This window comes from Podarcis erhardii (assembly GCF_964252035.2).
Source record: "Podarcis erhardii genome assembly, chromosome: 14".
Taxonomy (NCBI): Eukaryota; Metazoa; Chordata; class Lepidosauria; order Squamata; family Lacertidae; genus Podarcis; species Podarcis erhardii.
The window spans coordinates 35331336-35448554 of NC_138503.1; the positions used below are offsets into that span (position 1 = coordinate 35331336).

At 44.1% G+C, this 117219-nt stretch overlaps 4 protein-coding genes across 9 annotated transcripts; 2 read left to right on the top strand and 2 right to left on the bottom strand.

Annotated features, from left to right (window-relative positions):
- The first annotated feature begins 2311 nt into the window (after nt 1-2311).
- On the top strand, nt 2312-17064 carry NAGPA (N-acetylglucosamine-1-phosphodiester alpha-N-acetylglucosaminidase). The gene is made up of 11 exons (XM_081840463.1): nt 2312-2473; nt 4008-4493; nt 5126-5265; nt 6208-6316; nt 7572-7700; nt 7982-8190; nt 9637-9684; nt 11446-11574; nt 12313-12444; nt 14284-14335; nt 15140-17064. Exons 1-11 carry the CDS (start codon nt 2349-2351, stop codon nt 15357-15359), a joined length of 1779 nt encoding a protein of 592 aa, XP_081696589.1. The 5' UTR covers nt 2312-2348; the 3' UTR covers nt 15360-17064.
- Nucleotides 17065-17209: 145 nt separating this feature from the next.
- On the bottom strand, nt 17210-60106 carry WDR90 (WD repeat domain 90). Its single transcript, XM_081840459.1, has 43 exons — nt 59981-60106; nt 57723-57814; nt 56755-56931; nt 55730-55868; nt 54994-55164; nt 54115-54238; nt 52875-52942; nt 52082-52191; nt 51661-51891; nt 51034-51096; nt 49320-49388; nt 49094-49204; nt 47937-48082; nt 46473-46530; nt 45128-45246; nt 44730-44891; nt 43874-44004; nt 43094-43210; nt 41930-42165; nt 40832-40971; nt 39899-40029; nt 38943-39073; nt 37771-37932; nt 36332-36460; nt 35003-35136; nt 34844-34881; nt 33552-33683; nt 32557-32739; nt 31853-31953; nt 31403-31505; nt 30579-30700; nt 30025-30184; nt 29063-29253; nt 28009-28177; nt 27336-27447; nt 26149-26320; nt 25694-25816; nt 25336-25516; nt 24537-24667; nt 23016-23159; nt 22390-22509; nt 20612-20696; nt 17210-19184 (listed from the first exon to the last, which is right to left on the bottom strand). The coding sequence occupies exons 1-43, from the start codon at nt 59988-59990 to the stop codon at nt 18997-18999; spliced, it is 5616 nt and encodes a 1871-aa protein (XP_081696585.1). The 5' UTR covers nt 59991-60106; the 3' UTR covers nt 17210-18996.
- An 81-nt stretch (nt 60107-60187) lies between these two features.
- Nucleotides 60188-69464, top strand: LOC309329563 (adenine nucleotide translocase lysine N-methyltransferase-like). Of its 5 annotated transcripts, none has more exons than XM_081840466.1 (7): nt 60188-60260; nt 61381-61544; nt 61762-61916; nt 63196-63300; nt 64260-64400; nt 64951-65001; nt 67630-69464. In XM_081840466.1, exons 3-7 carry the CDS (start codon nt 61764-61766, stop codon nt 67858-67860), a joined length of 681 nt encoding a protein of 226 aa, XP_081696592.1. In that variant the 5' UTR covers nt 60188-60260; nt 61381-61544; nt 61762-61763; the 3' UTR covers nt 67861-69464. The 5 variants fall into 5 exon arrangements, with proteins under 5 accessions (XP_081696592.1, XP_081696590.1, XP_081696593.1 ...); XM_081840464.1 differs by having other exon boundaries at nt 60190-60260; nt 61228-61544; XM_081840467.1 differs by having other exon boundaries at nt 60190-60260; nt 61228-61544; nt 64955-65001.
- Nucleotides 69465-70274: 810 nt separating this feature from the next.
- SEC14L5 (SEC14 like lipid binding 5) lies at nt 70275-115338 on the bottom strand. 2 transcript variants are annotated; one of them, XM_081840461.1, is made up of 17 exons: nt 115079-115338; nt 105043-105177; nt 103953-104028; nt 93015-93164; nt 92775-92906; nt 89728-89856; nt 88717-88933; nt 87563-87675; nt 86376-86565; nt 85797-85885; nt 85220-85290; nt 84279-84450; nt 83068-83202; nt 81273-81410; nt 80406-80651; nt 79109-79287; nt 70275-78512 (listed from the first exon to the last, which is right to left on the bottom strand). In XM_081840461.1, exons 3-17 carry the CDS (start codon nt 104013-104015, stop codon nt 78407-78409), a joined length of 2130 nt encoding a protein of 709 aa, XP_081696587.1. In that variant the 5' UTR covers nt 104016-104028; nt 105043-105177; nt 115079-115338; the 3' UTR covers nt 70275-78406. The 2 variants fall into 2 exon arrangements, with proteins under 2 accessions (XP_081696587.1, XP_081696588.1); XM_081840462.1 differs by lacking the exon at nt 105043-105177.
- Between the last annotated feature and the right edge of the window lie 1881 nt (nt 115339-117219).

Consider the following 117219-nt stretch of genomic DNA (forward strand, 5'->3'; position numbering starts at 1 on the left):
AGCAGCAGGTGGAAACTACTCGTCTATCCCAACGAAATACCATTAGAGGACTGGAATAGGGTAGAGTGGAAATGACGCAATGGCCTAAGGGTGCAATCCTAGCCCCACTTACGTGGGAGTAAAGCTCCACTGAATTTAGTGAAACTAGCAGCTTATCCACACTTACCTTTCCAGACACGGTCCATCCTATAAAGCTCCATGTCATAGCACCTTTTGGGGGGGCTCGGGAGCTTTCCACGCAAAAACCTGCTTTTTAGCAATCATTTGGAGCTAACATCAATCCCTGGAATCCCAAAGAATGTAGTTTATTAAAGGTTCTGGGAAGTGTAGCTTTGTGAGGGGTAAACTACAGTTCCCAAGTCTTTGGGGGAAGCCGTGTGATTTAAATGTCTGATGTGGATGTGACCTTAGTCAGGATTGCTGCCTTTTTTAAAAAAATAATAATATATAATATTTATTAAGAGTTTAAAGATTACAAAAAGAAAGAAAAAGAATTAAACAAATCAATATAAGAAAATACAAAAACAAAAACAAAAACACTACATAAAACATTAAATTAACAAAACAAAACAAAAACAATTAAAAACACTTCCAATGTTTTCAATCTTAACTTTCATTCACTTGTTTCATTGACTTCCTCACGCCTCTCTTTTTGTACTCCACTTCAATTAACTGTTTCAGCAATTCCTTTCCATCTTCATCTATTTTCTGTCCTGTAATTAATCTTAACATATTCTAACCTTGTTTTTCCCCTTTAATACATTAACAATCTATCTGTACCTAGTTCCTTATAACATTTCTGCCAAAGCCATATAACTTCATTCCACCATTTTCCTAAAGCTCATTAATTTAACAATATTTCTGTAAATAATCTTTAAATTTTTTCCAATCTTCTTCCACCGACTCTTCTCCCTGGTCTTGGATTCTGCCAGTCATTTCTGCCAATTCCATATAGTCCATCAACTTCATCTGCCATTCTTCCCGGGTGGGTAAATCTTGTGTCTTCTGCCTTAGCTGCACTATTGCAATGGAGCCTGCACCCAACCCTAAGCAACATGTAGCTGGGATAATCAAAATGTGGTGTTGCTGGGAGGTAAAGGTAAAGGGACCCCTGACCATTAGGTCCAGTTGTGACCGAGTCTGGGGTTGTGGCGCTCATCTCGCTTTATTGGCCGAGGGAGCCGACGTACAGCTTCCGGGTCATGTGGCCAGCATGACTAAGCCGCGCACGGAAACGCCGTAGCGGTACCTATTTATCTACTTGCACTTTGACGTGCTTTCGAACTGCTAGGTTGGCAGGAGCAGGGACCGAGCAATGGGAGCTCACCCCGTCGCGGGGATTCGAACTGCCGACCTTCTGATCAGCTAGTCCTAGGCTCTGTGGTTTAACCCACAGCACCACCAGTGTCCCCCAGTTGCTGGGAGAGCAGGGTTCAAATCACTGACCTCCTTGGAGAAAAGGTGGGATATAAATGTAGTAATAAACATTCCTTGCCTCTTCAACCCAGCACCTCCCCCTTCCTTTGTGTTTTGCCTGGTGTCAAATTTTAGATTGTAAGGCGGGTGACAGTGTGTCTTAGTTTACAGAAGATGGCCCTCGGTCTGGAGTGCTGTTAGAAGACAGCTCTCCTGTCTGAAAGGCTGTCAGGTCCAAAACCCACTTGAAAGAGAAGTTAAAGTCATAAAAGGGAGGAGGGGGTTGCAGTTGCCCACCACGTGATAGCACCTAGACAGAGGACAGAGAAGGCACACTGGTCCCCCGGGTCAGTCTTTCCCATCACGATGAGATTTGGTATGCCTGTTTAAATTACAGTACAGTGGTACCTCGGGTTAAGTACTTAATTTGTTCTGGAGGTCCATTCTTAACCTGAAACTGTTCTTAACCTGAAGCACCACTTTAGCTAATCGAGCCTCCAGCTGCCGCTGCGCCGCAGCAGCACAATTTCTGTTCTCATCCTGAAGCAAAGTTCTGAACCTGAGGTACTATTTCTGGGTTAGCAGAGTCTGTAACCTGAAGCGTCTGTAACCTGAAGCGTATGTACCCCGAGGTACCACCGTAGTTATTTCTAAATCTGCATCTATAGCTACAAATTAGCACATGCAAATTTTATGCAAATACGCATCCTTTTCCAGTGTAAGTGGCCGCCTTAAGGACACAACAATAAACAACAACAAGAAGAAGAAGACACTTGCTCCTCCTAATCTCAGGTGAGCAAATTCTGTGACTCCGCTAGTTGCCCACCAGAAGGAGCGGTGAACCCACGCTTCCTTTTTCCGCTCCTGGCTTTGCTGCTTTTGAAATACTTTTCACGTGATGGCTTGTCATGTGACCGTGCGGCAGGCTCAATATGGCGGCCTCCATAGAGCGCCTAGTGCATAGAGTAGGCGAGGGGCAGCGACCGACTGCTTTGGTTGTTTTTTCTGTGGTGCTGCTCCGCTGCTTTCTGGGAGTTCAGGGTCACGCCGTAGCTTGGTAAGTGCTCAAACCAGAGGAGAAGCCTTTCCACCTCTAAGCATCCTGTGGACGCGGGGGTGAGAGTTTCCGGCTCTTTCCACCCCCGCCGCATTTAGCTAATCTTTAGCTGTGCTTGTACGTGAAGGAAACTCAGGTGATAAGAGGGCCGAAGAGATCAAATTGACAATACCTGGGCTGATGTCCCGTTGAACAAGTAATACTGCTTGCAAATATAAAGGTAGTAGAACAAGGAGAGGATTTTGGAATAGCGCCGTATTCTGAGCGTGTGTTTTTGTTTTAGGTTAGAGAGTCTATATGCATACGCATACAAGTTCTTGCAGAGAACTTTTTTAATTTGGGAGAGCCTTAAAAGTATGCCACGTCACTACTTCCCCATCTTAATCTTATCACATTTGTGGATCTGGCTTTTTTCTCCCCTGTGTGCAGGAAGCTCTCCAGTTTTCTCAAACATTCTTCTTTGTAACTAAATTAGTTCTGTTCTAGAACCTGGTGGTAGTTTTGTCAGACGGAAATGGGGGAATGAGACCTAGGACAGTTGCTTTTCATTTCCTCTGTTCCAGTTGCTTTAACACAGAGATTGAGTGAAGTTTTTCAGTGGTGGAGAAAACTCTGGGCACCTTAATTTCTGGCTCTCAGGCTGCATTAAAAGGCACGGGGGGGGGGGTAGTTTTCTTCAATCCACTGAGTGTTCCTCCATCTTCTTACACAATGTGGGTTTCCTTAGGATCTAGTTTAGCGCAGAACTGCCTACTTACAGATGTTCAGCCCTCGAAGTGTGCTTCCTCATCCAAGCACAAGCCTGATCTTGCCTGTCACCCTTTTGATTTCTGACATGCTTAGTGGCAGTTGTTTGCAGTCCCTTGAGTCAGAGTTTCTTCTTTGGTCAGCCCCCTCCCCTGGCCTATTTAGTTTGATGTAAAATGACAGGCATGGGAAAAGAGCAAACTTAATGTGTTTATTACCTGAGCATTAATGGAATGGCTTTTAATGGCTCATTAGAGCTGCTTGTGGTGAAACAGAGGCGTTCTCTCAGAAAGATCTTCACTCCGTGTAGGTGGAGAGGTGGTGTTTCCTAATGGATACCAGTCTTATGACAGATGGCATTTCTTCCACCCAAATACACTCCAAGTTCTAAATGCCTTCCTCAGTATATCCTATGATAATTCAAAAAAATAATCTAGAATTTAAGATTTCACAGAATAATAACATTATGAGGCTTGCATAGTTTGGAGGTGATATCTACCTAACAGGAGGTCCCACTCTGCAACTTTATTTGTAATGCAATGCTTTTCAGTTAAAGGGGTAGTAACACTGAGGACACCATCTATCAGTCCATATTTAATTATATGGGTTTTGCATTTCTTGGCCCAGCTTTGTACAGATTTTTAGAAATTTGCTCCAAATAACATTTTGGGGTCAACCTTGTATCCAACGTATGTTGTAAGGAAGCAAGGTGGTGCAAACGATTTGACAGGGCAAGCTAGTGAGTCTGAACCTGTATGATTCACATTGGAAACTTGTAAAATTTCAGGAATTCATTGAACGATGACCTATTACTGCCGTATCCTCCACCTCGACATGGTCCGCGGCATCACCATCGGTACGTTCGGGACTGTCAAGCTCTCCGACACGGCAACACAACACATGATTCCTGGCCTAGCAATAACAGCACTGTCTTTCCACTGACCGTCACAAGCATCTTCATCTCTGACATCCCTCCAAAGGGTCAGAATAGTCGACATGTCTACGGCCATCTCACTACAGTGAGGGACCCCCTGAGGACGTTCTCTGTGTTGGAGCCTGGTGGGCCAGGGGGCTGTCGTAAACGCAGCCGAGCAACGGTGGAAGAGACTGCCAGGCATGGCAAGTGCCTTGTGGCCCAGAACGGGGGGTACTTCAACACGAAAACCGGAGAGTGCCTTGGGAATGTTGTGAGCGACGGGCATCTCATCCAGTCCTCCGGAGGGATTCAGAATGCTCATTTTGGCATCCGGAAGGATGGCACTCTAGTCTTTGGGTAAGGAATCAGCAACTCTTCCTTTTAAACCAGGTGTGGGGAGCTGGAAATCACATAGTACCTGTCAAGCCATTGGCCCATCTAGCTTAGCATGGTCAACACTGACTGGCAGTGACTTTCTAGGATTTCTGAAATCCAAGAAAGCAGGGGAGATACCATGATCACAGACTTGGAGTTTGGAAGGGACTAAGAGGGTCATGCAGTTCAACCCCCTGCAACGTAGGAAACTTTCACCCAACGTGGGTCTCGAAGCCACAACCCTGAGATTACTAGTCTCATGCTCTTCCACCTGAGCTATTCCTCAGGTCATGGTGAACTGTGAACTTGGAAGGGACATTGGTGATCATACTTAGCTCAACTCTTCAGGGCTGGATGGAGAGCCATTCAGCTTCTGCTTCATAGGAGAGTTCTACCACCTCCTGAGATAGCCTGATCCACTGGCAATTAAAGCAGTATCATACCACAGTCAAGGCTTTTGCCCGAGGATCCTGGGAAGTGTGGTTTATTAAAGGTGCTGAGAGCAGGCCCCTGTTCCCATCACAGAGCTACAATTCCCAGAGAGGAATTGTCCTTTAAATATTTTCAAATGTCTCTCCCTCCTTATAACATAACTCCTCTGTTGTCTTTTCCAGCTACCTCTCTGAGGAGGACGTGTTGGCTAAAGACAACCCCTTTGTGCAGCTTGTGAGCGGGGTGGGTTGGCTCTTGCGAGATGGGGAGGTCTACGTGAATCAGAGTCGGGCAGTGGAATGTGACGAGACGCAGGAAACAGGTAAATGTGGGGAAAGGGCCTTTCCTTTTATCTGCCTGATGCACTGGATGGTCAGAAGGGGAGGAGGAGTGATGACAGGGGGCGTGTATTGATCTGTCCATAATGGGAAGCACCCACAAGGCTTGGTAGCCTCCCAAGAATGGAGAGGAATTGATGTGTCTTGCGTCTTTTCCTTTGGTCCACTGCCTTTCTGTGCCCCCCCCCCACCTACCATGCTTTCTGCACTGTTGGGTGGGTGAAGAGCTATGGGATTCACTTGGTTCCTCTGGTGAGTAAGGCTTGGGCGGGGGAAGAACATGTTCCATGAAGGTCCTGGCATGACATGACCTAGCAAGCTCTAGACCACCCCAGGCTCAGCAGGCTCAAGGCCAAGGCTGTCCATGGCCCTAATGGAAAAATTAAGATATAAGATGTAAGCATTAGGAAAAGGTAATCAAAAAGACAAATGGTGATTTGTGGTACTGTTTAATTGAATTTGCATGCAACAAAGAAAACCATTTTGCACCTCCTCAAACACACCAGTGACTTGTGGTTAATGGACTGCAGCTAATCGTATTAATTTTTATTTCCTTCCCAGAACCAGATATCTGGGGTTTTTTTAAAATGTTCTTTCATTATAATCACCATGCCCACGCTTCAGCGAAACTGAATTATTGTATTCTCTCTTCAAATGATTCATTACATTTTTGTTTCTTGTCTGTATGCTCATGAAAATTAAATACACATGTTTATATATGGTGAAACAAAAGACCAGAGCTGTGATGGTACCCAGCTTAAAGCAGACAGTATTTAAGAAAACAAAACATGCTTACACCATTCTGCTGTAAGGAGAGGTTTTGCCCTGTGATTTCTTTTTTTAAAAAATCCATCCTTGTAGCAGAGTGATTATGTTTCTCAGCTATTTGTTCTCTGTCTCTCTTTCTCCCCACCCCTTTGTGGTAGGTACGTTTGACAAGTTCATCAATACTGTGTCTGCCAGGACAGCCGTGGGGCATGACAGGCAAGGACAGCTGGTGCTGGCGCACTTCGATGGGCAGACACATACAAGGGGGTAAGTCTGTGTAGTTTTTTAAGTTCTTCCTCCTAGTGGGGCAGGTGATCCATGCCTCAGATTGAGCTCTGCTTGGAGGGCCTCTTGGTCTCCTTGATGTGTTGTGGGTCAGTTTTCCTTTTTTATTTAAGTAACAATTCAGGAGAAAAGTTAAACAAGGAATCCAACTGTAGGTGCTAGCATTCAACATGAAGGTGTCTGGGAATTTCCATCCTATGACTCAACAAAGAGTGATGAGATTTGGGCATAACACTAAGCTGTGGTTCAATAAACCATGGTGTAGGGACACTTGGTTCTGGTTTCTTTAGCAATATAATATAATATAATATAATATAGTATAGTATAGTATAGTATAGTATAGTATAGTATAGTATAGTATAGTATAGTATAGTATAGTATAGTATAGTATAATATAATATAATATAATATAATATAATATAATATAATATAATATAATATAATATAATATAATATAATATATACCCCGCCCATCTGGCTGGGTTTCCCCAGCCACTCTGGGCGGCTTCCAACAAAACATTAAAATACAATAACCTAAGGCTTAAACAATTCTGGAGGACTTAGTGTCATGTATGAACCAGGCCTGCCTAGCACCAGACAAGTATGATTCATTAATGTATCCCGGTTTGCCCATAATGCTAAGAGGTTGGTTTGCAAATCTTAGTTTATGTTAACTGTAGTAAACCACTGCTTACAGGCTAAGGCACTGGGGCAGGTTCAGATGATTAAATTAAACCACAGTTTAGTTAGCCAGGTCTATATGAAAGAGCCTTCTTTTTTTAATGACCTGAATTGACCCTCCTTAAAGAAAGCAGAGCCAGATTTGAAAGGTTGGTTACTGTGGTACGTGAATTCTCTCACACATGAAAATATATGGTCGTCCCCACCAACCCAACCCCCAAGCGGTTATCTTCCCTGTGCTACAGTAATCACTGGCTCTCTTTTCAGGGCTGCCCTAAGACTTCTCACTGCCCGAGGCAGATGGTGAAGTCATGTAAGCAGACAAACAGTTTAATCTTGCGTTGACACTGTTAATGTGCCAGAACATTCCGCTACACACAAGGACCACAGGCCAGGAACAGAGCATGCCACATGGCTCATCCAGCCCTAACACTTAACTTTCGCTCCCTTCTCTCCAGCATTTGCCTCCTTCCTCTCCCTAAGGATAGGGCCGGCCCTTGTTCTTCCCCCAATGCAAGGCATCTTCTCATACCTATCCCCTTTATCATTTGCACAGCCTCAGCCTTTGGGATATGGCTGATTTCCTGAAGCAGCAAGGCATCATCAATGCCATCAACTTGGACGGCGGAGGGTCTGCAACCCTGGTCTTAAATGGAACGCTTGCTAGTTACCCTTCAGATCACTGGTAGGTGCTTTCACTGTTTGCTGAAAGGGAACTCGACCCTGTACTCGTGGACAATGCAGAAAGAGCCGCCTGCTGTCACACTTCTGGTCCTGAAGTGGTCAGGCTACGTTTGGGGGGTGAGACAGTTTTCTGTGGGTCTGCATCAATGTCAAAAGAAGTTCCTACAGCTGAGAAACCTCGCTATTTCTGCCAGCATTAAAGAAGGGCCAGGATGCGTACTAGGGCTTAGCCTGGCTGTTGTTGTTTTTCTTTTGGTGCAATCAGTATTTCTTTCTCCCCAGCGAACCTTACCCCATGTGGCGCTGCCCCAGGCAGGTTTCGACTATCCTGTGTGTCCACGAACCTGCCTGCCAGCCTCCGGACTGCAGTGGGCATGGGCACTGCGTCCTTGGGGAATGCCAGTGCGACGGAGCTCTCTGGAGAGGACCAGCATGCAATGTCTTGGACTGCGGCCCTTCCAACTGCACCCTGCATGGAATCTGTACAGAAGGCAAGGCCACGTAGGCTGGGAGAGGTGTGAGCATGTGGGTCAGGTAGAACAGGTGCCCGGCCTCCAAGTCAGGGCTGCCTATAGAGAAGCACATCACTAGTAGCAAGTAAAGGTAAAGGGACCCCTGACCATTAGGTCAAGTCGTGGCCGACTCTGGGGTTGTGGCGCTCATCTCGCTTTATTGGCCAAGGGAGCCGGCATACAGCTTCTGGGTCATGTGGCCAGCATGACTAAGCTGCTTCTGGCGAACCAGAGCAGCGCACGGAAAAGGCGTTTACCTTCCCGCTGGAGCGTTACCTATTGATCTACTTGCACTTTGACGTGCTTTCGAACTGCTAGGTTGGCAGGAGCAGGGACCGAGCAATGGGAGCTCACCCCGTCACGGGGATTCGAACTGCTGACCTTCTGATCGGCAAGTCCTAGGCTCTGTGGTTTAACCCACAGCTCCACCCGCATCCCTACAGTGCCCTTGAATTGGAGGCTGCCTATAGAATTAGGGTTCTAGAAAGCGCATTGCTATTAACAAGTGGGACTCCTGCCGAGACTGCTTCTGGGCAAATTGGGGTTTTTAAAGACCCTTGGATGTATAGCAGGGGATGTTTTTTTACTCCTCTTTTTCTTTTGGTTAAAGGCAGCCTCGGACTAACCTGTTCTGATTTGTTAGGATACTGGCTCTACCATTGGGCAGAGTGAGGCATCTGCTTGGTATCCAGCATAGGAACAGTGGTGGCAGTTTCCCACCTCCTCCTCCTGAATCCCCTGTCTTGGAGGACAGAACTGTGTTTGCCCCCCAGGCTCCCCTTCGCCCCTTAAAGTGGCCTTTGGCTTTTAACTATCTGTTTCCTTTTTGTGTTGGTTTAGTCTGCTTGTTTTTAAATAGAACTGTCTTTTAGACTTGTTAATGCTGTTTTAATGTATTTACGTGTTTGTTACTTTCTTCAAATATTTCCAGTTGCTTTGAGTTGTCATTGAAAAATAAGGTGACTAATTTAATAATAATATTCCCCAAATGTCCTCCGTTTTCCCTTGGGCATGGCTTATCTGAAAATCCCACGTTCTGTCCTGAATCCCCTCCTTTGCCGGCACTGGTGACTCTATTCCCAGTTGTGCCACAACTTACCGTATTTTTCGCTCTATAAGACGCACCAGACCACAAGACGCACCTAGTTTTTGGAGGAGGAAAACAAGAAAAAAATATTCTGAATCTCAGAAGCCAGAACAGCAAGAGGGATCGCTGCGCAGTGAAAGCAGCAATCCCTCTTGTTGTTCTGGCTTCTGGGATAGCTGTGCAGCTTGCATTCACTCCATAAGACGCACACACATTTCCCCTTACTTTTTAGGAGGGAAAAAGTGAGTCTTATAGAGCAAAAAATATGGTACCTCTCTGTGCCCATGATCTCACTGCTCCAAAATCACATCCATTTCTTTTTTCCCCCTTAATTGCAGAGGGATGTCTTTGTGATGCTGGCTGGCAGAGCCCCAACTGCAGTGAAGGTAGCTGGATTTCCTTCCTAACAACCCTTCCTTTGGAGAGTTGTGTGTGTTTGTGAATATTTATTTATTGCATCAGTTTGTAACTTGGGAAACCAATTGCAAAAGTTAGGGCAGCATTTGCCAACCTAGTGCCCTCCAGTGGTCTTGGACCGCAGGTTCCATCGGCCCCAGCCATTGTGGGGCAGAGTATAAACTCAAACAAAACAAAACAAACTTTTCTCCCTTTGGCCAAATAATAAGCTGAATTGTTACAGTCCTTGAAAATGCGCTGCAGTTGATTGAACTGGCAGTAGCTGTTTTTCTCCAGTTTTATTGATTTTATTGCCTTGTTCTTCTTTTATTGCTTTACTTTGTGTTCCTTGCTCCAAGCATTCTTTGGTCAGGATAGAAATTAACTACGGTAAATAAATATTTCCACGGCAACTTACAACGTGATTGACTTTTCTATCTTGACTTTGCTACATGTGTTGGGGGGAGGCACTTTTGGTGGCCTGCATTGTGGCCACCAAATGCTGAGTTTTTTTATTATTGTTGTGATTTATTGCAAAAGAAGGAGGAGCTTATGCAAACTGCAGAAATGACTTGGGCTGCATTTTCTGTCCTGGGACAGATGTGGGGGATGGAGAGATCCACAGCTCCCCCCTTATCCAGCTTACTCCTGTCCATGCAAGGTCCTTACCATCTGTGCTTAAATGCAAGGTTGGAATAACTGTGTCTGTGACCCTTTATAGCAGGGAAAGCCAGCAGGTATTCTCTGGCTGTTCTTGTTGTTGGATTCCAGATCCCATCAGCCCCAGCAAGTGAGGCTTTGGTTAGGCATGATGGGAACTGTAGTCTAGCAACATTTGGAGGCTGCCACGTTGGGAGGGGAGCAGCTCACTGGTAGAACATGTGCTTGGAATGCAGAAGGGTCCTAGGTACAATCCTTGCATTGTATCAATTGTCGGTATATAAATACATCTATAAATAAAAAATCCTGGCTTCTGTGGGGAAGGCTGGTCTTTCTGAAAGCATGGAAGCTGCTGCCAATCAGTGCAGACAGTACTGAGCCAATTGAACAAATAGTCTACTTTGGTATAATGCAGTTATATTGGGGCTTCTCTTGCTCTTGACCTGGAAGTTGCAGGCAATGCAGAATGCTGCTGCATAGCTGCCCATGGGACTGACACCCCACCAGCATATAGCACCTCTGCTCAAAGATCTGCACTGGCTTCCTCCCAGGCCAAGTTCAATTAGTTTGTTACTGTTAGCATATAAAGCCCTTAACAGCTTGGGAGCAGTTTACCTGTGAGATCGCTTTGCCCTATATAAGCCCACTTGACTGCTCTGAACTGGCCCCGTTAAAAGTGGCACATAATATTTGTTCAGCATTTGTAAGAAAGCAGCGTTTTAGCATGGCAGCACCTTCGCTTTGGCTCGCACTATTGACATCAGGCAGAGTACTTACAGCAAAGGCACCTTTCTGGCACCTACTAAAAACATTTTTGTTTAGACAAGCCTACCCACACCTGTGGAATGCTGGCATGTGCTTTCATTAGGCTTTTAGCTTATTTCTGAAGATTTTAAATTGGTTTTTAACTGATAACTTTATTGCTTTATTCTTTTTTTTTAAGATTTTAGGTTGTTTTCTTTTTGTAGAATAAAGTGCTGTATATAATTTTTGCAAAGCAAATAAACAGGAAATATATATTCCTTGCCACCCAAAGTTCTCATGGTGTTTTGCGTGTGGTCTCCTCCCTCCCTCTGTCTCTTCTGCCATAGCCTGTGCTCCTGGTTCCTATGGCGACGGCTGCCTTCAGAAGTGCCTCTGCCTCAATGGTGGTGCCTGTGACCCTGTCCACGGAACTTGCAATTGCTCAGCTGGCTACCGAGGCACGCATTGCGAAGAAGGTGAGAGATTTGTTTATTTTAACTTGGATGTGGTGATAACGTATTTGCTTTACTTGTTTCTTGCTGAGTTAAAGCTTGCTGGTTAAAACAGCACTGTCTGCACCTGGTACTTGTGACTGTCACTGCTCCCCTCCCAGCCTTTATAATTCCTTAATGTGGGGAGGCACGCTTTGGGCTCCAAAGAAATTGGGACAGCCGGAAGACAGGGTGTAAGCAGCGAAGAAATGGGCGAGTTAGCTGACAGGAGAGGCTCAGTGGAGCCAGCTAGTGGATGAAGAATGTCCAACCTTTCCACATCTTCTTTGTTTGCATCACAGATTCTACACACAGTGCACTGTTAAACTGTGGAACTCACTGCCACTGGAGGCAGTGAGGACCACCAACATGAATGGATTGGACAAATTCATGGTTATTAGCCCCAATGGCTCTGTTCTGCTTCCACAGTCGGGGTATTCATGCTTCTGAATACCAGGTGCCAGAAACCACAGGAGAAGAGAGTGCTCTTGCACACATGTCCTGCTGTCTGGTTTCCCCACAGGTATCTGGTTAGCCTCTGTAAGAACAGCTTGTTCTGGGCAAAGGCAGAAGGGCTTTGTAAGCCTTGGCAATCAGCTGCTCATCCGTGCCTGAAAACCCTGCTGTAAGACAGAAAGCCAGGCCTCATTCTGCCGTGTGTTTCCCTGGCCTGCTTGCTGTTGTGTAACCCCCAACTTGTCTTCCCTGTGATTGTTTTCTCAGCCTGCCCCAGCGGACGGTACGGGCCAAACTGCCAGGATGCCTGTCCCTGCCCAAACCAGCGTCCTTGTGATCGGAAGACGGGCAGTTGCAACGTTTCTGCTGAATGCCCCCTGCCTGACGACGTAGTCACAGGTAGGTGGCTCAGGGGCCTCGTGACTCAGGAGGAGACACAGCCTGAGCTTTTCTTTCAGAAGGTTTGGACCTTGGCCTTTTTGCTTCCTGTTTAAAAGGGTCCTGGAAAGATAGGAAGAGGCCTTATTTTGACTCTGGCTCATTGGCCCACCAATCTCAGTATTGTCTTCCCTGACTGGCAGCTGCTCTCCAGGGCTTTGGGCAGGGATCTCTCTCATGTTGTGGAGGGAGCTGACTAAAAATCAGCCCTCCTGCCAGGGAAATATCTCCTCACTCATACATATATATATGAATCAAAGCTTTAATAGTAGAAAAGTGTAACATGCTGACTGAGAAACAAAACATATTGAGGCAAGTGACAGGTAGCCTTTTTAAACGGACAACCTGAAGAGAGGGGCCAATTCTAAAGTACAGCATAAAAGCCCAACTCACTAGAGGCCAGGTATTCTATTGATCAAATTAGGCCTCAGTGCTTTTCTTACATCTTAGCCCAGGCATAGGCAACCTCGGCCCTTCAGATGTTTGGGACTACAATTCCCACCATCCCTGACCACTGGTCCAGTTAGCTAGGGATCATGGGAGTTGTAGTCCCAAAAACACCTGGAGGGCCGAGGTTGCCTTTACCTGTCTTAGCCCTACCTGGAGATGCTGGAGGTTGAGCCTGGAAGCTTTTGCATGTGAGGCTGTTGCTCTGCCTCAGCCATATGGTTCTTCTCTGTTGCGTTAAACCTGGGACAGCTCTTTCTCTCCCGGGCTGCTGCCAGTCAGAATAGCGGTACCGTGCTGAATAGGCCAAGAGATTTGATGGCTTCATATATCCCAGCTACTCTCTTCTTGGTCTACATTCGAGAGTGCCTGTGGATTTTGGGGTAGCTTTCTAGTGGTGCAATGTACAAGGGAAGAAGACGGGTCAAAAAGCTGTAAGAAATGGGAAATGGGAGGGTGCCACTGTATAGAAAAGGGGGGTGGGAAGCGGACTTTATTTCTGGTGCATTTCAGGGGTGCCTCTTTCCCAAGGAGTGTAAACACTGTAAATTGAGGCTTTGAGCCAGGTGAAGTTAAGACCTGCTTGAGTGCCATTGGAAATCTCGTAGATTTCAAGGGTGCTTAAGCTCCAGTTGCATTAGAACCAAAGTTACTACAGTGGTACCTCGCAAGACGAACGCCTCGTAAGACAAAAAACTTGCAAAACGAAAGAGTTTTTCGTTTTTTGAGTTGCTTCGCAAGACAGGTTTCCCTATGGGCTTGCTTCGCAAGACGAAAACGTCTTACAAGTTTGTTTCCTTTGTCTTGCGAGTTTGTTTCCTTTTTCTTAAAACCGTGCATTCACTTCGAGGAGCAACTCATAGCACGCGGTGTGGTAGCCTTTTTTGAGATTTTTGAAGACTTTGGTGATTTTTGAAGCTTTTCCAAAGTCCGTGCTTCGCAAGACGAAAAAAATCGCAAGATGAAAAAACTTGCGGAATGAATTAATTTCGTCTTGCGAGGCACCACTGTATGTCTTGATCTTTGAATGCTTGAAGTTGAGCAGATTACAAATGGATCGAGTTTGATGGAATGTATGGATTCTTTGAGAAGGAATTCCTTGAAACAAGTTAGAGCACTAGGGGCGTCGTCTCTTTTTTGTCGCCATCCCACCCCTGCACAGTTGTCACTTGTGTTCGTCTTGAGCAAACTGTCCTGCCCATTCCTTTTAGGACAGCAAGAGAAATCTAGGCTCTTGATCTGACGCGACAATTAAGCCTTCATGGATCTGTTTCAGTCTATTTGCTGCATTGGAGATTTGCCTTGTCCCTTGTGCTTGCCAATTAAGCATCTAAATGCATCTCTCTCTCACAGGGCAGGGCTTGCTGAAGGCTGATGAGGAAGGTGTGCTCCTTGAGTTAACAATGTAAGTTGTGTGCTTTGTGTTTTTGTAGTGTGGTTGTGTGTTGTAATATTTTCTAGCCTCCTGTAATAGAGCTGGTCACAGAGTCCTAGTCTACAAGGCCCCCTCCACCTCTGCGTGGTCCAGCCCATTGCCCAGTGCAGGCAGTATAGATCACCCCCAATAGACAGCTGTCCATCCTTATCAGGACACAAGAAGGGGTCTGCTGGATCAGGCCAGTGGCCCATCTAGACCAGCAACCTGGTCTCACAGTGGCCAACCCACTGCCTACAGGAAGGCTGCAAGCAGGAACTAAGCACTCTGCACCTGCAAATTCCAGGAAGTGGTATTCAGAAATACCACTCTAGAGGTGGAGCATAGCCACGGCAGCTGGTAGCCTTTGTTAGCCTTTTCCTCCATGAATTTGTCCCATTCTCTTTGAAAGCTATCCAAGTTGTTGGCCATCGTTGCCTCCCACGGGAGCAAATTCCATAGTTTTGACTATGCAGTGTGCGCCTCCGCTTTGAAGAATCTGCATCATGGGAGATGCTCACCACCTCCCTGGGGAATCGGTCCCATCTGGCCTTGCCATCAGGAAGCTTCTTCTAATGTTCAAGCACAGTCTCCCCTCCTGCAGCCAAAGGCCATTAGTTCTAGCCTCGTCCGCTGGGACAAGCCTATTTTAGCAAAGTGATTACAAGGATGAAATGGGAATCTTTTGACTTCTATTGTCAGTTCGCAGGCTGGCGTGTTAAGGCACTGTAAACATGTTGATTATTATTTTCATTGGTTAACATTATTAATAGTATTTTTTTTTTTTTTTTACAGTAAGGAATGGTTTATAGGAATCTTATCCTTGCTGCTTCTGGTTAGCGCCACGTTCAACATAAAGCACTTTTGCTGCAGCAGCTCCACAGGCCGACAGAAGCGTAACAATTGCTTCTCCAGGCGTCCCAACAGTTTCCACTATGAACTGTTAGGGAAATCAAACAGTTTTCCACTTGCAGGAGGAGAGAATGAAGACTACACAGAAGACACAGAGACCTAACACAGACGGCTGTGATCCTTTGATATGAGAACCAGCAGGAGGCCCCATCCATCACTCTGTAGCAGAACCTTCCAGAAGGAACTAGTGGCTTCCACATAGAACTTGACTACTGCTCCTCTCACTGGCCTTGCCTAGGGGCAACGGACCTTTTCCCAGTCCAAGGGCCCATATTCGCATCTGGAAACCGCCAGCAGTGAGCAGGGCCTAAGGCGAAAGAGGGCAGAGCAGTTAACCCAAGTTTTACCTTTTTGTGCACTGTAGGCTAGTTTCCACAAACACACCTCTGTATCCTCCATTGCGCTAAGCAAGAGGGAATATCAGAGTCAAAGGACACATTTCAGCTGGCAAAAGAAACATCTGGGAAGTGTGGGGCTTGGGAAGAGGGGTTGCACTGTGAGGAGGGTCCTGAGGGACAGATAAGAGAGGGATAGATTTGGCCTCTAGGCCTGAGGTTCCCCACCTCAGACCCATCCTTTCCAAAATGAGCCCCTGCCCTTCCAGATGTTTTAGGTTGGGGAAAGAAGTCTAGAAGTTGCTGGGACTGGCCTTGACCTCTCTGCTGCTCCAGTAAAGGACTCCAAATAGAATCCTCTGCACATAAAAACAACCACCACATTACAGTATGGACTCCAACTCCCATCACTCTCAGCCACCATGGCTGATGGTCACAGATGAGGCAAGATGTAGCCCAGCAACAGCAAAAGGGCTGGAGGTTCCCCACCTGTGATGTGTCATGAGCCAAAATGGCTTTCAAAAAGAGGAGCAACTGTGTAACTACCAGTGTTTCCTTGCTGAGAACAGGTGGATGTAGCCAAAGTGCAGAGTGGGGCTGTTTAAAAGCCTTCTTGCAAACACCCCTGTGCTGTTTTGCAGAGGCTGCTGCCTTCCTCTCTTTCCCATGCCCCCTTGACAGTCCGGATCCAGCCAAAGTCTGTATGCCTCTGCCCCAATCCCAATTGGTATGGGATCCAGGCTTGGGCCGGATCCAGGGCTGTCAAGGAGCAGGAGAAGATTCTGGGTACATCCTTACTAATTTCTTTAAGTGGTGGTTGCAGCTTTCGCTGGGAATACTAATGGGCTGCTTCAAATATAATTTTAAACCCTAGTTACAAATTAACTGGCTTGATGCAATTGAGCAGTGTGCTGGTTCACAGCGCTCATTACTTGTTCTTGTATTGCTCCAGTCTGTGCCATGCTGGGGGAAGACGTACCAGAGCCTGGTTCAGCATCACATTTTGAGAAAGTGCTAAAAGAATTAATAATGGAAAGGGCTTCACTGTGAGGAATTTTACTTCCAACTCTGGTTATCAGAGTGCTTGACTCTTAACGCCTTAAGTATGATGGCCTAAGTTAGGCCTATAGCATACGATCTTATGACAAGTTTTTTAGTAATATATTTTGTAAGACATAGCTGCGGGTGGGATGGCCTTTCGATAATTTATTTTAAAGCAGAAATTAAGCCTGTCTCGGCCTGAATACATAAACCACTTTTTCTTTCTGTTGCACTTTGCCTCTTCCTTCGTAATGCCAGGGGTCTTTGGCAGCCCTGTGAAATGTTGTGCCATGTTTTAAATTGTGTGTTTTGTTAGCTTCAAAAGTTGAAGAACAATTGCAGCAACCATCCATGTTTGGTGCAGGGATATACTTTTTATACAATCAGGACTATATACTTTTTACACAATAAAGTGACATTTTTTCCTCTTGAGTTATTAATGTTGTCTTTTGACTACCTGCAAGAGGGTGCCAAGACTTGACTTTGTTTCCATATGCATAGTGACAAGAGTCTTGTCCATTTTTACATGGTTCCAGATACCTTAAAGCCTACATACAAAATTGGAACTCTACAAAGGTTCAAATGCACAAAAATACTACTTTATTTTAGATCAAAAATTAAAAACACATCTTACTAAAAACTTCCATCTTACTATAAATTACAAACAAAAACTCTAGCAATGTAGTTATGTGTTAAGGCCACATTTGAGATACAGAAGTGGAAATATGAATTGTTTCACTGCCTGGTTTATGAGCAATTCCATTTCTATCAGCTTTGCACCTCAGAAGCAAACTATTGCCCAATCATCTGTGCATTCTAAAAAAAACACAACACTCTAGAACATCCCTGATAATACTCCTTAAAAATATTTTTCTTTCTGAAAAAAGAAAGGCAAATTTGTGCTCACAAAGTTTCCACTCAGTGTTTATCCTTATGGTCACGGCTGATTTTTGTATGTGATTTTATACGTTTTGCCGCTGTATTTGCTGAGAGAATACAGCAAACTGCTGGAGTGTGTGTGTAATCCCTTCTGGTTCTCATATAGTCAACAGAAAACTTAGTAAAGAGAACCATAAAATCAAAATTTAGTATTGGGACAGATGAGCGAGGAATAATGAACCCATTTCGGTCTCTCTTTTTTGGGGGAGGGGGAGGAATGTTCAATGTGTACACATTCTTAATGCTAAGAATCAGGAAACTCATCCTAATCCATATGTACAGCAAAATTGCATCTTATACACATTTAACTTGCGTGATTTGAACCTTACACAGTTGAAAACCAGCCAGTTGAAATCAGACAAATTGCTTGCACCCATGATGGGAGAGCTTAAAAGCTCCTTTTGCATAAAGTTTTCCTGGCCCAGAAAGAGCTTTTAAGCTCTCGTACTTGCTTACTGGGTTCTGGGAAGTTCTTGTGGGAGAGTGGTTTGAGTATATGTGTTTTTGCGTATATGCGCCAGCCCTGGAACATTACCCCTGTGCAGAACGCAATTGTACTGTAATACATAACAAGTTATAGTTGGGTATAACGAGCTCAACTAATATATAGTAAAAAAAATAGAACGAGATCATCTCTTTGTCAGCATTTCAAAAGTGACATTCTGGAAGAGTATCTAAATGACCACTGCTGCTCTTCACGAGGGGCTGGGCTATTTCTGAGTGACCACTGCCCATCCTTCAACCTCAAGGGGGTCAAGGAAGTGTGAAAATGCTGCTGTGTTGGAGCCTGATCCTGAGCAGCTTAGGTCACCCAGTCCTAGAACCTTCCCATTCAGAAAATGTGGATGAGCATATGCCCTGCTTGCTTGAGAAGTGGCTGTTATCAGATACCTGCATTGATGCCCACTGCATCCAACAGGAAAGAGGGCAACAGACACCCCCCATAAAATCCAGGCATCAACCTACAGCTTGCCTGCCTCGAATTTCAGGAGCTCTGATCAAGCTAACTGTCCTACCATGGTGAAAAAGGAGATAAGACAGCCAGAACGCAGGAAAATGTAGGAAAGGGGGACTCCTTCCCGTCCTCCATCCCAATATGAAGAAGTGGGGGGTGATTGACAGGTAAGGGGCTTGTATGCCTAAAAGGAGGAGAAGCACATGTGGAGGGGGGGGCATTGGCGTTTTGGCTCCCAATCCCTGCAGACTCTGGCTAATCGCCACTGACCACTTTCACTTCCTGGATGTCAAATGGAGATCATGGAATGGTCCTGCCTGGGTCCAATAGGAATGGTCCAATGGGGACAGCTGTGCAGCTCCTGGGCATTTTCGGTTGCTGAACTCAGAAACAGGAGGCTGGAGCTGGTGCACAGCATCAGGATGGGGAGTTTTCAGGGCTGTGAGGTAGCAACCATGTTTGCATCCGACTCAACTGGTGATGGAACCTGCTTTCTGCGTTCCTCTGCTGTGGACCTCCCACACCAGGATCTCATTATAGGAAGCTGTGAAGAGGCGTTTCCCAGACGGGGTAAACCGGCAGAGGCACACAGCATCATCGTGGCCCAGGTAGTCTCTCTCGGCCTTCTTCGGGTGCTCGATCAGCCTCAACATGCGCTCTGTAGGGCAGACAAAGCCACAGGCTAAGAAAATCAAGGGCAATGCCATTCTGCATTTGAGAGATGTGTGTACATGTGTAAAAGTCACCTGCCCAAGAATCTCAGCCAGGGTTGGCATCAGGATTTCCGAGTTCCCCAGACAATAAATCATCAGGGTGCCCTGCCCTCGGGGGGGGGGGGGCAGAGACAATAATAGAGCACCCAGGAATCTTCTCATGCAAGCGAGTCTACATTGCTCTGAAGGTTTTTTTTACCAGCCATGTGAAATTGGTCATTGCTTTGTTTGTCACCTGAGGGCAATAACAGAACAGGTTTTGAAAGAAAAAAAGCAAAGACAATGCAGTGCCCAAGTTTTGTTAGCTTCCTTGGACCTCCTCGGTGGGTTCCCTATGGGCTTTTAGGCAAAGCCAACTGCCCTACTTTCTGCTCCCTGAAGGTGAGAATGATCTCAAGTTTCTAGGCTTAGTGACTATGAGCATATGCTCAAAAGCATGTGAATAACACTCAGCACCAAAGAAGTCTCCTGCAAGTCCATCCCTATGCACAACTGGATGGCTTTAAAAAAGGATTAGACAAATTCATGGAGGGTAAGGCTATCAGTGGCTACCAGCCATGATGACCATGTTCTACCTCCACTCTGAGCACCCAGGACTCATAAGTGGGGAGAGTGCTGCTGCCCTCAGGTCCTGTTTGTGGACTGCCCATGGGCACATGGTAGGCTCCTGTGACAACAGGATGCAGGACAAGATGGGTCATTGGCCTGATCCAGCAGGACTCTTACGTTCTCACAAGTGCCCCACCTGTCTGATAGGTGAGAACACTTCTGCGGGGCACTGGAAAAACAAAAGGGGAATGCTCCGTGCTAGAGCATCTGCCTTGTATGCAGGAAGTCCCAGGTTCATTCCTTGGCATCTCCAGGTAGGACAGGGAGAAACTCGCAGTCTGAAAACTTAAGAGTGCTGCTACCAGTCAGTGTAGACCATACTGAGCTAGATGAACCAGTGGTCTGACTCAGCATAAGGAAGCTTCCTATGTTCAGTGCTGTATTTCCAATGCAGGCAGCAACTACACCACTCTTGACAGCCATCCAGCTTCAACTTAACTACCCCCATCACCTTCTGAGGCAGCCTGAAGTGCCATAGATATTTAAGTAGAGCATTTGCTTTGCATTCATTGAGGTCCCAGGCTCAGTCCCTGGCAGCTTCTCCAGGCAGGGCAGGGGGAAAACCTCTATCTGAAACGCTGAAGAGCTGCTGCCGGTCAGTGTAGCAATACTGAGCAAGATGGACAAATGACCTGACTCCATGTGAGGCTGTCTCCTATGTTCCTATGCAAGGTTACTTGGCTCTTTCCATACACAGGACTGCCTTCCCAGAGGTCTTCAGACACTACCCCCGCCTGCCCATTGGGGTCTTCTGAATACCCACCACTGAAGCCAACGGCTATAATGCAGGCAGCAGGAGACAAGCTTAGCGACGTGGCGAAGTATGGCAAGGAAATCTTCTCTATGACCTGCACACAAGTGAGAGGAAAAGTCCCAAAGTGTTAGAATCTATTGCAAAATGAAGAGGAGGTGTCATTTTTGCAGTGTGGAAAAGGCTGCTTATTTTTCATCCCAATACACACCAAGAAGGCCTAGGAGGAGAAGTTTCTCCCTGCAGGCATTTTTGAACAGGAAAATGTCCAGATTAACAAAGGAATGCACCCCCTGTATGTGTAGGCTTGCAATAAATGTTGCAATCTGCTCTAAGATGCAATCAGATTAATGTGCAGTAATGTGCAACTAACAATTGCAGCATTTTGCAGAGGACACAAAGGGTGGAACCCATTAGGCTAGGCAATTTGACTCTGCAAAATGGAAGACGCCATCGCTTCTGCAGGAGACTCTTAGGCATTTGAGAAAATGCAAAAGAAAAGAAAAAGGGTAGGGAGAGAATCAACCACTCTAGATTTAAATTGAGTGGTCTATTGAGACAACGGAGCAATCCATGGGTTGCTCTGTCCCTCTCCATTTCAGCTGCAGTTGGGGCATCCAATCCTGCTCAAGTCCAGGGGGTGGGGGGAGAGGCTGGAAGTTATACAGTGGTACCTCGGGTTAAGTACTTAATTCGTTCCAGAGGTACGTACTTAACCTGAAACTGTTCTTAATCTGAAGCACCACTTTAGCTAATGGGGCCTCCTGCTGCTGCCGTGCTGCCGGAGCACAATTTCTGTTCTCATCCTGAAGCAAAGTTCTTAACCTGAAGCAATATTTCTGGGTTAGCGGAGTCTGTAACCTGAAGCATGTAACCTGAAGCATATGTAACCCAAGGTACCACTGTACAGCATCCAATTCTGTTGAACTGCAGTGACCTGCTACATCTCGACTTCATTGGCGCTGCTTTGCTTTTCAGTCAAACTCTATGAGCTAAACAGAGCAAGGAGAAGCTCCCTGTAACATTTCTGGTGCTAGGGCATGTGGCGTTTTTGAGACTAAAGGCAGGGGGCCACAAGTCTTCATGCTTCTCCCACAAAGGAGAAGGGTCATGGCTCAGTGGCAGAACATCTGTCTTACACGTGGAAGGTTCAAAATTCAATCCTTGGTATCTCCAAGGGAGAGACTCCTGCCTGAAACCTTGGAAAGTCACTGCCAGTCAGTGTAGACAGTAATGGATCAATCATCTGACTCAGTATAAGGCAGCTTCCTATGTTCACCAAACCACAAACACCTAGAGACTCAGGCAAATAGCCAGAAATTTCCTGTGTATGTGAGTTTTGCATATATAACAAACATCCCCTGCTGCCACAGCCTGAAATTATATAGCCCAGGAACATATGAAACTACATTTTGTTGTTTGCTAGTCTTTCTAGCTCAGCACTGTCTACACTGACTGGCAGCAGCTCTCCAGGATCTCAGACTGAGGTTCTCTCTCAGCCCTACCTGGAGATGCTGGGGACTGAATCTGGAACCCTCTGCATGCAAAACAGATGCTCTAACACTGAGAGACAACTCTCATATGATGTCAAGTTTCTGCTTATCTAGTGAAACAGCTAACAGAGCTAAAATAGACCCATAACAAAGATTAAGGGAAGCGTGCCAACAGAAGGTGACCCACCACCAAGTCCATGGCTGAGCCAATAACATTAGGCTCATTGGTCAGATGCAATTCCAGCAGTCCTGCTGATAGAAGACACAAGATCTCAGACAAGCCAAGATATGAGGCACCTGTTTCTGTTGCAGGCTGTAGAAGAGGATCTCCTTCTGCAATCCAAAGCCTGTATAAGCAATCATGCTTCTGTCCCAAGGGCAAAATGCTGCTAGGCTGGGAGGCAGAGGGTTGGGTACCTGGAGGGGAAAGGCAAAAGCATGAGTGACAAGGCAGGTGTGCATCATTTGGAGCTAACCAACCTCCAGTTCAGGGATAGCACAAAGTTAATGGAATCTGAACAATTATTTCTTCTGGGGTGTGGAGTGGAGCGCTTTCCCTCTTCAAAATCTGGAAGCTGCAGCCAGAAACCCTTCTAAGCATTTAGTGCAAACTAAACCTGCCATTTGACTATGTAGCTCTTTTCCACAAAAAATGAGGAAATAGAAACTATTTAAAGCCAAAATTCAACAGATTCTTTGTGACCACGGTTTTCTAGATCTCCTGAGCTACACAGCTAGCCTCGTCCTATATATTCATTTGGCAAATGCCACGAAGGCACTCAATCTGCTCTTGCTTCTCCCTTGTAAAATTTTCCAGCCTCAGGAAATTTTAACAAGCAACACTACAAAACACACCACATGCTGAAAAGCTTATTGCTCAGCTCATCAGCAGAGGACTGGAGGCTACAGCAAGATATCCTCACCTCGGGACCTGTAGGAGCTGGGAAGCTTAGCCAGTCAATGAGCTCACATTTGTCCTTCATCCAGTCAGAGACCCAGACACTGACACGTCGGTCGTCACTTGCAGCCAGCCAGAGATCATCACCTTCAACGCCAAGTTCTAGGTGCTAGAGGACAGGATACCAAAATGACAACAGCTCTTGTTTTACACATCTGTCCTCTGAAACTGCTGGTGCAGGGCATGATGACATACCATTGTAAGGTAAAGGTAAAGGGACCCCGACCATTAGGTCCAGTCACGACCAACTCTGGGATTGCGGCACTCATCTCGCTTTATTGGCTGAGAGAGCCGGCGTACAGCTTCCAGGTCATGTGGCCAGCATGACTAAGCCGCTTCTGGAGAACCAGAGCAGCGCACGGAAATGCCGTTGTCCTTCCCGCTGGAGCGGTACCTATTTATCTACTTGCACTTTGTCGTGCTTTCGAACTGCTAGGTTGGCAGGAGCAGGGACTGAGCAACGGGAGCTCACCCCTCACGGAGATTCGAAACGCCAACCTTCTGATTGGCAAGTCCTAGGCTCTGTGGTTTAACCCACAGTGCAACCCACGTCCCTACATACCATTGTATGGATAAGTAAGAAAAGGGAGTAACAAGGGCTCAGTATAAATCCAGAGTGTGTTTGTGTCTTGAGGAATAGCCACCCTACTACTGCTGAATACATAATGTGCAATAAACGTAAGGAGGGAACAAGAGAAAGCATTAGGCGCACAGAACTGGTCACATATGAAATAATAATACAATTAGAAAATAGTACGAGATTGGTTAAAATGGTATACTCTATTTTTAGACTGCCTTTCTCTACTGAAGGTTTTCCAAATCATAAGCATAAAGGCCCAAATTACTTGGAGAACAAATACTTGGAAGGAATGTCTTTCCCGATACCAACTGGCCCATGATTCAAGAGCTGCAAGGGAGGCCCTTGTGTTGCCTTGTTGCTGGATGTAGTAAACTGCACCGTGATGCACAGTAGGATCTTCTCAGCAGTGGCACCCTGTTTATGGAATGCTCTCCCTTCTGACAGCACGGTCATTGTTTATTGTTCAGTGCCAGCTGAATAAATACCTCTTTGCTAGCCTGCTGTGCTGTGCCAACTGGTTTAGGAATTTGTCATCAAATGTTTTTACATTTCATACTGCATTTTTTTTTCCTGATTTGAACTGAATTGTTGAGTCTTACACATGAATCTTAGTGGTTGAATTATTGCCTGGAGTGAGACAAACCAACAGCCCGAGTCTGGATGTAATGGGAAGACAAACCATGGTGGCAACAGCAGGATGGAGAAAGGAGTGCAGCGCTTGGAACCTTTGTTCAGTGAAACTGCACATTTCCTCATTCACGCTAAGTCGTGGTTTGGCTTTGTGCTATGCGCAAACTGGGTCAAAGTGGCTTACAGCACAGATTCAATTAAAAATCAAATGCTGAACATCCATTGATTTGCCAGTGAGGAAAGGTTGTTTGGACGTCACACAGATTTCCGTCTCACCTGCTTTCTTGTGCAGTGGATAACATTGATAGGAGAGGATCGGTGGTCAGTCAAGACACGAATGGTCATCCCTGTGCGTGGACTACTGACAGCCATCATCCCATCCTTGCATCCAGACAAGATTATTTCCCCTAGAGAGTGAACGGAGTACAAAGAAGAGGGGAAAGAAACTCTGAGGTTGCCATCAGAGGTTGGATGATTTCATCTGCCTTGCCCCACCCTCCAGCCCTAGGAGCCGTCAGAAGGGAGCTGCTTAATGAATACTTGAATTCACCCACTGTGTGTTTACTTAAAAGCTTACGTATGTTAAATGAGCTGTTGATTGTTATTATTAATTTTTAGTGACACCTGAGCAGTGCTTTTTATTATTTTGACAAAGTAATAATCATAAATAAATAAAAAAAATGAGCACCCCACCACCGAGACCATTCCATTGTAACTATCCAACCTTCCAAGATTTCAACACCTCTTGCGATGGTTTGGAAGCCTTTCCATTTTAACAGTACATATTCTACAAACACCCTTCATACTGCCTCAAAATAATTTCTCCTGCATATTCCCCATCTTACCTTAATGGCACATGTAAAATTATCATCAATAGCTATAACCCACACCTCTTTATACCATTCTTCCATTTTATATTCTGCTTGCCCCTTCCACTTCCTATAATAATGCGTGCAGCTGTCAATAAATTTGTGAACAAGTCCTTCATAGCCTGCAAACTTTCCACCCCATCGCAAATTGATAATAATGCAGTGCTTTGGGGGCCATGATTTGATGTTGGCATCAAAGGTCCTACCGTCTGCGGAGTATCCAAGTGCAGTTACAGCCACAGGGTGGGGGTGCATCTTGAGTTCCATCTCTGTCTGGGAAACGCTGAACACCCGGATGGTGCCGTCGCTGTACCCTGCCACAATATGCTGGCTTTCTTCCCCACTGACAGTGGTGGCCACTGGGCTCCACGCCAGGCAGAGGGAACTCTAGAGGGGGAGTAAGGAACATATTGGGAATACCCATTGGTTCTTTCAGGCACAACACCACAAATATGAAACTTCTGGGCTAGGAGGTTATGCCATCAAAAGAGTCACTCATCTCTAGTGAATTCTAGGGAAAGAGTAACTGGGTGTTGTGAGACTGCATTTCATCTCAGCAGATACCTGATTGAGTACTTGAAACTGCACCACCAGCTCCATGCTGGCAAGGGACCAAACTCTCACGCTGCCATCCTCCCCACAGGTAGCACAGTGAGACTCTCCAGGGCTGAAGGCCACCTCGCTAACCTGCAGTGGCAACAGAGAGGATTGAAGAAGAAGAAGAAGAGGAGGAGGAGGAGGAGGAGTAGTAGTTTGGATTTGATATCCCGCTTTATCACTACCCGAAGGAGTCTTAAAGCGGCTAACATTCTCCTTTCCCTTCCTCCCCCACAACAAACACTCTGTGAGGTGAGTGGGGCTGAGAGACTTCAAAGAAATGTGACTAGCCCAAGGTCACCCAGCAGCTGCATGTGGAGGAGCGGAGACGCGAACCCGGTTCACCAGATTACGAAGCTTTGATAAACTTCCAAGAAGAGTGGTCTCTTTACCATCAAGGAACTGCTTACAAAACCTCTTACCTGGTTCTTGTGCCCACTAATCAGCCGGATACTGGTGTTGTCTGCCCAGCTGACGTACCACAACGTCCCTGCCGTTGTGCCAACAATGCCCATATCCATACAGTCGTCGAAGGCGGCACTTACAATGGTTCCATCCAGGGTCATTTCCTGTTCCAAAAGGACTGAGCTAGATCTACAGGGAGGGAAAAGCAGAACAATAGATCACACTCTACCTGGGCTTCAGAGAAGGGGTGGGGAGCCTGCTTCAGTCTGAGGGCCACATTCCCTTCTAGGCATCCTCCCAAGGGCCACATGCCAGTGGTGGGCAAAGCCAGAGGCATGATGTGAATTTTGCCCTTGTACAGCAAGCTAGTTACTACACACACTCCAACTCTCCTCTGTGTTCTCCCATCCATAATAGGAAGAGGCATTCTCAGATTTCAAGGACACATTCCAGGCAGGTACAAACGCTCTGGGTAAAAAGACAGTGGCGGAGCATTCCAAGTGCCAGAAAGAGGGGCTGGGGCTTATGGGAATTGCAGTCCAGAGCACCAGGTTAGGCAAGGCAATCCTAGATGCTCTGTTTACAATAAGGCCCATGTAAGAGCTATGTCTGTATTCAGCTCTTCAGACCACACAACGTGACTGTCCGTTAGAACTTTATCATGCAAAAAAAATAACATGCTGTCTAATATTCATTTGCAGACAAATCAGGAAAGACTCATTAAGCCACCTCAGTTAAGCAAAAAAGATTCTCTTGCCTTGGGAAAAGTCATTTCAAACACAAAATATTCTTCTTTAAAGAGCTTGTCAAAGATAACCGCCTAGAAAAAGTATGAAAGCACTTGCTGGTAAAAATATAAAGGAGCCTATGCTCTCCAAAATCAAGAAATGGCTCATTAATCAAGCTTATCTTTTCTTGATGCTGGCCTGTGATCAGGGAACTGTTGGCTCTCCAGATGCTGATGAACTAAAAAACCCCATTAGCTCCAACAACCATGGTCAGTGGAGAAGGATGATGGGAGTTGTAGTTCAGCAATACCTTGAGGCCGAAAGGCTCCCCACCTGCCTGTGATCATGGAACTGATTTTTAAAATACGGATGTTGTTCTCATCTCCACTCACCCACCCAGTACAGGTTCCTAAGTGGACATCTGAAATATCACCTCTCTCTAGGGCTAAGCAAACCTGAGTCAGATGATGCATTACCTGGCACTGGAACCTTTTACTCTCAGCTCCTGAACCGCTGCCACTGACCACAGCTGAATTCTTTTGGTGTTGCTGCCGCTGACTAGCCTGTCTCTGTGACACTGCAGCACCCCTAGACAAGTCAAGTGTTTATTCTGGTTAATGGCTGGATTTCCTCCTCTGGTGATGTCAGCACCATAGAGACATCCCTCCCAGAGATCTTTGACTATCCAAAGCGGAGCACTGAGGGTACAAACCACAAGACTCTTTTCTTCCAGCCTTCGCTACTGCAGCTCCCACAGCCAATGACACAAACAACTTTGAAAAATCAGCAGCAGCTTGCCAGGGCGGCTGCGGGAGCTACAGCAGTGAGGGTTAAGGGGTGCTTTATGGAAAAAATGACACAGGCAACATAAAAAAGTCTTAAATCCAGCCACAATCAATTCTAGCATCTTGAGAATCAATACTGAGCTGGACCAAGGTGCTAATACAAAGCCAGAACATTTCTCCAAGTAGCTTAGTACAGTCCGCACTGACTGCCAGGGTTTCAGATAGGGCACATTCCCAGCTGTCTGAAGATGCCAGGGATTGACCCGAGACCTGATGAGAAGAAGATGCTCTGCCAATGAGCCATGCCCCACCCCCGCTTCTCCTGAAAGCTTGGTTGTGTGAAGACAGCTGCCCAAAGACTCACCAATCTCCCCCTCAACAGCTTCCCATGTCATGAAACAACGATTCGTCTGCATGTCCCACGCACAGATCTGTCCCGTGCTGGTCCCAGTGTACAGAAGGCAGCCGGCACTGTAGCACAATGAGGTCAGTTCCACTGGACCAATTGCATCAGGGACAGGGACTCTGTGAACCTGAAGTCAGAAGAAAAGTAGTGCCTTGGGAGCTGTCAGCCTTAAGGCTGAACTCCTAACCTTTTGACTCCTTTTCTGGGTCTCAAAAACATGGGTAGGGTGCCTGTTCCTGCCCAAAGGCCAGATTCTCTTGTGGGTAAACATCTGGGGACCACATGTCATGAAGGGCCTGAGGCAAAAGTAGGTGGAGCAGCTATCCCAAACCTTGCAGTTAGACTACTTTCTGCACACATTCACCCACCCACCCTTTCTATCCTCCATCTAGGTAAACAAGAGGCATTATCAGAGTTCAAGGATACATTCCAGCCAGTGAAGGATGTGGGCTTTGGAGGGTTTGTGTGGTCAGGGGAGAGTCCTGAGGGCCAGATTAGGAAGGCCACATTTGGTGTCCTTGCCTGAGGTGCCCCACTGTCAGGATGCTGTCAGCGGCTCCCAGCTGGTTGCCCAGGAAAGTATAAAGACAAGGGAAAGTTTCTTACAGCTCTTTTTTATTGCAATCTTTACAGAGAGAGGCTATAGAACCCAGCCTCTTGGATAATGGTGTTGTCCCGAGAGAGTCTCCATCCCCCCATTTCCTCCTACTTTCTCTCCCACTTTTCCTCTTTGCTCTCCTACTTTTAAGGCTCGCCGGGTTCTGGGAGATGGAGGGTCTGGAATGCTTTCTAATGGCAACGTGTCAACCAGGTGTTCCCAACTTCTCCCCTCATCTGCCTCTGAGCTGCAACCTCCCTCAAACTCCTGTTGTAAATCTATACTGTCTTCCTCTTCCTCCTCCCTAGAAGGGTCAGGATTGGGGAGGGGGGCAGTCTTCACCAGTCCTCCTCTGCCCAATCCCTGACACCCACCCCTGCTGTGAAACACCAGAGTGTGACACAGGTGAAGTACCTTGAGGCTAATGTCAGCCCCCTGTTGCTCCGTTAGCCAGAAGGTCACTGCTCCCTTCCCCACGCAGGCAAGGTGTCCCGCAGAAAGCAGACTAAAAGCGATTTCGTGGACTGGCTCAGAGACGCGAGTGGATGACATCAGCTCGTAAGTGTGGACGTTCCATAAGGCAATGACTCTGTCAATGTAGTCCCCTGGGAACCACCGAGTACACATTTCAGTGTGCAAAAACACATCAAAATGAACAAACCCTTGAACAATAAAAGCCAAGATGCTGTTCAAACCATCTCTCCCAGCCCCACCCTAGCCTGGGGAAGAGAAGATTGACAGCTGATTTGACTGCCATCTTCCAATAACTTCAGGGCTGTCACGTGAAAGATGGGGCAAGCTTGCTTTCGGCTGCTCCAGGGGGTAGGATCTGAACCAATGGATTCGAATTACAAGAAAGGAGATTCTAACTAAACATCAGGAATAACTTTCTGAGGGTAAGAGCTGCTGGACAGTGGAATGGGCTACTTCGGAAGTAGGTGGACACACCTTCATTGGAGTTTTTTAAAGTGAGGCTGGATGGCCATCTGTCAGGGAATCTTTAGCCGTGATTCCTGGGTTCCAGAGTTGGACTAGATGCCCCTTGGGGTCCCTTCCAAACCTACAATTCTATACCTGGAGTCCAAGGATTGAACCTGGGACCTTCTGCATCCAAGGCAGGTGCTCTGTGCTGTGCTGTAGCCCCTTTCCATTTCTGGCCTTGCTTTAAGGTGCCGCAGTAATTGTGGCAGCAGCTGGGTGCAGATTAAGTCATCTGCAGTGTGCAAATCCAGTATTTCTATAAACATGATTAACAGGCCTATTTTATTTCAGTCTCATGTAGGAGATTTTCCTTTTCCTCTGGGAGAGAAATTCTAGGTCTTTCAACACAAAAAGCTCTCCCAATGCCCTGTGTACTCTTCACTGCTTATGCTCACCTAGAGTAGCAAGGAGGCAGTCATCCCGAGAGTACGCCATGGCTTGGACTTGGGTCTCGTGATGGAACAGAACCTTTTGGCAGGATCCATCCTGGACATTCCAGATGCGAATTTGGCAGCGAGACTCTCCACGACCCTGACCAGAGGCAGAAGCAAGGGCCTGCGGGGATATTCATTCGTTTGTTTTATTAGTTAGCACTTTTCTTATCCTGACCTTCTACTGACCTGGAGTGCAATCGGGGCAGCCAAAAATACAAATCACTAAAGCAGCAGCAGAGCAAAGTGGCAGCCTGCTTTGCGTCAGGGGCATGAACAAATACCCAAATGGCAGACCAAAAGCTAAACACAGCCTAAGGCTCAGCGAAATGCTTGGCAAGCACATTCTTCCTCCTCCCATCAGTGAGGAGAAAAGGGAGCAGAGCATTCATAGCCCACTGGCTGTTCAGAAGCGCTGTGCCTGTCGCCAGAAGTACCCACTGCATTAGAAGGAAAGCAGGTGGTTTGTGCTAGCTAGACCACCCAGATGTTCTTAATGGAAACAGGAATGTTTGTACCTGAGCATCATGGCTAACAGCTAATGTTGAAATCTCTTCAGGGTGACCAAGCCAATGCTTCTGGAATCCAGAGTGCAGGTCTTCAACAATGAGCAGACAGCCACAACTGTAGGCAAAGAAACCTAAGGAGAGAGAAGAGATTGGACTTCAGTACTTGGAATTCTGCATGCAAAGGATGGGCAAAGCCACAAACCACAGAATGAAGTCAAGTTGGAAGTAGGAGCTTATCTGGATCCACCATGTGAAAAAGCAAGCACCCTCTGAGTGTCCACTGCCTAGCAGGCTTTTACCTTCCAGTATCTCACTCAGCCAATTACTGCATCTCCCACGCTTCCAGAGAGTAATAGAATTATAGACTTGGAAGGGAACATAGGGGATGTCTAGTCTAACCTCCTGCGATGCAGGAATCTTTTGCCCAACATGGGGCTCAGACCCACGACCCTGAGATTAAGAGCCTCGTGCTCTACCAACTGAGCTAGAGGAGATAAGCCAAGGGAGGTAAAAGAAGGAAGACGTCTGCTGCTGAGAGACCTCTCCTTCTCTATCAACTTGACTTCAAGGCAAGCCCCTTCCGCTCTCCTGGGATGTCAAGAGACAGCTTCCACAACAGAGCCTGGCTACTGGGATGAGCAACTAGACTCTAACACCAACTGATTTCAGAGGGCTTTGCACTCCAGCCCTGAACATGCTATAGTTTCAGTAGAACTGATTTTCTTGTAATGCATTTCTGACAAAGATGCCAGCTGGTTTGGTCGTCCAGCTGAAGGTTTGGGTACAGAAGATTGACAGATTTTGGAATCTCAATTTGCAAACGCAGATTATACCTGTATCTGGATTCCAGACCATATTTCCCCGGCCATTCCCATTGTAGCCAATGACTGCTTTTAGTTTCAGGCCCTCGTTACTAGTTAGAGCAGAGGAGAATACCTAGAAGACAAACACGCACAGCTTCAGCATAACTTGAGAAGAGATTCCAGACATGTCTCTCACACAGCCTCGGGAAAGCTTGACCATGTGGAAAAGGGGCTCTAAAAAGCACTGAGACTCTTATTTTGCTCAGAAACCATTTCATCAAGTCTTGAGACCAGACCAGTATCGCTCTGAACACCAGTTGCTGGGATTTTCAAATGGGGGGAATCCTGTTGAACTGGGGTCTTGCTTGCAGACTTCCCATGAGCATATTGCTGACCACTGTGAGAACAGGATGCTGACCCTAGTTAGGCCTTTGGTATGATTCAACAGGATTTTTATGTTTACACCAGGCCATTTCTTACCTTCTGGGGTGCCGATGTTTTGAAACGAGGGGTAAAGTGCCTGTAGCAGTCTGGGCGGGTGTTGTTTTGGGGTTTGGATCCTTTGCTTTCCTTTCTACTTTCTAGCACGCAAGAGAGAACAATTGGAAAGTATCTTTTAGCACAGAGTTTATGACAGCATTATTTAAGAGCCATTGTTATATAGAATTTTAGCATGTTTCCCATTAAATTATTATTTACGAGCTGTGAAAATTGGTCTTAATACTTTGCAAACTTGGGAAACGGATGAAGCTTATAATCAAACCGGATGTAGTAACATACATATGGATAAAAAGCAAGCATCTGCTATCTTGAGAAGAAGAAAAATTTGCAAAGCCACTGTACTCAACTAGAGCCAGGGCTTTTTCGGCTGCGGCTCCAATCTGGTGGAACGCTCTGTCACAAGAGACTAGGGCCCTGCGGGACTTGACATCTTTCCACAGGGCCTGCAAGACAGAGCTGTTCCACCAGGCCTTTGGTCAGGTTGCAGCCTGACTCACTCCTTTGGCAATCTTCACAGAACTTTAGCCTAATGGTTGCCATCAATTTGATTTGAATTAATTTTATAATGAAATGATTTTAGAATGTTGTACTATTTTATTGTTGTTAGCCGCCCTGAGCCCGGCTTCGGCTGGGGAGGGCGGGATATAAATAAAATTTATTATTATTATTACATGTTGACTTACCATTCCCTGCATGGCTATAGGGTCTTGGACAAGGCTGAATGACTTCAGGTTTCACAGCTAGAGAGTCTTCACTAGGGACAGTGCCCTTCAAAGCAAGAACTAACCGGACTTTATCCTCATTAGCAGCCTCTCTGTAGCTGCCTTTCTGATATGCTTCCTTCTCTTCTTCGGATTCAGAAGTATCTGAAAGAGAGGAAACAGGGGAGAGTGAGTGAAAGAAGAGCAACAGCCCCTTGTAGTACATCAGCTTCTGGAGCTCAAGTATAGCAATGGAACTGAAACACTTTAGCTTCAGTTCTTTCGTTTAGGTACTCCAAAATACAAAGCCCCCTGAGAACCAGGCCTGGAACAGAGACCAGGCCAGTTCTGCAGGGCAAGTCCCATGAATTTTAATTTACACAGAGTGTGGAAAGGATGAAAATGCCAGAAAGAAATGGCTACTTCCAGCCTTCTGCCTGAACAGAGAAGGAATTAGATTGATGTTTATTCATTCAGTTTGGTTAGAGTGCTGTTCACAGCAAGCGGTAAGGGGGAGGGTCATATCTCAGTGGTCAAGAATCTGCTTTGAACACAGAAGGTTGCAGGTTCAATTCCCAGCACCTCTGGAAATGCCCCCTGCCCTGAAACCTTGGAGAATCGCTGTCAGTCAGTGCCTACAATATGGAACCAGATGGTCTGACCCAGCGTAAGGCAGTGTCCTGTGTTTGGATAACTTTTCAGTGTTTGTTTTATGGGATGCAATTGATAATCCTTACCCCAAACAAATGGAATGTTCACCTAGGTCTACTCAGAGTAGACCACTTGAAATTAATGACATTACTAACTTTGATTTATTAATAATAGTAAAAGTTAGCTGGATACAACCCACTTTGATTAAGCATGGAAGGGAATGAAAAGAGCAAGTGGCGGACAACAATGGGGATGGGGTTCAGGGCGCCTGAAGGATTTTAAGGGGCTGACAAAGATTTGCTTCATTTGGAGTGCTCTCTGCTCACCGCAGTGCCCCAGTGGATGGATGGAGCTGAGCTCCAGACAAGGTGGGGACACAAGGGTGGGCCGAGGAACCACCTGGCGGGGGATATCATTAGCCCCGGGCGTCAAATCATGTGACCTTTCCAGATTGGCTTCTGTGGATAAAGAACAGAAAAGGGGGGGGGAGAGAATGAGAGGCAGGGTGGTTTAATGGTTAAAGTGCTCAACTGGCACCAGGGATATCAAGGGAAAACATTCCACAGTCATGAAATTTACTGCGTGACCTTGGACCAGTCATTCTCTTGTCAGCCTAGCCTATCTCCCAGGGTTGAGAGGATATAAAGGAATGGGGGAAGACAAAACCTTCAACTGACCTGAGAAAGGATAAGATACAAATATAATGAACAGAAGTAACACCTTTGTCACCTCTTTTGATGGTTGTAGTTGTCAACAGCTCTAATGTCTGTTAGGGTTAATCTGAAAATGGTTATGTCCCAATTTTTAATTTTTTAACCCCCCCCCCCCAAGTCAAGACAGGAAACTTCCTGAATTTTAAAGGTCATAGTTATTAGCCCAAACCGTTTTTACTGGTCCCTCTGCCCCATATATCAGGCATTTGGTCCATAAAAGGAAATAGCCTTAACCCTCCCTCCCTGCTCTGCTCACCTGGAAAATCTCTCTACTTGCCAAAGACAACCAGGAAAATGTCTGTCTACAAATCTGTGTCAAAGACATACACAGACAGTAATAGATGCAATGGCAGAGCTCTTTAGAGACTACTGTACTGATGAACACCCAGTCCAAACCCCCTGATGATCTCTCCCAGCGGCTGCATGTAGATGTTGAAAAGCATGGGGGAGAGGACAGAACCCCGAGGCACCCCACAAGTGAGGGCCCAGGGGTCTGAACACTCATCCCCCCTCCACCACTTTCTGGACACAGCCCAGGAGAAAGGAGCAGAACCACTGTATAACAGTGCCCCCAGCTCCAAGCCCCTGTAGACAGAACAGAAGGATGTTATGGTCGATGGTATCAAAAGCCGCTGAGAGATCCAGCAGAACTAGGAAACAGCTCTCACCTTTGTCCCTAGCCTGCTGGAGATCATCGACCAGTGCGACCAAGGCAGTTTCAGTCCCGTGATGAGGCCTGAATCCCGGACTGGAAGGGATCCAAATGGTCCGCTTCTTCCAGGCATGCCTGGAGTTGTTCAGCAACCACTCGCTCAATCACCCAGCGAAGTAATGATAGCTATTTCATTGTAAGACAGCTGTGGGATTTTGCAAGTAGCATAATTCAGCAACAAATGCAGACTTACCAACTCTGTTAGAATCTGAGGACTCGGAGGAATCGATTCTGGAATGGTAACAAGTCCAGAGTTTAAGAGACGGGAAAATGAAAATGCAGATGTAAATATGCAGGCACCTATCATATTTCCAAAGACAATTGCTTTAGTGAGGAAACGTTGGGCTCTTACTCATCCTTGGAGGACTCCTCTGCAAACACACCTAGGAAATCCCAGAGGAAGATGGCATCTCCAACACTGATGACTTGCCTTTGGTCAGGGGTGAACCTCACCTGCTGTATTGGCTCAGAATGGCCAATAAACACCTGGAGAAAGAAAAGCAAAGGCAAAATGTCCTTTGTCAGTGGCTGGCCTCTTGGAACTACATTGCAGAGCATGTAAAGACAGGGAGACCCAACTTATTATAGTTACACCATGCAAACTAGTGGTTAAGAGTGTTGGACTAGGAACGGGGGAGACCAGAGTTGAAATCTCCAGTCAAACATGAAGCTTCTCTGGTTGACTTAGGATTTCAAAATTTCATTTTCAGGGGTGTTTACAATGGCAGCTTCAGTAAATATATTATTGCATATATTTCTGGCAGCTCTATCCTTTTGTTGTTGTTAGCAATCTTGATTAGATGTAATTATTTTCAAACAATAAGTGAAATGAATAAATGAAAACTTATATGCTGAGGGCTCAAATCCTAAGCATGCACACTAGATAATATGTCGCACTGAACATGGTGGGACTTACTCCTAAGTAAACATGCATGTGACTGTGCTACAGAGCGACAGCACTGCAAGCCACTAAAAAGACAGACGCAAATTTTAATCATCACAGAAGGCAAGCCAACTAATTTTTCTATCCAAATCACACCTGGTATGTTCTTTAATTAAATTTGCACCCCATCTCAGATCATTCCAAATCACTTCCTTTTCAACTGATTTACACTACGTTTTTCAACAGTCTGCTCCAAATCAATTCAACTCCCCTCCAATTTCCCCCACTAATTTACGCCCCAAATCATCTCTAGAGAAAGTCGTCCTATCTTAATTTATTCCCTCAAATTAATTTCTTATTCAGTAATCAATGTATCCACTGTATTCAGAAACATAACATGCAGAATGAAGTGGGGTTTTTTTCTCAACAACTGACCATTGCAATATATTTACATCTTTATAGGTTTGCTTCTATTCAGGATTCCAGTCAACCATTCTATTCTTTCCTCACAGTTTCTCTTTTTTTTTCCTTTTCCAAGTGAGATTCAACATCCAATGTCTGCTGAACATTTTCACCTCTCCTTAATAAGTTTCAGGGAGTTCTGCACCTCTTGGGTGTTGTTGTTGTTCACATATTCCCCCAAGCACAACGATAGTTCTCCCCGCTGTTTGTTTCTCTGTGGCCCTGTTCTGGCTCCATTTCATCACTTGAATGCTCTACTATGCTGTTCACTGTACAATCTAGCCTGAACACTGACAACTGGAGGGGAAAAGACTGCCCTGTTGTTGAGTATAGTACCTGAGAGTTGACATCAAATCTCATGCCATAATCCCACACCTTGAGGACCCTATCGCCAGCTGTCAAAAGAAACCGGGCATCGGAGCTGAAGGCCAACGAAGAACAAGACTGCTTGTGCACTTGTGGGACCTGCAATCAAGACAAACCACCCCCAATATTGAACCCATCTGTTTCCACCAAAAAGACAAATACACTGAGAACAGACACAAAGAAAAGAATGTTTGTAAAGAGATAGGAAGTAATCAAATAAGTGGAGTTAGCAACCCTGCGAAGAGATTTATATAAAGGTGAACCATATCTAGTGTCAACATTTCAGTGCTTTAATCTCCTAGCTACTGCCCCCACTATTACGGTCCCCATGGAAAACTGGGTGGGGTCCCAGGTAGCTTTGGCAATGGACACTACCATTTCAGAAATCTTTTGTGTGTGTTTTTGGACCGAGTCATTATGTGGTTGCTCTACCAAGCCATCCAACCAAACGTAGCAGAGAAGGCTGCCCTAAGGAAGAGTGAACACAGGCTCCTGAGTAGGGTTCAGGTCAAAGTCTGAGCAGTGCTCTGACACATCTTTGAGAAGCGCATCTCCATCAGTTGGGATGACAGATCCACTCAGGAGGGCTGCTATAAAAGCATCCACTACTGGGACTTTAAGGTCCTCTATGGCTTGCTGATCAAAAGAATAAAATCTTTGTGCAAAGCCATTAGATTATTTGGCTATGTCTAGCCCATTCTGACTTTGAAAGATAAAAGGGAGAGGAACTGCACACTGAGAAGATTTTGGTTCATGAAACATGGAGGGTCTTTCAAGAGGCTGCAGTAGATACAGATCCTTTGAGACCAGTTGGAGACCCAAGGATAAGATTACTTTGAAGAGGAATGGTAAGAAATCAGCATCATTAGAGTCTGGTATTGGAATCACCATCTATGTGGCCTCATTCCATTTCTCAAGATCTGAGAAGAAGAGTCCTGCTCTGGAGCATGGGGCCTGTGGGGGTGGCCTATTTGTGGGCTACATTAAGCTGCTGGGAACCAAATGAGGACAAAGAGATTCATTTTCCTCTTCTTCAGAGGAGTGCTGTCTGATCAGGATGATTAAGCCGAATGGCCTTTGCTCATTCCTTTGCCATCACTATGTCTACAGCATGTTTCATTTTTGGGTACCGGCTCCTTAGAAACGTCAACCAGGAGAGTATCTTTTGTTTCTTTGAATAAATAATGTCTCCATAATAAAGTAAGGGAATAGGGAGCACGAGCCTGATCAACTGAGAAACTTCAAGAGATACAAGTAAATTGGCATCTGGCAATAATTTAGTAACTTCAGAATGATGCAACCCCTGGGATTTTCACTGCAGAGGCAAATGAACAGGGGGAAAAACACCCTGGAAGCTGTGTACGAGCCCAACCTCAGAACACAAAGAAGTGACCACAGGAGTCCCTTACCACTCTGATCAAGCGTCCAGACTTGGCATCAATCACCAGAACCTTTTGCGAGCATGTTGCCACCAGCAGGTGGCCCAGAGGGAAAGGGGCAAAGCAGAGTCTCTCAGCCATGTCCAGAACGGTGCTGTCCAAATCCAAAATGCTCATATCTACTCTCAGCAGCTGCCAGGCAGAACAAATAATAGTAATAATAGTAATAATAATAATAATAATATCCCATTTCTTGAAGCAAAATATTTTTGCACTAAAACAGAAGACGAGGAATATTTAGAAAGAGAACACTCAGGCCTGGCCTATACATACAGCACAATTAAGTGAAGTGGACTGTACAACATCATAAGGCATGAGATGCACTATTTTTCAACAAAGGAGCAGGGGCCGACCTTAGTAATACAACCCTCATGTCACCTTACCGGCCTTATTTAACTTATATATAAATGACATGGTCAAATACCTAACATCCCCGGAGTTTCATGCCCCTAAATTGGCCGAAAAATCAATTTCAGCGCTCCTCTATGCGGACGACGCGGTTCTCTTATCACGAACTAAAGTAGGCTTCAAAAGGCTACTAAGAGAATTCTCACCTTACCGAAGTCAAGTTAAGCAGGGTGCTGGGCTTTTGGAAAGGAGGCGTGAGAGCTCTCTGGCAGGGTCTTAGAGCCTTCCTGTCTCCTTCCCAAAGCTGGGCAAGCATTAACTGGGCTTTGAGAAGGAGGAAGGAGGACTTTAGGACCCTGTCATGGCCATTACACCTCCTTCCCGAAGCAAGTGCTTACTAGGCTTTGGGAAAGAGACGGGAAGGCACTCCCTTGGCCCCGTGTAGGGAAACCAGTCACGCTGTCCTAAATCCACCTCTGCAAGAAGGGATCCTGGCCAATCAGGATCAAACAAATGTTTGTCAGGAGAGAACGGCAGCACTATGTAGTGACAACGGTGGACAGGAATAGCCCCCATGTTTATAAAACAAACTGAAGGGGATGTGCATATCACCCTGCTATTACTGCAGCCCAGCAGATGTAGCTAAGGGCCGCCCAACAGGCCAGCATTTCAGGTGCTCTCTGGGTTTAGACAAAAAAACCTGCCAACTTTTCCACTCTGTAACTGTGAGGGTTACGTGTTTCTGGAAGCTTCTTTCCTGAGGAACAGCGAGTTGTGAGCAGGTGTCAAGTTACCTCATCTAAGGAATAAGCATCCATGAGAGTCACAATGTATTTGGAAGGTCCCACAAAGGCCAAGAGATGTCCATCGCCGCTGACAGAGAGAGCATCAGGACCGAGGTCAGCATCTTGTGAGGTGACATTTGCTGAATAAAAGGTAGATATTTAGTATGAGAGGTTATTTGTTTTATTAAATCGGTGCATTTCTATCCCACCTTTCCCTGCAAGGAGCTCAAGGTGGCTCATTTTATTCCCACAACAACCCTGTTAGGGTGGGACTCAGTGATGGGCCCAAAGTTACCCAGTGACTCATGGCAGAGGGGTATTTGAACCCTGGTCTCCTGGGTCCTAGTTGGGCACGCTAACCACCACACCAAGAAAGCAGAAGGAAAGAGCCCCTAGACCATCAAGTCACACCAAAATCATAATGCAACACGAGTTCACAAACCATTAGGGCCGGAGTGAGGACCCCTTTTCCTGTCAATGGCCACATTCCCTTGGGGGTAATTTGTTGGCTCAGCACACCAGTGGTGGCAGAACCAGACCCAGAAGTGGGGGGGGGGGGCTTTTCATGGAAGTCTTTCCCAAATGAGGAAATAAAAATGGAAAATGAACTTTGGCAAGAGAAACGCAAGCAAAGGCTCTTGTTGGTGGTGGAGCACCACTTAGTTAATAGCCGTTGTGGGGATAGGAATGCAAGAGAAAGGAAGCAAAGAGCAGGGTGCTTTAATGGGCACTAGTACAACTAATTGGTCTGAAGAACAACTGTTTAAGAATTGTTACCTGAGTTTGCTTGCTTCCTCTTCCCTCCCTATTCCCTTTTCCTTTTGTGCCATGTTCAAAGAGTGCAGACAGGAGCTGTCCTGTTTTAATTGATGGTATACCAGCTGCTCTGGGACCTACTAAGCTGAAGGGCAGAGTACAAATGCTCTAAGTGAATATATTAACAAACAAACAAACAAAAACCTTACCTAGTACTCTGATAACGTGGCTTTTCTGGATGGCAGAGTTATAAAGAGCCAGGGTCCCATGGCTGCAGGAACTGTACATGAAATTGCCGTCTGGGGAGAAGGTCAGGCCTGTGATTGACCCACGGTGCTGCCTGCAAAGTACCAAAAAGAATGAAAGAAAGCAGAACACTTCAGATGGCAGCAGTGAGCTCACATGATGGAGTTAAAGAAACATATGGAGGGCAAGGCTATCAGTCGCTATCAGCCACAGTGGCTAGGTTCTACCTGCATTGATGGCAGCAGTATGCCATTTGCTTGGAATCTCAAGGCATTTAGTTGGCCATTGTGAGAAAACAGTGCTGGACTTGATAAACCATTTGTCTGATCCAGAAGGACTCTTCTTATGGAATGTTCCTCCATTAAAAACCAAAACCTTTCGCATAGAAAACAAGAAGGATTCTAGCCTAGCCTTCTCTCCAACAGGCAGGTTTTCTATATGGAGGGATATATATTTTTTGTAATGGAGGTGTGTCCCATTTGATTTCTTCCCCCTACATTCTCAAGTGGTACAGCCCATACAGAGCTTTTACCATTTCACTGGTCAGAACCAGGTCCATGTCAACAGAGAAGCCTGCCTGCTCTCCTAGACTTCACCCCCACCCTGCACTTTTAGCCTCTTTTCACCTTCTCACAACATGAACAGAGAACTCCAAAGTCTGCAAGAAGCTGATCTCCCACATTTCTGTTCCTTTTGAAGGAATATCCAACTGAGTTGTATCCAATGCTACTCAGAGTAAACCCACTGAAATGAATGGAGATTAGTAGCAGGTTCATTAATTTCAATGGCTCTTCTTTGAGTAGATACAACCCACTGCCCTCAACTTTCATCATTTTGGATTGACACATGGAAGAACGCTCAGGATGCAACTTTGAAAGTATATATTGAAAACATACTTGTGTTCTTCAAGGAGTTTTGAGGCAGCCAGACTGATGGTCCTCACGACACCAGTATCAAAACCGCAAGCAAAGATAAATTGTGAGGGATGGAAAGAGACGGCACATGGTGTTTCGTCAGAGGCAGTGAATTCATAGAGCTATAGGGGCAGAGGATCATGCTGATCAGACACAAGACGGGCTCGCAATAACAAGCTGCCAAAGTCTTAGGCCTCATTCTCACTATACATTTAAAGCACTATGATACCACTTTAAACAGCCACGGCTTCCCCTAAAGAATCCTGGGAAGTGTAGTTTGCAAAGGGTGTTGAGAGTTGTTAGGAGACCCCCTCCTCTCCTCACAGAGCCACAATAACCAGAGTGGTATATTAACCAATCCGTCTACCCAGAGAAACCTGAGAGCTGTAGCTCTGTGATGAGAAAGCCACTCCCGATCTGAAGAGGGGGTGGGGTTGCGTGCTCACGACCCCATCAGCCTAACAACTCGGAGGAGCCTTAACAAAACTACAGCTCCCAGGATTCTTTGAGTGAAGCCATGACTGTAATACTTTCTTGTTTCAATAGGCTTCTGGGAATTTACTATTTTTTTAGGAAGGAGCTGTTGCTGTGCTGTTTTTATTGTAAGGATTTGTATGTGATCTTCTATCTGTATATATTTGAATTCTACTAATGGTTCGTTGTTTTTTAATAACCTTTTTTTTAGCTGTTTCCATTTTAGTTGTAAGTAGCCTTGAGTCCTATCAGGGAAAAAGCCAGGATATCAATAATAATAATGCGGTATCACAGTGCCTTACATTTATAGCGCAGATGTTGCCTTAACCTCAAATCTCAGCTCAATGTCACAGGAGCAGATAGGCTTGAACCCAACAAAATAACCAACAGGAGATAACTCACCAATTCAATCCAATAGAGGTATCAGCTATTAAGGAAGGACTGAACTACGGTGGGCGGGGGGGAGGACTGACATTAGTGCTGTCAACTAGACCTAAGATAGTCACATCCATTGATTTCAACAAACTGACTCCAAGTAGAATTAACGTTCAATATGATTCTCTGAGTCCCAGGTAGACTTTACGAAAAAGGCATTCTTGACATTACCTGCTGCATAGACTCAAGGTTCCAGACGCGAATGGTGTTATCCTGAGAGACAGTCACCAGCTGCTTCTGGGATCTCTCCACAGAGAATGCCAAAACAGAATCCAGATGGGAGCGCATGATGGTGCAATAGTCCTTAGACTGGATGTCCAGGCAACCCACATTCCCAGAGGCAGTTGTGCACAGAACCTTCAGGTTATCTGGGCTGATGCGGACCGAACTCACCGGGCTGTGATGCTCTGCAGGAAGACAAGCTGCCCAATGAAGAGTCTGCAGGTGACATGCTTGCAACTCATTTATGCAAAAACTTATTTCTCACTTTCAGGCATGAGTGTTTATGCTTGTGAAACCAAAGCAACACCAGCCACAGGTTTGGCAGAATGCGTTTTTTAAAACAACAACAATACCCGGAGGCTCAGAGGCAGCATGCCTCTAAATACCTGTTGCTGTGAAACAATAGCAAGAGATAGCTATGGATTATCCTGCTTGCAGGCTATCCAGTTGCCATCTGGTTGGCCACTGTGGAAAACAGGATGTTGGACTAAACAGGCTTTTAGGTAGGCCATGAGAACTCTTCATATGATTAGGGAAGCAAATGGGCATGGATCTTACACAGTTTTTCTAAATTTACATGTAGCCTGTTAACGAGACAATGAAAGATGTCCATGGTGAATAGGTTACTGGAGCCATGCCTGCAGGGTGAACATGCCACAGGGATTGGTGGTGGAATTGCCACAGAGCTGTGTTTTCTAAAACAGGAGACCATTTACCAGTCCGAGGACCACATTTCCTTCTGGACAACCTCCCAGAGGCTACATATCACTGGTGGGCAGGGCCAGAGACAAAAGAGGACAGAGCAATGGATGTGAATTTTACCTCTGCACAGTAAGGCAGTTTCTGCACATGTTCTGCTATCTCCTCCATCCAGGCTAGCAACAGGCATCATCAGAGTTATAGGACATATTCCAGCCAGGCAAAAACTCAAAGAGGCTGCAAGGATTGGCCAATGAGGGGTGTGGCTTGGGAAGAGTTCCTGAGGCCCGATGGGAGAGGCGACGTGGGCCTGAGGATCCTGATCCTTAGTTTACTACACAGATCTCATCTTGAGATGTCTCAATTATACACCTACGCAGAGCTTTGACAGCACGATCCCAAAGCTCTACACACCTGCCTCCAAGAAGACTTCAGAGAAGTCCAGTGGCCACAGGCGCAGGTAGCCATCTTCAGAGGCTGTGGCACAGAAAGTTGATGAGAGACATATGCTGTTCAGTGCTATCCCAGGACCTGAAAGAACAAAGATCCAGTACACTCTGAAGCACAAGAGTTGACAGTGAAGACGCCACACTGTATAGAGTCGGCTGTAATCTGAGCAACAAGATTTGGAGCTGGCCCAGATACCCATGTCAGCCATTGTGGGATAATTCTGAAACCCTTTCCGTGCTAGAAGCCTTTAGTGCAACCTTCCACAGCTAGCCAGAAGTAGCTTGTGTCGAGGAACCTAATGAAATCTATCCCTCAATCAGCCATTCATTTCTATAGAGCTGGGCAGGAGAATATTGCATGGGGCAGATCCATATCCCACCATGACACTCGGATTAAAGGCATCCGAGCCAAGCTGATTTCTGCCACCAACATGTTGCCATTTGAGCGCTAGGAAAATTAAGCAACACCAAAACAGAAATTATTCCTTGAAAGAAGACTGCTTGCTCCTGCACAACACCTGTGTTACAAATGGACTGTCTCCAGGGTTGTATTTTTTAACCTGGTCCCTTCCAGATGTTTTGGACTACAAATCCCATCATCCTTGACCATTTGGCTATTCTGACTGGGACTGATGGGAGTTTTATTCCCAAACATCTGGAGGGGACCAGGTTGGGAAAGGCCAGTTTGGCAAGTTCCCAAGAGGAAAGTTCTGTAGGCAGCCATGGAGAAACCTATGCAGCCCACCTGAGTTAAAGGTTTGCTTCTCCCGCCGATGAGAGTGCTGCCCTTCCGATGGCAAGAGGCGCCGGGCATTTCTGACAGCGACATTCTTATAGTTGATTTCCAAAACGTGTCCACTCCGACTGCAAACAAACCTGAGAGGAAAGCAGCAAGGTCACCCAGCAGCAACATCATTATAGGACCAAAAGCAATTATAAGACTTTTAGGGGTGCCAGCTTTAAATCAGTAGGTCAAGCAACAAAAGCTTTAGCTCATTAAATCTACGGCTGGCAATTTAATTAAAAAGGAAGAGAGTTAAGGGAGCTCCTGTTTATTTCATGTGCAGTGGTACCTCGGGTTAAGTACTTAATTCGTTCCGGAGGTCCATTCTGAACCTGAAACTGTTCTTAACCTGAAGCACCATTTTGGCTAATGGGGCCTCCTGCTGCCACCCCGCCGCCAGAGCACGATTTCTGTTCTCATCCTGAAGCAAAGTTCTTAACCTGAAGCACTATTTCTGAGTTAGCGGAGTCTGTAACCTGAAGTGTATGTAACCCGAAGCGTATGTAACCCGAGGTACCACTGTATACTGTATTTCTGAGAGAGATGTCATGTAGCTTAGTCTATGTTTTCTGGAATGCTTGATTTGAACTATTAATAGGCTTTGTTGGTGGAAAGAAGTAGATCTACCCAGGGCTCTAGGGAACGAGATCATCCCTGACTTGCCCACCTCTAATTAGCTAAGGGTCCTGGAAGCATGAAGGTATGATCTTGTTACCAGGTATGGAAAACAGTATAGAAACCCAGAAGTCTGTCTTGCGGTTATCAGCTTTTTTCAAAAGCATTCATCAAGGAGCAATAAAGTGGAGTAGCTTCTTACAGTGTCCGGTCTTGTGGCTCTCGCTGGGTGGAATGGCCTGCTTCAAAGTCCAAGTCCGTGAACTCCATGGAACGGTACTCGCCCAAATTTACCGGGCAGGAGCGCAGCACTCCACTCCGGACCCGCCACAGCCTCACGTTGTCTCGGCCACACGACACCATTCTGTTATGAGAAATGTTGGGAGTATGAAACTAGACAGGACTTTGTTTTTAAGGTACAAGTCTTGCATCGTGCATTGTCACAGTTCAGGTTCCCACAAGCAAAGGGGTGCCTCTTCCTCTCCTCCTGCGTGATGCCGCCTTTCCTTTTTCAGCCTCTGCTTGCTGCCCTGGGCTCCTCTGGGAGGAAGGGCAGGACACACATGCAATAAAACAGCAACAACAAGCTCCACTCTTTACCTGGTGTCATCAAAAAAGGCAATCTTTAAGGCCTGGATGTCCACATCTGTGTGTGCTTTGGCAAGCATCACCACCTCTCCCCCATGGTTCACCTGAATAGTATTCCACACCACCACCATCTGAAAAAGGAGGAGAGAGAGAGGCAGCTGGGTGGGACACAGGAGAGCCAGGCTCAGATCCCTCCTCATCCCTAAAAGCTCACCAAGTGGACGTAGTCAAAGTCAGCACAAACCAAACAAACACATTGCCAGGAGCTTCTGCACAGACCCCAAAGGCAACTTCTCCAGCAAGCGTTAGACTAGGGCCCTGCGGGACTTGACATCTTTCCACAGGGCCTGCAAGAGAGAGCTGTTCCGCCTGGCCTTTGGTTTGGACTCAGTCTGACCCTTATGTTTCCCTCCCATTATGGTTTTGATTTACGGGCTACTATTAAAATGAGGCTGCATTTTAAATTGTATTTCAACCCGTATTTTAATAAACTGGTTTTTCCTTTTTTTTTGCTTTTTGCCGCCCCCCCCCCAATGTTTTATTGTAATTTTATTGGTGTTAGCCGCCCTGAGCCTGGCTCTGGCCGGGGAGGGCGGGGTATAAATAAAAATTTATTTTAATTTTATTTTTTATTATTAGACATTCAGTGGCATTAAAAACACAGCAGCTCAAGGAGCAGACCACTAGCCACACTCTTGGAAGGCTTGTGGCTTGAGCTTGAGCCTGACACAACTCCAGCAACAATCTCAAAAAACAGGTCAATGACGTAGCCCTTGCAGAAGGGGCACGTATCAATAGTATAAAAGTAAAGGTAAGGTAAAGGACCCCTGGACGGTTAAGTCCAGTCAAAGGCGACTATGGGGTTGCGGCGTTCATCTTGCTTCAGGCTGAGGGAGCCAGCATTTGTCCACAGAAAGCTTTCTGCATCATGTGGCCAGCATGACTAAACTGATTCTGGAGCAATGGAACACCGTGACAGAAGCCAGAGCGCATCTCAGCCTGACATCCACCTGCAACTCACACCAAAGCAGCACTTCCTTGTCATATAATCAATGCAACACTCTTCTAAAGTACTGAGAAATTTGTTTTTTTAAAAAACAACAGCAGCTCTAGTAAAGTTTCATTTGGATTTCAGTACATTAACAACCAGGTGAATAACTGATTGCACCCCCCTTCTTGCCACAGGCTGTGACAGAACTCACTCGAGAATGTTAGACAGCACAGACCAGAGATGGGGAACCTCAGGACAGGGCGTGGGGGAGGGGTGGAATGCAGCACCGCAGGCGTTTCTAGCCGGCCCTTTGGACGCTCCGCCCACACCACACCCACTGCAAGAAAGAAATGCTGATTCACTCACTGTTTTCCCATGTCGGTCCTTCCCAGTGCCACACAGGATACCCCCACTGTAGGAAAAGCTGCAAAAGAACGAGGGGCCAGAGCTCAGCAGCAGAGAACAGTCTTTTGCATGCAGAAAATCCCAGATTCAATCTCCAGTTAAAAGCATCAGGTAATAGCAAGTGACGTGGAAAACCTCTGCCTGAACCCCTTGGCAACCTTATGCCCATCAGAGTAGACAGCACTAGCATAAGTGGAGAAGCAGTCTGAGTACTTACTATAAGCCAGATTCCGCTGTTCACTAAAAACCCAGTTTTGACAGCATCAAAACTGGCAGTCTTTCATTTTCTACCTTGCTGCCATGAGTCCTGTGAAGGTGTTATGGACAGGGTGTATATGTGTGTGAGAGAGAGAGACCTTAAGGAGGAGTTTGGGGAGTTAGATCTAGACCCTTGGCAGGGTAGGCATAGCAGATTTTGATCAAGAGACATCTGCTGAGATCTGCCCTCCAAAGGAGGCTCAGGAAGACTCTTAGAGGTGCCTTCTGTTATCTTTGTTCCAAACACACACTCCTCAGCTTTACTAGCTGAGATGTCTCCAGTGCCTTCCCGGGAAACAGATGGGAATACATTTGATGCCAAGCTGGCAACTAGGGCATGGAGATGCCAGTGTGCACAAACCTCACCTAGCCAACCCACTACAGAAGGAGTGCCCTTTTGCCTGTCTAGCCTCAGAGCTCTGGCTGCTTGGCTTGCTAAATGCTGTGCCTTCCTGTCCCTCAAATGGAAGGTGCAAGGGGCTTGTCACTTGTCAGTTCAATATTTTAGAGCGTGCCCAACCATGCCTTTGACCTCCCATGTAACCGCTGGTTCTTGCAACCTGTGACTTGCCTTACGTACCATACTAATCTTAAAATTAAAGCCTTTGGGAGTCAAGAGTTCCAGAACCTCCTTGTGACGTTAACATATGAGAGTGCTGGAGGTGAAATAGTTAAACAAGTTACCCAATCAGAACCCAGCGGGGTGGAGTCAGAGGGACTACAAAACCAGCTCTGGGAGGGGCGAAAGGAGAGTTTGTTGGGAGTTGAGTGGTTGGTTGGAGTGGGAGTGAATTGGGATAGAGTCTGTGGGGAGGTTGAGTTAGTGTAGTGAAATAAGGTGAGTCAGGAACAGTTAGGGGCTAGGAAGACAAGTAAATATCTGAGAGGTGATTTAGTGAGGGAGGGCAGGTAGCAGAAGTTATAGGTCTGGATAGGCACCCCATGATTGTAATTGACTAATACTGTTTATGAAACCACATGCTTGTTAAACTGCAATAAATAAACAGAAGTTTATGTTCCAATTTAACCCTGACTGCACTCAGTATTGTACCAGGTAGGGCCTGGGTGGTGGCAGCGAGAAATAAAGTGGTGGCACAGGGATCAATAGACAGTGAAATGTCTGGGGACCCTTGCACCCCAGCCTACCCTGCTCCCTCCTGCACTTACCTGAGGCAAGAGATTGATTGCATCCCTGTTTTAAACATGCAGAGGCACCTCCCCGATGGAAAATCCCAAAGACGTATCACGCTCAGTTGCCCTATCTGTGCAGAGGCCAGCAAAGTGCTGTTGCCGTTGAACGCCAATGCCGCCACCTGCAGAAAATTGAGACATTGTGGGAAAGGATACCCTGTGGTATAAAGCAGAATTGGATTCCTTTCAGGAGAATCATGTGCCTTTTACATAGGAAGGAACTGCCTGTCGCTGCTCCTCTTCCAAACCACACCAATTTGCCCAACATACAGGAGCTGATCAAAGAGTTGAAAGGTAATCAATTCCTTATTATGGGGTTTTTATTAAACTGGCAACAGAAGCATGAAAGTCTCCAGAGAATGGCAGGAATCTTTCTCCCAAAGTGGGGCTTGAACCCACAACCCTAAGATTAAGGGGTCTCGTGATCTACCAGCTGAGCTATCCGTACAAAGGCAAGATTTCAAATGCAGACTTTCTGGTCCCCAGCTTAGTCTTTCAGGGCTCTCTCCCCAGGGAACATCACCCGGTGCCAACAATGGCATCTTTTTGACAGCAGGCAAAGATGTTCGAATTCTCCAAGGCTTCGAGGGACATGGTGCTTTGGGGGCTATGGTTTTGTGCGTGTGCTAGCATGTTTGTAGTGGTATTGCAGTTGCATGAAGCACGGATGCTTTTCCTTTTATAATTTATTTATTGTACATGAACATTTTCAACATGTCATATTTTAAACTGGTACACTATGTTTTACTTCAATACTTCTTTGTTTACAAGAAACAACTCATTCATTAATTAGTCATTATGCTCATCATCAAGCTAATTGATAGAGCCTCTTTTTAGTAAAAAATAGATATGCCCTTTTGTCCAGAGTTAACGCCTGTTATTAGAAATAATGCTTCTAATTCTACCCAAGTTTCAGAATGCATTCATCTGACGTTATGAATGCTCCTGGTGCATACCAGGCTTCTTCAACCTGGTGCCCATTCCTGGCCACTGGCCATACTTGCTGGGGCTGAGCAGAGTTGCAGTACATAACATCTGAAGATGCCCAGGTTGAGAAGGGCTGGTGTATTTTTAAGTCTCTCTTGCATTTTTACTGACATGTGGAAAAACAAGACAAAAGAAACAAATATTACCTTATCAGTGTGCCCAGCAAAGAACCGCTGTCTGCCAGTGTCTAACGCAATTGCTATAATCAGAGCATGGCAGGGGTAGACCACCACAGATCCATTTGCAGCCCACAGAGCCTGGGTGACAAAGACAAAAGGTCAAATGAGAAACTTCTGCAGGGAATGGACTACACTGCTTGCTTGAGGCATTAAGTGCCAAATACGTACAATGAATAAATTCAGGCATACTGACCCATTTGGTGCTGTAGCCTCCAAACCCAATAACCCTCTTCAGCTTCAGGATTGGATCTGGCAAGAGCTTCTGGAGGAGAAAAATCAATCTGTCATCAGATTTAAGATACTCTGATAAGGCCAGGACTACGTATAATAATACACTGAAGTGAGTCTCCACCTTTTCCATTCAGGAAAGGAATCTTGACATGCGTAAAAGTTTCCTGTAAGGGCGTGTTACCCAACCAAATTATGGGAGGGGAGAGGCCTCTCCATGACATAAGAACCGTTGCTCTGTGGCAAAGCGCTTGCTTTTCAAGGAAAGGTCCCAGATTCAATCCCTGGGTAGGGAAAGATCTTGTTGGAAGATTAATGATGGATAAAATAAATGGCGACCTCACACAGTGCATAGTTAAACTACGGAACTCACTCCTGCAGGAGGCAGTGATGGCCACCAACTTGGCTTTAAAAAGGGGAATGGAGAAATTCATGGAGGACAAGGCTATCCATGGCGACCATCCATAATGGCTATGTTCTGCCTCCAAGGTCAAAGGCATTATGCCTCTGAATATCAGGTGCTGGGAACTGCAGGTGGGCAGAGTGCTCTGGTTCGCCCCTGTGGGAACAGGATGTTGGACTAGATGAGGCACTGGCCTAATCCAGCAGGCTCTTCTTACGTTCTTAAGATTGCTGGCCGAAAGGCCTGGCGAGCTGCTGCCAGTCAGTGTAGTTAATGCTCATACAAATGGACCAATGGTCTGACTTGGGATAAGGCAGCTTCCTGTTTCCAGCAGCTGCTCCATGCACATATGGCTTGTGGCCAGAATTGGAGGGTCGGCAGCCACTGCTAGCGCAGGGACTGGTGTGGGCAGCAATGATCATAGGAAAGAGGCCAAGACTCAAGAGATCCACGGCTTCTCCAGCCAACCTGTGGATTCAGAATTGATCCTGATTTGCTTGTACGAAAAGCTTTTGAAGTGGTAAAGCCATGGCCGGTCTTTATTGAGCCTACATCATGATTTGTTAAAGGGGTGTGTGTGTTACATGACAATGAGCATTTATCCTGATTTGTTTATAGGGTTTTTCCACATCTTACCATTAATCATTTGTTCATATGAAACTTTTCAATTCATTTCCTCGCTGCTTTTCAAACCACTAATCATCTTGTTCCTTTTTAAAGTGGATCTGTTACACCAGGGCAGTGTGCCGTTGCACCCTGGGGTGGCTTGAACGATGGTCAGGGGTGCTGTGGGCAACAGTGGTCTCTGTCCCTGTTTCCTTCCCATCCTTTGATGCCTTCCCACATCTCTGCTTCCCAAAGGCTTGCACAACTGTTTTTTTGCAGCAGCCCTGGCTATATGTTCCTCAGGTGAATGGTGCCTCTGGGAGGCACCTCTATTTAGTGGGGAGGAAGCTCACCAGAGACCAGGACAGCAGCAGCAGCAGCTGCCTGGAGGAATCCCAAGGAGAGGGGAGAGGAGACTGAGGGAACACTCCACAAGGGAGGGTGTCCGAAAAAATGTGAGAGGCTGTCAGCTCTGCAGGCAAGGGTTGCCATAACTGGACTCTTGAGCCCCACAGGGTTGCCACAGAAAGAATGGATTTAGCTGGTTAAGAAAACAATGGACTCAGAAAGTTTGAAAACCTCTGCACCAGGCATCTCTTCCAGGTAGCAAGGGGAGATGGGAAGTTAAAGAGGGGTACTTTAAATAGTACTAAAAGGCAAGATCTCTCACCATGCAATGAACTGAGTCCTTGGCGGAGATCGCCTTTGGTCCCATCGCTTGTGCACACACATCCTGGAAAGAGACAAAATAAATTAAAATGTTGGCATGGGAGTCAAGAACCATTTAGGGGTGTGTAGTTGGACTGGCCAGCATGACCACTGGTCAGGATGAAGGGGGTTGTAGTCCAACCTCTGGAGGGTGGTGGGTATCCCACCCTTGTCATAGAGCGTTATATTTTTTCTATGTTGCTTGCACTCTTTGTGCAACCTTATAAAGGCAAAGTTCAGCCTAGTGGCTGTATCCCAGATGGCTCCCCATAACATACAATTTCACTGCACATAATACTCTCACAATCAAGCGAGAGGAAGTAGCCATTGCACACTTCTCCTTACAGAGACAAGAGTCATCTTGCTGCCCTGGAGTCCTTTGGAAGTAAGAGTATTATATATCTTCCCTTTAACAGGTAAGAGGTTCTCTGGGAAGCAGCAGTGGTGGCTCTTTTGCTGTCTATTTCTTGATGACTAGCAGAGAAGCCTTCCTCATCTGACCATCTTTTCCAATAAAAGGTGAAAACAAGCTATGGATTTATTATTCTAGGATGTGCACTCAAATGTCATGGCTATGGTGCATGCTTACCTCATCAGAATCCACACTGACAGCATGAACAGTAACATCCCCATTTTTGTGGGCGTAAACATGAATGCTGCCATCGCCCTCTGAAGGTGCTGGGAGAGAGGAATGCCCCCTGGCCTGTGGTTCTTCCCTCCAGCAGGTCTGGTCCACAGTGTCTATTGTCTGTACAGGCGCAGAGGTTACCCGGTGAATCTTGGGGATGTTCTTTGTAAGGAAGGGAGACCGGCGAGGAGTCTGAGAAAATGATAAGCGTTGAAAAGCAAGGATCACAGTCACAAATCTCCAGGTTCTAAGGAGGGCTAAATCAAGACCCTTTGCCAGATGCAACCGCCATAGAGCACTGCTTCCTGGAAAGGCAGATGCAATCCAATTCCAAAATATACATGGCTCTGGGCAAGAGAAATAGCTATCAAGGCATACTCACTCGCTTCGGACTGGTAATTTGTTGGATGAGAGACACTCTGTCCTGAACAGGCTTGCTTAGAAATACTTCCTTTGGAAGCTGGCCAACTGGATTGTCTTCTACATGAGCAACTGAAAGGACAAGCAGAAGACATGTGACAACAATCCACTGCAGGTTTGCTCAGAAATAAGTCCCACTGCATTCAATGGGGCTGTGCTGTCAGGTAATCATATCTAGGCTACATAACCTCACCTGGGACTTGCTTCTGAATAGATATGTGAAGGATTGCACCATTAGGTTCTTGAAGACCTCTAGGGTAAACTGTCTCAAATGGGAATCGATTCCAGGATCGGAACAAGCCACGCACTGCTGCAAAAAGGACTGTATTCTATTGCTAACTCATTTGTTATTGAATTCAGGAAGGGAAAGCAGAAAACTTCTGGAAGCAGGCCTGAGTGCAACAATGTTCTCCCCAAGTTAGGATTCCCAGAAGCTGATATGCTGCCTCCAACAGTGGAGGTAGAACATAGTGACCATGACTAGTAGCATCTTTTAGTACAGGGTTAGCCAACGTGGTTCTCTCCAGATGTTGTTGTACTACAACTCCCATCATTCCTGACCACTGTCCATGCTTGCTGGAGGTTGATGGGAGTTACGAGTATCTGGAAGGCAGCACGTTGGCTACTCCTGTAGTAGATGTTTTGCTCATATCCATTCTCATCTGGCAATAAGGTGGTCTGTGTTGGATGAATTCTGTCCTGGGATGAAGAGCTTCCATTCCCCTACAGCCTCCCTTTTTTTCTTTTTTGCCTACCTGCAGCAGGATTCAAAGTGCCTTTCTGAATAGAGTCAAACGGCATCTTGGACCCATCAGAAGGAAACCTGAGCAAGAAGATCAGAGAAATGGTGACTGGTAAAAAGTGTGGAATGTAAGGAAGAAATGATTTTGTTTCACTGGTTCAAAGGAGGATGCTGGACTACCAGACAAAACCACAGAGTTACACTGACTATGGCCATTGGAATGTGGCCAGATTCAGCAAATTCTGAATGCTGCAATAAACAACCTGGACAAACCAAAGAGAGTGACCATATATCAAGATACTCTTAATGAATGGTTAGCAGCCAAACAGCTTTCTTCGGGGAGCTTTCTGTATTTACACAGATATGAGGAAAATATCTACTTCAACCCCCCAAATGCAGTAACAGGAATGCAGCCCAATGATGTTCCTTGGTCCCAGCACCATAGAGGTGTTTATCGGGATCTTGCCCAGTGCAGTATCACTGCCAACACTAAGTTCTGAAGGGGCACCTCTCTTCCCACTGAGCTATGTGCCAGACTCCAGAAGGGATGGTAAAAAGCCTATTTGGTTCAGTTAAAATTGCCTTGGAGTTGGCTAATGTTTGAGTATAGTAGTGTGGTGGAGCTGGGAGACGAGGGTTCAAATCCAAGCTCAACCATGCATCTCCAGCCAGTTACTCTCCTTCCCTCAACCTAACCTACCTCACAGGGTTGTTGTGAGGATAAAATGGGGAACAGAGAACCCTGTGTACCACCTTAAACTCCTTAAAGGAAAGGTGAGATATAGATCGAGAACAACAGAGGTGCATCTACATCTTCACTGTACAGCTTTTACCAGATGAAGACACACCTCTTTAAGCTGGTCTTCAAGAGTTAAAAGTATTTTGTTTTGCAGGATCTCACCTCTTTTGCTGAACCCATACTGTTCTCTTCTGGTTGGAGCAGTTTTACTCTCTAAAATTGTTGGCTGTTTGGTTTTTATAACTGTTTATTATGTTGTTGTAACCTACCCTGGGACCTTGTGGTGAAGAGCAGGTAAGAATTCTTATAAATTGGTAAAATATGCCAAATCCTAGCAAGTTATGGAAACACAATAGTCAGAAGCATACATGAGCTATAGCACTGCTCACTCACAACACACACATGCACACACACCATTTCTTTAACCTCTAAAGGAGAGATATACCAGTTATAAAGAGAAGCAAAGGAAGAAAGCTGGCATCCCACATCCCAAATACAATTCAGCAAACCATACCTAACATAATCGTAGAGGTCATGCCAATTTTCACCTTTCGGCACAGGAAATGTCATTTCTCGTGGCATGGGGGAGATGCCCTGCGTCACTAATTTGGAATGATGAGCCTCAGAGGAGGTCACACCTAAAAGCACAGAAAGGATGAAGGAGGCAGAAGCATCATTTGTTAGAAAAAGAGCTTGCAGAACTCCAATATGGACCTCTGTGAAAACAGCATCACACCAGCCCAATCCTATGGTATGCAAACTAGTCAGTATCCTATGACTGATTGGCAGACTGAGGTCTGTTTGTGCTATAAGTCTCAACAGCTGGAATTCATGACTTCCAAGTGGGGCTCGGCATGAAAATGTTGCAATCTGGAGTGTTCAGGGTTCCAAGCAACTGGACTGTACTCCCCCCCTTCTCAGTTTTCTTCCACATTTCAGTTAGTATTCCATGCCCACTGAGGACGCTACGTCCTCACTGGTCTATAGCTGTAGGTGGTAATTCTTCATTTTGGATTTTGGGGTGAATATGAAGGGGACAAGCTTGTGCCCAATCCCGGTTACATAACGATCTTTGATTTTCTGATGTTGAAAAGGCTGTTCCGTTTTGCTGCTAATGAGGCTGCTTGAAATATGGATTTTTTTATTTTTCCATTTGATTTTCTTTCATGATGTTATTTTTTTGATATATTGTTACACCATGTTTGTGATGTTTGAAGAAATGTTGTGAGCTGTGTATTCCCCCCCCCCCCAAAAGTAAAGTGGCATATAAAAGATCTAAATAAATACTGGTAAATGCCCTAGACATAAAACGGCTTTAACCATGAGATCTTAGCAACTATTCATGCAACTATTAAGTCAGTGATCCTTTGCGCAAGTTCCTTTTAATTCTCACCTGGATCAAAGAGCAAGTCACTAGTGAACAGGTTTTTCACCAACAGGTTGGAGCAGAGCTTGACACTCTTGAGATGGCTATAGCTTCTGTTCAAGTACAAAGAGAGGATGTAGCGGAGGTCGAGAATCAGGCAGGTCCACCGCACACTGCTGGGAGCCAGGCCCACCAGGTCTAAAGGTCAGAAACACACCAAGGAAACACCTGAATTTATATAGACATTCAACACACTATATCCCAAACCTTACAGGCAGAATAGGCTTCACGCATTAGCCCACTTCTAATTTTCAAATGCTTTGTGAGGAAGTGGCTATGATTGTGAGCTGGGATCCAGGTAAGTACCCAGTTCAAATCTCTCCTAGATCCCAAACTTCCTGGGGAACCAATAATCTTTCAGTGCCTGTTTCCCATATAAGGTATAAGGATAATCATCATGGTCTACTTTAAAGGACCCTTAGAAGGATTGCTGTGATGATATATAGGAAGCGCTGGGAACAGTCAAAGGTGCTATTATATAGATGCCCAAAGTAGTTTTGGGGGTGGCAAAGCTTTGCTTCTTCATCCATAACCACATTCTATTCTCCCTACCAGATCAACTCAGAGTCTGACCAAAAACCTAGTTTCTCAAGAACCTTTTAATTTCAGCCACCAGCATCCTGAGGACCAAATCAGAAGGCATCCAGAGCTACCTAAGCTTGCTGAGCAAACAGGAATTTGGTGGGTCTTCTTTGCGTTTTACCTTGCTTGGAAGCCTTGGATGTGCTTTCATAGACTGACCCTCTGGCTGCCCCACAAATGAACGGGAACTGCAGCCATGTGGCAGTTGACTTGAACTCCTTAAAGAGATTGGAAAAGGAAATGCGGACCACTTGGCTGTCCTGGAAATAAAGAAATGCAGACCATTCACATGGGTTCGCTATTTCAATAGGAAGGCAGCAAACACCCAGTTCTTAAGAAACAATAAATATCCATAACAATGGCTGATGAAAGAAAACCTACATTTTAAGCAAAGCTACATACTGTGACCCATGTGGACCAATGATGGGGCAGAAGGTAGTTCAGAATCTACTGAGTGATCTCTGGATGATCAGCAAGGTGTTCTAACTCCCAACTGTTTGGCTCCACCTTCTTTGAACTGTGTTCATTCCAGCTTGGTATTATAGGAACAACAACAATCTAACTTTAAGAACTAGTGTCTGAGTTTTTATGGCTTCCCCCATCTTCCCGCCTCGCTTCCTTTTTCTTTTTTTGCTATGCCTTTCTGACTGTCTGTTGATGAGGAATGTCTTTTATTGCCCCTGATTATATGTAAGCTGCTCTGGGAGGCTTTTTGGCTGAAGTGTGGAGTAAAAAAAAAAAGTTAAGATTAAACTAGTGGTGTGAAGGATTTCACTTGAGCTTTTCTGTATGCACAGCAACTGCTCTATAAGTGAGCCAGGGAGTGGGGAAGCTCTGGCGGGCAATGACTCTCCATTCATGTCCCACAGTAATCTTATTCCAGAGGACCTGTGAGATTTCTTCAGGCCTGTCTTTGACAACCGAAAGGACTAGAACTTTGCATTTCATAAAAGCGAAAGCTACAATGCTCACAAAGCCAAGTTCTGCAAAGGTGAATGGACCAAGGCCTCCAAAGAGGATAGGCCCACTCGATGGTACTACAAAGGGTACTGTAAGAGATCTGCATTTCCTCAGACCACCTAACATTGCCCTCTTGCTCATTTCATTACACAACTGGTCATTAATAAATAGGAGAGAAACTCTCACCTCTGTGGCAACGTCCAAGTGCACCACGAAATATTTGGTCGGTGCTGGCTTGAAGAGGATGTAGAGGTAGCGACCAGTGAGACCCAATGACTGTGTGCTGGTCTTGGGGAGCTGGAGGTAGTTACTCGCAGGCACAGCACCACTGATACGATACACTGTCCCTTTCAGAGTCTTGTCCTGAAGACAGGAGGATAAAACAGATGGAACAGCTCAGGTAAAAGAAATCAAGTCACACAAAGGCTGGAGGAAACCAAAGATGCTGACTCCCATATGTAGCATCATGGCAATTAACACAGCATTAAGGAAATATCAGCAAAGCACTTAGTGTTTCATTTCACTCTCCCTGATGTGATCCCCAAGTGGAGGGGGACAAGGATCCAGTTCAATTCCCAGAAAGCCCCAGGTTTGAGACCTCCAGCAGATGGAAGTTCTGACACATATGAAAATGTGCATGGCTTTGGTGGGAAGGCATATGATGCAGAAACCTTCCTAAAGCCAAACGGGTCTGTGGCTGGCCCAGCCTTCTTCAACCTGGTGTAGTGGGTCAGTGTGCCTGGCTGTTGACCAGAAGGCTGGTGTTTCAAACCCACCCAGGGATGGCTGTGGGCAGGATTCCTGCACTGCAGGGAGTTGGATTAGATTACCCTTGGGGTCCCCTCCAACTCTACAATTCAATGATTCTATGATTACAGAGGTTTTGGACTACTACTTTGTTGTCCAGGTATCTGGAGGCAAAGGTGCCCTTATGCATGCTACTTTTGAGTTCCATTAGGGAAAGGCAGGATAAATTTGTCGCTCTTTCCATCTCCCCCCTATTCATGGAAGGGAGAGCTCACATGCAGCAGTGGTGGCAGTGCCATACTTGGTCGTCTGCAAACTATGTGCACTCACCACAGGCGACCAGCTGAGTGCTAATACCAAGGCTACGTTTAACTACCCAAGAAAGGATCAGGAACTTCTGACACTACCATAAAGGTTGTCACATCGCCCTCCTTCGTGGACCTTTTCCATTCCTCAACTTTAAAGTGCTTGAAGATGTTTAGATAGGGATGCTGCCACACTGTAGAGAAAACAGATCAGTTAACCCACAAACAATGTGATTCCTGCTCTTGAAACTACTTCCCTCCCTTTACACAAAGCAGGATAATCCCAATGCTATCTTCCAAAATTAGAATTAGACTCCTAAACAGAAGGACAGCTATGAGTCTCAGTGGGGGGGGGGGATTTGTATTTTTGCTAAAATGATCTCATTGTCTCAATTTTCCCACAAAACAAACTGTTAAAGATAATCAATAGAAATGCCATCTTACTTTCCAACATCAGAAAATGAAGAAAAAGAGATAAAAACTCAGCCAAGGTATATGTGAGAAGGATCAATGCCTAAATAATGACCTTACTTTTAGTAAGGGGATGGGGGTTGAGTCTTTTTTTGTTCTATGTGACTTTTTGGGATGAACACTTTAATATATTCTGCTTACCCAGATTGTATTTTACTTTTTCTGTTAAGGCACTGTAAGTCCTACTGAGCATTTAACTACTGCATATCAGACAGATATCTAACAGGTAAAGACCCCCCATACCAAAAAACTTCACTTGTTGTATTTCTACCTGTCATGTAGCTGCAAAATGCCTATAACAATCATAGATGCAAGCTATTTTTCCTAGCAGTGTTCCTGTGCATTGAGCTGCACGGCAGACAGAAATATAAGAGGTTTTTTCCCCCAGGTATGAATGAAGAATAGTTAACAGTGCCTGCCATGCACTGATAAATGTACAGGAGCTCAACCCAACTAGGAAAAGCAATAATGTATCTCAAACAATTAAAGATAAAAGGTAAAGGACCCCTGGACAGTTAAGTCCAGTCAAAGGAGACTATGGAGTTGCAGCACTCATCTCACTTTCAGGTCAAGGGAGCTGGTGTTTGTCCACAGACAGCTTTCTGGGTCATGGGTCATGTGGCCAGCATGACTAAACCGCTTCTGGTGCAATGGAACACCTTGACGGAAACCAGAGCTCATGGAAACACTGTTTACCTTCCCGCCACAGTGGTACCTATTTATCTACTTGCACTGGTATGCTTTCAACTGCTAGGTGGGCAGGAACTGGGACAGAGCAACGGGAGCTCACCCCATTGCTCAGTGGTTTATCATCCCATATCTCAAACAATACCCCAGAAAAATCCAACAAGTAGAGTGAGGAGGCAGAAATGGGGGAGGGGGAGAGAACAAGCCTGTTGTGACTTATGCCCATCATACTAGATATATAAAATTTCCCCTAGCACAGCTCCTGTGCATTTTAACACCAGTATGTGAGACAGAAATCTGATAGCTGGACTTGGTTTAATCAGGGATGGTAGAAATCACCACCAGTTGCATTTTACCCATGCTGTCCAGCTGTTTAATAGAATATTGTATAAGCAGAGTTCCTGTGCATCCCAAGCTTCCTTCCTCTTGGGGAGGGTGGAAGGCTGGACCTCTGGCAGCTATATGTCTGCTCAATACAATATATGCAACTTACGGTACATTCACTTATTCATTAATTGCCCTGTAACACGGCTCTCTGGGCAATGTAACAAGAAATGTTTAAATACAACTTGCAAAATGTTAAAAAGACCCCCCCCCCCAAAAAAAAACCCCACCCCGATTACGGTCCAAACATAACACAGGTAAAATGATCCAAAACATCACAGACTATTTCAGATATATACTGTATATATATCTCCCCTGGGCTCCTCCAGGGGAGGAAAGACAGGATATAAATCCAAATAAACACACACACACGCACACACAGCAACTCATCTAGTCCTCCAGAAAGCCAAAATCATCTCATAAGCGCTAAAAACATAAGAACTCTGTCCAGTCGCGGCTGCCTACAGGCAGAAATCCAGCAGGCGAGGAGATGCGTCTCCCCACATCACAGAGAGGAGCGAAAAGGCTACATCTGGCGAATTTCTGCCTGTCCTGTCATGCTGCTGCGGCTTTGAAAGCGCAGGAGCCCTGTCAGGAAACAGCAACAGCAGCAGCTCCACGGGTTTTCTGTGTCTCGGAATAGGGGACTCGGTGGGGCTGTCGGGGACTCTTCCCTCTCCCGCCCCGTGGCTGCTCAGACTCCGAGGAGCCTCCAAACCAGCCCCGCCTGGCCATGCTGAGGTCCTAGTGCCCCTCATTTCCCCAGAGCCCAATACCCGCCCGGGCTCCCCTGCCCTCCCGCTCCCCTCGGCGGGCACCTCTGGCCATGGCTGCCCCGCTCTCTCTGCGGCTCCGCTTCAAGCCCGCTCTCCCTTCCCGCCGCTGCCCTAAAGGAGCGCGCCCAGCTTCCCGCAACCATAGAGTCGTCTCGGGCGGACTGCGGAGGATGGGGGAAAAGCCTACTATTCCGCTAGGGCTAGAGCGGCCGCCCCATTCCCCCTCTGGATCAAAGAGTTCATGGAGAGAGTGACAAGCGACGCTCTCGCTTCCGATTTCCGTCTGGGTGTTCGAGAAAGCACTTCGCGCGCTCTCAATAAGGTGCGTGGCCTCTCTGTCACCATCGTATCTCTATGGTGGGCCTGTTCCCATGCGTTCTATTTACGCAGAAGAATCTATAAACCACTTGCCCGTAATGCATTAATACCCTTAGAAAATTTCTGGTTTTTATGGAAGCCGCCCAGAGTGGCTGGGGAAACCCAGCCAGATGGGCGGGGTACAAATAATAAATTATTATTATTATTATTATTATTATTATTATTATTATTATTATTAGAGACGCAACATGTAGAACTCCTTTGTTATGTCAACTCCAGGCAAAAGGACTAAAAGGATTTAATTATATGGCAAAGAGAATGCAGCCGCTTGTGCTGGGTTGACTTCGCTTGGGGGAAAGAGTTTGTGTGTGTGTGTGTGTGTGTGTGTGTCTGTCTGTCTATATAGGGCACTTTATATCACGCTTTCTTGTGCTAAAATCAAACTCAAGCTGCTTACGATGAAAATATAAACAAACAAGAGCAATCCCTAACTAAATGTTTAAAATAGTTTAGATAATGGGGTGTTTTATTTCGTTACTGTAGAAACTTCAGAGTCATAGCTGTCAACGTTTCCCTTTTTTAAGGGAAATTCCCATATTCCGAATAGGATTCCTCGCAAGAAAAGGGAAAAGTTGACAGCTATGTTCAGGGTGAGTGCTGGCGCCTATTTTTCTAGGGAAAAAAGCACTGCACACACCCATGTCAAAACCATAAATGAGAACTATCAGCTCACTGTGGGGAGGCAAATCCAGTGCTTTTTTTTTTAGGGGGACGCATACCCCTAAACATTTTGTGAATATAAGTTTGGCCTCATTGAGGGGTAGTATTTCAATATGAGTAGGAAAATGAGAGTACCCCTAGAAAAAAAAAAAGCACTGGTCAAATCCATATGACTTTCTTTAGGTTAGGCTTTGTGACAGGTCTTTTAGGAACATAAGAAGCTATCCTAACACCAGTTTGTTCCCACCTAGCTCAGTACTGTCTACGCTGGCTGATAGCTGCTCTTGAGAGTTTCAGAAGGGGCTTTCTCAGCCCTACTGGAAGATGCAAGAGATGGAACACAGGACCTTCTGCATGCAAAGCAGCTGCTCCAACAAACCAGCAGTCCTTTCTTTCCTTCACAGGCACACGGAATTGTTATGCATGGAATAAGAGATGTGTTTTCTGCTCTGTTCGGATTGCTACGCAAACTGTGTTTTTGCACAGAGGGTAAAGTCCACCAAGGTCACAAAGTAATTTCAGTATGGCCATTTTGGCTGCAAATGTTAAAGGACTGGAAGAAGATTCGGTAAGTTTCTTGTTGCAGATTCCTTATTAAACAGGAGACACTTTGCACTTTATTTTTTAAAAATGGTTTGTTTGTTTTTTAAAGTCTGACTTTCCCATTTTCCCAAGCTGCCCTATGACCAGAGATCTGTCCCCACCTTTTTTTGCAGCCAATACTGCAGTGGCAGAGATGCAGCATTTAACTAGGAACTGATTTGCACATTCCTTTGTTTTTGCAGGCATGGATTATGACGACATAGAAGAGCTGGCGGCAGAGCTGCATAAAAAGGGGAGTTCCTGGAGCCCTTTCCAGGTGGCATCAAGCACCAGCTTGGTCCTTTATTTTGCCTGGGCCGGATCTCTTGCCCTAGGCCTGCGCAAAGTGTATTTACAGGTATCGGGGGTTACCACCGTTTTAAAATGTTAGAGAGCAGAGCAAAGGGAACAGGAGAAGCTCCAGGTCTGTGGAGGGTATGGGCAATAAGTGACTTACCACAAGGGGGCAGCAGAGCACACATCTAAAGGGTACTGGATGATTGTGAGAAAGGGAATAATTAGGTGGGGTTTGGCCAAGGGCTGGGGACGAAGGTTGGCGGTTCGAATCCCCGTGAGGGAGTGAGCTCCCATTACTTGGTCCCTGCTCCTGCCAACCTAGCAGTTCGAAAGCACGTCAAAATGCAAGTAGATAAATAGGTACCACTCCAGCGGGAAGGTAAATGGTGTTTCCGTGCACTGCTCTGGTTCGCCAGAAGCAGCTTAGTCATGCTAGCCACATTATCTGGAAGCTGGACGCCGGCTCCCTCGGCCAATAAAGCAAGATGAGCGCCACAGCCCCAGAATCGTCTGTGACTGGACCTAATGGTCAGGGGTCCCTTTACCTTTACCTGGCCAAGGGCAGACTGAGGTTGGCTGTGCTGTGCATTATACCTCCGTATTGATCATCCTCCATAGCCTAGCGACTAGATACAAATAAATTAATCTACGGGGATCACCCCACCCATTCTCGTTCTGTGGTTTTATTATCTCCCCTTTTACGTATTTTTTTTGAGACTGGCCCTGGTAACCCTTACCAAAGGGATGGCAGACAAATTCATTCAGTGAATGAATGATGCATCTTAGGGGAGGACCAACTCTCAGCAGCAGAACACATGCTTTTCCTGCACAGGGTTCCAGGCTGAATCTTTGGCATCTCCAGGTAGGAGTGGAAATCCCTTCCTTGAAATACTTAATACCCCCCAACATTTCTCTGATGAAAATAGGGATGTCCCATTCCATAATAATAATTTTGCTATTTATACCCTACACACCTGACTGGGTTGCCCCAGCTACTCTGGGCAGCTTCCAACATATATAAAAACATAGTAAAACATTAAAAAAACTTTCCCTATACAAGGCTGCCTTCAGATGGCTCGGGGGTCAGAGAACGCCATAGCCTCCAACATTTCTCCGAAGAAAAGAGGGACGTCCTAAGGAAAAGCGGGGCATTCTGGGATCAAACCAGAAACTGAGATGGCTTCTCCAAATCAGGGACGTCCCTGGAAAACAGGGAAACTTGGAGGGCCTGTCACTGAACTAGATGAACCAACAGTTTCATGTGGTATAAGGCAGATTCCCATGTTCCTAATATCCATGCCTTTTGCAAAACTCACCAGCTTCTTTCCTTTTTAATCCAGGTGCCGTATGTACCCTCCAGTGTCAAGCAAGTGAGGAATATGATGTCGCTGCTGCAGGGGCGCTCTGGGAAGCTGGTGGATTTAGGATCGGGTGATGGCAGAATAGTAAGCACATCAAAATGCACCCGAGTGTGGGATTGCCAAGGCTGTTGGTGCACGGCAAGGATCAGCATCTGCCTGCAACACTCACTGCTTGGTTGTGATTGAGATAAACTAGGAATAAATGACCTTTTGTTGATAGGGTGGGGGCTGTTTAATTACAGGGGTGTTTTCTGTTCTAACACTGAGCTATATACACGCTTCCTCAAATTTAACACCAGAAATCCTACCCTTTGCGGCTGTGCATTGTTTCAGGGGCTAATCCGCACCGTACATTTAAAACACTCTTATACCGCTTTCACAGTCATAGCTTTCTTCCAAAGAATCCTGGGAATTAAATTCTGCTAATTTCACATCTATTATTATTATTATTATTATTAATTTGTACACTGCCCATCTGACTTGGTTGCCCCACCCACTCTGGGCAGCTTCCAACATATACAAAACATAATAAAACATTAAAAAGCTTCCCCATACAGGGCTGCCTTCGGGTGTCTTCTAAAGGTTGTATAGTTACTTATCTCTTTGACATCTGATGGGAAGGTGTTCCACAGGGCAGGCACCACTACCGAGAAGGCCCTCTGCCTCGTTTCCTGTAACTTCATTTATTGCAGTGAAAAAACCACCTGAATGCCCTCGGTGCTGGATCTCAGTGTTCGGGCTGAACGATGGGAGTGGAGATGCTCCTTCAAGTATACTGGACGGAGGCTGTTTAGGGCTTTAAAGGTCAGCACCAGCACTTTGAATTGTGCTCAGAAATGTACTGGGAGCCATTGTAGGTCTTTCAGGACCGGTGTTATATAGTCCGGGCAGCTGCAGTTCCCAGCAAACTATATTTCCCAGGATTCTCCATAACTATTAAAACAATAAAAGAGGGTTTAAATGTGTGCAGATGTGACCTGTGCCATGAAACTGACACAGCATTAGGCAATAGACAATGTGCCTGATTCTAGCTGCACTTCTAGGTGTTGGAGGCTTACAAACAAGGCTTCAGGCCGACGGTTGGCTATGAGCTCAATCCATGGCTTTTACAACTGTCCAACTTTCGTGCCTGGAGGGCTGGGTGCTATGGAAAGGTTTTCTTCCGGCGAGAAGACCTTTGGAAGGTAAGCTCTTCCCACACGGAGACAAGAAGCTAGGCCTGTAAGGAGCAAAGTGCAAGAAGGAGCTGTCTGCAGTAGCCATCTCACCTGCATCTTAAGTGAAGCTCAGGAGAAGCAAACGTTAGCAGCAAGGCTAAGTTTTGCAACTTCCAGATATTGTTGGCCCCCCAGCTGCTATGAGCACCAGCAGCATGGCCAAAAGCCCAGGGTTGATGGGAGTTGTAGTCTAACAACATCTGGTGATGGGAGTTGTAGTTCAACACCAACCAACCCACACTGGTTGCTCCTGCTATATAGTTTAGCTATGTGTTGTGAAGCAGTGTTTCCTTGTGTTTTTCCCGAATCTCCCAAGGTTCAGCATCACTGGTTGGCCCCAGGTTCTTTTAAGAGAGCAAGTTCCGTAGCTGAACTATGTGCTGCAATATCTGAGACCATGGGACTGTGCTTTACCTCCCAAAGCATGGTGGGAAATAGTTCAGACCAGAATAGGAAACAACCATTGAACCATCTCTCTTGACTAATTGTCTGCTGCTGGTGCTATTGTTGTTTTAAGGCAGATCTCTCTGACTGCAACAATGTCACTGTGTTCCTGGCTCCCAGCTTGGTGAGTAGTTTTCAGATAAGCTTGTCTATATTACCTAAGCAAAACCAAGGATGGTCAGTGCAATGCCCAGTCTTCACAATATCTAATGGACTAATGCCTTCAATTAACTGGCAAAAGTATTATGCATTCAGTCTTATGAACCTGCCCTGGTCTTAAAATTGGGTCTGAAACCCTATTTGTTAGGCTCACCTCAGTATCCATTAGGCTGGTGAGTACTGGAGACAGGGCCTTATTCGTTGTGGTCCCATATCCTTGGCACTTTCACCAAAAGAACTGCATACGACCCCATCTTTGTTAAGTTGTAAAGGTCTGTTTAAAAACAAATTGCATTCTGCATTCTATTAAAGTGTTGGGTTTTGAACGCCTGCTGTTTATCCTTTCTATAATTAGATGTTTGCTTTCTTGCATTTATTAATTATCTTCTGTAAGCTGCCCTGAGAGGGCTGCATCTGAAAGGCAGCGATGAAGCATTTTAGATGGGTAAATTCATCGTCACAGCCAATGAGTGGATAACATCTTCTGCAAAGCACTTGCTCTCATTTTCCCCAGCAGAAGGAATTGTCCCCATCTGCTTGGTACTGTCCAGCCTCTGTCCTAGAAATCAGTCGAGACATAGACATTAAAACCTTATACTAACAGTGGTGGCAGCTCCATTTGAGCAAAAGGGGCACAGCCAAACAGCCTCTGTGTGCCTGCATCTGACTACTTCACTTGCAACCAGCCTGGGGAGTCAGCTCCCTCCTCCTTAGTCCCTATACAACTCAACAGGATAACTAGAATTAGTTTTCTGCACCTGCTTAGTAAGGTGTGCTTGTTTTTTTAAAATGATACTCCTGTACTGACAGCCAAAGGGGATTTATCTTCACCACATACTGATTTAGTTGTTTTGGCAGTGTCTTTCATTTTAACACTGTCCTTTGTGGGACCAGGTGACAACAACTGAGTCCACCCATTGCTAAAGAATGACGATTGCCCTAGAAGCGCCCAGCAGTCTTGCTGAGGCATCACAACTGTATGCTCTATTTACACTGCTGCTGTGTGGTCACCGCAGCCAGATGCTGAGCTTGCCAGCTTCCCCCACCCCAACTGCAAAGTCAGCCGAAAGCAAATAATGTTGCCTCATTTCTGCAGAGACTGCAGTTTGAAATTCACTATTCCCAAGTCACCTTATGCTAGATGCTGGTCAGTTAAGAGAGAAATTGGCCCAGTCTTCTCTTTGCAGCTTCCAGGAGTCACCTTGAAGGGTTTCCTTTAATTGATTTAAGTCCGGAATTACCAAACTGAATTCTTTCTGAAGGACCATCTGGCCCTGTATGCGTCGTTGGGGGGTGTTTTATACGTAACCCTGCCTTTGCAGACTATCATAAGGTATAAAGACTGAAAACGGGTCTTTTTCGCTGTCCCCACTGCTGCACAGGAAGAGACACCATCAATTTGCTTCAGACACCTTGTAAAAACACCATACAGTGGTACCTCGGGTTAAGTACTTAATTCGTTCTGGAGGTCCGTACTTAACCTGAAAGTCTTCTTAACCTGAAGCACCACTTTAGCTAATGGGGCCTCCTGCTGCCGCTGTGCCGCTGGAGCACGATTTCTGTTCTCATCCTGAAGCAAAGTTCTTAACATGAAGCACTATTTCTGGGTTAGCGGAGTCTGTAACCTGAAGCGTATGTAACCCGAGGTACCACTGTACACTCAGATAGTTCAAGCTCCAGTTTGGCAGTTATCAGATGGTGTTGTTTCAGCTCAAAAAGAGGCTGATCTATTCACTCATTTTATATTAAAAACAAAACATTATGGCCCTGTGTCTCCTCCCATGTCCCTAATAGATGCTGGCTGCCTTGCTTCGATGAAGCTTCTATGTTAGGCAATGGTAGAGGAACGTTCACATAAACTCATCGCATACACCACATGAATTTGGGAATCAAAGGAGCAGTTAGGGCCAAAATTCATAGAAACAGAACAATTTCCCTGTAGGTTTTTTTTTAGTTCATGCAACAAATGATTATGCTTCAGTCTGAAGTTCTATACAGCCCAGTGGTGGCTGGTACCCTTTGGAAATGGTAGGGCAGAAAGCAGAAAGACCAGCAGCAAGTGGCGCCAGAGCCAAGGACAGGCAGAGCCAATTCAGGGCAGATCCACACCATACTTTTAAAGCCTTTTCAGTACACATTTAAAGCATGTGACTGCCCCCACAAGGAATCCTGGGAACTATGGTTTCACCTGCACAGAGCTGCAGTTCCCAGCACCCTTAAACTAGTTCCCACGATTCTTTGGAGGATGTGTGTTGAATGTTGAATGTTCTTACATATGCATTGAATGTGCCTTCAGTGTATGGTGCGGACCTGTCCTAATTCTTGTTTCGTCCCCATCCTCTTCCCTGCTGCATTCTACAAAGGCAACCCTGAGACTAAGGGGCAGAAAACGGATAGGCAGTTCAATTCCTGGACTGATAGTTAAGCAAGGCATGCAGATGGGGTCTGACTGAGGGCAGATGAAGGCTGGAGGCCCTAATAGACCAACCTCTGCTGATAGAGCGGCACTTTTGCCCTCCCCAAGGCTTTCTTTGTCCACTCTGAGATTCATTGCTGCTGTCAACGTCATTGTAAAGCAGACCTCTCTCGGCAGGTCCCGCTCCTGGAGAGAAAACTGCTTTCAGAGCTCCCCGATGGGGCCTGTGTGGTGGCTGCTCGCTTTCCTTTCCTCAACTGGAGTCCTACCAGCATTGCTGGAGACAGCTTAGAAACAGCCTGGGCCTATAACATCACAGCAGTACGGCAAGCAGACAGGCAGATGCCCAGCCAAAGGCTAAACCTCCATAAAACTCAGCTGTGCAGGGAAAATGGAAAGGATGCATGAAATCGACAACAGTGCTTTTTCTTTTGCTAGTAGTTGTCTTAACTAGTGGGGGGGGGGGAAGTATTGGTTTGCGTTTTGCTTTTGCTTTATTATACATTTTGTATTCTCGTTATATATTTTTTCTGTTGTGAACCACCCTGGGATCTTCAGATGAAGGCCGGTATACAAATTTTAATGATGATGATGATAGGTTATCATGGTCCCGCAGTACAGATGAGAGGGCCAGTAAAAGAAATTGCCATAAATAACCACACACTTATGCCAAATGCAACACCATGACACTAGCAGTAATCCTTTTTTTCTGTCTCCCCCACCCCACCCTGCAAATAATGGCTTTATCACCTTAAGGGGCTGGTGGGTACTTACAGATACCAGTGGATGAATCTACCCACATTTTAAATTTCAGTTTATCCTTTTCCCCCAGTCTTAAGTTCAGTTTACCACATTGGTTTGCAATTTGTTCCCCTTAAAACTAGGCAGATGGCCTTCTCGGTAGTGGCGCCCGCCCTGTGGAATGCCCTCCCATTAGATGTCAAGCAAATAAACAACTATCTGACTTTTAGAAGACATCTGAAGGCAGCCCTGTATAGGGTTTTTTAATGTTTGATGTCTTACTTAATTTGTTGTAAATCATCCAGTTTCAGTGCACATTTTAATATGCCCATTTTTCAAACAACTTCCCTCTTATATAATGCATGTTTAAATGCTACTTTCACTGACATATATATTTTACACAATTTCCTCTAACATGCATGATCTTTTGGTATGAGAATTGTGTTGCAGATTTCAAAGATAAGCTGATTTTTAGTTTGCTTAATCATTCTGGGAAGTATAAGTTAGGCTGATTCCCACTGAAATGTGAACCCACCCAAGTTTCTACACTTTACACCTTTACAAACACAAGTAAAGATGAAGAAATTATCCTGGGAAGTATGTACGCATCATAAGGAACAAAGAAATATTAATGTGACTATGGAAAAAAGGAATTGGCATGATTTAGGGCAGTATCCAACTCATGTGTCCAGTCAGTGCAATTTCTGCCTGCGCAATGGAACATCCTTCCTCTGCTCCCCCTGTGTGCCCCATATCCTCCCCAAATTTGTTCCAGAAGGTTGGGGGAACCCCCATAATAGATTTAGGGAGCACACAGAGCAGAGTTCTTTGCACTGATTGAATGAGTTATTTAACACTATAGTACTTTGGATACAAGATTCCCCAAGATTACTGATTTGGTGTCAGTTGAGTCTTCATATTTAAAAATAATCTTTTCCATGAAATTTGAAATAAGTCGTCATGCCAGGTTTCTTCCAGGAGGAGGGAGAGTCAGGGTGTCCATAAACCTGTATTTTGGGAGAAAAGAATCTCTGACCCAAATTGTGTGTTGTGGGGTCAGTCAGTGCATACAGGTTCCTATGAAAACCAAGGTCCATGAGTTAAAGTTAAAAACTAAATATAAGCCCAACTGAATTGCTGAGGAACAGTCTAGAAGGCTGAGGCTGATGTCAAGAGATGCTAGATTTATTTTGTTGGTGCAGTGCAGAGAGATGTATGTAATGTTTTCTGATTTCTTGAACCATGATTAAAAGATGAGCATCAGGCTGCAAGCTTGTGCGTTCCCCGCTTTTCAGTTTTCATGATTTAGGGAAAAATTAACCATGGTTACCTTTAAACAGATTTTACAAACCAGCCTCAAATCCCCAATATTGAACTCAGCTTTGTTAAAGCTAGCCATAAGGAGTATTGACCTCAGTGCAGACTGCAACACTGCAGGACAGATGGGCAGAAGATAGACTGGAATCTCCTGGTGGTTATTTGCAGTAGATTGGAAAGGGTTTCTCCCTCCTTAGAGTTCAACACCAGCAAGTAGAATTGGCAGGACAAACCTGTGTATTAATTGGTTGCCGGTCTTTGCACAGCTGTACTGGCAACTTTTAAGCTTGCATTTTAGAATCCTTACTGTAGAGTAACTCAGACTGCAATATATAGCTCTGTATATATCAGGGGCTACTAGTAAGGATATTCAGAAATTTGAGAAAGTTCCATAGGCACCAGGTTTGTGGCATAACACAAAAGGTCTGCCACATTTAAAAGAGCAGAATAAAGAGATGAGAACATAAAACAGGGCAGGAATATTTACCAATATCTTTTCCAGATACCGTAGGAGGTACTGGTGGGCACACTGTCACATACAGGGCCAGGTTGGCAGTCCCTGGTATTTATGCTGTATGGCTTCCTGGGTAAAACAGGTAATTGGCACCATCATTTTGCACCTGACTTTGAAACTTGGGTGGGACAGGAGTGTGTGTGGGAGAGAAGAGCAAATGCACAAACCCATGAGGCAGTCCTGATCTCTTGACCACAAAACTGCATATGGAGATGTCACACTTTCCCCAACGCTTTAAGCCAAAACCAACTCGTCTCCAGTTTACTTTATTTTTCTCGTTTTCAGTTACAGCAAAACAGAGGACAGAAATGTATTAGTAATACCCAGCTTCTGACAGAGACACTGCCACAACATAGCTTTCGTATCACATTTGCTGATCACCAACATGCATACAGTGATCTGAAAATCTTTTTTTTTTCGCAGATAGGAATGAATCTTCACTATAAAATAACAGTGACCACTACATTAGCTTTGCCGTCCGTGCATTCAGAATGTCTATTTCAGCAACTCAGGCTTTTTAAGTGCCGCAAAAAATGATAAGTCATCACACTGGAACCAGTTCAGCCCCTGTCGATACTGATAGCCATCCTTTGCAGGAGGGGAAATTTTAGCAGCTCCTGTAAATCTAATAAGGTACCATTTGCAAAATCTCTGTAAAATGCCCTTAATATAGCCTTTGCAATAGGCTGTGCAAAATGGTTTACTATCTACATTATTAATATTAATTATTTTTGCATTGAGAAGGTCACAGTATAATGGTTTAAATAACTAGCACAATAAATAATAAATTATTATTATTATAAAGTGGAAAGAGGAGGACTCTAGTTAAACAGCATCAAAGACAGCAGCTAGGTGTATGGCACTTCAGTTCAATGTACTGAGGGCATATCTACATTTCCTCTTGTCCTAATACTTTCCTCTGGGGTAAACTGCTCTTTAGCGCTCAATCTGGGTTTTCTCCAGGTTGATGTTTGCTCCGATTTAGCACTAAAGAGCTGGTTTTCCCTGGGAAAGGAGCAGGGGGGAACTGCTTGGACCTGTGCTTTTTAGGCATAGGACAAGCAGAAGTGTAGATGAGCCTTGAGTATCTTCACATATTAAAATAGGGATCAGCACCTGGTGGCCCAGAGACTAAACCCCCTCCCTCGGCAAGAGTTACCATCAGGCCCTTGGAGGAAGCAAAGGGTACATATGTACATGGGAACTGGGGTGAGGTCTATGAAGTGTTCCTTTGCTGGCAATACCATTTGGGACTGGGGTGAGACCCTCCATCCTTTCCTCAAAATGGCTCAAGAACTAGTTACTAATCAGGGCATCAGGATGGTCTGGTCTCTCACACACCTGTACAAACCCAAACCGCCAATTCTGCAGGAAATCAGGAGTCAAATGATGCAATCCTTGTGCCATTTCGATGCTTTTGAGTTGCAAAATGCAAAAAGGAACCAAGCTGAAACACGAGAACACCTTTTTTACCAACACACTTCCCTCCGTCCCATCACCTTGACAATGTACAACACTCATGCCTCAAAACAATGGAAGAAGCCAAACATTTAATAACCAGATTCAACAGTGGCTGGTGATCTTAAAATGAAGGCTTTGTTCCATGTGAACTTGCATGTGCTGCCCACCATGGCATCTAGAGTCTCAATCTTAGCTGGCATTTTACAAAAACCTAAAGGTCCTAGTCCTCATATCTGCAAATAGTAAAAATGCAGGTGCATCTTTTAAAAGGTAAGGTATGGAAGGGGAATCCGATCAGAACTTCTGGTCAAAAAAGGTTTTCTACACAATCCCTTTCTATGATCCCTAGTCCCTCATACCTTTTCCCTTTCATATCTCCTCCCATTAGTTTCCAGCCTTTTGCCAACATTGAAGGGCAAAAAAAGTTAATTTAAGTTTCTGTACATTTACCCAGGATGGATAACCTAAGTTTCCTCTGGTGCAGAGTTCAGGTTTTTGATAAGTACATAGCCCTGTTCTAAGGTTAATAAGAAAAACATCAGAGCCCTTCTGGGTCAGACCAAAGGTCCACCTCTTCCTGCTTCCTACAGTGGCCAACCAAATACCTCACAGACCTGCAAGGCTTTGAAGGCAATAATAGCACACCACCTCTGAATGTGTAGGTTATCGTTATTTCAATTTACCTACCTTTCTTCATATAGCACTAACAGCTGCTGAAGTCATTGATGTACTTTCCATGAATGCATCTAAGTTCCTTTTAAAGACATCTAAGCAGTGACCCTCACCACATTAATATGGCACTGTATTCTATGAGTAAATTGTATGGAGAAGGACTTCTGCTTATCTGCCCTGAACCTCCCACAAATCAACTTTGAGGGATGAACTCAAATTCTAGTACTGAGAGTAAGAACAGCTGCTTTTTAAAGGTTTATCCTACCTTGCCTTCTGTTCACAAACACACCTGTTCATGTGGATAGCCGTGTTGATCTGTCATAGTCATAATAAATAACAAATATAAGCTTTCAAGGTATGAGCTTTCGTGTGTAATACACACTTCGTCAGGTACTCTGAAGCAGATATATATACACCAGAGCTTATATTTAGTTGATCTTAAAGGTGCCACTGGAATTATTAAAAAAGATTTTTTCATCTTTCATCTTGTAATTTCTTACACCTGTTCATGATAGCATCTTAAGCTCCACCCCCAGCTCAGAAATGTGCTTCTGTCATGTGGTTAGAATAGCTCCTTAACCTTCTATTAATCCCAATAACAGAAGAGTATGGTTGCAAGGCAAATTCACCCAGACCCAGCAAGGAGATTGCCTCAGATCACTTGCAAATGCAATGGCTTAGTCTAGCTAAACAGTCTCTGGCAGACTGACACGCTGCTTATAAGTCAACTGACCTGGTAAACCTCTTCAGTACCATGCTCTGAGTTGGCAGAAATAATACCTATTACAAGGGAAGTGTCACGGCACACACAGGGGCGAAAACTACCCTGTCCAGCCAGCAGCCTGTCAGGATGACTCTCCTGGCTGCCTTATGGGCCACCTGGAGCAGGCCAAGGAGGAGGAGGAGCAGCCAGCGACACGGCCTATATGGTCCGGTCTGCACCCCTTAGACCCCTGCCATTCAGGTCTCGCTGAGGGGGCTGTGAGTGCATTGCTCCCTGCTCGACTCTCTTCCTTCCCTCATCTATTTTAAAACTATGCTGAGATGGGGCAGTGGGGATGTTTCAGCTACTAAATCTGGAGCTCTTGGCCCATTTCAAGCAGCAAGCATGTCAGTGACCGCTTTGACAGAAAAGCTGGTACAAAATGAACAGCTGGCAGCAGGACTCAAAGAACTTGTCAGGGAAAAGGATAATGAGTTATGGCTTAAAGCACAAGAATTAAAGAAACAAAAAGAAGCACCTGAAACCAAGATTTCCAAATTAAAGCTGCAAAACAAAGCCAAAGTAATATCCTCAACAACACAATTAGAGGAACTCAAAAAGCAATTATCAGGAGATGAAATCCAAGAAGGAATATCCAAGCAAAAGAGAGCTGCAAGTTGTGGAAAAATATTGATACAATCATACCTCGGGTTAAAGTTGCCTCAGGTTGACTGTTTTCGGGTTGCACTCTGCGGCGACCCGGAAGTAACGGAACACATTACTTCTGGGTTTTGCTGCACACGCATGCGCAGACACTCAAAATGACGTCAAGCACATGCGCAGAAGCGCTGAATCGTGACCCGCAGACGCGGGTTGTGTTCTGCTCAGGATGTGAACGGGGCTCCCGAACAGATTCCGTTCGCATCCAGAGGTACCACTGTACTTAAAAAGAAAGTTGAGGAACTTGAAAAACAGAATGCCCCCCAAAATGAAGAGCTACAGAAAAAGGAGGTGGCTGCATCTTTGTTCTTGGTCTTCAACTTTCTTGATAAGGTTCTGAATCAGAAATTTCATACTCTGCAATGAAGCCTCCTTTGAGAACTGACCTGCTGGGAGCCTGAAGGGCCCTGCCCTGCTTCTCTCCACCTGGCTTGGGGCGAGGCCTGACAGGCTCCATAAAGGACTGCTGCTGCTGGGCAAAGAGTGCTCCATTTTGTTGTTGTTTTAAATTGCTTTTATTTTTTTATCTATGTCATTTTAAATTGTTATTGATATTAATGCTGTATTCTTAGTTTTAGATTTTATGATTTATGTGGAAATTGTTTTCCATTTGGTTGTGTACTTTTTGATGTGTTTTATTTACGGCTTATGCCTTTTGTTATGTTGGTAATTATGGAAATCTTGTCATGTTGTAAGCCATTTTGAGCTTTTAACTATAGAAAGGTGGCATACAAATAAAATGATGATGTCAAGGATAGATATTTTTTTAGAGAAATCTATATCTGACCTGTGTGGCTTTTGTGTAGTTGCTCCCTGCACCCCACCTCCTATGTTCTGTAAAATGCCTAACACACTTGTGAACATTATTAAATTCTAAATATATAGCAGCAGCAATATTGTACTTGAGTGCACCCTGGCCCAGGATCCAAGTGCTGCTCACCTGACTACAGTGGGAGCAGGAATCACTGAACACAGCAAGAACATCTCACCTTTTTCATGTTGCTATAAGGGGAATAAACTGATAGTAGCTTGGGGTAGATTCTAAATTATAGTTATAAAAGCAGCTGAATGAAAACCAACCTTCCTAAAGAGCAAGTCCTGCTTTCTATAATTAGAAAAGACTTGTTGATGAAACTTTGAATGATTATTTAGCCAACTCAGACTGCTTTAAGCATTTAAGTAAGGGGGGGGCAGAGAGCCCAAAATAACTTTTCATTGCGCAGTTACAGTCTCTAGAAGAACCAAGCTAGTTTCAAAATACATTTAAGGAACCTCTAAGCCCCCATATTTGGCCCAAGTTTCCATCAGACATAATCAATGTGAGACACTATAAGAACAGAAGAACTTGCTGGATGGGGCCAGTGGTAAATCTAGTCCAGCATACTGTTCTCCCAGTGGTCAACCAGATGCCCTAACAGGAAGTCCGCAAGCAGGATCTGACCGCAACAGCACTTTCCCTTCTCCTGTGGTTTCCAGCAACTGGTATTCAGGGGTATGCTACCTGCAACAGTAGAAGTAGAACATAGCCATTGTGGTGCTCAAGGCACTAACAAGACTGGGCACGTGGAATAATGAGGATTGGCAAAGCTTCCCACACTTGTGCACCAGCAATTTGGAGTGTGCCTTAGACAACTAATAATGGATGTTCTTTCCATGCTAATAATAATTAAAGGTTATAGTCTAAAAATACTTATTGTACATGGGATCATACATTTTTACTTACATTTATATCCCATCTTTCTTCCATGATGGAACTCAAGGCAGTATGCATGGAGTTTTCAGGCAGTCTCCCATCCAGACACTGACTTCTGCAAGGCTACTACATCCTTTGAGTCCAAACTATGCCCTATGGCCCATTTGGGCAAACAACACACATATATACCTCTGTTGTTTCCAGCTGTTACAGGTCAATATGTACTTGGATCTACAATGAGATGGAAAACTATAGGCAAGGCGGGAAAATTATAGGAAGAAGCAAAGGTCTGGCTGCCATAGGAAGTCAGTAAGATAGAGCAGGCTGGTTCACATACCAAAGCTGCCACCCTCTTCAGAGGTTGACTCAATCAAGAACTAGGCTGTTTGTCAATTAATAGGAAATTCAGGTTGTCACAGTTAAAACTGGGTTGGAGGAGAATGGGAAGGGACAGAGGACTCTTCTTCCTCCACTGACAAATGGTAGAGAAAATTGTTTTCCCCATCAATATGGGAAGGATCAGTTCAATTATATTGGTCATGACAGGGCATCTCCAATCTTCATCTCCTTATTAAGTCTTTGCACACAAGCTTCATTCATAATCAACAGCATGTCTGCATAGCCCTCTACCATCCTTCCTGTCATTCATATTAGATTCACTCTTGCAGAACAGAGGTGCTGATTAAGCAGGCCCTAACCCTACTAGGTTGCAGGAGAAACATCCTCCTGAGTCTAGACTCGAGACTCCTCAACATCTGAGAAGGAAAACAAAAATTAAGCTTTAGAGAATATATGCATTTATAAAGCTGCCGTCATCATTTATGACACGAAATAGGTCTTTAAAATGAAGCACAATCTGACAGATTAAGAAGTCTGCTGAGACCTTAGCTGAGGCAAATCACAACCTGCTTCACTGTAAGGATACTTAAAAGCGGAGCTGGAGACCCTCTTCATTTTCATGGGAAACCTAAAGTATCCTGGTCTTTCTTCCTCCACAACCTATGCAACATTTTTGAGACATGCCATTCCCAATACAGTCGAAGAGAGAGAAAGCAGCCATAATTTTCCTTTAAAAAGAGAACTGGAACCATCTTAGACTGGGTATTATTCCAGCAAAGTTGGAATTTGCTTTAAGGATTAAAGTAGATGTTACACCCAAAATATTAAAAAAAGGCAGCTTCAGAAGGCTATGACAGGAACCAGAAGAACACTAATGTTTATGCATGCAGTTACCGGTAACTCTTCCTCTCCACTGTCTGGTTTTTCAGCTCAAAATTGCCCCCTACCTGTTCCCTGCCCCAAGCTGCTTTTCATTAAATCTCCTCTCAGGAGATTGCATGCAACATTCAGCCTTGCACTAAGATAAAGCAACCAAAAGTGTTACTTAAACATTACAGCTATTTCCTCAAAAGGATTGCTTGGAATTAGGCTTCTAAGGCAAGCTTGGGCAGCTAATTCCCTGCAGTCCCTCTGCACAGAGAAACAGCAACACTGACACACTTTGCTGTAGTGACTGGTCCTGCTTGCTTCCCTTTTCTCTCCCTAGCACTGCAGTGCACCTTTGAACACACACACAGGCAAGTGAAGGCAGCTGGAATCTCAGCTGATTTGTCTTCTTACTTATCCCCTAATTACAGGAAGTAAAAATAAACCTTGCCAAGGAGAACTCGTGTTTCATGCATACTCAGAAGTATCTCAACATTCACCTCTCCTTTTCTTCCCTTTCTGTGTAACTTCACAACAATCTTATTATCAATAAACCATGCCCACCCCACAGTGAAGTTTGTGCAGTCCCAGGTGTTATCGTTCCAGGGCATATAAATTTTACAAAATCAAGGTCCTTAATTATTCAGGGTCGTATTACCAGAGCAGTTTTCCAGTTACAATGTAGGCCACAACCTTATCAAACTCAAAAGATTAAATGGAGACCTGTGCAGGTAATTCCTGAGCTCCAAAAATATCCAGTTATGAAACCATGTTTCAGTGAAACAGCCTTACAAAGCTGAATATGATCAGAATTCCTCCTTCTGGCCCCAAAAGATCAACACACCAAAAGGGAGGGGCATATTTCATAATACATACTTGAGTTGTACCTATAAAATGATACAAATAAGTTATTAATTTAAGTCTTAATCTTGTTTGAATAAAGAGGAATTTTCATATATTCACACACACACACACACACACACACACACACACACATTCTTAAAGTGCCCACCTCAACTTGAATTTGTGCCTGCTTTCAAAAATAAGAGCTTCGTCAACACTGTGGAGTTGTTTTGTGCCTGTAGAAATTAAATATTGCTTTGCTTAGCCCTTTGTAATGGAATTCACTTCCTACCCTGAGAGAGGGATGGGGCAGAGATCTACTCATTTATTGCTCATAGACCTGAGAAAAAATGGGGGTGGGGGGGAGTATCAGTGCTTACTCCTTTAAGAAAGAAGGCGTTTCTGTGCACTGCAGGAGAAACTTATGTACATTTTTGGGGTCTCTCAGGGATGCCAAAGCATGTTAAGCTAGCTAAATCTAGGTATCTAACCTCAGATATGTTTCCTACTTGAAGTAACCTGGAAACCTTGTTTCCTCCCACCCACCCCCATCTATTTATGTACATATTAGCAGTTTGCATGTAATCCCTGCTACCGAGGCACCTTATGCATCTTGTTAAAACACAAATGGCACTGGCTGATGCCCCGGTGAAACTAGACTAATTTTTGCTACACATAAGAGACAGCTCTACAGGTCCTAATAGGTAAGGCAACACCAGATAGCTCTACATTTACGTAGAGTTAAGTTGACTGGAAAGAGCCCTTTAAACCATAGGAATCACGTAAAATTCATGCAAAAGTGATATGCAGTCTAATGCACAGATTTGTTAATACACGGTCCAGGAAAATCAGTCTTCAAGGTTTAGAAGCTGCAAGTCTATTCCCGAAAAAGCAAGGATTTCAAGCGGCTCCCTAGAAACATCTTTGTGTCCAAACTGCTGTTATTTGTGTTCCCCTAGAAGGCCATCCCTAGGCACTAGCATTCTGCCACAGGACTCTTTGGCTCGTTCTATGGAGCAGACCTGAGGAAAGCATCTCAGCTGAGCAGTTCATTGATCAGTGTTCAGCAAGTTCCTAGATGATGTTATCTAGAAATCAGAGAGCTGCTCTGCGATTGGTTGGAAGATGTTGTCGCTCCACTGAGCTGTGAAAATCCACTGTTGCAGGATTCCAGACTTGTCATGGACCCCCTGGAATAGAAAGAAAGATGAAAGTTAGTGGGTTGGGGAAGGATCAACAACCAATTCACCTTCACTTCTTCCATGAAAACCCCAACAGGACTGGTAATCTCTCATTTGCTGCCAAAAATCTAATTCCACCTTGAAAGAAAACATTTTAAGTAGCAATCCTGATAAATCCTATGAAAGCAGAAACTGGTAGCAAGATTAATACCATCACCATTTTCCATGCTTACAGCTATCCAGATATGCTTAACTGGATCACCTGGAAGACACATACCAACAGTGGAAAGAGACTGATGGCAGAGCTCTGTTGTCCTGGAGAACTGAGTTCACATGGTGATGCTCCAAAGCAGGATTAAAAAATATGGTAATGCATTCACATTATTGGCACTTGTGAACTACAGGTGTGTTGCAAGCTTATTATCTTATTAATTGAGCAAAACATTATATTGGATTAAAGGACAAAGAAATAGATCAAAGAAAGCAGCAAGGCAGTTACTAGAACTCCTGCTGATAGCTTTCAAGAACCACACCAAGCACTGACTGATGCCCGTCATCCCCACATATAACTAGTCATGTAATGGCTCCTTCTGCATCCCTCCTACCTGAATTCCTTGGATGCAAGCACCTCATAGTAATACATGATCTTGCACTTGTGGTTGGAGACCTGGAGTGTAGCCAAGACATCATCAACCCGAGAGAGGCTGGTCCCAGCACAGGGAGTTGGGCTGTGCATTTTCCACTGGAGGATATAAAAGCCAGGCCAACGAGTCACATGAGAACCCTGAAAAGTGATAGATAGTGAGAAAACCAATCAGGTAAACATAAAGGATTTATGTTTGTTTGGCTTTGTTTCAAAGCCATCTTGGCATCTTGAAACAAAGGCCAAAAACTGAAGTAAAACTGATGCATGCAGGCCAGGGGAAGTCAACAGGTAGAGTCGGTAACACTTTCCAACTAACTGGGTCTTTTTAGCTGAAACAGGGATTTGCAAAGTGTGATCCAAATGCACCTGATCTGAGGTTCCTTGCAAGTTTATCAGGAGCTCCTCAATGACAAGCTTAGTAATGGTAGAGAAGCTTGCTGGGCAAATACCAATCTTTCCCTGCAGTGTGCAGTCAAAGAAGAATATTGGGTGTGTACTGGAATGCACCTTCAGTTCATACAGGGCAATGGTGAAGCTTGGCCAGGGCCCTTCATGAACTGAGCATGTGACATAAACAAGTTCCAGAACCCCCTACAACATGCCAGGATTCCATTGCAGATTTGCAGGGATTCCTTGGCAGATACTGATATGGGAAGATCTTAAAAGGAAGAAATTTTGAAACCCATTCCTCTGAGACATAGAACTTAATTCTGTGCAATAGGCTTCCCCCCTGTCTTTAGTCAACAATAATAACCAGGGCATTCTACTGGATAAAGTGTGCTGGGCTTTAATATGAGAAGCCTGGATTCATGTTCAGCCATTAATGTGTTAGGGGGCCTTTGGCAAGTCACTACTCTCTCTGGTTCAGTTTTCCATCTATAAAAGGTAAACAGCAGCAACAAAAATAAAATGCAGTGAGAGGGGGCACTTCACTGCACATTTAAAATATTATAAAATATGTAACATCCCAGAACTAAGTGCCACAGGAAGCTTTTTTCACAGGACAGTTGGTGGATCAAATATGCTCACTAGCAGTTGATATCAAGAAACTCCTCACCCATGTTGGAATTTCACAGAACAATGAAATGGCCTTATTTCGAAAACTGTTTTGAGTTTGCAAGCCACCCTGGGAATATTTAATGATGGGTACCTACATTAATGTAATTTTTAAAATGAAAAAGGAAGCTCCCAAATATTTATGACAATCAAATCACATAGGCCCAGCACGAGATCTTAGGCATGGAACAGCAACTGACCTGGATGCTCTCGCCTTCACGACACACCAGCTGGGACTCCACACGGCTATAGTCCACCCCCAGGACCCAGCTCTTGCCTATTAGCTGTATATTATCCCCCACAGTCAAAGCATTTGGCACTGTAGGCTCCTTGCGGCAAATCTCAGGTGCTCTCTTGGAATGGAAGAGGCTGAACACGACATCTCCTTTCAGAATGTCGAAGTCCCAGGTGATCACCGATTCACCTTCCAAGATTTCCACAACTATCTGGATTAGATAACAAACAACAGCATCCATCCTGTTCATCCTGCTGGCATTGTCCCAAAAATCAATTAACTGGTGCAGCAACATCTGGCACTAAGCAACACAGAAATGATTCTCCTTTTTTGGGAGGAACTAGCAAATTCAATAAATATATTTTAAAAATTATTCCAATTTTCTCCTGACTGTGAAGAACCTAAGCACAAGATGCCAAGCCTCACACACTAGCTCTGGATTTGTGGACAACAGTTCCTCCATGGGGTGCCCCGGTTCAGAATGTATATTAGTTGGGTAATAGGGCTTAGGGAGATCTTAAGTCACAGCCATCCACCAGCACTCCTACCAATACCAGCCTGAGAACTTCTTACAGAGACTCAGAATAACTATAAGTAGGAAGAGTAGAGTTTTAATTCTTCCAAGAATGAGGTATTTGGAGCATATACATCAGGAATTTGAAGAAATGCTTCTAGACCCCAGGCAATGTTCCTTTCCTTTACAGCATCTCCAAAACCCCACCTAAACCTAACTGCCAAATCTAGAAGAGCACAGAGCATTCACCACACACACATACATTTTGGTCTACTACTTTCAACACTTCTGTTGACCAGAATAACTTCCTCATCCTACCTCATGAGGAGCACCTTTGAATATATTTGCAGAGTGATAGATGGTTTCTGTCCAGAGGCGGATATGATCAGAGATTTCAGGCTCTTCATCTGTTTGATAGAGTGATTTGGGAACAAGGCCACCTTCAGGCACATTACACTGTGGGATGGATGAGAGATGGGGAGTGAATTTCAAAATGCAGATCAACACTTTAAAACAATGCCAACTGACAGAATATTCCCTACCATTTCATACAGCACAGCCTCACCTTCCTACTATTTAGCAAGTAAAGTGAGAGAACAGAAACAATCTCATCCCCCACCCTGCCCACTAAAGCACCTTTTAACTAGATGCAAACAAGAATAGATATAGCAACCAGATGAATTCTGAAAGCACTTTTATTATTTCAATCTCACTCATTCATCCACATATACATACTTTAGAGAATGACCATTATTCGGACTCGCATGTCCTCAATCTTGCTGTCAATGAAGTAGAAGGCTGGCTGATAAAAAGGCTTTGCCAAACTAAGAAGGTAAGAGGGTCTACTGTAAATAGTAGGAAGCCTAGTCCAGCCTAGAAGTCAGACAGCAAAAAATCATGGAAGCATATTCTACATATTTAAGACAGACCCTGCAGTCTGTCTGCTGCTCCTTCAAGACAGAACATAGCAGGAAATGGGACAATGCAGTTATGCAGTTTGTATGAATGTATGCAAACATTAATTTGCAAGGCTCATTTTGGGGATTACGGTTAAAGAGCAAAAAGGCAGATTCTGAAGAATAACAGGGAGTTTGGATCTTCAATTTGGTACAGTGTGTCTGTATGCTGCTAGGTGAGCTAGAATGCACTGTGAATAAATGTGCTGTTCAGTGAATTTTCTGCTTGTCTATTAAAAATATGTACCTAAAATAGCATAGCATTTTAAAATAGCATATTTTAAGTTTGAATTTTAAATTGCTGTAACCTGCCCTGTGACCTTAGGGAGAAAGGCAGGCAAGAAATCAAATCAATAAATAATCTCCAAGCAATTAACAAAAGAATGCAACAACATTTAATAACACTTATGTTGAAGAGGTCACTCCCTCATTTATAATTGAATCTGTACTATGATAAACCATCCAGTCTGAATTTTTACAATAGTTTTGCCAATTGCCATAAACAGTACAAGTGTTATCTGAACTATGATAAACGATTCATAAGGCAAACCAGGCAGTTTTTTTGCCAACTGCCTGAAGGGGAAAAAATAACTCACCAAAGCATCTTGAATTCTAGAAATTTTAGAAATAAATCACTAATTCTGCTCTAAACAGGGTGCCCCCTGAGGCAGGATAGAGATTACAAATTACAACATTGACAATTGAACGGATCTTACATCAAGGATATAGACAGCATTTTTCTTTTGGCAAACGAAGGACACAGAGACAGTAATGTCTCTGCAGGCTACTGAAAACATTTTTGTTAAAATAAGTAATCTTTCCAACAGAAATATTTTGACTTTATCCAAAGGCCCACGTACTGTCCTCCTCCACTGTGTAACAACCCAAGTAATACTGTACAGCAAGTACTAATAATAGCAAAAGTGCAGACTACCATGCCATATTTGTATACAGTTATTAAAGCTTCTCTAGCCTTCTCTCCAAAACTAAGAGTGAAGGTTATGCCCTGATGTTCATACAGAGCTCAGCACCAACAGGAGCTTGTATCTCAATTGCACACAGCACACTAATAGAACTAAACATTTAATAAGGATGTAATGTAAGCAAGATTAAGTCTCACCTAAGAATTTTGTACTACACACTTTCTCCAAACTTACCACACATTCTCCTCCAAGGAAGTCTGGAATCACATCTTTGTCAAGATAATCCACGAGCCCTCCAGGTCCCTGATAATTGTTGCCACTGTAAATGAGAAACTTCTGCCTAGTGTTCTCATTGATAAAGGGACTCACCTGAAATAGAATGTAAAAGCTATTCTTCTCAGGACTCGTTAAAAAAAGAACAGTCAAGTCCCAGCAAAAAGCATTTTAAAAACTCAACCTGCAAGCCAGTCCAAACAAGTCACTCTTGGTCTTTAGCAAGTCTATAACTGGAGGAATATTTTCTTGTGGTAGGGTGGACTTGAAGAACTCTCTGTAAATGCTTGAAATCTAGACCTAGTGATGTTAAAAAAGCACTCTCTGTTGAACTTAGAAACCATAAAATGAGATGAGTGAAGAGGCAGGCTTTAATGTTGGGGTTAAACCATGTAACACTTTACCAGTCAAAGTTTCTCCTATAATTGAATAAGAGGGAAAAGTAAAGATACTGAAGGAAGATGTGCTCCACAGAATCATAGAACTGTACAGTTGGAAAGGATCCTGGGGGTCATCTAGTCCAACCCCATGCAATGCAGGAATCTCAACACACAGTCCCTCATCCAATTTGAAACCATGCCGGTCCCTGATTAGTTTTGCAAATGTGCTGGCAGTTTTTTTGTACATACACCAGGAGGTATATTCAATGTTTCTCTTCTAGGAAATAAAGGTGCTGGTACTCATCATGAAGTTGTTACAGCAAATGCCACATTTTTAACCAGTGCTTTACTTCTAGAAAAAAAGATGTCGGTACTATGTACCCTTGAATACCCCCAGAAAAAAGCACTGGGTATTTTAGAGGAAGACTAGGAAGTTACATAAACAAATCAACAGTGCCAAAGTTAATCAGCGCAGACCTTGCATTTTTGAACCCAAGGACTATCCCAAACAAGATATGGCATTATTACCTGTAATACAGTAACTCTCACTGTAAAGGTGTTTTACAGCTTACGGTTATCTTCATTCGGGCACCAAAATATAAATTCTGCATTAAATAAGTTGCTACTACCTGGACAGGAACCTGAACCCAGAAAAGACATATCCTTGTCTGTCAAAACAGAACTCATAGATTTGCCATTTTCATTCCTTGGTGGGACCCAACAGACTAGTGATATCTTCTTGTTAAGGCCAGAGCCAAGAGTAGGTAGCATCTCCCCAGCACCATCACTCACCAGAGTCCATAGAACAGGGAACACTCTGGGTGCTCGCACAATCAGAAGCCTTCCCAAGGTCTCTGGGTAGTTTTCTTCAACCACTTCAATAATCCTAAGGAGCGCTTTTACTCCAGGGCGCCAGAGGTGGCGCATGTTCAGCCCTTCAAGGTCAACGAGACAGGTCCAAGATCTGAAAGAGGTGAAATCCACAAAGCTGTTTCTCAAGCTATGCATTTGGCATTTAAAACCAGAAGCAACGAATACAATCTTCCTGTATGAGGCTTAACGGTGTTTTCACAAGTGCTGCACAGAACAGTGCATCTGTTAATGACACTCCCACAAATTTGTAAAGTGTGAAAAAAGCTACAATGAACATTTCCACACACAGACACACACACACACACACACACACACACACAGATATATGGGAAAGGACCCCTGGACGGTTAAGTCCAGTCAAAGGCAACTAAGGGGTTGCGGCACTCAACTCGCTTTCAGGCCGAGGGAGCCAGCATTTGTCCACAGACAGCTTTCCGGGTTATGTGGCCAGCAGGACTGAACCACTTCTGGCACAACGGGACACCGTGACGGAAACCAGAGTGCACAGAAATGTCACTTACCTTCCCACTGCAGCGGTACCTATTTATCTACTTGCATTGGCATGCTTTTGAACTGCTAGGTTGGCAGGAGCTGGGACAGAGCAATGGGAGCTCACCCCGTTGCAGGGATTCAAACCGCCAACCTTCCGATTGGCAAGCCCAAGAGGCTCAGTGGCTTAGACCACAGCATTATAGAAGGGACAGGTTCCAGATTAAAATGCATCCTTAGCACTAGCTGTGAAAATAATTCTGCTCTGAGGACAAGGCATCAACATGCTTTAAAAAAATGTTCTCTTATTGCCAGTGTTTACATGAAGCAAAAGAAGAGAGGGGTCATTGCATAACTGGGTGGATACTAACGTGATTGGGCGGCCAAATAGATTGGTGTTTTCCTCACACCTCCTTTGTCCTTCCTCGTTAATTGACAGTACCTGAAAGGAGAACAAAGGAATAACTTCAGTTGCTAAGGAACATCCTCATACCTTCTCTAAATTTTAGGCTTTGGAAGTTATGACAAAATTTTACTTAGAACATAGCAAGACCAATTAAGACCCTGTTGTAATATTTCAGGTTATAAATGATAAAATCTGCCCATTGTGTATTGTTGGCATCAGTCTGTCTTCAGAGACAATGGAGTGCCCCTGGGGGTGATGTCAAACCAAAGGGACCTTCTCAGGGCACAAGCCTGGGCACTGTGTATGAAAATCATGGGGTGCCCAGACAACAAGGCATTCCGCTGATGTGGTCCAAAAGAAAACAGAGCAGGGTTTTCCTTCTCCAAACCTGGGCTATGTTCCCAGATTGATAAGCCCCATCTGCACCTCACTTCCCTCTAAAGCACATGCAGAAACTGCCTTATTGAGTACTGGACCTACTGAAGCCTGAAGCTTTTCTAGAGAAACCATGCATAGATAATACAAAGGAAGCATCTCCTTACATGACGAAGGAGTGACTCCTCTCCCAGTGCTTTCACAAGACCTTTGGTGTCCATCTGACCAAGGCGAAGTATGTAAAGTGGCCTTCCATCTTTAAAGACAAAAAATAAACAAAGCAGCTGAATGAATATGTTTTTGTACTGTTTGTGTCCTACTGTACTTAACTGGGAATATTAAAAAATTAAAGGCATGATTGCCCAAGTATGTTCCCATCCAATTTCTTATTGGAACACAGAGAACACCTCAGGCTGCTTCGCTACATTTGCCAACTTGTGAAATGTGAAATTTATCAACTCTGAAAATGCATGCAGGGAGGTAAACATAGAACAGCAATAGGTAAGAAGTTTAGAGATGCAACACAGAAGAACAGGGGATGGATTCTACTAAACTTTACTGATTACATCTGACCATTCCTGTGTTACAATAACACTTCTTGGTTTCTTGCTTGCACACTTTCAGAAATTAAGCACAGAAGTACTCAGAGGTGTCCTTAGGTGACAGAGTGACACGTGGCCTCGGTCAACCCACATAACATAGTACGTCCCAGGGCACAGTACGCTGGCTTAAAGTGAGCTTCCCACCTTTGTCATGGTAATGCCAACCACCAGTATAGTATTCTTCCAGAAGAGAAGGTGGTCTCCATGTTTGCAGGATGTAGTCTACTTGGTACTGCTTGCGCCAGGTCAGTGACTGGCACAGCATCTCTCGAGCCTTGTCAATGTTGAAGTCACGAGCCCTCAAAAAACGGAGAATATGTTCATCTTTGGGTATCTGAGCAAAAAAAGAAGAAGGCAAGACTCATCCTATTGTCAAAGGCATGACCCTTTAAAGAATTCCTGCAGAATAAGAACAACTCATATGTCAAATTTTGAAAACACAAACAAACAAACAAACAAACAAGCAAACTACTGTCCTCATTAACAATCTAGAATATAGTGGTACCTCCGTTTATGAACTTAATTCATTCCGGAGGTCCATTCTTAACCCAAAACCGTTCTTAACCTGAGGCGCACTTTTGCTAATGGGGCCTCCAGCTGCCGCCACACCGCTGGCGTGCGACTTCCGCTCGCATCCCGGGGCAAAGTTCGCTACCCAGAACACCTACTTCCGGGTTAGCGGAGCTCATAACCCGAAGCGTTCGTAAGGAGGACGGTATGTAACCCGAGGTTCCACTGTACAACTAAGTTTAGGCCCAAGTTATCTGTTTCTTCTGTCCTGTCTAGCGATTGCTGCATTTTAATCACCCAAATCAGGCAGCACCAACACAGGTGGACAATTTGCAAAAGAGCTGCTGGAGGAGAGATGTGTGGAGACCCTAGAAAGAACTGTGAGTAGAGGGCTTTTATATTTGCCACAATTTAGACCCCCTGGGAAACTTACCCAACCTAAGCTGCTGTAGCGGGGTGCTGGGTGTGTGGAGAGTAGTTGAATGAGACACAGCTGTGGGCAGCCTGATTGGGCTCCATCAACCTTGGTGACTGCCCATAATGGTTTTATTGTGTGTTTCTGTAACATTTGTCATTGTTTTTAGTGTTCACTGCTTAGAGATATTTATATATATTAAGTGATATAGAAATGGTCTAAACAAAAACCTTGAACAATTTCAGCGATGTGTAAAATAGAGGAAAGGCAGGGTCCCTTAAATATAAAAATATGCAGTAGGCACAAGGATACTAGTTCTATAATAAAGTAATTAAGACCACCTGCTTGCTCAGTCGGATTAATATTTACTTTCACCAAACAGAGAGCCTTTGCCACAGGTGCTTACCTTGCCTTTGTGTGTTTCTTGCAACCACTGACGGAGTCTGATCAGGCAGCTTTCCTGCATGGGAGTCAATTGCCCTAGGTACCTTTCTATGTAATCAGCATCTAGTTTGTCAGCTGAGGAGGGGGGAAGAAAACAGTCCCATAAGTAAGCAAGTCAATAAGACCAGTGACATATTTCTGACAATTATTATTGCTTCCAACAGCAACACTGCAAAACTGCTTCAGTCTTATACAAAAAATGGTGGAATATAGTTGCAATAAAATAAAAATTTAAAGAAATCAAAATAACAATAAGTGCAAAATGCCTAGATGAACTGGAGTGGAATATCACCTTTATTACAAAGCAGCTAAAGGCACTATTTTTACAAGGGGGAAAATGATATTTCATCAGTGCTCAGAAAGGGGACTACAGCAGGACAAAACACAAACCCTTTGCTATGTGGGCACTCTCTGGATATAATAGTGCAAGGTACTGGAACAAGAGTCAAATAGAAACATTTGGAGTAGTGAGGCAGATATGCACCAACAGACATGCACAGCCAACCTCTTGCAAAGGGGACTCTGTAACAGGAGGAAAATATCCTGGAACTGCAGCTGTGCTGGGAGCAAATGGGAACAAACAAGAGGGAGTGAAGAAGGGGAAGGGTTTCCTGGATCGGCTCCATATAATTTTTTTGTTCCTGAACTCAGTAGTCCAGAGTAGACCTGATGAAATGCCTTAGGATAAGCAGCTGCCAGACTGCAGGAATGCCATAGTCAAAATTAGGCTCTCCCAAAGTATCCAGAACATAAAGATATCTAGTTACAGGTAGGTAGCCATGTTGGTCTACTGTAGTCAAAACAAAATAAAATAATTCCTTCCCGTAGCACCTTAGAGACCAACTAAGTTTGTTACTGGAATGAGCTTTCGTGTGCATGCACACTTCTTCAGGTATGCACACGAAAGCTCATACCAATAACAAACTTAGTTGGTCTCTAAAGTGCTACGGGAAGGAATTTTTTTTATTATAAAGATATCTAGAGACAGGATTGCAAACTATTGGTCAGGCATGAAAAAAGAGAGGAGGGTAAGCTGTGGCAGGTTTCAAGCTGAAAAATGCTGAAAGCATCCTAGTGAGATAGCAAGGAACTGCTGACTGGCTTACAAGCACATACCATCGGGGGTTGATGCCTCCACAGAGGAGCAGGTGCTGCCTCGCTGTTCTTTGTCACTTCCGTGTGGGGGGGCTGCTGCTGGTACAGTGCCACACTCACATCCTGATGAAGGCCTCTTAGCTGTTTTCCCTCTGACTGCTGGAGGAGTCCATCGGGGGATAAAAGTGATCCCCTGGGAAATCAGTTCCTTTAGATAATGCTCTATCACTTCTTTGCCCTGAAAATTAAATGATTTATTAGAGTCATATTCTCAGTCTATATGGCCTATACAGATTTGTCAATGAAGGATATTTACATGCAAATGAAATGTTTGCCTAGTTAGTGGATGGAGTTCTAGGTGTGAATCTAGGTTCAAATCCAGTTTTATCTGTGAACTGTCATATCCCAGCCGTACCCTCTCAGGCCAACGCCAACACACCCACACCCCACACACTTGCAGTATTGCCTATATTCCCTTTAACAAAAATAATCTGGCAAGTCCAAGTGTTCTATCATTTGGAGACATCTATGCAGCAAACACACAAACACATTTGGATGTATAAACATTATCTCATATTCTCTATATTTAATATGTTACAATGTGAGAAATAAACAAAGTAAACCAGGAATAGAAAGATTGTTAATTCTGTTAAAAATATTTGCATTCCCACTTAGAAGAACATCAAGAGCTAGTGTCTTAAACCTGATAGATCCATCCCAGAAAAGGCAGAGCCTAGGAAGGACATAAGGTCTCATTTGGGCACCACAACTTATCAAAACACGTTGTGACCTTGGAGCTGTGCAAGGTCCAACTGCTTGAGTCCAATCCAATCTGCTCTCCTGACTTGTGGGCTGATTTAAACCTGCTTTCTTTTTGATGGCCCAGCCAACAACATTCTCTAGTTCTGCTGGCTTGCAGGCAGAGCAGGTCAAGACAATAAAGTGCTTGGAGTTATGCTTGGGCAGTATCTTACAGCAAGTTTTGTCTAAAGTAATTCATTTATTTTATTTATTCAACCAATCACAGCTCACCCGCTTGATGTTGGCTGTGTACTGTTTCATTGCAATTTTCTCCACTGTGTTTTCAAAGCCAAAGAATGACTTGATGTCAAGAGATGCAGATTGCTCAAAGCATGTCCAGTCTTCATTCTCAGGGTGAACCTAACCTCAGACACAGATATGTCACAGTTAGAATAAGTGCAGCATACTCTAGAAAGGCTGTTCATGATAAAGGCAATGAAACCAGTTCTCAAATGTACTTTCTTTTTGTCTGTTCTCCTTCTAAGAAGACTGAACATTTCTTCTGGTGTAATTGTCAAAAAGGAATAAAGTGTGCAGTTGGCAGCTGAAATGATGACTCACCTTGAAAACTGGTTCATATGGACATCTATTGCCTAGTGTTCCTACCTGTTGGAAACAGGGTTAGCGTGGCATTTGAATTGCTTTGCCTCAAGTCACAAAGTTTTCCTGACACTTCAGGGAGTTTGTAGTTTCTGTTCCAGTCACTGTAGCAGTAGATAGGCTATCCACCCAGTGAGAATGGGTGGAAGATTCTCAGCAAAATAAATTGACTGAGGAAAATATAGAATTAAAGCCAAGCTGAGAATGAACTCATAAAGCTCAGGCTCCATAAAAGTATTCCTCTTTCCCTCTCCCACTCATCAGAAACAACAATTGGTATGGAAATTATAGTGATATTCCATGAAGTCACCCTCTTTCAGAACTCAAGTCAGGTCAAGAACTAGATGTGATGGTGAGAAACCCATGTGCTGAACAGCTGTAAAGTAGGGGAGAGAACACAATCTCCAAGTAAAAAGCTGTGGGCAGAAGGAGTTGCTGAACCCTTCTGATGGTTCCTTCATACAATTTTTCTTCAAGCTTGAAGATCTGAAATATGCCAGCTAGTAGAAAAATAGTGTGGAGGGGGAAGCGACAGTTGGAAGGATTCAGCACCACACCACCCACCATTTTCCCACTTGAAATCACCTGCCTAGCTTTTCACAATTTGGGTAGTGACCTATATTTGAAGACAAAGGTCTGCTTCCTTCATGTCTCATTCCATCCTCAGGCAGCACCTGAGATAAAGCCAAAGAGACAGCAGAATAGAAGTGCCACTGTATTTTTAAGCAGCTGCACACAACACATTTGTTCTTAGCTGTAGAGATATAGACTGAAATTTAAGAGACCTGTAGGCTTTAGTCACAAAAGGTCACCCAAAGCAGCAAAAGTTCCAAGTCTCTCAGCTTTCAAGAAGCTGCTGTCTTGAATACATGCCAACAAAGCAGATAAGTAAGGTAACACAATCTGAGCTTTTGTTTATCAAACACAAAAGGGTATTTAATTGCTTTCCGAGATAGACTAAGCTGCTCTTAAATGTCACTGGTAGAACCAAGCCATAAACCTCTGCTGCACCAAATATAGGCTTACATGGCAGATGACACACCATTGTTATAACAGCTACCTGGCTACATAGTGGTGGGGTAGCAGCAAATATCACTAACAAAAAAATAAGTGGGAGACATAAGGAAGAAAGAACATGAGGCAGGGAATCTAGGAACTACGTTCACTTAGGGTACAGTTCCTTCTGGTTTCTGCTGCTCTAATTATGAGAGTTTTGAAGTGCACAGCTATATTAAGACAATCGATAGTATAGACCAGAACAGCCCTGTACCAAATTCAGCTCCCCCTACCTTACAATCCCTGGGACCAAGATAACAGCAGGCATTTTGCTAATCTAATGTTAGATATTGCAGCTTGGTAACATGTGTGTCAGGCTGGTCAGTTAAGCATTGGCAGAACACAAATGTATGTTCAACTCAAGTGAAAACCACAAACACAGACAGCCTTATAACTGTCCTAGTAGCCCTCTGCTTATCAACACAACACCGTATTTCATGCATACTGGTCACCACCGCATAATAGTTGCACCTCCCCTTTTCTGGACCCCCGAAATGGTCCCAGAGCATTCCCCACATAATAGTCACAGGGTAACTTATGCGGCTCCACTAGGCTTCAGGCCCCTTCATTTCCTCCTCCAGCTACTGCCACCCCTGCTCCCCTTGTACCTCGCCATCTCGGCCATGAGCTCCTAGTGGGAGCGGAGTGGGAGAGAATGTTTCTCCCCATCTGCCTGCTGCTTTTTTATTGTTGTTTCAATGGGAACCAATGCAGGGGATGGCCAGGCCATGTGCGCTGAGGGGAGACGTGGCGGGAGGTGGCAGGCCTGGCTGCCGGCACCACTTGTTTGCTGTTCCCACGGCATTCCTTACCAGAACTTCCTGTCCAAATTTGAATGGCTATTCCGCTCTTGCAATGCAAAATATAGAGCGGTTTCGTTCACCATAGAGATTCTGATAAATGAGCGACACCACTGCATGTCAGTAGTCTGGACAAGAGAATATACGCACAAGGGAGGCTTCATTTTTACAGAAAGGTACACTAGTGTCTTTCTGTTTTCTCTCCCAATAACAACAGTCACTCTCCCCGTGCCGCTGGCCCGACTCCTTGGATCCACCTGCTATAGTCCCTACTTTTCTATTCTCACATAATGGTCGCACTTTCGTATTTCCCTGAATAATAATCACACACCCCTTTTAGGAAAGGAAAAATCATCATCAAAAACGCAACCATTATATGGTGAAATACGGTAGCTCTGGAACTAGATGATTTTTCAGCATCAGTACAGTACTGATATTTGGATCTTAGCTAAAGAGAACCAAGAAAAAAAGAAAAAATAACAACACAATCCCATCTGAAATGTATGCCTCACCATTCAGCAGCCAACTACAATCCCCAGAGCACTTTCCCTTTTTTCAGTTTAGGACACCTCCAAAAGCAGGAAGCAGAAAAAAACTTATTTTCTTTGCCAGTATAAGTATAAGGGTTACAACCCTTCAAGCAAACATACAGAGATGCAAATCCAAACCAGTAAAATCTGCATTCAGTTACAACCTACTGTACAAGTCTGAGAATGTTATTCCTAGTAACAATAAAACAGAAAGCACTACTAGAGCCACCAAGATTCAAACCCACCCAATGCACTTTGAAGAGAAGGGAAATCTGATAGACAGAATGCTTACTGAATAGTTACATGTCTCCAGGACAATGACACGGTTGGCAAAAGTCTCATTATGAGCTTCAATCACAAGAGTTCGCTCCTTCCAGTTGACCGTGTTTTTTTGTATGAAAAAGACATACTCTACTCCAGCAATCTGAAAAAGAGAAATAAGACTAGCATGTAAGGACTACAATGGAATATATTATGAGCACAGCCCAGGCAGCGTTAAGAGTACATGTCTATGAGGAATCTTAGCTCTCACCTTCTTCAGTAACCGAGGTGCATCTACATTCAATTTACAGCTGCGTTCAATTATGTGGATGGCTCCATCATCACTCTTGGATTCACTAAGGATCTCACTACCCAGGAAAACAGGGATCTCTGGGCAAGTGGGGAAGCGCTTTTCATAAGCCTGAAACACACACACACACACCCAGAGAGAGAGAGAGAGAGAGAGAATATGTTAATGTTGTAAAGGCCATTCTTCTGTTCTTGGAATCTTCTTGTTCTTTATCACACAACTCTGCAGCACACATCACTGTAATGAATGAAAGTAGATGGTGTTTGAAAGTTTTTTGGTTTTTTTTAAAAAAGGTGGATGAATGTCTGTGAACCTGAACAGTAACACACACATGGAATCTGCTGTGCCTTTGCTCACTGAATGCCTGTGCAGCTGTGTGTGATTATTAAATATTAAAATAATATTGAATAAAATGATTAAGATGTGAATTGGGCGGAGGTGAAACCATGGTAGAGGTCAGTGGAAGTGTTATATCATGGGTGTTATACTCAGACTTCAGAGTGGTGTAACAGTGTTGGACTAGGACCTGGGACACTAGGGTTCAGCATGCCCAGTGGTCAGGGGTGATAGAAACTGGAGTCCGACAATATCTTAATGGCCACAGGTACCACATTCTTCATCTACTTTGACTGGCAGAGGAAGTTTCCCACTACTTGCTACCTGACCCTTCTTTCTTTTCCTGGTGGTACCAAAGATTGAAGCCAAGACCCTCTGAATGCAAAGGATGTGACCTACCATCGAACTGTACCCACTGCCCAAACACAATACGAAAAGTCAGGACACAAAAACCCTGGATAGCTATTAAAAATAGTAATAAGATAAAAGAATGTTACATGCCATGCCCAATCTCCGCTGAGTAGTAGTTAAGATTTCAGGGGGTTCCAGGCACTCACCCAGAGTTGTGTTTCCATTGGAAAATCAAGGCACAGAGGAGTCTGTAGTGTCTTAGAAATATGGTTTATTCATACATATCTACACCTGAAGCCTTCAATGGAGAGAGAGTGCAAAACATTACACCCCAAGAGTGTCCTTTGTTGCTCCTTTCATAGCTTCTGCAAGCTTGGGACCAAAGCAGCAGCCAGTTATGCCCCCTGTTTCTCAGTGCAGCCTCTCCTAGCCAGTGCACATGGAGTTCTCCCTAATTTCCAGAACACCTTGCCAAAAACCTATGTGTAAGAGGACAACTTGTTTTCCTGTAACATCACACCCATGCTGCCCAGGCAACCTTCCATAAGGTCTTTTGTCTTGTGGATGGCTTTTGCAAACCACAGAGCCTAGGGCTTGCCGATCAGAAGGTCGTCAGTTAGAATCCCCACGATGGGGTGAGTTCCCATTGCTTGGTCCCTGCTGCTGCCAAGCTAGCAGTTCGAAAGCACATTAATGTGCAAGTAGATAAATAGGTACCGCTCCGGCAGGAAGGTAAACAGCTTTTCCATGCGCTGCTCTGGTTTGCCAGAAGCGGCTTAGTCATGACCTGGAAGCTGTCTGCGGACAAACACCGGCTCCCACAGCCAGTAAAGCAAGATGAGCGCCGCAATCCTAGAGTCGTCTGCGACTGGGCTTAATGGTCAGGGGTCCCTTTACCTTTTAAATGGCAGGGCCATTATCAAGGCTCTGATTAAACCCTAACACCCAATAATTTAGAGGGGGAAACCTGGGAGATCCCTGTTCCCCCACTAACTCATAACAAGAACTTTTGAAGACTGTTTAATTACTTTTTATTTGTATAAAGGATATTTTTAGTTAAAAAAATAATACATTTCTTTCCTCCTCATTTTTTATATCAACTTTTAGTTTCAAGTAGCAAGTTTAGTTTCAACTGCCCTGTTGCCCCCAAGTTCCTAGCCCATCCTTTGGGGGGGTATTGTTTTGTTCTTCTTATTATTATGTATTTTGTATTTTTATGCTGTGTACTTCCCTGAGATCTACAAATGAAGGTTGATATACAAATTTAATAAATCATCACAGTCATTTTCTAGCTAAAACACAAAGCCCTTGTGTTATGTAAGATGCCCTGTCCCCAACTGGCTCTTGGAAATCAATACAGACTATGGGAAACACACAACTACTGTTATTTTTTAAGCAGTTGTTGTTAGACTGGCTCATACAAAAATCAGTTGCTATGTGGCAGAAGTTGACCAATAGATATGTCACAGTAGTAAAGGATCTACAGTGATGGTCTCCAGAGACAATGCTATGCAGAGCTACTATTTTGGGCAGAATCCCAAAAACATAGAACAATGGAGCATTTTAAGAAAAACACAATAGTCTGTTTCAGGCCAATGGGGGCTCTGGCAAGTGTGGAATGGCTTATACTGAAAAACTCAATTATGCTAGATTTTAGAACACGCCTTTGGACTTCTATATCCAGGACATTTAACAATCAAGATATTTTGCAGCACAGTCGCTGATCACAACTCAGGCAAGCAGTGAACAGCTGATGTTATATTTAACATGGTTCACCTTTAACATGACAACTTTGCTAAGGATTAAATTACATTTGATGATGCACAAGTTAAATGACCTCTCAACTTCGTGTGGTGCAAAATTCCTGTATGGATCAAATAAGGGGAGAATAAAGTAGGTAAGGTTTATATAGGTTTATTTCTCAGGATTTGCTAGGGGAAATGATGATAATAATAATAATACATTTAGGGATGAAAATCTTCAAAAGATAGATGAAAGTTGTTTCAGCTGGAACTTGAGAAGGAAATGGCATTATGAATAGATGCAAACCCTTTCTATAAAATAAGATGTATTCCTAGAAAGGTTCTAAAAAGATATACATTAACCCAGCATTTCTCTCAATATATGTGATTTTAAAACAAGATTTGGAGTCCTGCTGAAATTGTGGAGCGGAGCAAAGAGAACCAACTGTATTCTGGCTGATTTTAGATGTCAAACATATCACACGGCAGAGCAAACTCAGTAAAGGCTAACAGAGCCAATGTGTATCTGCATAATTTTCACAAAGTAATAAGCCCTACATGTGAGACTTCTATGGATTCTAACAAAAATTCAGAAGTGTATTTTTTGATCAGAAAAGTGACTGCAATGACAAAAAAGCAATTATTTTGTTTGGTAAAGACTGAAACACAAATGTACAAAGGAGGACATTAGCTTCTTATTAGCTCTTGCATCTTGCCACTATGTCAAGGAGCTTAAGAGTGGCAGTTAAGCCTTACAGCCATCCTGTGAAAGGTGGCCATTTGCCCAACGTCATCTAATGAAATTTGCAGCCAAGCAGGGATTTGAACCTGAGTATTCCAAAGCTGCAGCCAATGCACCACACTAGCTTTCTTTTAGCCAGCATTTAAGTGTCTATGCCAGTCTTCCCCAACCTGGTGCCCTCCAGATGCTTTGGACTTCAAGTTCCATCTTCCCTGACCTTTTGACCATGCTGACTGGGGCCAACAGGAATTGCAATCCTAAACATCTAGAAGGCAGCAGGTGGAGGGATATCAGCACCGATTCTACCATCAGAGGACTACTACACAAGCTATTCTTTCATCTTATCATGGTCTATTATTGTATGCCAGGTAGGACAAGGAGGGAACAAAGCACAGAGGCAGTATCAAGGGCAGTGAACTAGGCAAACCTTGTTGGCAAGCAAAGGAAAAGAAGAAGTTCAGCCAGTGAGGACAGCTGGCTGAGAACAGCAATGTATGTGTCACTCTGTGATTGACAAGACAGTTTCCACTTGCCAGGGACTGCAGTGAAATTTCATTAACTGGAATATGTAATCAAAACCAAGTCCTCGGTCAGAGTTTTATAGTTACCTGATTTGCATCTATTCAAAAGGCCATGGCTAGGTTATTTAATCACATGGGGTCCAAGGACTGAGTTTTGTATGTCTGAAATAGGACACTACTTCAAAGATTCTGTGTTCTACATTGTTGTTGTTGTAGTTGTTGCTGTTGTTGATAAAGTCACTTTCTTAAAAAATGTGATCCAAACAAACTTACAAAAATACTGTAAATAAAGAACTGTTAAAGTGAAGGCATTCAAGCCTTAGCTGGCTAGGTCATATCACGGCTATATAAATACCAATTCTCTGAAAATTCTCTTTCCTATTTCAGGTTTTTCGAATATATATTTCTCCTGTTATGCTTAAAAATGGCAAATTAAATTAATTTCTTTTATTTCTTTTTAGGAAAAAGAACCAGACTCAGTCAATAAATATTTTTTTAGGCACAGGAACAAAGGAGGGCTAGGAATACCCAATCTTGAACAATACTATGCAGCTTTCTAAATTAAAACAAAATAAAAAAATTCCTTCCAGTAGCACCTTAAAGACCAACTGAGTTAGTTCTAGGTATGAGCTTTCGTGTGCATGCACACTTCTTCAGATACACAATATATGTATCTGAAGAAGTGTGCATGCACACGAAAGCTCATACCTAGAACTAACTCAGTTGGTCTTTAAGGTGCTACTGGAAGGAATTTTTTTATTTTGTTTTGACCATGGCAGACCAACACGGCTACCTATCTGTTTCTAAATTAAATCATTGACACCCTCATTAAAGGCAAAGTGGATATTTCATGGGTACAAACAGAAAGCACCCACACAAGACTATTGGTACATGCTCTGCCCTTCCTGTGGTTGTCTCACAGACAAGAAAAGGTGGGCAATCCATTCTTAAAAGTAACATTGATGGTGTGGTGGAACTGGAACTCAGTTTTGGCTCCTAGGCTTTCACCGCGGATGCCTCTGTTAGATCACTCCTCATTAAAACATGCAGATAAATATAAGCAACTCCTAGATTTCGAAACAAATGGTTTCTATAGAATTAGAGATAAGTTTGTAAGAGCTAAAGCAATCGCAAAATAGGAGCTGGTGGCAAAGACATAAGGCCTAAAATTGTCATGGCTGCAACTGTATCAATGGTGCACTTTTGTAAAGTATCTGGAATGCATGGGTGAGGGCTTCGGACCCTTGACACTTTTTGATTCACTATGTAGCAGACCTAGCCATGACACAAAACATCTTCCTCCCAGAATCTCAGCACTATAAAACACCTGGCTGCAAATGTTTAACTAGGCAACACTGTTAGTACACAAATTCAACACAGACACAAGTGTACATGTATAGCCGCTATCAGGTTCCTTGAAGCTGTGACCTAGCCTGAACCTGCTTTGTGCAATACCATATTATCACAACACATGGAGATTTAGCTGTAGGCCTAACAAGTAGGAAAAAGTTGTGACTAAATGCATATTTCAGGATGAAGCACAATGCTCAAATGAATACTGTACAACGGAAGAGCTACACAACAGGAATGCTATGGGGACTGTTCTTTCAAGTTATTCAGGGAAAAGTTTCTAAGCAAACAGACCTCAGCTATAGCCGTAAGTCAGTACAAAATGCTTGGTTTTAATTTTAGCAGATGGTAGAAAAGAATTGTGTGTTCTGCAAGTTATGCCAGCTAGGGCATTCAGATGGAATGGGCATGTGCCTATCCAGAGTCCCATATATCAGCATTTTGCTCTCAGCATAATTAGGAACTTCCCATATCTGTATATGAGGATCAACCTGACTATAAATGAAGCTGTCTGATCAATAGTCCTAATACCAATCACAAATGTGAAGTCCCCCCCCCCCCCGCCCGACTGCAGGATAATGAGAGGAGCAGCAAAGAAACTGGACAAAGCCTGGCACCTGTTCTGCAATACCCACAGTGACAGAGTGCACTGTCACAATATCTCTATCTTATGGGCAGGATGAAGTTGTTTCCTATGCATTCTACTTGTGGAAAAGTTATCGCCAAGTCTATTTACTCATTTCAACTATATAGCAAATAGTAATGATTAACAGCCCAGATTAAAGTAAAGATAGGATCAGAGTGGCTGCTGGTTTTGCTTATTATTCTATGAAGAAGAAGAAACGTGGGCATTACAAGTAAAAATTCAAACATATGTTTTCGCACACAGCGTAGCAAAAGAGAAATTGCAAATGTTCAATGCAAAAACAGTAATTAATAATAATAATAATAATAATAATAATAATAATAATAATAATACATTTATACCCTGCCCATCTGGCTGTGTTTCTTCCCCAGCCACTCTGGGCAGCTTCCAGCAAAATATTAAAATACAACAATTCATCAAATATTAAAAGCTTCCCGAAACAGGGCTGCCTTTAGATGTCTTCTAAAAGTCAGATAGTTGTTTATTTCTTTGACATCTGGTGGGAGGGCGTTCCACAGGGCGGGCGCCACTACCGAGAAGGCCCTCTGCTTGGTTCCCTGTAACTTCGCTTCTCACAGTGAGGGAACTGCCAGAAGGCCCTCAGAGCTGGACCTCAGTGCTTGCTCAGAAACTCTTTTCCTAGTCTTCTTTTTGGTCAGTCTTATGGCTACTTCCTAGTTATTTTTTCTTCAGGGAAATGCATTTGAAAGTTAGTCCTGTAAGAAAAATCATAAACTGGCAAGCAGTTACAAACCAATGATGAGTCAGACATAATGTATGAGAGTCTGGAAATGGATTAGCCTATCTATGTATCTGCCATAACTCCCCTCAACACCACCACACACATTGCATGACAGTACAGCTGCCAGGCCACATACGAAGGGGTCAATGAATACTGTAAGCTAGCTCCATATTGTGTCTGAATCTACAATTACAAAATACATCCCTAAGCAACAGTACATTCACAAACCACACAAAGTCGTGTTCCATTGCAGATGTATTTCCTATGTGGCTGGAGTATGGAGATACACCTATGGCTGGAGTATGGAGATACACCTATGGTGTATCTCATGTGCAGAGCCATCCAAGGATACAGTAGGCCACTGGGGACAAGTCTGCCATTTTGACATTCGGGTAGGGACAGAGCTCTGTCAAACCACTTTAGCTGCTCTCCACAAACCTCTGAAATCATCAGCTCAAGTCTCCTAACTGCTTCAAAGGAAATTCAGTCGCTAAGGAACTGCTCTTTGCTGCAGGGAGAATCCTCTAACGAATGCAAAGCTTGAGGGAGTAAAAGTCTGTCACATTATGCATATCCGAGTTAAGATTCTGATTTGAGAAACTTTAAATAAAAATTAAAATATTAGGGCCTCTGGGGTCTATATTTTAGGAAGTGGCTGTTTCAAGGAACTAGATTATGTTTGACCTACATACGGTGACAACTTCTCATAGGATGGATCAGTACAATGTCAGTACCTGATGTTGAGATAAGTATGGGGAAACTAATCCAGTAAATTCATTAAACTCAACCCCATGGAAAGCACAAAGTATTTGCAAACAATCACAGTGGGTCTGCATACCACCCCTTTAAGCACAGTGTCTTCAGAAAGACTATCAAACCACATGTAGTATAGCAGTGACTACAGCATCTCTGTTAATTATGGAGTGTGTACTGTTGAAAAACGTGATATTTTTTTTTTTATATGATTTATTATGCTTACGCACCAACAAGAAACATAAAAAGAAAATATTTATGTCATTTGTTACAAATTACACCGTTAACCAAAAAGAATAAATTTGTATAATTGACAATAAATCTTCTTGAAATACATTGACTTCCCGTCTTCTCCATACTTCATTTCTAGTTTACTAACTTTTTGCATACATCTATCTATTCATTTTACAATAAAACATTATTTATCCTGTATCCTTATTTCTTACTTAGTACAACTACAGAGGTTATTCAAAAGCAGCAACCGAATTCAGACTTCCAGTTGTTCTTAAGATATGTTTTAAGAGGTTCTCATTTTACAATAAATACTGGTTTTGACTTATCCTTCATTCTTTCAAATAATTTGGCTAACTCTGCATATTCAACTAGTTTCTGTAATCATTCTGACCTCGAAGGGGTTTCCCAAAGATACAAAAGATACAAAAGATGATCCTGCTCTTCAGCAGCACCCCAACTTTTATGTAGTCGTCCTCACAAGTTGACATTTTCTACAGTCACTTCCTAAATCTCCACTCAAAGTTTCTGTCTACCCGTCTGCACATTCCTCAAGTGCATTTATTGTATTCCTCATAAGAACAGGCTTTAACGTTCCATCTGTTTATGCTGGCAAGGAATTGGTGAATTCCAAACCAAAACAACATAGAGATCCAGGGCCCCACTTGCCTAGAAGCCAAGCCCTTTGATATTGTTCCTTTGATATTCTCATGCTCTTTGATATTGGCCCTTTGATATTGTTATGCTCAGAATCACATTATTGCTATTACAAAAATGTTCTCGGGCTAAATCCTAGCACTAAAAACAAAAGCTAGTGCTAGGTGTTGCCTTAAGTTAAATCATTTAAGCAACATATTTATGCTTAACTGTATAATGTAATCAAGTTTCATTTTGGCAGTTACACTTTCTTGTAAGTAGCAATCTTTTTGCAACCTAGGCATCGTGGACAGACTGCACCATGTTTTTCTAGAAGCTCTTGAGTTCACACATGTGATTTAAGATATAGTTGAGGATTCAAAACATTCAGGATTCAGTTTTGTTTTTACCAGAGCATAATTCATTTAGCATGTTAGTTTCACTTTCTATAAATCCAAGGGGTTACAACAGTACATAAGATTGCCTAAGACATTTTGTCAAGTAGAGAAAAATTATGAAATAAAAAATGCAGCAAAAAGAAGTGCATCAATATTTGGTCTTTAGAAGATATATGCTACCAAACTTACAACAGATTTGTCTAGCTGCAACCCTCCTGTATTAACAGCCAATTTACTGACAACCACCTGACATCAACCATCTGTGTCTAATGGAGCTGAAGTGCACATAGGTGCTTGTTCTGTTTACCAGTGCCTTTGTGTTGAATACTGCAAAACACTCTAAGGAAGGAAGTCAGGGAACTGTCACTTGAGATACCAAATGTACTTGGAAACTTTCAATGCAATGACAACTGCTTTTGTCATCCACAACTCCACATGTTAATAGAAAATAATTCATATGCTTGCCTGCCTCTCTCTCTGAACTGCAGCTTGCAGAGAACTTTAAATGGACTAATTCTGCAGTCAAAAGTACTAAATGCCCACAAGGGATACAGGAACATATGTCTCTTCCCCCTGGTGTGAGTCAGATAGATCTGGTAAAGATAGATGACGTTAGCAGAATAGACTTAGCCACAGTTGTTAAGACTCTCCTTCCAACTTTGTTTTTCAACAAGATCTGAAGCAAGATGCACAATACACTGGGATTTTCAAAAAGCAAATATTTAGAGAAGCCAGGGATGCCAGACCTGAGTGCAAATGAAGGCAGGGAGAGGAACTGCTAAGTTTCCTGAAGTCACTTGGTTATTTTAATTAAAAAATGAGAGCTGCTCTCAGAGGCATTCAAAATCACCACCAACATTGGCACAGTGTATTTCTACACCAGATACGGAGGAGGCAGCAAGATCTCAAAGGCCACAGTTTTCAAAGGACCCCTAAATATGGCAAAAGGTGGAAGCCAATTTGTACCATAAGGACATAAGAAGAGTCCTGCTGAACCAGACAAACATCCTTCTAGTCCAGCATTTTGTTCTCACAGTAGCCAAGAAGATGGCTATAGGCAGCTCACAAGAAGAATATGACAGCAATAGCACTTTCCTACTTGTAATCTCCTGCAACTGGTATCCAGAGATGTATTGTCTCTAACAGGGTAGGTTGATAGTGATTGATAGTGATATATAGCGACATGAATCTGTCTAATCCCCTTTTAAATCTGTTAGTTGGGGGCCTCACTACATCATGTCAGAACAAATTTCATTGTTTAACAAGGCACTGTATGGAGAAGTACTTTATTTTATAGTTCTTGTAAATTCCAAAATTCAGTTTCATTTACTAACCCCAGGTTCTAGTATTATGAAGAAAAAACTACCTCTATCCATATTCTCCACATCATATATAATGTTATACATTTATGTTCCTTCCCAGCCCTTATTCACCTTTTTTAAAAAAACTAAGACTTGTAACCTGTAACTATTGCTCATTTGGGAGTTGCTCCAGCCTCTTCATCATTTTGGTTGCTCTTTTTACACTTTTACCAGCTCTACAATATCTTTTGAGGGCCAGCAACCGGAACTGTGAACTGTATTCCAAGGGCAGTTGCACCATAAATAATAAATTATTTCCAGTCCCTTTCCTAATGGCCCCTAAAATGTGATGTGCCTTTTTCACAGCTACCACACACTGGATTAACATTTTCATCAAACTATTCACCATTATCCAATAATTATTTCCTGCTCAGTCATCAGTTCACACCCCATTTCATGTAAATGTGAAGTTACAATTTTTGCCCCAATATACATCATTTTACACCTTGCACGGAACCACATTTGCCTTTTTACTACCCATTCACCCAGTTTGGAGAGATTATTTTGGAGCTCCTAGCAGTCCCTTTTTTGTTTTTACCACTGTAACTTTTACCACAAGTTTACATCATTAGTAAACTTGACTACCTCACTGCTCACTCCTAACTCCAAATTATTAATGAAAACGTTAAATAAAAGAAGTGGTCCCAATACAAATCCTTGGGAAAACCACTTCTTACCTATATTCATGGTGAAAACATTCCATTTATTCCTACTCTCAGCTTCCTGTTCTCTAACCAGTTACTAATCCATAACAGTACCTGCCTTTTAATCTTATGACTGCTAAACTTGCCAAATCTATTTTTTTACATTCCTTTCTGATAATTACTACAAATAAATTCAGCACTGGATGACAAAGAAGTTAGAAATTTTTTTTTGTGAAGTTGTGAAATTATGGTACCTTATGACAAGAAACCCAATTATAAGTTGATCCTACAGAAAATTTAACCAAAAGAACAGATATAACCTTTCATATAGTGCAAATCAACACATCCTAACTCAGAATACCACATAAATCAGAGGCTTCTGAATATTTTTTTGAGCCTCTAAAGCTATGAAAGACACCAGAGAAGTAATGAGAAATACCACTTACCGCCATGACCAGCTCAAATGGGTATTTGTAGACCCTAACAGGAGACTGATATTTTTGCACCATTTTTACTTCACACCTGTAATGAAAGATAACAGAAACCTGTTTTAAAAAAGAAATCTACTTTGAACATCACACAGCAAGCCTAAACATACGCACTTTAGACTCTGCAGTAGAACTGCTATTCGTCCCTTGGTGATCAAAGCCAGGAGACAGAACAGAAGCAGAGGTTCAACTAAGATGGGCCAGATTTCAAATATGGGTACCCAAGAAAAAGAAGCCGTTTGTATGTGAGTCCCCAAATATTATAACCCTTTCCTTTTATCTTATGTTTGATGTCATCATATCACCACCCTGAGACTAATGCTTTTGATTTTAAAGGCTGTTTAAACCAACCACATTCAAATTTGTGCCCAGCTGTGCTAAAGTCATTTGATTTTTAATAGAAGGGGGGGGGGAGAGAAAATCCAGATGCAAGCTAGCATACTTTTACAAAATGTTCTATGCACAGTTGGGGAAATTACACCATTCTGACAAGTGACTCAAAACCAGCTGGTTACCTTGAAATGAACAAAAAAAGCCATGTGGGATTGACAATACCCATCTCTGCAGTTCAGTTACCCGAACCACTGGAATTCCTCCATCTGCCCCCATCAACAGCTTTTAGCCCGCACACGCATGCCAGTTACAAGAACACTGAGAAATAATGAATGCACTCTAACAAAAAGCTCATTGAGTTCCATTCTGCAAACACTGTAGAATATGCTGCCTCCATTATTAATACTAAATGCCCAGGAATGCTAGAAGTCCAGAAGGCCTCTAGGTTTAACTTTTCTCACAAATATTCCAGGACTGAAAAGGCAAGCCACCATACAAGCACTGAAATCAACACTGGGAACAAAGAGCTAATCAAAGAGAGCTTGAGTCAACTGTGGGAAATGAAAGAGTTAAAAACACATAGGTTCTCTACACCCACCTTCAGGAAGCTCTCCATCTAAAAGCCATTTAATGTTCTTAAGAACTACTTGTACAATTAAGTTCTCTGATAAAGGAGAGGAAAAGAGAACATGGCCATTCATGGCCTTACGGATACCTGGAGTTTGCAAATTGCTTTAATCAGTCCATTAATTTTCAGAAGGTCTCAACACTTCAAGTCCACTAAGCAACCATCTGCGAATTGTGAAGTCTTGGATAAGAGTTATCACTGGTACTACACCGATAGGAATATCTAAAAGACAGAGCACATAAAGGCAGTGTTGGTGAGCGCTAACAGGACAGTCAAGCTGCAGAAAGCTTTGCTGATATCATATAACAGACACCCAAGCTACAAAAAGTGCAGGGTACCTTACAACGTAAGGATGTAAGTCCAGTACTTGGAGTGCACAGGGGACATATGAGTAGGTGCTAACAAAGTGAAGGAATATTATCTGCAAAATAAATTTAACTGTAGTCTGCCTTGCACTTGCTGACCTACCATCTAAGAAATTCATGTTACATTCTGCAGGAAGTTCAGCATTCTAAGGAAGCCTTGACCTGCCCTGGGCTATCAAGCAGCTACCAGTAGCTGCTAAAATGTTGGGAAAGTATAGGCATAAGCCAGCATTTGCACTTTACTGAACTTTGGGATAATGCAACAAGTAAATTCATACAAGTGTATTTCATAAGATAACTACTCTAATCTTTTAATATTTTGCTTGCATTGTACCAAGCAGATTATCACAGATTCCTTTCTTGCTTGCTTGCTTTCCTTTCTCTCTCTCTCTCTCTCTCTCTCTCTCTCTCATACACACATACAGTACCTACCAATGGAGGCAAGCTTGCTGAGTAAATTATCCCCTTGTTTTTGTTCACAACAGCATGATCACATTTCCCTTCAGCTTTCTAGGGACAAAACCCCCAATTTACCATCTGCCCAGGTAAGAAGAGGCTCCTGCCTTCATTGGATAAGAATGAAATGTATTACTCAGGCCTTGTGCTTGGTAACACTGTTCTAGGGAAGGGGATCCTATTTCCCTGTGGCAACTGCAAACCTGGTCAGACAACAAGCACAAAAGAGATGACTTTTTATGTTATTGTTCCCCCAACACCCCTAACTACCGCTGTAACAAAGAGCTTCAAAAGCCAGGAACATCTGCTAATGAGGACTACAAGATTCAAGGCACATGATATTTTTTTTTAGAATTAAAATCTGCTATATATTTTGGAACATGATTTGGCTGTTTGCATGTCCATTTGTTTGCTCTCTATACATCTGGACGCTTCTTGAGATACCATTCCCAAACTCAGCCTAAGAATTTCCAAAGGGGGGTAGGTGTTCATCACTGTCTTGATTGTCACCATTTTGAACCAATATGGTGAACTGAAGCATGACTTTGGAATGACCTATTTTTTGGCATATGTTTGGCCACCTCTCGAGATACCATCACCAAACTCAGCATGAGAGGTTCCGAAGAGGGGCAGAAAACATCATTGCTGTTTGGACACTGGGCACCAAACTTCAGTTTGACAATACATTGCCTGCTTTTTGACATAGGCCCAGTCACACCTTGAGATATCATTGCCAAACTTGGCATGAGGGATCCTCAGGTGGGGGTCTATGTTGATGTTTGGATGTCATTTTCAATCAAGCTGGTGGACCAAAAGGTGACTTTGGCATGGCTTTGCCCATGGTTTGGAAAAAAATTGGCCACCTCATGAAATATTATTGCCCAACTTAGTACAAGGGTTCACAAGCTGGGGGCAGCAGTCTTCATCAAGGTCTGGACATCAATATGGTAGACTGAAACATGACTGAAATTACTTTGCCCATTTTTTGGCTTAGGTTCAGCTGTCGCTCAAGATATTGTTGCCAAATGCAGCATGAGGGCTCCAGAGCTGATGGTGGCACTCTTCATCGTGGTTTGGATGCATGCTGCCATTTTGAATCAAGATGCTATTTTGAATCACCTGATTTTTGATGTTAGTGGTTCAAAGTCACAAACTACACTATCAATTTAAATATCACATTTTTTCTGGTTTCTACAAAATCTGGGCAGCACCGGGCACTCACTTACAACCCCTGCAATGCAAAAATTGCTACTAAATAATCTGTAAAATGGCCATCCAACCTCTGTTTTCCAATGACATTATCTGCACAGCCAGTTGTTTACTTCTAGTATCTTGTTCTTTTCCTGGGCCATGACCTTCAATAGGAAGGAGTGATAAAATGACCACCTGTGCTCCAAGTTCCTTCAGCTTCCTACTCAGAATCTCACAGTCCCTTGCAATATGCTGCAAGAAGTTTTACAGTGGTTTGGTTCAAATCACAACAGAAGAAGAGAACCACTTCATATAAATGGCTTAACCACTGATGGTGATTAGGCCTCAAACTGATTTCTGTAGAATAGCCTTCCACAGGCAAGAACCTTTCATAGACAAAAGCATATTTCATGTGTCCAAACCCCTTAAAGTTTAAGTACCCATTCAAAAATCCAGAGACTCTGCATCACCATCTGTGTCTTGTTTCTCTAATGTGTTTCTTAAAACAGCAAATTGAGTTTGCAGCCCTTAGCTAACAGGGCTGTATTGGAAAAGCAATTCATTGAACAACTGTATGTGTGGAAGGCTGTGTGAGAACATATTTTTATTAATTTAATGAAAAACTAAGAATACAATAACAAGGAACAAAAATGCCCATCCTTCCTAAGTCTAACTTTGCAGCTATGTCATCATCTTTTCCTTAAGTAGACACGGAGCTACTGGCCTGCCATCTTCTCAGTCAGCTTCATCCGACTTTAAATTGACCACTTTCCAATTATGGGGTTCCCTGTAAGCTTAGGAGGGGCTTGTCACTGAGAAGCACTTCCCTGCTTACTACCAATGTTCTCATGCAATGTGCAGGTAGATTCTAGGGCCTAGACCATGCTATGAAAACTACAGTTCACAGAAACTGCAGATAAGAAAGTATAGTTGCAGCTGTGATATATATTCCACACTGCAGATTGAAGGCTCACCATTACAGAGTACTCTTACTCATAAAAATGCCTGCACACTAAAGCTAGGTGGTAGGGACTGGGAGAAGGGTTCTAACCAAGCATCCTCCCTAAGATGCTAGCTTCCTATATGCAGAGAATGGGGGGGGGGTTGCCTGAAGAAGCATTCAATCTTATGAGCCCCCACTTGATTCTGAAGTGACATAATTCACATGGCTTGACAGCAAACTCCCAGAATCCTCTGCAGAGATTCCTCAGTAAATAAGTCAATACAGAAAGTATTCCCTCAAAGTAGAATGTATGTAACTCCCTATTGGAGCCTTGTTCAAAAGAGACTGTGCTTACCAATTATGTCTGAATACACAAGAGGCGTTATGTTACCCTGTGATTTAGAGTCTACAAGGCAGAAACATTAAAGATTGCTTTTAAAAATACCTAGAGATTGGTTGGTGACCTAAGGACACTAAAAAGGAGGAACAGGTAATTGCCACATAAGCCATTTACTTTGTGACAAGAAGTCACTTAAGATTGTCAGTCACTTGTCACCATCTTTAAAGTTTTACTTCCAGTTCTGCTTCCCTAAGGCTCATGACTAAGTCTTCTCCCAACTTTACACATCTAAAAGCACAGCAATTCTTTCCCACCCACACTCTCCTTTTTTCAAGTCCTAGCCCCTATAGTTATATAAGCTTTTTATTATTATTTAAGGAGTCTTGCCTACATGGCAGCAGTAAGTGGAAATCCCACTACTGAATATACCCATTTGGCCTCACCACTGGGAGCTCACATGGAAACAAGGCCTTGGCATTTATATCAGCATGAAAGTTGTTAAGCCTACTCAACACAAATGACACTGATCCTACCCAGCAGGAGTTCTTAATCAATGCAGCCAAGACAGCAGAACTATGTATCCACTTCCAAACTAATCCAGTTGTTATGTTTGAAAAAAGTTTATGTTTTCTCATCACTTTTTCTCATTAATTACTGAATTCCTATGACTAGAAAACAGCACCAGCAGAGTCTTGCGTACCTTTTTCAGATGGAGGGTCGCATTCCCTCAAGGGCAGCTTTCCAGGCCACATGCCAGTGGTGGGCAGGACTAGAAGCAAAAGTGGGCAGAGCAATGGATGGGACTCTAACCTTGTACAAAAGGGTACAGTATATTTCAACCACCACAAACTCTGGGTTTTCTATGTACACTCCAACACACACATATATTTTTGTTCCCCAACCAAGCAAGCAAAATACATAATTACAGTTTCAGAACACTATCCAGCCAGATAAACACAGCCAGAGGGCATTTAGCAGGGTCAGTGGGAGCTGTGTGCTGGGCAGAAGGGGTGTGGCCTAGGAAGGGGCTTGGTCTGGGCAAAGTTCCAAGGGCCAGGCAGGGAGGCATCCAGGTCCCAGGTTCCCCAGACATACCTTAAAGGCTAGATGAAATAAAATCAAATGTATGACATGCAGAAATAGGTCAACTAATCTGGAGTACCAGCTGTGCTGCCTGAAGCAAACATATATTACATCCAGAATACCAACCACAGACCCACTTCCAAAATGACACAAAAATATGCTTCATCTCCTGTCTACCCCTCTCCCAGATAGCAAAGACAAAGCATACCCAGGCTAGGGGTGATCCAGCCTATCACAGCTCCTTTTGGCAAGCCAAGACAGCAAGCAGGGACCCACAAGAATAGTTAACCTATTGCTTCACTGCACTCCCATGGTGCAATGCTATAGCAACTACCTCTCTTCTCAGGCCAGTAAGCAGACTCTCTCTCTACCTACTGACCTGAGGAAACAAGCCTGGAAACCTAAAGACAGAAAGTGAGTTGCAACAGCAGCAAGCGGAGATAGATAGTCATAAGGCAAATGCAGCAGGTACCTAAATTAATGTATTACTGTTGTTATCACCAGCAGCAGCACCAGCACCACCAGCAGCAAAGCTATTCTAAATTATCTCTCTGTATGCTGCATAATGCAGGGGAGGAAACCCTACAACCCAGTTGCTTAATTTCATCTAGTTCAGTGTTTCCCAACCTTGGGCCTCCAGCTGTTTTTGGACTACAACTCCCATCATCCCTCGCTAGCAAGACCAGTGGTCAAGGATGATGGGAATTGTAGTCCAAAAACAGCTGGAGGCCCAAGGTTGGGGAACACTGATCTAGTTCACTGGATACACAGGTCACACTGTTGTCTGCCAGCCCAATCCACTTTCAAAGCTCTACTAAGACAGGAGGCTGTCCAATACTGGGCAGCCTCCTGCCCAAGGAGGAATGCCTTTGAAAACATGGATGGACAGCCAATAGCTGACAATAGGGCCCCCAGTTGACATCATTCTGTGGATCAATATTCCCCCAATAGAAAAATGGTTTTCTACTCTAGTATAAAGGTTTGTCTTCCTTGAAAGAGAAGAGTTAATCTTCTCGATGGGAAGACTGCTTCAGTGTGTATGTTTACTCTGTAGCAGCAGCAGCTATTTAAAGCAAGCAAGTTTGAGAGCTGAATCCTTAACCTGGATTAGCTGTATCTTTAACCTGATATGCCAGACCCATCATTTAACTGCACAGTAATTTTTCCCTTGGTACGTAGCAATAATGTCAGAAACAAACTCAATGTACTTTTCAGGCTTAACTTATCCTGTAAAATATCCTACTGATTCAGGAAGAAGAAGTAAATTACACACCTGGCTATGACTGTATGGCAGCTTCTGTAGTCTCAGCAGTACATGGTGGGGGCAAACCTCTGTTGGATACTCTAGAAATCTGTTGGCAGACACTGAAGGCAATATAAATCTAGATGGACCAATGGACTGACTTGGTATAAAGCAGCTTCATATGTTGATTTAGGCCATGGGTAGGCAAACTAAGGCCCAGGGACCAGATCCGGCCCAATCGCCTTCTCAATCTGGCATGCGGACGGTCCTGGAATCAGCGTGTTTTTACATGAGTAGAATGTGTCCTTTTATTTAAAATGCATCTCTGGGTTATTTGTGGGGCCTGCCTGGTGTTTTTACATGAGAAGAATATGTGCTTTTATTTAAAATGCATCTCTGGGTTATTTGTGGGGTATAGGAATTCGTTCATTTTTTATTTAAAAAAATATAGTCCGGTCCCCCACAAGGTCTGAGGGACAGTGGACCGGCCCTCTGCTGAAAAAGTCTGCTGACCCCTGATTCAGGTTGTACTTGGGGAGCAGTGTTTGAACAAGGCACAGATTTTGAGAAATTACTGCCACTACAACACATACAACAATGGAAGAGGTACATGTGAATGAGAGTGTCGAGTCTGCTTTTCAGTTAGGCATCAGCAGCCTACTGCAGAGGGATAACAATTCTGATTAAATAAACACAGGCAACAGTGATGTGGTACATAAAGGAATCCATCATATGTATATGCACATTTATAATTCAAAGAACTGAGGACAGTAAGTGAGCCCATAGGTAAAGATGACTATCTTTTGGAACTTTCTGTGTTACACAGAAAAATATATATGATCTGGAAGAAATGAAAATGGATATATATATATGTAATACTTGCTCATTAAGCTTAAACTTTATTTGCTAACTCAAATACATAGCAAGGCTTACATATATTTTTAGCATTCAAAATAGTGCCTTTCATATTGTTTTTATTCAAACAGTTATTATAAGTATACCTAAGATTAGAGGTGGAGCTGCAAGCTGCTGCACCTTAAAAAATGTTATGCCAATTAACAGGAAAAAGCTGTTAAAGCAAACTATCATACAAACAAAAGGTTGCACTACTTTGGCTTAAGTACTTGTAAACTCAACAGCATTGTGTATAAAATGATGAATCTCTTCTGTATCTAGTAAAATGCTCATTAATGTATGTCCCTATTATGTTGTTAGCATCTGTCTGTCTCGAGAGACAATAGAGTGCACCTCCGGGTGGTGGTAGGCGTCAAATCGCTGTGTTAGCAGCATTGAAATGACCTCCCTGGAGTGCAAGCTTGGGCAGTGTGTATGGAGGTCTTGAGCTGCCCAAACAACAAGACCCCACACTCAGCCTTGCTGATGTGGTCAAAATGTAAATAGAGCAGCACATTTGGCACCAGCTTGGCTGCAGGAGTTGCCAGAAGGAGACGTACAAGGTATCACCCAACCACCCTAGGGACTCGACCCAAGATTTGTGTATGGTTTACCCCTTAGCCTTTTCTTGTCCCAAAGATATCCCACAAGGCAGTGGAGGTTCTCCTAGATGGGCTAACCAGGTTAACAAGCCCCATCTGCTCCTCATTTCCCTCTACAGCATGTGCAGAAACTTTCTTCTTGATCATTGGACCCACAATTAGCCTCATCCGCTCAATCTGCCAGAGCCGGTCTTCACATGCAGAACTCCCTAACTCACCAAGGGGTTGAGACCCATCAGCTATCCTCACCTGGTATAGATGGTCAGTTGAAGCTATTCCCAAGATATGGCTGCTGTTGCAGGGTAGGGCTCAAAGGTGGACAAACTACTCCAGTAGGAGCACAACTTGTGCCCCACCAGAGGTGCTGCCCCTCCCCAACATCCCATACATGCCCTCATTATGTAATCAACAGATAGCATAAGGACTAAGTGTGCATTTGACTATTGAGCAAAACCTCATAACCATACTAGACTCTTAGACATGCTTCATGAAACAGCTGTGCATGCTCCCAACAGTGTAGATTATTACCACCACCATTGTGCTCTGAAAGCTTTCTAGAACTTTCCAAGTGATCACTGTTGGAAACAGAATGGAGGACAAGATGGACCTTTGATCAAATCCAGAAAGCTTCACTATCAACAAAACTAACTGTCCTGAACCAGTATACTATATATACTAGAAAGAACAAGCATGTTTTAAGTTTCTTTCTAATCAACAACTTACAATTTTATACCTGAATTTTGCGATATGTTTATTTATTAGAACATTTTTACTCTGCATCAGTAAGAGACAACCAGTTTAAGAATTAGGGGGACTGAGAAGGGAACCTAGGGATTCAAATAATGTTTATTATTATTATTATTATTATTATTATTATTATTATTATTAAATGTTCAGTTCATCTTTCTAGCAACCCTGTGAAGTTAAGTTGCTTGGGAAGAGCATGTATTAAGAGGAAGAAGGGCTAAGTGCTTAACTTCTATAAAAAGAGATGCAAGAGTTCAAACTTGACAGTATCAAATCTAGAAGCTCTTTCCAACTCCATTTGATGTTCCTAAAGTTCAAGGAACTCAGTAGTTACCAAGCAGAAAATAATATACACTGCATACCTTCCCCCCACCCACAGAGAAAGAACTGAGATTGAACAGAAATTGCCTATATAACATATATTTAGTGCGTACTGCAAGGAGCAGCATCAAGGATGAGGCTTGATTATTTGTTATTGTTAGGGGCACCAAGCTATTGACAAGTATTTTTAGCCCCGAGAAGAGCCTGTGTGTGAGAGAGAGAGACACACCATTCAAAACCAGCCACCTGTTAAATTCTTTTAACTATTAATAATATTAATAACATTACCACAAAACTGCCACTGAACAATTTAACTGGAGATGCTGGGGATTTAACCTGGAACCTTCTACAGGCAAAGCAGGTGCTCTACCACTGAGACCCACCCCATAGGAGAAGTAGAAAGAGAAGAGTGATGGTTTGTGGGTGGGTGAGAGCACATGCATTTGTGCAAGAGGCATCATTCAAAGCCAGCCAACTGTCAAATTCCTTGTTCCACTAAGAATCTGACAGGTGGCCAGCTTTGAATGGTGCCTCAAAACACACACAAAACCTCTTTTCATAGGGAGATTGGGAAGGGCTTTTTGCAGCTGAGTGGCAGAACACCTTCCTTGCATGCAGAAGATCCTGGGGTTCAATCCCCAACATCTCCAGGAAGGACTGAAAGAAAGCCCTGCCTGAAACCTTGGGAAGCTGCTGCCAGTCCATGTAGACAATATAGAGCTAGATGGACCAATGAGTCTGAGTCAATATCAGGCAGATTCCTGTGTTCATCAGGAGCACCCATAGCTGAGCGGCAAAGCAATTGCTTTGCATGCAGAAAGCCCCTGGTTCAACAGGTAGCATCTGCAGGTAGAGCTGGGAATGTCCCCTGCCTGAAATCCCCAGAGAACTGCTGCCAGTCAGTGTAGATAGTACTAGAACTACTTGGCCCAATAGTCTAACAGAGTATAAGGCACCTTCCCAGTGCTTTTCTCTGGGGATATGCAGAGGTACACATACCTCTAAACATTTTGTGAACCTTTGTACTTTTGTCCATTTACTGTATTTATTTTTCCCAATTTGAACAATAAAATGGTGATTTTCTTGGGTCAAAATGAGAGTACCCCTAAACATTTTTTTAGAAAAAAAAGCACTGCACTTTCCTATGGTTCTCTGATTGGGAAAGGGAGGAGATTATTTATTGCATTTATTAGTAGCCTCATAGAAGATTCGCTACAGGGGCAACCTGCAGTTTTACAAACTAGTAACTGCTAAGGTGGAGTGAAGCTCCCAATGGTTCTTCCTCATCCTTCTGAAGCCTTTTGAGGTTGCATACACACCATAATTTTAAAGCACGCCCCTGCTTCTAAGGAATCCTGGGAGGCGGGGACGTTTACCCCATTTGGTAAAGGTAAAGGGACCCCTGACCATTAGGTCCAGTCGTGGCCGACTCTGGGGTTGTGGCTACAATTCCCAGCAAACTATAGTTTTTGTCACACTGGGTGTGTGTGTGTAAACGGGCTTTAAATGTGCTCTCAAAATGTACTGGGCCCCATTGGTGGCTGGGGTGAAGGGATAATGGGGGGTGAGTTGAGATAAGAGAAAATGCCCGTCTTCTGTAGTTGGAATTGTATTTCTATTCGGGATTATTTCTTGCATATTTCGAATATTTCAACCCCCCTCTTCCGCCCTAAAAGCGAGGGGGAAGGAGGTGTCGCTAAGGGGGGGGGGGTAGAAGTGGCCCTGTCAAAATGGGGGGGGGCAGCGCCCTCAGCTTGTCCAGGTGGTGGTGGGGAGCACCCTAGGCCTGTCAAAATGGGAGGGGTCGGCAGCACACAAGGCTTGGTGGTTGTTGTTTTTTTAAAAAGGGGGGTGGCAGCACCTTCAACCAGAGCCATGGGAGGAAAAGGAAAGAGATCCGGCCTCCCGGTTCCCACCCCCCTCTCAGAGGATACTCACCATCATTCACACCAAGGAGAAACCGAAAGAAAAGCCCGCAAGCAGACCCAGACCCAGCGCTTCTGCCGCCGCCATCCTCCTGGTCCTGCCCAGAAGGGTGGGAAGGTGCAGTTTACCTCAGCGCGACGGCTCCCCTCAAATGAAGGGGAGAGGATCGAGGGGGGGGGAGGGTGAAGGGGAGGGGGTAAGGCGGCGAAAAGGCCGGCCGGCGCGCCTCAGCCAATCAAGAGCCCGCCAAGCTCGCACGCGCTGCGGGCTCCCGCGCCCCTGCGATTTCTTGAACAACTGACTCCCCTTCGCCGCCGCGGCTCAGCGCCACGCCCACTGCGCGCGGCCGGGCCACGCCCACCTACGAGAGGAGAAGAACAAGGAGCGAAGGCGGCTTGGCGGACTCCGCCCACCGGCTGCCAATCTTCCGAGAAAGCCCGCCCCTTCTCCTCTGTCCAGGGGAAGGTGGTAGGTTAGAATTAGATCGAGCAGCCGTAGCGCGGCGTGTGATAAGCAATAAATATAACGATCGGAAGGTTCGCAATCCAGAGCGAGCTTGCTTGGGAAGGGGCACAGCTCAGTAGGAGGATGTACTTATTTATTTTCTTGCGTTTGTGACCCACATTTTTCTCCCAAGGACCTCAACGTGGGCATACATGGCTCATATGCCAACTTGAATAAAATATTCAAGGAGGTGGGGGCGGGGAGGCAGGTGAGTCATGCCCCACACAATCGATTACACGAAACGGCACACGCACAACATTTGAATGGCAATGTCTATCAACTTGGGGTGACCCCCTCAAATATTTTATTGAGGGGCCAAAGGGTCCTATGCTCATTTAATCCCCATAACAATACTGTGTGGTAGGTGAGGCTGAAAGGGTGCGATCGGCTCAACATCACCCAGTGAGGTTCATGGCCAAGTGGGGATTTGAACCCTGGTCTGTCAGGTCCTCCTCCTACCCCCAAACCACCACACCCAGCTGGCTATCTAGTAAAGCAACTCCTTTTTTCAGGCGGAAGGCCCCGGGTTCAGTTCTAGACATCTACAGTAAGGGTTAAGAGAGACTTCCTGCCTGAAATCCTAGAGCTGGTGTTTAAATGTCTTTGCTGAATTATGAAAAAGCTATAAGTGGTTGTGGGATGGTGGTTTTCTGGACAATCATCTGCACTCCTGCTTCTCAGAAGAGGTCCTTTCTAAAAATGTGAACCATACTGTTTAGGAATTTCCAGAGGGGTAGCCATGTAAAGCTTTGTTGCAACAAAGACAACTCCTTAATAACAGTATATCTTGTGGCACATTGAAGATAAGCTCTCTAAAGTTTATTATGACATAGGCTTTCATGGGCTACAGTCATTTCCACCAAAGCTTATGCTGTAATAAATGTGTCAGTCTTTGGCCTGGTTCATCCACAACACTAACCTCAAGTGAACCCACAAACAATCAAACAAACTATGGCTTTTCTTCTGCTTTCAAGCAGTTCTTAACTCATGATTTTGTAGTTGGTGAGCATCTGGGGTAGGGTGGCCAAACAAACCATGGTTAGGGGGTTGGGTTCACACATTATGCCAAGAAATAAATAAAAAAACTATGGTTTGTAAACCAACAGCAAACCATGATTTCAGATAGTGGTTTGTTGACTATAAACAAAACACAATTCACCTGTGGGGCAAGGTTTGGATGATCAAACAAATGATGGTGGCTTTCAAAGAGAAAGATGAAATAACTCACCCACAGTTTAATAAACCATGGTGTGGCATTGTGTGTGAACCAGGCCATTCATGTGCCACAATACTTGTTTTTATGTACTGGGAAGGAAGTTCGATTGAATGCATAGTAGCATGGCTTCTCATTGTATACAACTATATTTCTTTTGTCTCATTATTGTTTGTCTGAAAATAAATGTTGCAGGTTTTTGAAACCCCGGTTAAAAACAAACAAACCCTGCAGAACTTCTTCTGCAAGGGGCAACAATGGATCAAGTGAAATGAGTGTGTACACAATGGAAAATGATGCTTCTGTCCTTCTTAAATACTGTTGACTGTCTCCAGCCTAGGAGGGAGAAGGACAAGCTGGTGTGTAAACTCTACAGGTAATTGAGACTCTTTTGTATATACAACCTTAATCTCAGTCTAGTTCTACCTCCACTGTG

What these genes read in the sequence shown, in the direction of transcription:
- NAGPA (XM_081840463.1), top strand. Translation starts at nt 2,349, where the DNA reads ATGGCGGCCTCCATAGAGCGCCTAGTGCATAGAGTAGGCGAGGGGCAG. An exon ending in CAGGGTCACGCCGTAGCTTG is followed by an intron (nt 2,474 to 4,007) that starts GTAAGTGCTCAA and finishes GTAAAATTTCAG; the next exon opens with GAATTCATTGAACGATGACC. An exon ending in GCATGGAATCTGTACAGAAG is followed by an intron (nt 8,191 to 9,636) that starts GCAAGGCCACGT and finishes CCTTAATTGCAG; the next exon opens with AGGGATGTCTTTGTGATGCT.
- WDR90 (XM_081840459.1), bottom strand. An exon ending in TTGCTGGGCACACTGATAAG is followed by an intron (nt 48,083 to 49,093) that starts GTAATATTTGTT and finishes AATTTTCTGCAG; the next exon opens with GTGGCGGCATTGGCGTTCAA. An exon ending in CCACGTTATCAGAGTACTAG is followed by an intron (nt 39,074 to 39,898) that starts GTAAGGTTTTTG and finishes CCTTTTATTCAG; the next exon opens with CAAATGTCACCTCACAAGAT.
- LOC309329563 (XM_081840466.1), top strand. Translation starts at nt 61,764, where the DNA reads ATGGATTATGACGACATAGAAGAGCTGGCGGCAGAGCTGCATAAAAAG. An exon ending in TGCGCAAAGTGTATTTACAG is followed by an intron (nt 61,917 to 63,195) that starts GTATCGGGGGTT and finishes TTTTTAATCCAG; the next exon opens with GTGCCGTATGTACCCTCCAG. An exon ending in GATCGGGTGATGGCAGAATA is followed by an intron (nt 63,301 to 64,259) that starts GTAAGCACATCA and finishes CTGCACTTCTAG; the next exon opens with GTGTTGGAGGCTTACAAACA.
- SEC14L5 (XM_081840462.1), bottom strand. Translation starts at nt 104,015, where the DNA reads ATGGTGCAAAAATATCAGTCTCCTGTTAGGGTCTACAAATACCCATTT. An exon ending in CACCTCGGTTACTGAAGAAG is followed by an intron (nt 92,907 to 93,014) that starts GTGAGAGCTAAG and finishes TCTCTTTTTCAG; the next exon opens with ATTGCTGGAGTAGAGTATGT. An exon ending in GTGAAGGCGAGAGCATCCAG is followed by an intron (nt 79,288 to 80,405) that starts GTCAGTTGCTGT and finishes ATCACTTTTCAG; the next exon opens with GGTTCTCATGTGACTCGTTG.